Source organism: Leiobunum rupestre, chromosome 7 (assembly GCF_980474605.1).
Source record: "Leiobunum rupestre chromosome 7, qqLeiRupe1.1.hap1, whole genome shotgun sequence".
NCBI classification, from domain to species: domain Eukaryota; kingdom Metazoa; phylum Arthropoda; class Arachnida; order Opiliones; family Sclerosomatidae; genus Leiobunum; species Leiobunum rupestre.
The window spans coordinates 20,799,740-20,943,918 of NC_143390.1; the positions used below are offsets into that span (position 1 = coordinate 20,799,740).

Consider the following 144,179-nt stretch of genomic DNA (forward strand, 5'->3'; position numbering starts at 1 on the left):
TATACAGTTTATAGAACCTCAACTGTGTTTAAATTTCAGACTTTCCCCGCCAATTTACATAGTAGTAAACAGTACACATGCATTCGGAGAAGCTACACCCCATTAAAAATTCAAAACCATTCTCCAGACCACTTTTCGTTTCTCTTTGCCCCCTCCAACTTCTAGAACGTTCCTACGCCCCTGAATTCCAATTTGTCCTTTTCACTACTCATTAGCATTAAATCATCTAGGTGTTCGTCAGCCATAGTAGTCCGTAAGCTGATTATTTACAAATTTTAATTTACTAAATTGTCTTTAGTTACTGGCTACCGAATAGCCTGCCGTTACTACTAGTTTCACCAATTTAAAAGTCAACTTCATAATATTTTTAAATATATTAGATTAGATTACATTATATTAAATATATTTAAAATCTAGTAACTTTAGAAAGCCCTGACAAAAATAGAAGTTTCGTAAATTAAAAAAATTAATCTCAATTCTCATTTGGTTTTAATTTAAGAATTATTGTCCAAAAATACATTTGTATAATCGCGATGATCGTGTACCCTACTTCCAGCGTTGCCAGACGTACGATAATTATCGCACAGTGCGATAATTTAATCAAAGTTTTTAGGGCGTACTATAATTTTCATGGCGTACGATATCGTACCTTTATTTCGATAATTCTGCCTCAACGTACTATAATGTACGATAATCTTTAGATTTTTTTAAAAAACCGACGAACGATTTATATTTTATTATTAATTTATATAACTTTTCTACTTAAAAATGAATGATATACATTTTCTGTACGCGTAGTCCAGAGTGTGAGTTTATTACTCCTAGCTATTACCGCATTTTCTAAAACATTTTTAAACATATTAAGTTCAGTTAATAATGATAGTAGACATTTTGTTTATTTCCCTGAAATAAAACTCCTGTAGTGCTTTAAAAAATCATCTAAATTCAACGCATTTATGTATGAATTAAAATTTATCGCCAAAAAGGAATATACGATAATTTTCCAGGAAAATCGATAATTTTTTGGCCTAGATACGATAATTTCAGATTTTCGATCTGGCAACGCTGCCTACTTCTCCCAATTTTAATTTGGGGTAGAGCGGCAGCCGGTAGCCGTCAGGTCGCCACAGCTGCAAATGAGATAACATAACTTGCTGCTGACAAAGCCCTAAAAATTCAACTTAAAACTAAACAATCAGGGTTGGAAAAAATACTCGGTTTATTTAATCAAAACCGAATCTATTTTTCGCTTTTTTTTAACCGTGCATACATATTACCAATCAACTAAAAATTAATATTAATATGAGTAATAAAAATTGTGTCTTGGATTGAAGAAAAATATAGGAAAAACGTAAGGATTCTTAACGATAATCGAAAAACAGTAGATAAAAGTTAAATATGGGATGAAGAAGGGTACACGACAACGAAATGTTTTCGGGCTGTACTAAATGAGAAGACCTATGGAATTTATAGGAAGGTATTGAAGATATAGGAAATGTGTTCACCTGGTAAATGTTTTAGAAATGTAATCATTTCGGTAAGAAAAGGTACAAACATTTTGGAATAAGTTTTAGCTAATTAAATAAACCAAATTATTAAAATAAAACATTGGTTTAAAAAAAAACTTGGTTTAAACCACGATTTAAACCATGATTTAAACCAGTGTGGTTTAAACCAGCCAACCCTGTAAACAATTTTGATTAAAAACTAGAAAGTACGCAAAATTTAATACTACGTACCTAAATTTCTCAAAAATCAATAATTTTACGAGAAACCGCTTATAAAATCAAAGGCTTCGTTCGTATTTTATGCTAAAGCAATTGGCTAAAGTAGGGTACATGAAGAAGAATATGCAATAACAAGTTAACAAATGTTTAAAAAAATATGGACGTGACTCGTTACTCATGTGACCGTCCGTGATATTTATGTAGACTTATGTTAAAAACATTTTTAAACGACAAGCACAAAAATTTGCCAGCTAAAATATGATTTGGCAAATCTGGGAAAAAGTTGGTGGGGCGGCTTGCCCCCCTATGACTACACACTTGCCTAAAAACAATGAATTTGTTTCACTATTCTATTTTAACAAAAATTATTTATTTATTATTATGACCTATATTTTCGTTCCAAAGCTGATGTTTAAATTCCCTTTAAGGTAGTAGGCCAAAAAGTTATTGTTCTAAGGAATCTGTGAAAAGCAATATTAGCTCTAAATATTGAAAATTACATGGTATAAATCATCAAGGGCCTCCGTAATTTGTAAGGGCCCCCCCTCTCTTGGCGGGCCTCGGTAGTAGAATACTTCTCTTGTGATACATATTATTTACTTCTGCTACTGCGTTTATAACAAATTGGTAATATTAAACACCAAAATATGAAAATGGCCTATTAAAACAGAGAAATGAGAATTAGGTCGTCCTTGTTGTTGCTTCAAATGCACACCTTGTTTATAATCGCTATCCCCAAATCAACATGATCATAAATACAAATCACCACGTTCACCATCGTAACCCGAAAACCTATTATGGCTTTATCCAACAATTTTCCGTGTCCGCGATATAATTTCCCTACAGCAGCATTGGAATGGTTTTTGGTTTAGATTTTACAGGTACTAATTTACCGTTACGCGACACACCTGTGGTAATGTTCAAAATGTATGCCATATAAGGTTGAATAAACTCGTTCAAAACGAATGTATATCATATGTAGTCATCACCAATCTCCGACAACAACGTCTAGTGAAGGGGGAAAATGCTTTGCAAATTGTACGAGACAATTAAGAAAAACTGCTGATAAAATGGATCGGCAATTTATTCAAAAAGAGTTTTTTTTTCTAGATTTCAGTTATTATTTTGTAGTACTGTAATTTTGATTCTTCAAGGGCGTATAGTGACGTCTCAAAATTGCGACCCTAAAGCTAAGTACAGAACACTGGATGGCAGTTGCAATAACTTGGCAAATCCTTATTGGGGCAGTTCACCCAGAACGCATAGTAGTTTATTGCCCCTGGATTACAGCGATGGTAAGTAAAAAACCATTAGTAGTGGTCAAAAATATTTAAAAATGAAACATTTATAACAGGTAAGATCTGTCCTCGTGGAGCACGGAATGGCAGGAACAAAGATCTGCCACTGGCCAGAGAGTTGAGCTTCAATCTCATGTTCAAAGATGACAAGAAGGACGATCCAAACGGGCTTTCGCATCTGCACATCTACTACGGAATGTTTGTGGCACACGACTTCGCTTTGTCTTTTCCTACGGACAACTTAACTGTGGACTGTAAGATGGCCATTTCCACAGAGTTTTTAATTGAACGTAATATAAGATAATAATTTCCACAGATCCATGTCCCAGAGACACGAGAAAATGCAACATTACCAAAATGTTCGTCGGAAACAGTCCCAATCCCTACACCGATCTGCAATGTCTGGAAATCGGAGTGAATTTGGGAATGTTTTGCGATGGCACAACCGGCAAGGCCTGCGGTTGTCCTAAATGCACAGCTGGTAAGATTTTCTTAAATATGAGCCAGTAAGAAATGTACCATTGTTATATTCGTCCTTAAGGTCAATATCAGCAAAAGAATTTCATGACATCGTACATCGACTTATCCAACGTCTATTCTATAAGACGAGATAAGAATCTTCACATCAGAGATGGTAAGTTATTAAATTATTTTCGACGTATTCAATGCATTTCGATTGCCATAACATCTTGGATAGGCCCAAAATTTAGAGTAACGGAGGACGATTTGATACCACTCGCGCCTTCGGTTGATATCGATAATTCCGCGTTCCCGTGTATTCAAGCGGACAACATGACGGTAGGACCCTGCTTGGATTCAGGTGAAAATAACGATTTTATTGTGATTACCAAGTTGACAAACTGAATTTTTAGGTGAGCAGCTTGGGAATTTGGCTTCGCTCCTTCAACCGATGGACACGTTGTTCTTACGTCATCACAACAGGTTGGTGGATCAGCTGCAGCCTTACTTCGCCGACGCGGACACCTTATACGAGGAAGCTCGAAGACTCAACATCGCCATTTTCCAACACATTCTGTACGCGGAGTATCTGCCCACAGTCTTGGGCAAGTGCATGAGCGCCGATTTGAAGGTACCGACCGCGCGTTACCAATACAACCCCAAACTGGATCCGACGGTCACCAAAGAGTTCGTAACAGGAGCGTTTAGGTTCGGACATTCTCAGCCGAAGAATTTCGGATCGTTAGGTTCTACACCGCACGTCATACCAATTGGTCAACTATACACGCTGATCCCCTACGTAACCGCGGGTCCCACAGTGATTGAACTGGAGGTGACTGGGATGTTGAATGACCGAGCCAAGCAAACCGACAATTTCTACAACGACCAGGCAAGTCATTTCCAATTAAGATACAAACTACGAAATCAATCTGATATGGTTCAATCATTATTAGCAAGTCAATCAATTTAAATTTGGGAAATTCGAAGTACCAGGAGATTTGGCCGCGATTGACGTTCAAAGGGGAAGACTTCACGGAATTAATCCGTACGTGAATTACAGGAAACTGTTGAACTTGTCGGTACCTCAGAGTTACCAAGATTTAAACAAGCTAATTCCGTCTGACATTGTCCAGAAATTGGAGTTCTACTACGGGTAAGAACTCTTTACACGATGCAAATCTCAGTTGATAAAAGGATAATCTATTTGTAGACCTGACGGAGTTCCCGATCTCGACCTTCATCTCACCTCCTTAGCGGAAAATAAAGTGTCCAACTGCCAAGGAACCCTACTGGGAGAGACTTACCAACGTATCGTCGAAGGTCAGTTTCGGAAAACCAAATACGGAGACCGTTTCTGGTACGAGACTCTGGGACAGCCATGGTCATTCACCCAAGGTAATTATTTAACATCCTATCGGATACAACATTGCTTTAAAATATATTTAAATTATATTAACAGATCAAATAAAACAAATAAGGAAGTCTACTTTGAGCGGAGTTATCTGCAGGACCACCAAATTAAAGAAAATTCAATCAGAATCTTTAAAAACGTATTTCATTTCAATCCAATTCAACCGTTGAAGTTTTATAAACAATTTTTTCACTAAACAGAACAAGTGAAATAAAATCATGCGAAGTGATCGAAAGGGAAGCGGCGATAGATTTTTCATTTTGGAAACCAGGTAGTGCATGGAATTGGGAACCACCTAGTGCATGGAATTGGGAACCATTTTATTCACGGAAGCCATGGCATACTGGCCCCCTCCTTGGAATATATCAACACCAAAAGAAATAGATTAATTTTGGCAAAATATTAATGAATATTGTTTACGCTAGATGAATAAAGAAATAATTAATAAATTACCCTAACACCGCAAATTGAACAGATAAACTGGAAAATAACCAAATTTAAAAACTTTCGTGTGTCAAAAAATCTCTAATAACCTCCACAATTAAAGTGACAACTGTGAACTATAATTTTTTTTACTTTTTATACCGCAATTGTTACCGAGGGATTGTTACTCGCTTGAAGTTGTTTTTGGTATTTCAAAATACGTTTTTGGAGAGCCAACAGTGCATCATGAAATTACATCTAATCGGGAAATTACATTAAATTCCATCATTATAATGCAATTACTGAAGCAAAAATAAAAACGTGACCATTATTTTAAATTATAATCAAGTAGTTAATTTGGGATTTTAAATAAAAGATATTCCCGATTAAAAAAGATTTTTTCTTGTCGAAATATCTTGTAGTTCATCACGAAAATATGGCTTCTTAATACGTAAGAAATATCTCTTAGGCCTGTAATATTTACAATACACATTGTTAGGTGGACTTACTTAATTTTTATCAGTGACGCGGTATAGGCTCCAGAGATTTGGCGAGGGAACCACGTCCATTGAAAACTGTATCGAGCCTGCGAAGGTAATACGTTTCATTTTTACACACAATCCTAAGGATTTCTGTGTATTAGTTTCACGTACAGTGTAGCCGTTGACGATGCCGCCGTGTCGCGCATATCTCTTCAACGGTTAGGGCTACAAGGTTCAATGATATCTCGTTCGAGTGTACATACATCGCCATTGATAGCCTTTCATAAATTTTTGAAATCAAATCCCAAGAAGTTGGGCATTTGCCCAATTTACCGTTTTCGGTAGTTTGGCTTTGTGTGGTAGATATTTGGTTAAAAATTAAGTCCGGTAACGTTAAAAAAAATATTATTGGATAGGTTTGGATTCATTTGAACTACAACTTCGGTTATATCAGTAAATATTAAATTTAAGTATAGTTTTCGGGGTTATTTACGGGATCCCAATTTTCGTGGTTTTATATTTCCGCCTGAAAATCGACATAACGTTTCTTAATTTAATTCCGATTTTCATGAAAGTTATATTTTTGAATAGCTGTGGTTTCCATTTAACCTAGAATTGCAAATACGTTGCTTAATTTTAATTCTAAGTAGGCCTAAGGTTTTTTGAACAGCGTATACGTACCCCCCTCAACTTCGAACATTGGAAATACGCGTGGTTATAGAGACTATACGCGAATTTCTCTCTGGCATTTTCCAAGGCCGTTCTAATATGACCTGAAGTAACAAATAAGTGTGACACTTATTGGAGGCCGTTCTAATATGACCAAACGTAACAAATAAGTGTGACACTTATCGGAGGCCGTTCTAATATGACCAAAAGTAAGAAATAAGTGTGACACTTATCGGAGGCCGTTCTAATATGACCAAAAGTAACAAATAAGTGTGACACTTATCGGAGGCCGTTCTAATATGACCCAAAGTAACAAATAAGTGTGATACTTATCGGAGTAATACGCGATGCTTACAACGTATGACCTGAAGTAACAAATAAGTGTGACACTTATTGGAGGCTGTTCTAATATGACCAAACGTAACAAATAAGTGTAACACTTATTGGAGGCCGTTCTAATATGACCAAAAGTAACAAATAAGTGTGACACTTATTGGAGCAGTACGCGATGCTTGCAACGTGTGACCAGAAGTAACCAATAGGAGGGACACGCAACCTGTGACTATAAGTAACAAATAAATGTGATAATCAACGTCTGACCAGAATTAACAAATAAGTGTGACCACAGAAGTAACAAACAAGTATAAGGACAAATAAGTATGGTCATGGATATATATTGGTCATGTCACCGGCGTTGTAGGTTGCTGTGAATAGCTCAAACAAACTTAACACATCAGGACGATTGTGTGTATTCCGACCGTCGCACGTCTTGTTATTTTCTAGAAATAAAGGTTATAATTTAGAGCTCTCAAGTAGTTAAATTTGTATCCAATCAAGGTATTGCCACGAAACCTATTTAAACCTTCTGCTCTCCAAATTCACTCCTTTTGTGGAGGGTTTATTTTACGCTTTTTTTACATTTTACTTCATTAACTCTATTTTCAGATCTTTATAGGCATTAGCTTATTCATAATTTTTTCCCGCAAAGACTGGAAAAGGCATAGATAATATAGATAGGAAACTTCAATGGGGCAAACTGACTCTCACGAGATTGCCCTGACATCTAGTGACTGCGCCAGTTGGCTGTGTTCTCAAGAGCGTAAAACGTATTGAGAAAATTGAGGTCGGAGTTTTGGGAATAAACGTATTTTGCAAGGTAAATGTCTTCAAATATACTAGAAATAGCCTTTAAAACAAACTTGAAATCTTTACTGAATGCTATTTCTTAGGTGCTATTTTTTTAAATTTGCTCTCTGTTCAAGAAAAAGTACTTTTAATACATATAGCTCGCTTAAGCCTTTGCAATTGGGATTCAGGCTAATAAGAAAAATATAATTCAATTATGTAATTGTTGAAACAGAAACGTCCAGCTTGAACGAAAAAGAGGCTTTTACTGTATTCTTCCCCCTTAAGCCTTTGCAATTGGGATTGCGTTACACCAAGGTTCTAGTACGGACTTCGAGTAGTGCGAACTTCAACAAATAATATTATTCGGGTGCCGCCACCAGATGTCGGCCAAAATTATGGCGTCACTTGTACAACATGAAGTTTCCTATCTATATACGAAGTTATTTTATCTATAGGAAAATTTTTAGTCTAAGGGCTCGTTCCCTTTCAATACCCCAGAAGGTAATGTATTAAACATTAAAATGGTTTAAAATAAATTATTGGACCTTTTATAGTACCTAAATGGTTCGAAATAAATTAAAAGTCCAATTTTAGTCGTTTTATAAACCTTCATTTTTAACAGTGCGTATGAGAGTATTATACACTTTTGGCAAGATTGATTTTTTCTAATGGTATAGCGTAAAGCCCGTCGCACACTGAACGGTTTTTCGTATCAGCCACTGTTGCTGGTACCGGCAACGTTGTTGGTACGAACGACAGTATATCGCTCATTGCAGTAATGAACAAGTCAGCCCAGTCGGAATATTAGTTTCACATCGACGCGATAATAATCCAATATAATTAATTTACAACGTCGAAAAATATTCATATTCTAGCATATCGAAAAAAATTATCTAATCCCAACATCCCGCCAAATTTAATCCTATTCTAGCATATCGAAAGAAATTGTCTAATTCAAACTTCCCGCCAAACTAATCCTATAACATTTTTAATTATTTTTCTTTTAATTATTTTTATTAATTTCAAACTTCCCACCAGATCTCCAAGAAAGACTATATAACGATTCGCGAAGCGTTATTTCAAACTTCCCACCGAAATTTCAAACTTCCCACCAAACCTCGGCGTGTAGCTTGTAGCTCCATCTACCGTGTCGACGCTTTCCACGCCGACGCCAAACAAACAACACTTAACGACATTCCGTCCATAGCAATAGTGTCTCTTCGAATATAAATTCGATGTGAAACTCAAAATAGCGCTGGTGCTGGCGACCTTCATAATCCAATATAATTAATTTACAACGTCGAAAAATATTCATATTCTAGCATATCGAAAAAAATTATCTAATCCCAACATCCCGCCAAATTTAATCCTATTCTAGCATATCGAAAGAAATTGTCTAATTCAAACTTCCCGCCAAACTAATCCTATAACATTTTTAATTATTTTTCTTTTAATTATTTTTATTAATTTCAAACTTCCCACCAGATCTCCAAGAAAGACTATATAACGATTCGCGAAGCGTTATTTCAAACTTCCCACCGAAATTTCAAACTTCCCACCAAACCTCGGCGTGTAGCTTGTAGCTCCATCTACCGTGTCGACGCTTTCCACGCCGACGCCAAACAAACAACACTTAACGACATTCCGTCCATAGCAATAGTGTCTCTTCGAATATAAATTCGATGTGAAACTCAAAATAGCGCTGGTGCTGGCGACCTTCTGAACATTTTGACGCTACTCTTGGCTTCGGGCTCTGATGTCACGACATTCCATCTCTTTCTAACCAATTAGATTACGGCGGGATATTAATCATTTTTCAAATAGCAAATAATGCACCATGTGAGGAAGCACGTGGAAAATTATTTATTTGGTTATAATTTATCAACCAGAAAAGAACGGTTTTTAAATATAAATTAATTATAAAATTAATAATTTAAGTATTTTTATATATTATATTTTTATTTTGAAAAAGTATATTTGGTTTATCCAAGTATCCGAATAATCATTTAATAATTATTAATTATTATTGTTTAAAATTAATTTTGGGTAATAGGAAACGCAATAGGCCTTCCTATAAAATAACAATGGCCTTCTTGTTTAGATGTATCGGCCGCGTAACTCGTGACGTAGAAGTGACGTTTCACTATGATAGCCAATAGACGCTAGCATACACTCTATTTATGTCTTATTCAACTTGTTAAAAAATTCCACGCGAGTCTTGATATTTTAGCGTAAATGGGCTCGAGCGATTTCGCGCGTGCTCCATGAGCCTTATACCAGAGATACTGACAATATAGAGATATGAAACTCCCTATACATCGCTGCGACCCCTTTTTTTTTCGTTAACGTCGGCGCCATCTATCAACCGGGAGAAAGCTTTAACTTCCCGTGTTTATTTGTAGTAGGTTTACGTTTTGTTTTGAATGAAATTCAATGAATCATATGTGCAGCTTTAATAAAGAAATACGATTGCTTAGAGGATTTTCAATATAATTTATTAAGATAAGATAAAAAGTAAGTTTTTAATTAATTATATTTAATTATTTTAAGAAAATTCATATATTAACTATTTTTTATGTTATTTTTGACCTTTGTTACTTGAATCAGGGCCAGAGGTTAAATTAATGATCATTAATCCAAGGGTATTTCTGGGATAAATAATTGGAATATTATTAATCCAAGTATATGTCATCAAAATGGTTAACGACTAAAATGTTTGGTAAGTATTTGTTAATGTTGAACCTTAAGTAATTTGCGATCTAGATGTTTCGGGGTTTTTTCATACTTGTGGTTAAAATTATGTTTTTCCAATGTACTACGAATGGAAAGTTGTACAAAAAAATTGATTATTTCTTTCGAGTAATCAACACATGGAACAAGCTGATGCATCTCGTCTTTTGAAATAAACCAAGATTGATCGATTGTTCTTGAAATAATTCTGGTAATCCTCCCTTTGACTTTATTCATTTGTATTACCATTGGGAAAAGTTTATCAAAGTTGTCCTTGATCTCAGATACGTAGCTCTGGAATCTTTCAGTTGGTATTGTCAAGCCACTGAATGTTGATGTATCACGAGACTTAAATGATGCTAATATATTTGACTGGTTGAGTGTTTGTTTTTCATCTACAAGTTTGGTTTTGCATGATTCACAATTGTGGTTTTTATTACAACGAGATAAGACATATCCTGAAATGTAAGATAGTGTGTTTTGTTTTCCAGGCCCTTGGCTTTCAAGGGAACTTTTGCAAATTTGAAAGTCTTCCTCCGAACATGCGCTGGGATAATAATTATTTGCTGATGGAAGACTTTCATCATAATCATCTGGAATTATTATATGGGTCTTATATAAGTCAATGTTAAGAAGGAATTGGTCTTGATATTAGGTTTAGTAGCCTGCTGAATTTCAATTGTAGGAATTTCCACAGATAAAGAAAATCATGTTAAAATTTAATAGTTGTTTTGAATGAAACTGTTTACAATCCTGTTCTGTAGATATAGATTCGCTGGAACTTGCTGCAACTGAAACACGGGTCCTTTTTGTAGGTCTATTATTGCGCTCTTCAGGGGCGTAGGAACGTTCTAGAAGTTGGAGGGGGCAAAGTGAAACCAAAAGGGGTCTGGAGAATGGTTTTGAATTTTTAATGGAGTGTAGCTTTTCCAAATGCATTTGTACATTTTTCTACTATATACATTGGCGGGAAAAGATTGAAATTTAAACACAGTTGAGGTTCTATAAGCTTTATATGCTTTTAAAATGATAATTTGAGCCTTGCGAAGATTTCAACTGACAAAAATGTTGGAGGGGGCAATAACATTAGTTGCCTCTCCCAGTAAAATTCTAGGGAGGGGCATTGCCCCCCTGGCTCCTACGCTCTTCCACCATTTCTACAGACCGTTTACTAGATTCTATTTGAAAATTGAGTTTTAACTTATGACCCCTTACCAATGTATAAATTTCATTGTACCAGTTTTTTTATGATAGTCCTTGATATCATTTTCTACTAAGTTCTCCGGAACCTTTACGTTTGAGCAACTAGCTAAATTATCATTCCCTTGGGAAATATGTTTCATTTAAATTAACTTATAAATAAACAATGGGTCATTCCATGTGAAATCGACCAACGTTCCCACGGCACCATCTCCGATTTTATTGAAACTCCATACACAATTAAAATGAACATATTTAGGAAGAAATCCAAAGTTTTAGAACCAAACTCTTATAACGTTTGGAGAAATGGTCTTTTGAAATTTGTTAGTGCACGTAACTTTTTTTTGCGCCGTTTTAAAGTGCGATGTTTGAGCATTTATAATTAATTAATATAAAGGAGTACATTTATGAAAAAAATTGTAACATTTAAAGACTTGTTGGAAATTCGCTTAAAAATATTAGTTTTGTACTGTGGGATATATATAATTTTTAAAAAAATGTCAAAGTCGGCGTAATTTTCACCGAAACTGCAAAATGAGATAAGCTAAAAGGTCAAGATTTTCAAATTTTTTCTTTACGGTTACTATAAAACTTTGAATATTTTTGGTAAAGGATGCCTTTCACCGGAAAATACATTAATATTCAGGATCTCAGTAAAACTTTTCCAATTTAACCTCCTTCAATATAGACGTTTTTACCAAAAACGTGAAAACATGGTAATACGTTTAGTGTTATATAGACTGTTGGGAAACTAAAAATCACATAAAATCTTATACCAATAAAAAGGCAAGATTTCTATCTACAACATGTAAAAATAAAAATGTTGACTATTAAGGTTTTTCTGGTCCAAATTTAAACGTCAACTTTGACCGTTTCTCAGATATTTATTTGTTGCTTTTGTACAAAGATACTATTTTGTCATAGTCTAATTTTTTTAGAACGTATTTTTTACAGTCTGAAGTCGTTTGCGGAGCAAGAATTGCTAATATGTTCTGTGACGGTATCCAACATACATCCATTCTGCGTGGAAAGCCCTTTCTGTTTCATGCAGTTTACCGAGACATCTTTCTGCTCTTCTGATCGTTCGATAACGTTTCCTACGTAACGTACCACTCTTCATCATAGGTACAAGCAATGAAAACCCCTGGTATGCAATCTTCCCATGATGTTAGTTGAAAGACTCATCTCCTCTAACCACCATAAACTAACTTATTATCTCATCTCCTCTCATCGAATTTCGCTATTTAATCTACCCTCGCGTACACTCCCGCTATTTTTGTTGAAAAATCTTATCTCATCTCACGCTCTTTTCCGTTTTTACTTGTTGGCTTAAATTCATTTGAATATTGTTGGAATAGCGTTTGATGTCAGTCGGTTTTTGGTTTTACTATTCATAAAACAAGAATCCTCAAAATGTAGGGCGCATATTTTATTATGATGCAAATGTTTCGCATCTTTCAAATAAAGATAGCTTCTTCTGACTTTATCAGCCATTTCTCAGAGCAAAGTTTATTGAAAAACCACATATTAAAGATAGGCCTAACAAAAGCTATTAATTAATTTTTCCCACCGTTCTTTCTCTTTTGTAAACTTAAACAAGGAGATCCTTTGCTTTTCTTTGGAACTGTTACAAAATTTTACAGAACAATTAGTTCCAGGCATATTTCTTTATTGATACAAACCCTCAAGATGATAATTTCTAAGACAAAACGCGTATATAAATTTTTGCGTCTGAAATCCGCTGTTTGGGATTTCGAAAAATACGCTTTCTCCCGGCCGTTAGGCGTCGCTCCGCTCAGGATTTTTTTAAAATTCCGGGGGTCGCTTTTCAGGCGGAGTTTCATATCTCTATATTGTCAGTATCTCTGCTTATACGCCGAAATATTAAAGAGCGTGGAACTTTTTAACAAGTTGAACAAGACATGAATTAAAATTCGACGAGTCGCCCTTTTTATAAAGATCTAACCTTCAAAACTGAACTGAACTCCTACGTGTCTCGTGACGAAAGCGATACATTAAAATAAGTTCGGCAAGCGTAATGACTTTATAGAAAGGCTTATTTAAGACACCGCAATCAAAACAAACGAATGCGCGCGCATCCTACGTTGTTCCTGCTTCCGGTAGTAGCGAACGCATAGTGTGCAATAGCCAAAACTTAAGCTAACATCAGCGTCAGCTTCTATTGGCCATGACGGGAAAAACTTATTAAGATTAAAAATTAATAACCGTCGACAGCGTCAACTAAAAGAAATGTTTTGTCAGTGTGCGACGGGCTTAAGTAACATATTATCATTATTGAATAATGCAATGACACGGTAGATAGATTGTCTCGGACACTTTGTTTTTCAAATTTTTCAAAAACCGTTTATAGTAGAAAGTCGAATGCTACCTTTTTGGAAAGGTTACTATACGGAAAAACGTTTGGATATTTTTAATTTTTAAAATTTTCAGAATTATTCGACCAATGCTTAAAAAACTAAAACATCGCCTTTTAAACCTATAGAAATTCGCGCACGTGACAAAAACCGGATTCGGTTTAAAAATCGGACAAGTGGTTCCGGAAATATTGAGGAAAAACCAAAACCAAAAATCGAGTTTTTTAAGCCTAATTCCTGCGTATATAAGCTCACTAAAAATATACGCTTCCATGAACCATAAGAGAGTATAATTTTAAATGTTAGAAGAGGTACATGAGGTGAAGGGCTTGCCACCACCCTCCTACGCTATGTAACCCGGCCACCTGTTACTTGATCACGCACAAGCAACATTGCTTATGTGGTCGAAGGTGGTGCCTAGGGTTAAAAATATGGCCACAGACATTGGTCCCAGAAATAGGGTATTTGTCATTTGGAAGACTGAATGTATGGTTGACTACATTACTAAATATATGGAGATATAAAATTAGATTAAAAGTAATATTTGCTCCTTTAAGGCTTAACTGGTAAGAGCTCTAAACAGTTTTTTCAGTTCAGAGAACTGTTTTTGTTATAATATATAACCATTTATTAAAACTCGAAAATTAATTTTCTCGTCATTCAAACATAGTTTTCAATCTTAACATGTGACTTTAGTACAAAAAAGCATTTATCTTTCACCCAACAACAAACTATCGCTTACTTACGTTCTTTATGTACTACCCCCAAACAAAATTCCCGTAGCTCATGAGCCTCTAAACCGTGATTTCGTGGCTTCAAAAATGTATATTTTATGGGCCTTAATCATTAAATTATAAATCATGAAAAGATAGTCATGTGAAGTGAATCATCCTGATTTTAGATCCGTTTACAGAATTCCAATACGACAAGTGGTTGAGGTTACAGCGCGACCCAAAAAAGGGCTAAAAGTATCTCAAGCTGAGTTGACGTCTTCCACTACAAAACCGGTAAATTGCCCATATACGCGCAGCAGAGGTGAAAATGGGAAAAATAGTTGAGCTCTAAATATACGCCGCGGAGTATAAATCGGACGCCACCGACTTTGAGCAGTGGCGTAGCTGATGGTCCGCAGGGCCCCGAGCTTCGATGGGCCCCGCTCCCTATAAAAAAATTGAAAAGGGGGACCCCATTGAGATTTTTGCGGGGGGGGGGGGGGCTCTGAGTTCTCAGTTACGCCACTGACATTGAGAGTTCATACCGTACGCTTAGACCAAAAATCATAACCCGGCCACCTTAATTAATGGCTTCAAAAGTCGCTCGATGACTTAGGCCTAAGGTGGTGCCTTTGGTATAAGCCTAGCTGATCATTATAATGATATTTATTTAGCTATAAATATTAAATCTTTTAGCCATGGTTTATTTTAAATTGTTAAATTTTAAAAAAGCTGCTTAATGAGTACAGATGAGTACACTTGATTACGCAATGATTACAAAATAATTACGATGAGTACATATGATAATGATGATTACCACGAGTACAGAATGATTACGATGAGTACAGTATAATTACGATGAGTACACAGGCAACCCGAAACTATAAAATTGTCACAGATAAGTAATTGAGTAAGGGATAATTCCAATAAATACGCGCTATTACAGATGAGTACGCGTGATTTCATAATGATTACGGGATTACGAATGAGTACAGAAGATTACGTAATCATTACATTGAGGATGTACACCGATTACGGCAAGTGGTTAGCCCCTCGCCACTACCCAAGTCAAAATTACACCAAAAATTAATATTAATTATTCATATACGATTTTTATTATGCGAAAGATCGCTGAAATCGTTCTCAAAAATATTGCCACTAACTCCTATAAAAACCCAAAAAACGTCGAAAATTTAAAAAAATAAAAGCGAAACATGTTGCGCTGGATTAAAATAAACTTCTATAGCAGGGATCAAGGTTGTCAGATTCCTAGCTTATTCGATTCGGATCGTATTTAAAAACAAGCCGACTAAGCCGGGATGGAGTGGCGGCGTGGTTAGCACTTTCGCCTCCCAGCAAGAGTAGCCGGGTTCGATCCCAACTTGTGGCACTTGGTGAAATCTCGGGACCACTCTTTCCGCGTTGAGTTTACAAGTTCTGTCCCAACTTGTTAAAGGGATTTTACCCCGAGTTCTTCGGTTTCCCCTTCCCATATAAACTTGTAGAGGTTAACGGTAATAGTAAGTGTAGGGCTTCCCATAAAACGGTAATAGTAAGTGTAGGGAGCTATTGGCTCACGTGGCATGCAGGGCTCGCCACCACCCTCCTACGCATTGTAACCGGCAACTGTTTATAGGCATTAAAAGTCGCTAGATGACTTGGGCCCAAGGTAGAGCCTTGGGTATTAGCCTAGATGGTTGTTATTTTAGTTCCACGTCGACATAGAAATATATTTAACGCCATTAACCCAAATAAAGTGCTAACGAATGTTTTTCATATTCGATCTATTGACGAATCATTTATATTTATCACCCTAAAAGCTTGAGAGATAGCTAATGCCCAAATTTATGAGCCAGTTCGAAAAAAAATAAAGTCACTCTGCGCTAGCGAAATCTCTAATGTTGTCGTACCATGAAAATTATGACTACAACTAACAACTGCTACTACTACATTTAGGTCAGAATAATAGTTCCACTCGAAATATATTTCGATGTAGAACTAAAAACCTGATCGCACGGGGAAAAACAAGTGGGTTTGGCTCCTGTCTGCTTTGACTTTTGAAAAGCGAAGCTATCGCCATCTATTTATCACGTGTATTAACTGGTGATTTCCATCACTACCGGCTGTTTTTGATAATAATAATAAAAAAGCTGTTCAACTTTTCACAAATGCATTGTCGATCACTTTTGACATTTTGAGGTCGAACGTGCATTTTACTAATTCCAGGACGCTGATTTGGTATTGCAGCCCTTATGGTTCTCAGAATATGCAGTTGCTATTGCTTCGTGTCTAAAGTTGCGGACGTTTTGCGTCATTGCAAGAAGAAATTAAAATAAAATTACCTGCAACTTGGTTTCAGGGGGTGAGGGGAGGGGGGACAAATCTAAAAAAAAATAAACAAGATGTCACGGACAATTAAGTACACCCCCCCGATGTATTAACTATATTTTAAAAATTATATTTTAATTTGAACAAATTTCCAATCATCTTGTGCATTAACTTAATAAACCCAAGAGGTATTTTAACGAAAATGAATATCTCGAGTTACCTGGTTTTGGAAATAAGGTAGCGAAACGTGAACACGTTAATTTAAAATAATTTTTAGACAAACTCAATTTTTCGAGTTACCTGGTTTTGGAAATAAGGCAGCGTACCGAGAAAACTTTAATTTTAATAAAACTTTAGACAAACAGAATTTATCGAGGTACCTGGTTTTGAAATAAGGCAGCGCATGTTAAATGTTTTTCGGAGTTTAATTGGTACGAAATTCAAATATCACAATAAAGCGTGCAAGGGTTATGAGGTTCCGCCAGAAATCTCATTTAATTTCTTAATGACACCGAAAACGTAGTTAAAAAATGATCAGTACTAACTAAATATATAATTATCAAGCAAGTCGGTCTTAATTTAAAAAAAGTAAAAGTCGAATATCGCTAAAAAGCACTAAAAAGGGCAGACCAGCTTGTGGGCCCTCGATCTCCAAACTTCATTACGGGCTACCGAGGTAATGATGTTTCCTTTCAATTGAGATATGTGGAATACGGCGGCATCGGCATCGGATACACTGTACGTGGGCCCAGTACACAAATCACTTAGGGATTGTGTAAAAACCACAAAATTACTTATGCCTGTTTTTCGGCTGCAATTGTAGATACCGTTTTAATACCAAAACTACGCCACTTCAATGTAATCGAATTGTAATGTGTCATTCCATCACTGTATCAGATCCATATCTGCTGCGTCATATCATTTATAGATCAATTAGGTTGCAGCAGTGGCGTACCTAGAAATCCTTCGAATAGTGTTCCGTCTACTGTTCAGTTAGTTACAGAGGGGTGGTAATTTAGTACAATGAAAGCTAAGAAACTTGGGACAAAGGGAGGGGTCTATTATTGATCTTAAACAGGATTATTATTTATCTCCAACAGTGCTTTTGTTAGTCTTCACCAGGACTATTATTGGTCTTAAACAGGACTATTATTTGTTTCAACAGTGCTATTGATAGTCTTCAACAGGACTATTATTGGTCTTAAACAGGACTATTATTGGTCTTAAACAGGTCTATTATTTGTTTCAACAGTGCTATTGTTAGTCTTCAACAGGACTATTATTGATTTTAAACATTACTATTATTGGTCTTAAACAAAGACTATTATTTGTCTTCAACAGTGCTATCATTGGTTTTAAACATTACTATTATTGGTCTTAAACATGATTATTATTTATCTCCAACAGTGCATTTGTTAGTCTTCACCAGGACTATTATTGGTCTTAAACAGGACTATTATTTGTTTCAACAGTGCTATTATTGGTCTTAAACAGGACTATTATTATCACATGTCGTTAACAAGACATTTACCACCTAGCATTCTCAACAGTGCAATTAAAATCAAATGTCTTCAACAGTGCATGTACGACAACGGACTCCTTTGCTATGCGGTTCTTGTTCAGCTTGGATATAGAAACAGTAACACAGGAGAGGTTTTGAAGTCGCTTCGGCGTTCGTATGGCGTTAGCTACATTTTATCCATACTCTGATTATAGACTGTAATGTGGCACCCTCAATTGGAAAACCACAAAACTAAGAAAACCATTAAGTACACAATTACAGGCCGGCTGGGAGGGAGGGGCAAGCTATTTGATGGAAACGCTATTAAGACCAAGCATTTAAATGGATTGAAATTAATTTTAAATTCTGTAAAATGTCTAGCCCTAATTTAGACATTTTAAAATAACCAGATTTGACCATCTTGATTTCTTGATTTGAAATTGACAAAAAGGTGATTTTGGTGGTTTTTAAATTTAAATGGGTCACTTGCGAATGGCCTTTGAACGAATGGTCGTTATAAATAACTTTTGGAAAAGTATGATGGTAACCCGCTGGTGTTGGGTCTTTTAATTGGATTGAAATTTAGCTTGTTGGACTTATGCGTTTTTGACACTTTCTGATTTTGGGTAATCGTTTTTGGTATTTTCCTTCTAGGTGATTTTTGAATGTTTAGTTTCCCAGGCCCCCTCAGGCCCCCTCGCTGGCTACGGGCCTGGTTGGAGGTACAATGTTTGTATTTGTACGCTTAGCCTACGTTTTAGCGCCTTTTGGGCGAGGGGTCAAACATTTACCAAAAATGTGTCCAGGATTTATTTCACGTTGGATTTCAAGATTTATTTTAGATTTCGGATTTCTCAAAGGATATCGTGATTTAACAATTTCTAGATTTCGGGATTTCACAAATTTTATATTTCTTGACGGATTTCGGGATTTCTTGCCGTATTTAGAGATTTCGCGTCGGATTTTTGTATTTATAGGCTGATTTCGACATTTCCCGTCGGATTTCTGGATTTCTTGCGGCTTTCGAGATTTTGAAGACACCCAGGCTGGATTTCGTATTTCTTGGAAAGTGTACGGCATTCCTTTAAATGTCCAGCACCTTGCTTCTGGGTTTTCACTTTTGGGTAGCCTCTTCTCTTTAATAAATGTACATTGACATCAACTGCGCGGGTTATGAGCAAAAGCATTAATGTTTATTCCTTTTACATAAAGCATGAAAACCAGTAGGTGAGTTGAGGAAACAAGACCAATTGACCTGAAGGCTTGGAGAAGCGGATGATGGCACAGATTCTTGAATCAACAAGATTATTAAACAAATTGTCATTTATTGAAAAATGATAAAAAAAAGTTTAATTTTACTTGAAATTACATTGGACAAACTGAAGGTAGTTTTGTTGCTTAATCACTCTTCATACACGTGCAAGACACAAATATTCAATGACGTAGGTGGTGATATCTATCCCATTTCGCAATAGAAACAGCTTTGAAAATTCAAGTAAGTACCGGTGCAATTTAGGTTTTATCGAATTAACAGCTTTCGTTAGTTTATCTCCAAACCCGCGCTACTTTAGCGTTACGCAAGCCACATGTGTTTATGATCAAAGCAATGTTATTTATTTGTGGTGGTTGACAAATTCAGACAGCTTCAACTAGTGTACGCGGATTTTTAAAATGTTGGACAAACGAATCTTCATCGAAAAGTAAAATTGAAAATAACAATATAATAATAATAACGGGATTTATATTAAACACATCGATTCCTTGTCGTAGGTTTCAGATATTATTTTGTAGTGCCGTTATTTTGATTTTCCAATGGGATACTGTGGCTTCTCAAAACTGCGACCCTAAAGCTAAGTACAGAACGCTGGATGGCAGTTGCAATAACTTGGCAAATCCTTATTGGGGTAGTTCACCCAGAACGCATAGTAGTTTATTGCCCCTGGATTACAGCGATGGTAAATAAGAAACCACTAGAAGTGGTCAAAAATATTTAAAAATGAAACATTTATAACAGGTAAGATCTGTCCTCGTGGAGCACGGAATGGTAGCAACAAAGATCTGCCACTGGCCAGAGAGTTGAGCTTCAATCTCATGTTCAAAGACGACAAGAAGGACGATCCAAACGGGCTTTCGCATCTGCACATCTACTACGGAATGTTTGTGGCACACGACTTCGCTTTGTCTTATCCCACGGACAACTTAACTGTGGACTGTAAGATGGCCATTTACACAGAGTTTTTAATTGAACGTAGATATACGATAATAATTTCCACAGATCCATGCCCCAGAGACACTCGAAAATGCAACATTACCAAAATGTTCGTCGGAAACAGTCCCAATCCTTACACCAATCTGCAATGTCTGGAAGTCGGTTTGAATTTGGGAATGTTTTGCGATGGCACAACCGGCAAGGACTGCGGTTGTCCTAAATGCACAGCTGGTAATAATTTCTTAAATATGAGCCAGTAAGAAATGTACCATTATAATATTCGTCCTTAAGGTCAATACCAGCAAAAGAATTTCATGACATCGTACATCGATTTATCCAACGTCTATTCTATAAGACGAGATAAGAATCTTCACATCAGAGATGGTAAGTTATTAAATTATTTTCGACGTATTCAATGCATTTCGATTGCCATAACATCTTGGATAGGCCCAAAATTTAGAGTAACGGAGGACGATTTGATACCACTCGCGCCTTCGAGCGATTACGATTATACCGCGGTCCCATGTGTTCAAGCGGACAACATGACGGTAGGACCCTGCTTGGATTCAGGTGAAAATAACGATTTTATTATGATAACCAAGTTGACAAACTGAACATTCAGGGGAGCAGCTTGGGAATTTGGCTTCACTCCTTCAACCGATGGACACGTTGTTCTTACGCCATCACAACAGGTTGGTGGATCAGCTGCAGCCTTACTTCGCCGTCGCGGACACCTTATACGAGGAGGCTCGAAGACTCAACATCGCCATTTTCCAACACATTCTGTACGCGGAGTATCTCCCCACAGTCTTGGGCAAGTGCATGAGCGCCGATTTGAAGGTACCGACCGCGCGTTACCAATACAACCCCAAACTGGATCCGACGGTCACCAAAGAGTTCGTAACAGGAGCGTTTAGGTTCGGACATTCTCAGCCGAAGAATTTCGGATCGCTAGGTTCTACGCCGCACGTCATACCAATTGGTCAACTATACACGCTGATCCCCTACGAAACCGCTGGTCCCACAGTGATTGAACTGGAGGTGACTGGGATGTTGAATGACCGAGCCAAGCAAACCGACAATTTCTACAACGACCAGGCAAGTCATTTCCAATTAAGATACAAATTACGAAATCAATCTAATATGGTTCAATCATTATTAGCAAGTCAATCAATTTAAATTTGGGAAATTCGAAGTACCAGGAGATTTGGCCGCGATTGACGTTCAAAGGGGAAGACTTCACGGAATTAATCCGTACGTGAATTACAGGAAACTGTTGAACTTGTCGGTACCTCAGAGTTACCAAGATTTAAACGAGCTAATTCCGTCTGACATTGTCCAGAAATTGGAGTTCTACTACGGGTAAGATCGCTTTACACGAAGCAAATCTCAGTTGATAAAAGGATAATCTATTTGTAGACCTGACGGAGTTCCCGATCTCGACCTTCATCTGGCCTCCTTAGCGGAAAACAAAGTGTCCAACTGCAAAGGAACCCTTCTGGGAGAGACTTACCAACGTATCGTCGAAGGTCAGTTTCGGAAAGCCAAATACGGAGACCGTTTCTGGTACGAGACTCTGGGACAGCCATGGTCATTCACCCAAGGTCATTATTTAACATCCTATCGGTTACAACATGGCTTTAAAATGTATTTAAATTATATTAACAGATCAAATAAAACAAATAAGGAGGTCTACTTTGAGCGGAGTTATCTGCAGGACCACCAAATTAAAGAAAATTCAATCAGAATCTTTAAAAACGTAATACATTTTATTACATTGAAATTTTTGAAATTTTATAATCAAATTTTCAAATTCGCAGAACCAGTCAAATAAAAGATTGCAAAATCATAGAAAAGGAAGCGGCGATAGATTTCACAGGCTGGAAACAATAACAAATTTGTTTTCACTTAATCATTTTATAAAGTATAATGTAGACTATATTTACTCTATTTCAATAAAATAAAATTTAGTAAAACGAATTTATTGAAACTTTCCCTTTCTATTAAAAATTTCAAACCATGATGTTTAGAAATACATGTAGTAACTACAACATTTCTTAATTTAATAAAATCCACTTGGAGTTTGTACTATAAAACTTTGCCCGGTAAAAATGTAACCCACAGAACGAAGTCGTTTATTTGAACGATAAAAGGAATTATTCGCTTTAAAATAAAAACGGGCAAAAGGAAGGGTTTTTTCAAAAGGCGTCAATCTCGATGATATCGTGCATTTTTTAGTCACACGTGTAATTATTTATTACGATCATAAAAACGAATTACGCGGTTTTAGCAATATTTATCTGCATTTGTCTTAGCCAATAAGATTTGACCCTTCCGAACCAGCACTCGCCAATTTATACAATGAACCTTTGAAGTTTTCCAAATCAATTTCTTTTAAATATAAAAAGTAAGTATAAAAATAAATCAAAAACAATTTCTCGAAGGAGAATCTTTGTAGTAGCTCTGGAAAACCCGAAGTCAAATGAAGGTAAACTTAATAAAAAAAAACCACAACTACCATTACAATTGCAATTTCTCCGTTAGCTGTTACTCTTATCCGTGCAGCTTGGCCTTCAGTTGACTTTAGTCCGAATGGATACGAACACGCAGAAATGCCAAACGAAATACCGCTCGTTCGACGGCTTTTGCAACAACGTAGAGAATCCATTTTGGGGGAGCGCTCCCAGAACGCACAATTCACTGACGCCAACACGTTACGCAGACGGTATATCAGTGTTAGCATAAATAACATAATAACAATAAGTATGATAGTTACTACAGTTTTAATGCCAATTTTCCAGGGCCGATTTAAGACTTTATGGGGCCCTAGGCCCCCGTTAATTATGGTGCCCCCCCTTTCAATAGCGAGCGAAGCGAGCTAGGCGCTTCCTCAATTTATAATTGAGAAATGGAAGGAAAATTCATTTTGCTGCCAGATTTAGTATGTCGTCAGACGTCAAGGGCTAGACGCCAGTCCGTCAGAGAATGTGACAATCAAACGTTTTTGGTTCATAGGGGTGGACGCATTTACTAAAATAACTCCGGAAAATATTTTGTGAAAAGCAAATGATTAAAGTTTTGTACTTTTATATTTTTCGAACCTTCTTGGTGCCCCTTGAAGGCTTGGTGCCCCGGGCCGGCTCAGGCCTATTCGGCCTATTGGTTAATCCGGCCCTGCAATTTTCTGCCCAAGCCTTTTTTCGATATTGTCTCTCTCGCCTGGCTCTGAATTGGACTAGCAACGGAATTGATTAGTATATTAACGTTCTGGGGGATAGCATATTTGGTCTTTGGTATATTTAAACACCAGGGGCTCTGGGCTGAACTAAACCTTGATTGCGGAATAACTCTGAAAAATAGTTCGGTGATAATGTTTGCTAATTGTCATAATTATTGGTATTATGATAGTTCATGGTGTTAGTTTTTAGCCGTTATACAATTTTATTAATGAACATAATGTAGGTTACGTATGTCCGCGAGCTTCTGACGACCCATCTTCCCCACTGCCGCTATCCCGGCAACTCAGCTTGAACATTATGCACCAAAAGAATGAGAGCAATGACGAAAAAACCCTCTCGCAATTTCACATTTATTTCGGCCTGTTCCTATCTCACGACATGTCCTCATCTTTGTCCTACGGAAAACATCAATTTGTTGGCATGTACTTGTACTTATAGTTTAACCAGGAAAATATACTTAGAATGTGTGAGGAACTATTGTCACTGTGCTGTGGAAGCCAAGGAAAGTTGGAGAGTATTTAATACAAGGGAGGTTAAGCAAAGCGCTCTAGAAGTTTTAACAACAAAGTCGGGAGTACCTCGACGTTCGAGGAGAAACATACTTTAAAATCACTCAAGCGCGCTTTCAGTTGCCGGCTAACGCAAACAAGTACGTTTGCAATCGAATTTTAACAATTTGCACACCTTCACGCTAACACAGGGTAAACGAAAAATTAAAAAACGTCTTTTGAATTAAACCATAAGCCAGGGGCGTAGAAACGTTCTAGAAGTTGGAGGGGGCAATGAGAAACGAAAAGTGGTCTGGAGAATGGTTTTGAATTTTTAATGGGGTGTAGCTTCTCCGAATGCATGTGTACTGTTTACTACTATGTAATTTGGCGGGAAAAGACAGGTGAGGTTCTATAAACTATATATGCTTTAAAAATAATAATTTGAGCCTTTTGAAAATTTCCACTGACCAAAATGTTGGAGGGGGCAATAACATTAGTTGCCCCTCCCAACATAATTCTAGGGAGGGGCATTGCCCCCCCCTGCCCCTCCCGGTCTAAGCCAAATTTTTGACGATCACATATCCATTATTAAGAGGTAGGAATTCAAAATCTGCACCTCCTAGTGGCTAAGCATGATGACTGCGCACAAGCCGTGCGCGAACATTTTTAAACTTAGAACCACACGGGAGAAATCTCCACCGCGACCTCCATAGACAAGTGGTGTTTTGTCTGTGGCGAGCTCTTAGCACCGTAGCCAAGGCTTATTCACAATTTTATCGCTTTAAAACTTAAAATTAACACTTATCTTTGCAAAATGATTCATCAGAACATAAAACTGTCTATTAGAAATAAGAGTTGCGTTTCTGAAGGTATTTATTTTCAAAATTTGAGATTTAGACGTGTTTTGTGTGGCATTTATCAACCCGAGCGTGGCTGCTCTACCAAGCAAGGATAATAGCTAAAGGATACGAAATGGCGAAGCGAGCTCGTACCTCTCTCGTGAAAGGAGTCTCCCCCGAAGGGTGGATGGGGTGGGTGGAAAAAGTGGGGATCGCATCCTGGTAAAACGCTAGCGCTGTCCTTGCTGTTGCCATCTAGAGGCAAAAATCTGCGACTCTTGGCGACAATAAACGGTGATTCGATCTAGGCTTAGGTCAAGTGGCGGGATAGCTTTAAAACTTTTAACTTTAACGGCGATTTGATTTAAATAGTTATTTTGTAAAATGGGAAAATACTGTGTGTTTAGTAAGTGTAAAATTTTTTGCTGCGCCTTAGTAGGTTTTTTCAAAGCTTTTAGCTATTATACTTAATATATCATTATTAATAAAAGAAAAGCGTGGTCCAAAGCCGTTGGCGGCAAAACTAAGGATATTTTCAAATATCCTTAGTAGAGAGGGCGCTACAAAGTGGTCTTACCAGGATCATACACATTTCCCCCTTTTTTAGTACCCCCTTTTCTCCCAACTTGTGGGAGTAAAACTGTTACGGAAGGGGAGCGAAAATCGCGGGTTATTTCGTATCCTTTAGCTATTATCCTTGTACCAAGTAAGAGGATATTTTAGATGTAGAAATTTTGAAAAAGAAGATGTCGCTACTGCCCTATCGTCGTACGTTAATTTTCTTCTAGCCAGGACAACGCCATTACCATGGGCCCATATGGTAGACCTTTGCTTATGGGGACCTTATGATAGTCTTGTGATTATACTAAAACAGGTGATATGCATGGGTATGAGTTTTGTCGAAAAACAATTATTTGTTTCTTCGTGTGCCCGAGTGTACCGCAATTAAATCTCTTTGTATACTCGTCGAGGGGTCCGTGACTTCGAGGAATCTCGTACGGGCCTTGATTCCGAATCTCAAGAATCTAAAATAAAATAAACTAATCTTCGGAATCTTGAATCCTACTCGAATCGATGAATCACACACGAATCACGGAATCTCGTGCGAATCACGGAATCCAAGATGAATTACGGAATCTAAAATTGATTGAAGGAATCACAGTCTTAAGCTTCAGTCACACTTAAGGCCCGAAAATGTTTTTTAGTGATTTGAAGCGGAATCGAACAAGAATCACGAAATCAAATAAGAATCAGGGAATCGAATGAGAATCAAATATTCAAGAGTGGAATCACAGAATCAAAATAGAATCACGGAATCTTGCTAGAATCTAGAATCTTAGCAGAATCAAGAATGTTGATTCGGAATATCGTACACGATTCCTCGAAGTGACGGACAGCTCGATACTCCTACTTATTTCGCTAAATTCGTCTTATTTCTAGGCGTAGGCGTATTTCAATTCAAACAAGTAGCTACGCCTTTTAACATGTACGCTGCTAGATAAATAAAAAGTTGTCATCACTGTCTCGATTTGTTGAGTTGGAAAATTATAATTATCAGTATTTTTATATAAGCACTATAAAAATATTGCGATGTGTCACGTAAGCTCGATAAAAATATGTCGTCGTCTCAGAGGCGTAGTTAGGGGGGGGTAGGGGGGCATACGCCCCGGGCGCTGACGGTCAGAGGGGCGCCAAAGAGGCGCCTAAAGTATTAAAGCGGATATTGGAAACTTTTTAATATATCAAATAAATTAATATATATTTTGTTATTTATAATGATAAGGGGGGGGGGGCGCAAATTTTGGAGTTTGGCCCTGGGCGCCAAATAACCTCACTACGCCACGGCGTCGTCTTGAACTGTGAAGTAGTTAAATATTCGACTCCGAAGCTCAAACGGGAAAAGTAAAACGTCTAAAATGTTCACGTAATTCGCGATGTTGTTGTTTAAACTTCTAGAGTGCTCTGCTTAACGTCTCTACAAATAAATCTAAATTAAGTATTTAGATGTTAAAAAAGGCAATGGAGATAAGTGAGCTTCTATTATAAATGACTCAAATGAGGCTTAATGTCGACTAAGAGCCGAGTCTGCGCTTAGTACGTCGCTAAGGAAATCACCACTCTAAGCCTTGCCGTTTCTATGAGAATCATTAAAGCCACTTGAGTCGTCCTTACACATTCCAAATGTACATATTTATACTTTCCTGGTTTAACCTATATTTTAGTTTTGGCGTCTTCCATCGAAATCGTTCGAAGTACATGGTTTACATTCATTCAGATAACTGTTCCAGAAGTACGAACCCTTGTCCCATATCTCAAATATCCACCGGAAGCGACGACCCGAAGAAACCGAAATGCATAAATGTGGGATTCCATGACGGTATATTTTGCAAGGAATTCACTAAAAACGCCTGTGGCTGTACCAAGTGCGAACTAGGTAAGCAACCTAACGTCGACATTGAAATTTTCAACTAATAGCGGCGTATTTTTCAAGGCAAATTTCAACAATGGAATCACATGACGTCTTTCGTGGATTTGTCGCAGATATACGGCCCTGAAGAATACGTACACAAACGCCTTAAAGAACCATTTGGTACTGTCATAATGTTAATGAAAGTGAATTTAATTGAAGCCAATTCTATTTTCAAAAGGTGCCAAGTTCAGACTCACGAAGGATAACCTTTTGCCATTGGCGCCATTGGATGATAGGATGTTCACAGCTGTTCCTTGCTTGCAAGCTAAAGATCCACGCAAATCTGGACCCTGCCTCGATATTGGTATCATTAAAAAAATTAAAAACTAATAATATCGATGAGTACTATGTTTCTTATATTTCAGCCGATAAAGTGGGGAATCGATCACCGGTGCTGCAAGTGCTCGTCACCTTATTTGTACGAGAACATAACCGTCTTGCGGAACGCCTGAAGAGAAACTTCAAGGACTCAAAGGTTCTATTCCAAGTGGTTCGCAAAATCCTCATCGCTAAGATGCAGCACATTGCGTGGAAGGAATATTTACCTAGCACCTTGGGAGAGTGCATGAGCGAAGACTTAAAAGTATACTAAAAAATGTATCAATTTACCACTAAACAATGATTCAATGATTGCGCAGGTTCCGACTGTAAGATACCGTTATAACGCAAAATTGGACGCCACGACGATGAAAGAGTTCGTTGGAGCTGCATTTAGATTCGGACATTCCCAAGTGCCAAACTTCGGCCGCTTAGGTAACGTGAAGAACGCGATACCATTTGGCCAGCTATTCACAACGATTCCTTACTTAACTAATGGTTCGGTGATGATTGACGAATTCGTGAAATCCTTCCTTGGAGATCGAGCCAAAGAAACAAATGTCCATTACAGCGACCAAGTTAGTTTTCCAATTTGCACCTGCAGAATACGTAATTTCAGATTAACAAGTCCATATATATAGTTTATCAACCACCTTCGAGCGAGCAATTCCACCAACATGGCAGACTTGGCAGCAATAGACATCGAACGGGGACGTCAATACGGAATACCTCCTTACGTAGAAGTCAGGAAGGCCCTGAAATTAACAGTCCCGAAAACGTACAAAGAAATAGCCGCTCTCACGTCGGAAGAATTTACTTCAAAACTTAAGACGTTTTACGGGTAATTATCATTTCAAATTCTCATGCAATAAAGCTATACGTTTCCATTTATGCGTAGCAAAGACGGGCTGAAGAATTTGGATCTTTTCTTGGTGGGTTTGGCGGAGAAGCCCGTTCGCAATTGCAAAGGAGCTCTGTTCGGACCAACATTCCACGCAATCATAGAGAAGCAATTCCGATCTTTGAAATTTGGGGACAGATTTTGGTACGAACATCTGGGTGGCATCTTCTCATTCACTAAAAGTAAGTTGACATTAAAAGCGCAGTATGAGCTACTACGAAATTGTCGTGACGTGTTCTCATATGTCCTAGAACAACTCCGTGAAATCCAGAAAACATCTCTAAGCTCGATTGTCTGTTTCAACACAAATTTAAAACAAGTCCCCGAAGAAGCTTTCAAAGTGTAGGGCATGAGTGCAATTTCAAAAATTCAGACGTTAATATTTGTTTATTATGAAATAGGACTAGCCAGTATGTGAGTTGTGAAAAAGTAAAGGAAAGAAGCAAATTGGATTTGAGAAATTGGAGACAGAGATAGTGATTTGGATCCTTGAATCAACAAAATTGGGGATCAAATCGTCTTTTGTGTATGTAAATCTAGACGACGAATAAAAGCATCATATAATTTTTGAGACGAGCTAAAACCTTAATTTTGGCATCCATACTAGAATCTAATTTTTCAATTTTTGTAGTACGTATTGAGAGATGGCGCTTAAAACCTTCACTCTCTATTTAATCAATACCTGGCCTTGAAGAGTCAAGTCAATTTGCTTTGCCCTACACGCTAGAAAATAGTTGAAAAGACACGATACCAAAGATTTCATATTTTTCCAGAACGTAACTTAAGTTTGTTACATACATTTGTAAGAAAACGTGTCTTTGGGTTTAAAATACAAAGTCCCGTTTTACTGTTTAGTCTGATACTTGACGAATAATTTTTGCGCCGAAGAAAAACATAGTCTAAAGCCTAACCGAGATTTTTGCGTTGGCTCTCGCCCTCGCACCTTATTTTAAAAATTTAAATTAAGGAGAAAATTGTGTTTATACAGGGTGTCCACTAAAAAATGAACCAGGGCGAATATCTCAAAATCTGTTTTAGGTACGATTTTGAAATTTTCAAGTCGTATACAAGATATGTAGGGGGAAACCTAATGCGAAAATGTCGATGACCTTGAACCATGTCCAGGGGCGTACCGAAGAGAGTACGTTTGGGGGGGGGGGATGTAAGTGAAATTTGCCAAGTAAAAAACAAAGTTTGTCAAGTCGTCCAAGTTTGGATTGTTACGGTAATTTCAATTTAAATGTTTTATTAAAATTATAATCGGTGGCGCCATCCGCTGTTAGCGGCGGGAACTATATACTATAAAATTGAATTAATAGTACTAATGTACCTTGAAAGTTATAGATGGCGCCACCCGTATAATAATAGAGTTGACGGCTGAGTGGGCCGACTCAGAATTTCAGAATTTGTTTCGCGAAACCACAACTACCGAACGCGCCTATGTCATCCTAGCGGTACTATTCCCAATTAAATGGCGAAAACGGCTCGGCGTCTAGTTATAGCTTGGTTATAGTGAGTGAAGCATTTGCGTACTCTCTTTATATACTGTATAAAGCGAGATACACAAAAAAGAAAAAAGAGATTGAACGATGCTACAGCAATTTAAAAATCCCATTAAACCCGTTTACTATTTTCTCATCGTGTATCCCGCTGTAGTAAAAAATAGATACATTTCATCCTGACGAATACTAGTTGTTGTTTAACTAAACTGCTTTGAATAAATGGAATTATTCATAACCAAATATAACATAAACAATTCAAACACTTGTTACTGAAATATTAACGTAAGAACAACCGACACTGTATCACACGTTATCTTTACCCAACGCAACTTCGGCTTGTAAAATTTTCACTTTCCTAAAGAATATCACTATAATATTCACGACTTACCTAATTTACCCCCCCCCCCCCCTAAGTAAAAAAAAACTGTAACATCTCCTTTAGAAATTAAAACTAGGTATTTTTATAAATTTTATACAGATTGCAAAATTTTACGTAGAAAATTAACACTGAAATAATAACGAACAACCGATATTGCCGGGAGTAGTGGCTCACTCCTGTAATCCCAGGCGTCCGGGAGGCAGAGTTTGTGGATGGCCGTGTGAGGACGACCTCTAATCCCCCAACGGGTGGTTGTCATACTTCCGCCACGGGTGTCCCAACCCTATGCATAAGTATTCCCCCGTTGGCGTGGCCGTAACACATGTCTCGCAGCTGATTAATCAAATGGACGAGCGGACTGAATTGTCCCACCCGTTACAATCGCTCATAACGAGCTTCTAAAAAAAAAACAAAAAAAAAACAACCGATATTCTCATCACGCGTCTATCTGCCTTTGAATTTTATAAGGTGCTGTAGGAAAAATGACTATTTAAAAAGCTTTTACCTCAAGGCTGAACTAAATTTGAGACACACTAGCTGCTTAGCATATAAATCAGGGCTTGTAAGTTATACATAAGGAGAAGCAACTACATAGTTAATTATTTAAGGGAAGTAAATTGCTGGGAAATTCTTAACGACTAGTTGCAACATCGTTTACAATCGATTTAGTAGTTTTTTAATTAATTAACATGTTTCATAATTTTCATTTTGCCAAGTCCACCTCGATTTGCCAACTCTACAAAGCTTTGGGGGGTGGGGCTCCTCCCGTTCCCCCCCAAAAGGTACGTCCCTGACCATGTCTTCAAGGTCATCCAAAAACTAACTCGAGAACAGTAAGTGTTAGAAAGTTGGTTCCAATTAGAAACGTGTTCCACGTGACATTTTAAGTACAAGTAGGTTTGACCTGATCGGATTTGGAAGCCGAGAAATGCTAGATGAAAAACAATAAGGTCGTTAAGTTGATAACGTGTCGAAAGCGAGGTTCGGGAGCTGATAATTTCAGTACTCTAACACGAGTATCTTTAGAGTTCTCTACACATCCTCATCAAGATTGCGGGTCTTTAGTTTAAAAATTTCAATGACCTTGAACCATGTCTTCAAGGTCATCCAAAAACTAACGCGAGAACAGTTAGTGTTAGAAAGTTGGTTCCTGATATAACTTTTTACCAAAGGGAAAGGGGGCGACAACTCAGATGACTAACATGGAACTCGACTGGTTATTTAGCTCAAGTAATTGAGGAGGTATACATTAAGGTTAAAACAACAACGGTTATTTACAACTATGATATAGTTACATGTCGATGGGAAAAACAAAAGTGAATACGAATAAATGAATTCGATGATTATTTATACAAAAAGGGTGAGCGATAAAAAATGAATCGAAGGGTAGATAAAAGGCAAAAGGTCTAATTTAAGTTTTAACACACTGCCCAACGATGAGCTTAAACTCATCACTTATCTTGCACTTCAAACGGGAACAATAGTCGAAGAGGACGTCGAAGTAATTGACCATTACCGAGTTTGACTACGTAGGCTCGAACCTTGTTGTCACCTCTGCCCTTGATGAGTTCTTTGATAATTGCCATTTTCCACATGGTTCGTGGGAGCTTGTCGTCGGAAATGAGGACCAAGTCATTAACCTTGAGGATCGTTTCTCGTCTAGGGTTGTCGTATTGATTTGCGGACCGCAATTGCTGAATATACTCTTTTCTCGATCTGACCCAGTACTGATCTAGTAGATTTTGGCGATATCTCAACCATCTGGTTAAGTCTTGTTTGGTTGCCAACTCGTTGTGCGGAAAGGTTCGTGACGGAAGCGCCGTAATTCTTTGTCCTAGAAGAAAGTGAGCGGGTGTTAATGCTGGCGGTTCGTCTGGGTCGTTGTATTGGAATGTCAGTGGCCTGGAGTTCAGGATGGCTTCTATTTCTGTCAGCATGGTTTCCAATTCTTCGTAGCCCAATACAGATCTTCCTAGAACCTTTTTCAAGGGCAACTTTACTGACCTCACCATCCGCACGTAGAAACAACCCCATCAGCTTGCTCGCTCAATGATGTAACGCCACGTTATTCCTTGTCCTCCCAAAAGGTCAACAACTTGGGGGTGTTTCAGGTTAGCCCAGAGTTCTCGAAGGTCACGATCAGCCTTTTTGAATGTACACGTGCATTATCAGAGTATATGCAACTTGGTACACCTCGTCGGGATATGAATCTGCGGAAAGATAGTAAGAATTTTTCCGTAGAAAGATCAGTCACCATTTCCAAATGTATAGCTCTTGTGACGGAACATGTGAAGAGTGCAATGTAAGCCTTCGTAGTTGAGCTTCCAGTTTTTACGTGAAGTGGGCCAGCAAAATCAATTCCACTTCGGTCGAAGGGTGGAGCTTCGGCGAAGAAGTTTATCTTGACCGAGGAAAGGGTTCAAAGAGTACAATTTCGATGTTTTGGTAAGCCTTCGCCCCAACGACTAATCCTGAATTTCTGCCGGGAAATCTTCCCATTGAGATTAACGCACCAGCAGTTTCTCGCCTTTTTCCAGTTCTGTTGTCAAGGGACCACGTAGTCTTAACTCAGGAGGCTATTCTTTTAGCTTTGGAGAATGAACTCTAGCGGTTCAGGTCAACAACAATACACTGCTCTGGAGTTACTGAAACGCTAGATTGAAATACATTAGGTCGGAGTTCGTCGGCGACATCGAGATCTACGGTCGGCGTAGTAATATCAGTAGACCAAGCGCTCTCTTCTAAGCTCAGCCACGTTGGTCCTTCCCACCACATCTTACTGTTAAATAATTTCTCGACTTTCATACCTCTGGTCGGTAGGTCGGCGGGATTCTCTTTTCCCTTGACATGATTCCACACCCTCGGTTCAGTTAGGTTCTGAATCTCGGATACTCAATTTCCAACAAAGGGCTTCCATTTATTCACTGGACCCTTGATCCAATACAGAGTTATGCGTCAGATTTATAGCCCGGTGTACCGGTAAGTTTCAAACCACACCACCTGAGGTCTATCATCATAATGCCCGACGCCAGCGTCCACAAGCCCGGACAGGTGACAAAACCAGAACCCCACTACTGATGGCCGCACCCTTGACGCAAGCCGCTCGACCCAGCAGAAGGTGCAGCAATGGGCCGACCAGCGCGCCACTTCGCACACAGCAGTGGGAATGAGAGCGGATGCTCTGGCAACTCCGGGCGACACCCTACCTACGAAGGTAGAGAGCCAAACCCATTGGAAAGAGCTCCTAAAGGGGAACGGCGAGCACACAGCAGTCCAAGTAACCCGGCACAGCTGGCACCGGATATCCCGGTGTGAGCCCAAAAGGCCGAGAAACAGGACCACCGTGCCCTCATACGGAGGCTCGCAGCCCCACAGCAGGCTACCCCATCCGCCGAGGCGGCCAGGTTGCCTGGACCCTCTCCGTTAGCCTGGGCCGAAGCCTAGTTACCAGCCCACACCGGACCGAAGCCGGAGGTGGAGATAGGACCATTTGGACGGAGCTAACATCTCCCAGCGCGCCACCGCCCGTGATGGGTTACAAGAGCCGGACCCCGACTCCCCGGTAAAGCCGCCAGTTATTGCACACTCCGACCCATTGTGGGCCAATACAGAGTTATGGTGGAATTTGTCCATAAACGAATGTGTGAGAGATTAGATAAAATTGGTTTTAAATACGTCACCAATCGGGCTCCAAGGACTGCGGCCATGAGTTCAAGACGCGGTAGAGTAAGTCTTTTCAGTGGAGAAACCCTCGTCTTCGAAGCAACCAACTTGACCCATGTGTCAGATTTGAATTTCGCGCCTTTTTGTTTATAAACAATCAGTGTATAGAAATGACGAGCTCGTGATATAGATGTCACTAGTCTGTTAATAGTTTTTAGTTTTACTTTTGGTACGTCATTCTTTTTGTGTGTTTCATAATAAATCAGTCTTTGTGAAAACCCGACTCGTCAATTCGAAAGCTAAACGCACGTTATATTTATTCGAGTACAGAATTCTAACAGGTTATGGGCTCGTTACGTTAAGTTTGATCGCATCGAAGAAAGAAAACATTATAAATATTACGAGTGTGAAGACGAGGCTTAGAAGTATGACGACTCAGACAGACGAGTTCATGCATGGGCGAAATTAAAGTAAATGACAAAGCTCTGTCCTTCCTATTCTTAGTAGTAGAAGATAACTATTTGGATGATATCGGAAGCCATATAAGAGCTAGCGACGCGTGGCATACATTAGAAGATATGCACACGAAATACGGACTTTTGCACTTATTTAACATCAATAAGAAAAAGGAAGAACGTATGAAAACGTACTTATCTAAGATCATGGACCTGCATAGAAGACTCTCCTCATGTGGCTACGGCTTCACAGATAAAGAAGTGGCTTTAATAATGCTAATGGGACTACCAAAATCATATGAGAACCTCATTCTGACTTTGGAGCACGACATAAACAATATCACAACGCAAATTGTCAAGTCGCGTCTCGCTGTCGAGGAGAAACGACAAGATCGAAGGGACGTAGACAATGACATTGATAAAGAAGAAGTAAACAACCAAAAGGCGTTTATGTCTCGCAAAAAGGACGAAGATACAACCCCCAAGAAGAAACAATTAAAGAAAAAGTATGATCAAGGTATGACCAAATATATGAAATGTTTCTGTTGCGGCAAGTTTGGACATATAGCCAGAGATTGTCCTGAAGTAGAAGAGTTCAAACAGCTGAAAAACGAAGAAGGAAAACAGAAGAAAACAGCCAAGAAGGTGACCGAAATAAGCAGCCACAAAGCCCTTTGCTCAGGCAACCGTCGAATGGACGATTCCAACAATCACACTTGGTTTCTAGACAGCGGTGCGACAGATCATATGTCATCCCAGAAGGCGAAGATGAAAAATTTATGTGAATTGAAATCCTCAGTAGAGGTAGCTAATAGCGAATCGATATTAGTAGAAGGGTAAGGCACCCTGGAATTCAAACCAAAGTGTGAAACAGACAAATATACTATCAGACTAGACGAAGTTCTGTATGTTCCTGACCTAGACGGGAATTTGATGTCTGTTGGACGAATCGAAGAGCTTGGGTATTCTATTGGATTCAAAGACGGAATGGCAGTGGTAAAGGAGAACGACGAAGTTATATTAACGGCGAAAAGAGTGGGTAGACTATACAAAATAGAAGAAAACGTCGTAACACCATTCGTCAAAATAGCGAAGAAAGCAGATAAAGCGATCTGGCACAGACGATTAGGTCACGTACATTATGGTGCGTTAAGTCAAATACTTAAAGACGGAACCCAAGAAGATTTTGAAGAAGATACGACTTGTCGGTCATGTATGCTAGGAAAAATACGTAGGAAACCCTTCCCAATAGGACAAACAGCAAGAGCGACAAGACCCCTCGAGCTAATTCACTCTGATGTGGTTGGCAAGATAAAACCACCTTCAAAGGGAGGTGGGAACTATGCAGTCACATTCATCGACGATTTTACAAGACATACCTCGATATTCTTTATGAAGTACAAAAGTGAAGTCTTCGAAAAATTTGAAGATCAAAACCCTGCGAACAGACAACGGGGAATACATTAGTAAACATTTCGATGACTACCTAGTAAAGAACGGCATTGTACTGACGATTCCGGGCACTCCTCAGCAGAATGGAGTCGCTGAGCGCATGAATCAGACTCTTATGGACGTAACACGATGTCTCCTATTAGACTCGGGAATACCGAAGCAGTTCTGGGCCGATGCCATGAATACCGCGTGTTACCTGCGAAATCGCTGTACATCGAAGTCAATCTCGAACCAGATACCCGAAGAACTATGGTGTGGGGAACCAGTGAAACTCGATCACTTGAAAGCCTTTGGGTGTAGAGTGTGGACAGTTAAGAGCAAACTAGAACGTCGAAGCAAACTTGATCCAAAGGGAGAGGAGACCATCTTCATTGGGTACCCAACCGGAGTAAAGGGCTACAAACTTTGGAACCCTGAAAGTGATAAAGTGTTTGTGGGTCGAGACGTTGTATTCAACGAAGACATTTACCCTATGAAAAGAAAGGAAGTATTGACTAATGAAGACATCGATCAAATAAGTGATGAAATCATCGTGTTCGATGACGAGGACAGAGAAGACAAAGTCGGCGACGAGGGAAAAAAGGACAACGTCGATAACGATCAAACCCCCGAAGCCGAGAACGATATAAATGAGCTGGAAGAAGTACCTGAGTTCCAGGGGAAGCAATCGATTGCAATAAACGACGTTCTGGTAGAACCTGTGATGACGAGTTCCTCAGCCAAGGGTTCAGTGAGCCAAACCGAAAGTAAGAGAAAACGCAAGAATTATAACATCGGCGATGTTCCACCTAGAAGATCGGAGAGGATTGCTAATCAAGAAAAGAAATGTTTGACGGCCTGTCAAACCTCGATGAACACGCTGGATCTTCTTACTCCACAACAGGCAATGGCTGCAGAAGACGCCGAAGAATTGCAAGAAGCTATGAAAATAGAGATGGGTCACCCGACCAGAAAATAGAACCGTAATTGGTTCTAAATGGTAATTCAAAAAGAAATACACTAACGACGGCACCTTGGAACGGTATAAAGCAAGGCTGGTGGCTAAGGGGTTTCTACAAACACCGGGAATCGATTTTACAGACACCTATTCTCCTGTAATGAAAATGAAATCGCTAAGAATTTTACTAGCACTAGCGGTAAAATGGAATTGGAAACTAAGGCAGTTAGATATAACAACGGCATACCTCAATGGAACGCTTCAAGAGGAAATATTCATGGAACAACCGGAATTGTTTGTGGATGAACGAAACCAAAACTACGTTTGCAAGTTGAAAAAGGCCCTTTACGGGTTAAAACAGGCAGGGCGTGAATGTAACAACCGTTTCGACCAATACCTCAAACAAGCGAAGTTAACACGATCGAAGGCAGATCCTTGCGTCTATTACAATCTTGAAGAAGGCATAGTATTAGGTGTGTACGTAGACGACACACCGATGATAACTAAAGACGACGAAACTGGAGATCGGTTCGTGAAGAATTTGCAAGCGGTTTTCGAGGCCCGCGATCTAGGGGACGCCAACAACATACTGTCAGTACGAATTCAGAGAGAACCGGACGGCTCGCTTTCCATTGATCAGACTAAGTACGCCGAGGAAGTGTTAGAAACATTTGGTATGGCGGAAGCGCGAGGTCTAACGACCCCTTTGGACCCCGGAACCAAATTAACCAAAATCTCTGATGACGATTGGACGAAGAGAGAACACGAAAGTAAACGCATTCCTTACCGCCAAGCTGTCGGTAGCATTCTATACCTAGCCGGGTTAACCAGACCAAATTTGGCATATGCCGCTACGTACCTAAGCCAATTCAATGAAAACTTTTTGTTTATAAACAATCAGTGTATAGAAATGCCGAGCTCGTGATATAGATGTCACTAGTCTGATAATAGTTTTTAGTTTTACTTTTGGTACGTCATTCTTTTTGCGTGTTTCATAATAAATCAGTCTTTGTGAAAACCCGACTCGTCAATTCGAAAGCTAAACGCACGTTATATTTATTCGAGTACAGAATTCTAACACCATGATGTACCATTTTTTAGCACGTAGCGAATGTACGCTACTGCCACATATGCTGCTTCACTTGCGTCGCAAAATACATGAAGTCCATATTCACCGATTGAAGAATCTGACTCTGAGTAATAGTGACGAGGTATTCGCATTTGATGTAATAAAGGTAATTCTTCAGTCCATTTCTCGAATTTGATTGAGAGATCTTCTGGTAGATTTGAATGCCAGGATATCCCACGTTTCCATAGCTGTTGGAAAAGGATCTTCATCCTGATTACGAAGGGGGAAAGAAATCCAATTGGATCGAAGATACGTGCTACGCATTGAAGAACAGCTCTCTTTGTACAGACTCTGGAGACTAAGAATTCCATAAGTGAGCTCAGGTTGAACATCAAGACATCTTCTTCAGGTCGCCAAGTGAGACCAAGGACCTTAATTACATTTGGAGAATTGGTGTTATTAGTAAAGGTGACACTTCTAGCGTCAGTCGGATTGGCTCGGTTCCATTTCTTTTGAAGCTCGCTTGAATTGCTCCGCCATTTCCTCAGATTCATTCCTACTGAACTCATCAAGCCTTTAATTTTTTGCGACGTCTGATACGCAGACTTATAGGTCGTCGATGGTTAACTTTTATTCAATAGATAAAGCTCTCAAAATTATTCGTAACACGTTTTGATCAAGTAATTTATATTTCTGTATTATCCGATTAATTTTTTGATAAATTTGTAAAATTAATCGGAAAAACAACGTTTTTTTAGATAAAAAGCTAAAATTTAACGAATAATACACGTTTTTTAATCATTTTCCGAAATATTAACCGGTAAATTTCTTTGTTTACATTTTTTTTCCAGAAAAAAATCAATTTGAACATGGATAATGATTAACCGTCCCCGACCTCTACGCAGACTCCACTTCAGACTCTCCGGAAAGGAGATCGTCGACGTATAACCCTTCTCAGAAAGATGGGCAAATTTTAAGTTATCATATTCGTGTTGGCGCAAATGATACTGGATTGTGGCCGACAACAGGAACGGGCTTGACGTCACTCCAAATGGAACACGTGTAAACCGATACATTTTCATCTTCTTGTCAAAGGGACTGTCAGACCACAGGAGTCGAACAGCGTCTCGGTCATCGGGAGCCAACGAGACCATCAGGAACGCCTTTTCTATATCGGCCGTGATTGCGACCTTGAATTTCCGAAATCTCCCGAGCACCATCAACAGATCAGAATTGAGATTAGGCCCAGAAAATAGAGATTGATTCAGCGACCAATGCCCAAGTTCGTGTGATGAACCGTCACATACGACACGGAATTTGGTAGTGTCTTTATCCATGCGAACAGCTGCGTGGTGAGGGAGATAATACACTGGATTAGCTTTATTCAAATCGTCGTCTGTTACCTCCTCGATTATATCGGACTGCTGTTGTTCTCGCATGACATCTTGATATTGCCCAAGAAGAAATGGATCGCTTCTCAGTCGTTTCATTAGGTTTTCCGTCCTTCTCTTGGCCACGAATTAATTATTTCCAAGTTTGTTATTTGTGTTCGTTCCAGGGTAATCGAACTTCGTATCGCTGGTCATTAAGGTTTATCGTCTTGTCAAAGTTCTCCAGGATGGTCACATGATTATTCGTCTGGACTCCATCATCTTCAATCCCCAAAGAATCAAGTTCCCAGAAAGCTTGAATTTGTTTAGAAAATACGGTATCCATTTCCGTGGCTCCCACAGACATGGTAGCCACTGGATTCACTGCGACAGTTAATGACGACGCCATGGCTGGACCTTGAAGGGACCATCCGAATAACGTTTCTGACGCTACGAGAGCCGCGTCTAGTCGTTGAATTATCTCCGTCGTATTTCGCCATTGATTGTTCGAACCAATAAGAAAGCCAAGTTCGGAATATTTAGTATTATTGGTATTATCGGCCAATTCTATTACACGTCTTCTCAGTTCCGCTAGAGTGCCCTGCTCAAGTACTGATATGACTGCACTGCAAATGTGTGGCGTCACTAGGGCCTCTACTTCAACGGTTCGAGATGAGTCTCGTAAGTTGTCTAGGACGACCTTCACTATTCGTCGCTTGACGTGCTCAGGGATTGGATTTCCAAAACTGAATATCTTTAAGGTATCCTCCCAAACTACGGGTAACTTCAAATGATGCGAATGTTCTTCCTTGATGAAGGTGCGTTGCGCTCCACCATCAATTAGACATCGAACTTTTCGAAAGACTCCGCTGCCACCATGAATTCTTGCTTGAGCGGTTTGAAGTAATATGACCTTGTTTGTTCTCGTCTCTTGGGTAATTGAAGAAAGAGTAGAGGCATCAGTTACTTCTGGAAGGTTCTCTGGATTTTTCTGAACATCTTCGGCTCCAAGTTCATTGAGTCTCTGGTCGCCTTAGGCTGAATGATGCTTCTTGCCACAATTCTTGCAAGAAGAATGCTTTGATCAACAGTTGCGTGCACGATGTGACGTCTTCATGCAAAGGTAGCCCCACCGTTGCTCCTTTATTATTTCTCTTTTCCTCGACAGAGATACGGAATCGCAGGTCTCAGTAGTGTGAGATGAATTCTCGCAGAATATACAATTTCTTGATTCAACTCCGACTTGTAGAGCGGCTGCCGATGATGTACGATTTCGTGACTGATGGCTCGAGTTCTGGTATGATCCATTTGATCTACTCTTCTCTTCCGATCTTCTTGTATTAATTTCTCTATTGCCTCCCGAAACGAAGGCAAGGAAGGCACCAGCTTGTTCTCAACTTTCAACTTCCGTTCTGAGATAGTCCACGAGCTCCATAACATTCCACAAGACTTGCCCTTTCTTTTGTCTGGTGAACTCCAAAATGAGATCTCGTGGAAGTGGTTTTTTCAGTATGGTTCGCAATAGAGTACCATACGTATCCGATCCAACACCCAGAGTTTTTAGGCTTCGAATCTCCACTTCAAGAGCATCGTAGAACCTTCGCAATGCCAGGACATCGTTTGAACTTTTCATCACTTCTAGCTTCAGAAGGTTATTCATATGTTCGTCGATGATTAAATCTTCGCAGCCGAACCTGTTCTTCAGGATACTGATAGCTTCGTCATATGCGCTTTCGGATATCGGCAACCCCATGACAGCTCTCAAGGCCGGACCTTCTAAATAAGAATGCAGATACGTAAATTTTTCTAACTTATTTTTGATACCTTCATTTCCGTGTACAGAGATGTTGTATCGGTTCCAGAAGTTGGCCCACTTGGTAGATTCACCATTGTATTTTTCAAGTTTCAACTTTGGAAGTTTAATGGTCTGGGTAACTGTCCCTCTGCGTTGGAAGCTAGAGGAAAGGTTTGAAGTTGTCTTAGTTTCTGCTGCGCTTCTGTTTTCACTTCAATGATCCGATCCATGTACGCAAGCGAGTCCTCGATCTCCGTGTCCAGATCCTTAACGTTGTCCTTGTCGTACTGCTCCAGTAACAGCTCTTTTTGTCCGATTTGATTCAGCAGTTTCTCAATTTTAGCTTCGTCCACCTGTTGATTCGTTACTTCCGCCTCCAGAGTGTTTACCAGCCTGCTCGTTACGCTCTTTATTGTTCCTCGAATCCTGATCAGTCGATCCGCCATGGTCCAAGAAAGTATCTGCTGCCCAGCAATCCACAAGTTTCAACAATCCCGGGTTTCGGCACTAATTTTATGATATAACTTTTTACCAAAGGGAAAGGGGGGTGACAACTCAGATGACTAACTTGGAACTCGACTGGTTATTTAGCTCAAGTAATTGAAGAGGCATACATTAAGGTTAAAACAACAACGGTTTAGTTACAACTATGATATAGTTACATGTCGATGGGAAAAACAAAAGTGAATACGAATAAATGAATTCGATGATTATTTATACAAAAAGGGCGAGCGATAAAAATGAATCGAAGGGTAGATAAAAGGCAAAAGATCTAACTTAAGTTTTAACAGTTCCAATTAGAAAAGTGTTCCACGTCACATTGTAGGTCTAATTTGACCAATAGGAAGTCGAGGAACTGTTTTTCAAAATCACAAAGGTCGTTAAATGAAAATTGAAAGAAAACGCACATAACTCGAAACCAATTCATGTTACATCGAAATTTGTTAATGTTAATTTCGTGGTATAACTTTTTTTCGACACTGACATTTTAGTTCCAGATCCGTCTGAGTAGAATTTTATCGTCTTTACTAGTAGTACATTTTGCCTTTGGTATTTTTAGACACTAGGGTGCTCTGTGCCGAAAACTAAACATAGTTAGCGCAATAGCTCTGAAAAACATTTCCGTGATACTTTTAATAATTGACATACTTATTGTTATTCTGTTACTTAAAAACGGTATGTTTTTTACGTGCTAATGTTGTATTTTAGTGTTTAGATTTTTTTTGTTTCTAAACATAGCTTGTAATCGGCGTCTCGGAGCTGTCCTATCACCCGGGTTCACTCAAGAAACTGCTGCTGTTCGCTGATCTTTGTCAACTAGAATGATATTAAAGCAAGATACTGAAATCTCGCTTCACGTTGTGAGGATTGGACTGACGACGTGAGTACCGGAAACCACTTGAGGGTCTAAACTTTTTCAAAAAAGGTGTATTTTCAATCCTTTAAGGGTTTTTTCTTGTCCCATATTTAACACCTTAACAGGTTTATAAAGGATGTTATTCCACACCTTAAAAAGCAGTTTTCCTGCTAGGGTGTTTATTTACACTGTTTGATGTGCTTAGGCCCTCCGTTTTGGTTACTTTGTGATACAGTTTGTGGTATAAACCTATTCCCTTCAGGGTTATTTTCTACTCCCTTTAGGGTACAAGACTACTCCTTATAGGGTACCAAACGACTCCCTTCAGGGTGTTACTTAATTGTTCTACAATACTCCCTTAAGGGTTCTATAATACTCCCTTAAGGGTTCTATAATACTCCCTTTAAAGTTTTAAACTACTCCCTTTAAGGCTCTAAACTACTGCCTTAAGGGTGCTACAATACTCCCTTTAAAGTGTTAAAATACTCCTTTTAGGGTACTAAACTACTGCCTTAAGGCAGCTACACCCTACCAGGTGTTAAATCACCTTATTTACGGGGTAATATAACACCCTTTATACACCTTTTCAAGTTTTTAATTTGGGACAATAAAATCCCTTTAGGGCGTTTAAATTAACATTAAAGAGTGTTTTTTACAGATAATACACCCTTAATATACCATTAAAACACCCTTCTTTTAAGAGTATACTCTGACAATGTTTAGTTACTAAAGGCTAGCTTTCAAACTCGAGACTTAGTTAACAAATAAGATGTTTATTGATTTCGTTACGAATGTACATTACATGCTCGGCTAAGGGACGATTCAAAACGCGTGCCGTATTTACACGCGACACAAAAAAAAACCATTGTTTACACTTTAAACTTAATAAAATGCCAATTTCAACCACATTAATATTCAACATTTGCTACAAAATTATCAATGTGCCCGCGGGTTCCGACGAAACCCTGCCTTTATGACGCAAAGGTGGGTTCCACGACGATGAAAGAGTTCGTCGGAGCTGCCTTCAGATTCCCAAGTGACGAACTACGGTAGCTTAGGTAACGTGAAGAATGCGATACCATTTGGCCAGCTATTCACAACGATACCTTACTCAACGAACGGTTTTGGCGAATTAGTGAAATACTTCCTTGGAGATCGAGCCAAAGAAACAACTGTCCACAATAGCGACCAAGTTAGTTTTCCATAATCGATCTACAGAATACGTAATTTCAGATCATTTAATGCTAGCTAATAGTTAATTTACCATCTTCGAGCCGGAAATTCAGCAACCAAAGGAGACTAATTGGCAGCAACAGACGCAATTCCACAACCATAGAGACTTCACAGCAACAGACATCGAACGGCGACTTCAATACGGAATACCTCCTTACGTAGAAATCAGGAAGGCACCGAAATTAACAGTCCTGAAAACGTACAAACATATAGCCGCCCTCACGTAGGAAGAATTTGCTCCAAAACTTTAAACTTTTTACGGGTAATTATCATTTCAAATTATCATGCAATAAAGCTATACGTTTCCATTTATACGTAGCAACGACGGGCTGAAGAATTTGGATCTATTCTTGGTGAAATTCGAGAATCGGTTTTGGTACAAAAATCTGAGGGTCATCTTATTAAAGGTAAGTCGAGTAGGTTACGTGTTTTCATTATTTTTGACTATGAAATAGTTAATACAGTTAATAAAACCACAAGTTTGGGAACCAACTATCTTTTACGCAGATGAATCTATAGATGATTAATAAATGAGTATATATATATATATATATATATATATATATATATATATATCTTTAATGGCGCAACGACGTTAATCTTTAACGACCAAAAAATTTAATTGATGTTGCGCTAAACGAAAGATGGCGCTTAAAACCTTCACTCTGTTTTCAATCAATAATTGCTTTGACAACAATGAACTTTCTATGCCTTACACGCTAATAATTTGGCTAAAGCCGCGATACAAAGATTTAAGATACACTATCCAAACGGTATTTTTTCCAGAACAAAAGTTACGATCCACGCATAGGTGTACCTTAAAAATTCGGTTTTCTTTTACGAAGCTAAGACTTTAAATCCGCAGAACCCCGTATTTTTTCTTTTAAAGAAATAAGGAAATTTATAGTTTGGAAGAAATCAATGTTATCTTGGCGCTGAGTATACATTTGTAACCAAATCTAGCGTGTAAAAACAGGCGTTCAGCGGGGCACGTCAATTGAGATCGCAGATATTTCTATTACGAAAGAGGAAATAATAAGTGGAAAGTTCCGTCCCCATAAATCAAAGGACGCATTGGGGGAATAATTTGTTTGGAGGGGCGTTGTTGCTGCGTGTTTTCACAGAGTGAATTGAGTTCTTTGACGAAAGAGAATTAACCAGATGGCCACCTAGAGCCCTCTAGAAAAACAAATTAAAACACAACCCGACCCATCGAAAGAGATTAAGAAAACGATCCCTACAGCCCGCATCGTGGCCGATATATTCCATTCATTCATTCGAAACCTCTGACGCAGGTAGCGTGAAAGGGACATTTCTTATGGACGCCCAAAAATCCAGGAATAGACAAGCATCTTTGACCTTTCAAGCGTATATATTTTTTTAATTTATCTGGCAAAACAAAATTTTTAAAATTAACTTTCGATCCTTTTATACGTAATTATTCAAATTAGGTCACCGGATAGAGAATTACGAATAGATGTAAAGGGCAACTAATTGAAATATTTTAATTGGGAAATTAGGAACGAAATAGGATTATCCAAAGTAAATGTATTTTAAGACATTTTCCCAGTGAATTGGAAAATGTATATAAGTACGTCTTTAAATAGGAATCTATTAAATTATTGCGACTAACAAGGAGACTACCCGAGGTGTTTATCTCCAATTTTGTTCAAACTCGGGTGGTAAGTAGACCTTCATGTAACTTGAAAATCCCTAAAAGGGTGGACAAGAATGGACTTTAGTTTTGCCATGGCAACCAAAAATGTTTTTCACAACTTAAAAACTGATTACTCGTATTTACCCAATATTTGTATTCTTAAAAATAAAATGCAATCGTACATTAATTGACGTACATTGGTCCGAATGTACCAGATTTAGTCATGATCTGAATTATGTATCTAATTGATGAACCTTTTTTAATTTTCCCATGTTAATTTTCATAGAGAAAATCAGTTTTTAAGTTGTGAAAAACATTTTTGGTTGACAGGGCAAAACGAAAGCCCATTCTTGTCCACCCTTTTAGGGATTTTCAAGTTACACGAAGGTCTACTTACCACCCGAGTTTGAACCCAATCGGAGATAACCACCTCGGGTAGTCTCCTTGTAAGTGGAATAGGCTATTTTATCGGATGTAGTGTAAGTTCAATGTCTCAAAAATCTTGACAGCGGCAAAACGATCTCTTTAACTCTTAAAGTATACAAACTAGGGACCTATACCAGTCTCGAGGAACTACCTCTGTAGGGTGAAAATTCGGAGGTGAAAAAACAGCTATTTGCTCTTATTGGTGTGTTGGCCTCTTTTAAACGCGAGCTGGCAAAGAGTAATTACACTTGTTAAGTGATCGGCCCAAAGAACTCACTTAGAGTCGAAGTTCAAGCGCCTGACAACGTCGACAACGTCTCGAAGGAGCCAGCTCCCGTCTTCGCTCTGAGATTAATTTAGTCGGCATTTTGACGCGATTACGTAAACTGCGAGGCAATAACGTGTATCTAAGCCGATCCGGCTTCCGAAGACTTTTTACAAGTTGACTAAGAAAGCCGTTCACTTTGACTTAACACCGACGGACTATAGAAGAAAATTAGAAAAGCTTTCACTTCGATCCTTTCTAGACTTTATTTTTAAATAATTTATTCTCGAGTTCACTCTTTTCTGAATTTCAAATTGATAAATATTTAGCTGGCTTTCCTTTAATTTCTTTCGTAGTGACCTATATTTGGTTAATTTATTCTTAGACTTTTTTACCTTATAATTTATGTTTGAAACGGTTCTATAGGTAGCTCCTACTCTACGATCTAGCTTTTTAATCAACTTTATCTTGAATTAGTTTTTTTTTAAATAATAATAATAATAATCAGCTAGGTCATCTAGCGACTTTTAATGCCTTTAATTCAGGCGGCCGGCCTATTATAGCAAAGTCGTATGCTAAGCAGTAATATATGCAAATTTTATGTACGGTATTATGCGTTTTAGGGAAGCCGATCTGCGGACATTTCACAAAATCCCTTAGAAAATTTTCTAAAAATCAACAAATCTTAGAATTTCCTTACCATAGGATATGGAAAATCCTTCAAAGGAAATCCCGGATTTTGTAAAAACAATCCTAAATCCCGTGGTCCAAAAGGCAAATGTTCAACCTCTCGTACGAAGCCATTTTTATGGTCATTTTCGACCTTTTTTATGGAACTTTTAAGTTTACAATATCTACAAAATATTTTATTTTATTAATTTAAAGAGTATTCGGGATTTTAACTTATGTAGAGGTCGGCGTTTGGATAACAATTAACCGTTTGTTTGGATAATATCCAATAACAAAAATTATCCAAAAAATAATCAGTTATTTTTTTGGCTTTTTCCCATATTAAATCGTTTTTGTCCATGGATAATATCCATGGATAAACGGTTAACCGCAATTTTTGTGATTAATTGAAATTTTGTCAGTTAATTTATCTGCTCCGCCGATCTCTAAACGAATGTCCAATGCCTCGAATTTATTAGCTTCTCGTATTAGCCGCAAGGTGGCTCTATGCTAAACTGAAAAGACTGATTAGATCTATAAACTCTTTTATATCCTTATTTGTGAGAGCTGACATTTTATTACAGGTCTGATTTCAAATAGTGCATGCAAGGCCGCTTCACGCGGTCAAGTGCAAGCGACGACGTCTCGAGCTGATGAGTACGTGCAGGCGCCCTTGCCTGTACTATTTTAAATTAGACCCGTAATGAAATGGCCGACTTCGTAAAAGAGTGTATATGAATAAGCAGTATAGGCCTAAACAAATTTCTGTTTGAGAAATGTTGTTACTGAATATCAAAAGTTGATAATTGAAAATAAATATTGGACTCTATCGAAAAAAAAAAGTGAAAACGTCGGTGATATGTTGTTGTCGGAGGCGGAAGCGGAAGTATGAAAAACCAAAATAGAATTTCTTTTACCCCCGCCCCCTCGCAAACGGTATGAAAAATCTTTCACTTCAAAGTGTTATATTTCGATTGAAGAGCAGCCAATGAGAAGGAAATATAAATTGCGATTTGCCAATGGAAAAGGAAACCGATATATCTTCTTTCAATTCTTCCGCTGCTCTTCTATAACTCGATTGAACCGATCGTAGCGGAAACCACCTAATATAAAACCTATCTTTTTTTCGAATAAAATAAGAATCGAGGCGAAGGTAATACGAGGTAATAGTACAAACTGTACCGACATCTTTACCTTCCTGAGGTGATAAAGACTGAAACTGAACGGACGCGATGGTCAATATCAACAAGATCACGCGAAAATCCAATGAATCTTAACAACATTTACAAAGGCGTAGGATAGGAAATGAACAACAAGAATCGTATGAAAGAAATCGGAAGCCTCCGTGGACGAGGTAGGCGCGCAAGTTAGACTTCCGTCGCATCTCAATATCCCTATCTTTTTACCTTTAATAGGCATCGTTTCCGTGCCGAGTTTAATCCTTTGAGAAAGCCCATAACTGGCCGTTAGGTAGTCGCGACCAACGACGGGGAATATAGGTAAGGAGAAACTGTAAACACTTTCTTTTCGTTCATTTCGGAAGAAGTATACGCTTAGAACGGCGTATCACTTGTAAAACGTATGAAAGCCTACAGGGTCATATTTTTTTTATTGTATTTGGATTTATTTTTCTGCACCTCTTTATTGCCAACGAAAGCTTTGTTCCTATCTACGCAAATGTAAACGCCGAAGAGAGAACAACTTTTTACGACTTTTTCAAAACAAGCGCGATAAAAACCTCAGCTTACGTGTTTGCGCTGTCTCAGACAATAGCGAGTTTTCCTTACAATATTGAAAGTGTTTACAGATTTAAAGGAACAAGAGCTCGAAGGCCATGTTCCCATTGGAAATTTTCCATACGACAATAATGACGATGCGAAATTCCTTCCGCCATCCGAAAAAGGACAAATTTTTCAATCGCGAAAAGTGCCGACTGTGAAAAATAAAGCACGACCTAAAACGATTCCATATTTCAAGTCTGACTTTTACGTGGTTCGTTTAAGCGTACGCGTACGTCTACGTCTAGTCGGGCTTATAACTAAAGCTAGATTACGCATTTAAGTACGCGACAAAAAAACGCCAAGTTTGGAAGAAATCGAAATTTGTCGTCGATCTTCCAGGGGGTAAGGGACTGTCTCCGCTATTGTGAAACAGATAAGGAACCTACTTGGTTAAAAGAGCACGCCATCGAATCTCGCAGACTTTACCCCTCCATTCCGCCTTTGACGGCGCTGTCTCTTAAACTTTTATCCAAACAATTCCCCACACGTTATTGAATTTTGGAATTTTTCGTTAGTAGCTTCTATTCTACAAAAAAGCTAAAACTAAAAAAATTTCCTTTCTCGCCCAGAGATGGAGCTAGCGGATAAATAATGTAGAACGTAGGGTTGCCGTCTCTTGATATATTTCACTCGTGTACCCCATTTCGGCAAAGACTACGCCAAGGACGGTCTCAGACCATTTACATCCAACTGGACTCGTAATGTGACAATATGCTGCCTTCAAGAACTTTTCATCGTAGAAACGCCGACAATTTTATAAAGTCGAGTGATGCGACATCTGTTGCAGGTTCTATAAAATTTGAAGGTGCTCCAAAAATTAACATTTAGTCAATTATTATTATTACAAATAAGAGCTTTTAAGATTTTATTAAATTCATATTAACTTACAATATTAAATATTTTACGAAATATTACAAATAAGAGCTTTTAAGATTTTATTAAATTCATTTTAACTTACAATATTATATATTTTACTAATTATTACAAATAAGAGCTTTTAAGGATTTTATTAAATTCATATTAACTTACAATATTAAATATTTTACGAAATATTACAAATAAGAGCTTTTAAGATTTTATTAAATTCATTTTAACTTACAATATTATATATTTTACTAATTATTACAAATAAGAGCTTTTAAGGATTTTATTAAATTCATATTAACTTACAATATTAAATATTTTACGAAATATTACAAATAAGAGCTTTTAAGATTTTATTAAATTCATATTAACTTACAATATTAAATATTTTACGAATTATTACAAATAAGAGCTTTTAAGGATTTTATTTAATTCATATTAACTTACAATAATAAATATTTTTCTAATTATTACAAATAAGAACTTTTATGATTTTATTAAATTCATATTAACTTACAATAATAAATATTTTACGAATTATTACAAATAAGAGCTTTTAAGATTTTATTAAATTCATATTAACTTACAATATTAAATATTTTACGAATTATTACAAATAAGAGCTTTTAAGGATTTTATTTAATTCATATTAACTTACAATAATAAATATTTTTCTAATTATTACAAATAAGAACTTTTATGATTTTATTAAATTCATATTAACTTACAATAATAAATATTTTACGAATTATTACAAATAAGAGCTTTTAAGGATTTTATTAAATTCATATTAAGGCATCTTAAAGGCTTACCTCATCGAGAAAATGATGTCGTCACCAAAATTAATATTTATTTAAAAATATTAAATGGTGAACGAACTATAAAGAATAAAATCTTTGAACGTCCCTATTAAATTCATATTAACTTACAATATTAAATATTTACGAATTATCTTTAAAAGGCACCTTAAAAGTTTACATAAACGGGCAAATGATGTCGCCACCATATTTTCCGCTGTCGTAAGGCGACTAATATATTTAAGGTGGCGTTACGAGTCCCGTTGGTTGGAAGTGATCTCAGGGCCGGTATAAAGCGAAACGAACGGAATTTTGTTTCTTAAGCAGCAGCTCTCTTTCACCTATATCTCTCTTTCTAAATCCTTTGAGGCGCGATGCAAAAAGAAAGTATACAAAGGTTTAGTCAAAGCAGCACTTTGCCGCGAAAGTCCGTCGGGAACATTCAATAATACGAGAAAAATGCATTAGCCACCTCCGAGAAAGTTTGAACTCCTAAATCTGAAGTTACCGCGTTCGCTAGCCAAACTACACTCGTTACGGATATCGCATCCCATTTGCGGATACAACGCGGCAGTGGCTAATTAGACTTGAATTATTCGGAAATGGGCTTAGAAAAAGACTATAGCAGGTGTTGAAGTAATTAGACCTTCTGCGGCAAACTAGACTATTTTTAAACCCGCCTAATGAAAGTGATAAGATTTGAGAGGATAAAAATGCTAATCTAACCCTATTTCAACACGCAAAGTATACGTGGTATTTAAACTCAAACAAGAAGTTAAAAAATATGTAAAACAGTGACGTTATATTTAAGAGCAAAGCCGGCAAATATTTATTAAATTAATGTTCCTTTTGTTATAACAAAAAGCTGATTACGCTATTTAGAATTGCCCCAAAACGCTGACGACAATTTTTTCGCTTTCTCTTCTATTTTAGTACGTTACTAAGAAATCTACGCAACCATACTGGAAAATTCCAGTTTAAAACTACTTTTTCTTTTAAAGACAATCAAGAGAACCAAAGTCAACGATCTTACGTATCGACCGTAACCCGTGAAAGTCGTTAATTTCATTTTCAATTGAAACGAGAGTAAAACAACCAAAAACAGTTGCCAAGATTTATCTCAATCACTCGTTGTTTAATGAAAATCAATTTACGATCGCGATAAAGTCTAGTAGAGCGCGATTCGCAATTACGCCCAAATCGATCAGGAATTTCATCGCGTTTGACACTGGGTCGGATAAAGGTGTTTGGAAGTCGCGATCGTGGCAACTTATTAGCGTCGAGGAATCGACGGGATAAAGGTGGTAGAGAAGTTTGGGAAGTCGCGATAGTCGCTAGCGAAGATGACATTAGTAATTGACGTACGGACGTAGTCCCGAATTTCTCACTGGAAGCGCTAGAAGTCTCTCGTTCTCTCTCTCTCTCTCTCTCTCTCTCTCTAACTCACGCGCGAGAGGAAGTTACTCTGCGGATTCGGCGTTCATTCCCTCATCTCTGCTGGCAAAGAAAACCAGCTTGTGCCAGCTCGGATCGCTTGATATCGGAGTGCTCGTGTTTCATAAGCTTGAGAAAGTGAGAAAATGATCCACAACCATCCCGTAGCATCGGCTATCCGACGCAACAATCACTCGCTCTCAATGACTCATCTGATCGTTACTCGTAGTCGTCGCTAAGAAATTATTTTCGAGCCATTGGTAAAAGAGGATTAAATAGTTTTTGGCGTCAAGATCGCCACTATCTTGAAAACATCCTGGACTTAAATTGCCAGAAGGAAATAGAAATTAAGTATATATACGTGAGTAACAAGTTTGACCAGTTTTTTTAAAACCGTGATTAATAATTATGTTTTGATACGAAGCAATGTATGTGGAGGGAATTTCGGAGGTTGATTCGTTTTAAATTAATATTACAATTGGGGTTTGTTTTTCCTGCTAAGCGGTTATCCACTGGCATTTGAATATATTTTAATAGTCTGCACGAGGAAAACACGGTTGATGTATTAGTCACGTTTGGAAATTAAGATTATCTCAGTTCGTAAGTTTATTTAATTAAATTAAATGTTTATCTATATCTCTCAGCCCGAAATAAGATTTGCTTTCTAAATTAGATTAAATTATTAATAGTTTTCGCTCATAAATGTGTAAATCAATATTTTTACGGAATATATTTCACAAAAAGGGTTATGTCTACAATGTTAATTATTAACTAGGATTTGGCCAAGTAAGCTGAAGTTTTTAGAAATCTGCCATTGCATTTTTTAAAATTAATAAACAATGAAAAGACGGCACTTTCACAGAAAATGCATTTGTAATTTTTCGATATTATAAAATATACGCCTCAACTTCTGAAAGCGGCAAATATTTAAATTTCTAAGTTTATTAAATTTTATATAGCCTAAAATTGCACTTAAACGTCACTCCGGTGTTCAAAATTTCAAATCATTTTAATAAAATATTACTCTTTTTACCCTTGATGACAACTTTGGGAAAATGAAATTTCGATAAATATATGTGATTATCCCTTACAAAAATTATTTTATCCAATGTATCTAACTAAAATCAAGAGACGTCCAATTTAAATCTAAATCTGTTTGGATTAAATGATTAAATCCATAAAATCGGAATGAAGTTGAATTTCCAATATAACATATTTGGATTGTCAATTTAACGCAAACTGGAATGTGCATCTGTAAAATTTTGGATTTAATTTTGTAATCAGACAAATTTGACCCGTCAATTTCGTAAGGGATGGCTCCTATAGGCGCTCCAATAAAACCTCTTCAAGGAAATCGCCAAGAAATAATATACCCGAGAGCCAGGACCGGTTAGTTACTGTTTATTTGGTGCTTGTTGAAATAATGGAAAATTTTCACCTGTAAGCCTTAATATGTCAAAAATAAAGGCTACCTGAAAGGAAACACTTATAGCATACCGTACAGCCTGTACAGGTGAAAAGTTTCCATTATTTCAACAAACACTATATAAACAGTAACTATAGCAGGTCCTTGTTCTCGGAAACATTACTTCTTGACGATTTCCTTGAAGATATTTTTTGAAGGGCCTATTGCAAACTTTACAATCGAGGTATTATTAACTCTCTCATTAATCTCAATTGAATGAAATTGACGCATTATTCGCCACCAAATAAATCTATTTAATATTTATTTTCTTCGAAAGCCAAATGCCAAATTTAATAAATAAACCCTTAGCAATATCTTATTTCCAACCTTACGCAATCTGGCCTAAAATAAGAAACCACAGCGGACGTTAGAAAAACGAGAACCTCCAACGAGACCAAAGAAGATAAACGGATCACAAAACGAATGAAAGCGACGAAAGCTTATCCGTTTAACGCCTCTTTGCAGTTCTCGGTATATATAGAGAGATAAAAACCAAAAATACTGTATCTCAGACTCTTTCTTGTCATTTAATTCCCAATACTGGGATAAGAAAAGGACAAATTCGCAATAAAATCCAGATAATAACAATGTGCGAGACAAAGACACGGGTTTCTTAGCACGCTGAGAAATGAACGAGGAGACAGTAACAAAAGAACTTTCACTTTGTCACTTTTAAAATTCCCAACGGCAGATGTAAAAATCCGTTCCACTATAAATCTCAGCGAGGCCATTTTTAAACGCGCGACTAGAAACCGAGATGGACTAGTGGATAAAAAATAGAGGAAAAAATACTCTATTACTAGTCCGATCCTCTTTTCTTTAGCTTAAAAGGGGGAAACGGACATCGGTTAATTTCTTCCAAAAAGAAAATAGCTATTCTGGATGTTTGAAAAAGAATTTCTTCCAGTTGATGGAGTAGAAACCAAATGTACTTTTTCACTCGCCAGGGCTTAATCAATCCTTCCTTGTTAGTTAGAATCGAGGCTTATCGCAAATTGGGAAAGACTTTACCGCCGTTTTAACTTTTCAACCGGCTGTCAGTTAAAGTTAAGTTCATCAACGAAGTAATTCATTAGAAAGTTTGCGAGGTCGCCTTTCAACGCGAGCGCTAAACCTAGGTTCCAAAGCAATTATTTTTTCGCTCACCTTATCTTAGAGTCGTATCCGAAAAAATCGGTTTGACAATATGGGTGGCGATCGAATCAGAATGATAAATGGGTTGCCGTATCGTATTTGCTCAAATATGTGTATTACTTTCTCGGGACAGAAGAGAGGGGGGAGGGGCAGGAAGCGATCAAAGTCAATGCAAAAACATCTTTTAACTGAAAGAAAGCCCTTTGTAAACGAGGGGCACCATCTTGAGGTATTGAGCGTACCGCGTTCGGAGAGACGTTTTGACAGCGACGCGATTAGCTCTAGAATCCACCCGTATCGGCTTAAGGCTCTTCGCAAATGAACGCTATACTCGTATCCTTCCTATGAAGTTTTGTCTATAGGTTTGGCGGTCGGGATTTTTTTTTGAAGTGTTTATTTCCTGCATAGATTGAAGGAAAAATAATTTTGCTAGTATGAAAGGTCTTTTTCTTACAAGGAGACATCCTGAAGTGTAACCCACCGATTTTGTTCAAACTCGGGGGATTGGTAAACCTTCATGTATCATGAAAAATCCTAAAGGGAACTTATTCAATGGGCAACCGTTTTGCCATGGCAATGAAAAATGTATTTGACAAAACAAAATATAAAATTTTTCCATTGAAAATAACATGGGATTTTGACCTCAAATTGATCAAAAGTTGTTCAATTTTGATGTTTTTTTGTCAATTTTTATCTATTTTTTCTATTTTTGGCATTTTCGAAATTTTGAATTTGTTTGGGAATCGGTCAGAATTCCATGTTATTTTCAATGGGAAAATTTCCATTTGTTGTTGTCAAAAACATTTTTCGTTGCCATGGCAAAACGGTTGCCCATTGAATAAATTCCCTTTAGGATTTTTCAAGTTACATGAAGGTCTACCAATCCCCCGAGTTTGACCAAAATCGGTGGGCTACAATTCGTTATGTGTCCTTGTTAATGTATTTGTCACTGGCTTGGTTGATAAATACGCATTCAAATATCGATATTTTAAACGTAAAATGTTACCGTGAGTTTAGGTAGAGACGTAATGCTTGGAAGGCTCGGACGCTTGAAAATTTTGTTAACGTTTTTCTAATCTTAAAATCCGAAGCAAATTGATTATAGGATATGATTTTAGTGCTGACTTGCGGGTTTTTAAGACGGTTTCGAGATTTTGTATTTACGAGTGGATTTCAAAATTTCTAAAATCATAATCAGCTATGCTAATACCCAATTAAGGTACCACCTTAGGCCCAAGTCAGCAAGCTAGCTGTTGTGTACAGTGTATGGGAATATCTAACCCCTCTTTATCCGCGATTCAAAGTAAATGTCACCTATTTAAATAGCTATTTTATACACCGGTGAAAAGGATTTGGTTTAGCGCAAACAATTTTAGAAATATAGCCTTCCCGGAATATGGTAAGCCGCGTCAAAAACCGGCAACCTTGGTTTATTCACTTAAGAAAACAGTAGTCCTTGGCAATCTTTTTGTCTCCAAAAGGTCTAGACTACGTCATAAATATCATCGAGATTCTCTTTCCGGTGTTTCAACAGAGAAACCATCTTGAGGAAAGAAATATCGAAAGTTTCCTGTTCAAGTTCACTTTCTTCCCCAAAACTTTCATCCTTTTAAAATTTATAACCACGTCTCCAAAATCGTCGTTTCGAACTTTGGGGACAAAACTCTTCATGCGCGTATGTTTATAGCGAATAAAAGTGAGTCAACCGCATTATTTAACCCTATCTTTGCGAGGAGAACACGGCCTACGCTACGCGATAGAAGAGCCCTTCAAACAAATAAGATTATTCATATTCCGCATCTCGTAACATCATCTTCTATATACTGCGTAAGTCCCACTTTGCCCGTAAAAGATAAGCCAACTATATTAAACTTTATATCTCTTCATACCAATACCATTAATGCTGCACGAATATGCAACATTGAACCCTGTCTGCCACCGAGTAAAATCTAAATTCGGAAAATGCGATCAGTATAAAAAAAAGAAGTGAACAATATTAAAAATCGATATCTAGTTTATTTCTCAGGTAAATATAGCGGAGGACTCTTGACCTTTAGACCCATGCAATTTCGCCGCCGATAAGAATATTATGAAATACGGCGGCGGTGGCGACGGGGGGAGGGGTTGGAATTGAATGTTTACGCTAGCACGAAAGAGAATCGAGGGAAAGATTGCAACCAGAAGATCTAAATCAGTGCGCGAGGCGTTGTGGATTTTTGTTATCCATTGTAAGCTACAACTTCACCGAACCCTTCCAGCGCCTCCCAATTCAACTCCGTAACGTCACACTTCCCGCCTTTAACTTTATAAGGAAACAAGAGCGTGCTAGAAGGCGGGGTAAATACGTTACGGCGGACGGATGAACGTAAAATAGGGTGCTCCAATAGATTTTCTATCAGCTTAGATGAAAAGTTGAAGTTGCTGAGAAAATGATCGAAGGGTCAATCCCTGTTGACAGCGAGATAAGGTAAATGATATCGGCCGATACAGCGTCAACTTTACCGTCACACAGGAGGTCAACTCTTAATGTCGAGCGAAACAAAGTAAAAAATCTCTATTTTAGATTAGAGTACATCTAAGCAAGAAGGTATAGGGGTGAACCGAGAATACGAAGCTTCAACTGTTTAGCCTTTGTCCTCATGATTTCCGTAGTGATAGATAGAGCCTGGGAGAAAATGGCGAAGGGGCGGGGTTTTTCTTACGGGAATCACCAGCTGTAAACATATATATTCTTGATATAAGGTCGTTTAAAAAAAAGATAACTTGAGAGCACGCTTCTGGTCAATGTCAAAACCCGTTCATCAAGGTCAAACGCGACATTGCGACAGTCTTTGGTTAAAAGTCGATACACCGAAGCCAAGGCAACTCCCTCGGGGAGACGAGAGAGAAAAACGGTAACTTATTTTCATCAATCAAACTGTCGCGTAAGGTAATCCAATATTGGCGGCTACATATTTTAAGCGCGGCAATTAACGATAAAGCAGACCACCTCTTCTTAAATAAACAAAAGGCAAAAAGCGCCCCTATTAGACAGCGACACGTAATCTCTTACTATTGGCACTAGAGCTGGTGAAGTCTAATTAATAGCTTCTATTAAAACATTTCCAGACCCTCCCTCCCTTAGAATTCTCGAGCCGACAAAAAAGTCCACGATTTTAAAACCCTCGTCATCGAGCTAGGCGGCTTTCGAAAGCTTTTCTTTTAGTTGACCAAACAAAGAACTCTTTTATACTCGCACCCGACTGGAGCTAAGATATGAAGCTCCCTCCACGGCCATTTTAAAAGATGGAGACTTTAATATCAACGTGTGACTATAAATTGTTTTGGGAAGCTGATATGTCGGCTATTAAGTCTTCTCGGCTGCTGGCTTTGCGTTGCGTTGAAAAGATCGTAATTGCATTAGTGCATTAAAAAAGTTTAATAAGGATTCCCATCAGCGAGAGAATCTCTCGTGCGTTTATGAATATTCTACACTATCCTATTTAAGGAGTTAGATCATTTATTCATTGTAAAGTCTAGATAAAAACCAGATTTCACATTTCCCGACTTGAAGCTTATAAGTTTTGTCTAAAAGTCTTATTTTCATCTTAGTTTAGTGCAGTTGGTTATTTATATTTAATTCGATTTAATCTTGATGTTCCGCATCTTTCCAGTTAACAGCCCAAGAAAGTCTAGACGTTCTCGTTTGTAAATTTTCATGGGTTGCAAAGATGTCTAAAGGGTAACGCCAGAAGAATATAATAGAATTATAAGAAGTATTATATTATAAGTATTATTATTATAATAGTAATATTATTATTATAAGTATTATAAGAAGTATTCGTATTCATTTACTGCTTATGTTGTTGGCTTTCGCTTATTTTTCAAATTTACGGTGCGAAATTTGTGATTACAGTAGTTTCTTATAAACTTTCATAGCTAATATATGGTTTATATATAATTAATATCAAAAGTAGCATAAGACCCAAAAGTGTGTCAACTGTACCTTCGCGCCTATTAAAATTTCTAGTGAGACCTAGTCACACTATAGACTACATAACCTACTAGTTGGAATAGTACTAGCTAGCAACATTATATTTAGTCTATTGTCGGGCGCGATTTTCTCACTTCGATTTACTCGCCCGTAGACCTACGTTCTAAAACGCCTCACTCGGCGGCGCTGGAGTACCTCGATTTTGATGACGTATTTTCCGACCCCCTTTCTTTTCCTTTTTTTACTTTTCGACAAACTCTCATCAACTACTATATCGTTCTGACATACTTTTAGGTCTTACGCTACTTTTGTTAATATCCATACGTAGTGCAATTTGTAAATTTTTCAACGTTTGGCGGAGTAATACAAGTGATACATTTTGAGTGTACATGATGCAGTGTACACATCCCGAGTTTGAAGGGATAATCGAAAAATGGCCTCGAACCTGAAAAGATGGTTACTTCTCTCCTAACAGTGGCGGAGCTTGCGTTAGTAGCGCCCCCACGCCGCGTAAGATTTTGCGCCCTTTTCTATATATATTATATATATATATATATATATATATATATATATATATATATATATATATAAATATTGCAACGGTTCAATGTTTTCGGACTATCTCGGTTCCGGTTCTTAAATTTGCGCTCTGTCGGTTCCGGTTCTGGTACCTAGCATTTTTCATTGGTCAACAAAAATGATGTAGGGTACGTGACGGTACTTAGACAAAACTACATCGAATATGATCACATTATATGTTACTTTTAAATTTAAACAACCCGTCTCCTTATTAAGCTCTCCAACATAAAAATGTAACATAGAGTAAAAACGTGTCCATCGTGTATCCTGCTTTATGAGCTAATTCTAAGCAGTAAAACTTAAAGTAAAGTAGAGTAAATCTCGTAACGCGACTAGATAATCTAAAAAGTCTCCGGCGTGTACCCCGCGTTATGAACTAATTCTTCGAAGAGTAAGTTAAAATGAAGTAGCGTAAAACTCGTAACGCATTTAAATAAACTACTCGTGTTTAAAGACTGAACTACATCAAATTTAAACCAGTCTTTACCTACTTTTGTCGCCAACTATTAAACTTATTCACTTTATAGTCCTCGAAAAAATGCGCCCCCACGCAGTTGCGTACCATGCGTACCCTATATCGCCGCCCCTGCTCCTAAGATAAAAATTATATACTTCTGATAACGCTAAAAGCTACGAAGAATAGGTCAAGCATCGGTAGCTTTTCTAGAAGAACTACGATTAAAGGGAAACATCCGAAAATAGAACGCGGATGCACCTTTTAGTTTCAATTAAAATGCGCGACTTAAACCAGATGCTTGTTGTAATACATTTCACGCGTGACAAAGAATAGTAGGAGCTTCTTAAAAATGAAATGAATAATACGGAACGACGGAAGAGAAGATGAACGGAAGCCAATGCGGGAACCACCCAAGCGAGGATTTCAAATCTAGAGATTAATCTTCGCTACTAGCCTCGCTTTGTAAAATGAATGCCTCTCCGCATCCCCGAACTTTCCAGAGGGTAATTAGAATGACTAAAATCCAAATTTATGTTGAAACCTTACGGCAACCTCGCGATGAGAAAATGACCGTGAAAAGATTCACTTCAAAACGTTTCCCGGTACTTCTTAGCTTGGTAAATAACGGCTAGCAACTAATCAAAGAAGACTTAACGTCGCGTCGAAAAGTTCAAAACATTTCCTCAATTTTAAGCTGATTATTTCTGACGTTTTAATTACTAATTGCCCCAGTTTATTTTTAAGAATGCTTGACGAAAATTAAGCCAAAATATCATCCTTTTTCTTTTGCTTCGTTTCAGTTTTCCAAGAAACATCTTTGTAATATCGATCGCGAGGTATGAGGAGAACCGATTTCATCCAAATCACCCGAGAAAAATGAAAATGGACTGAAAAAAAAGGCACCCGACGAATTTCTGTCGCGAAAAGAACACCAAACCGAGTCCGCGTTACTATTATCCGAGACAGTCTGCGCCAAAAAAGGAGAAAAGGACTGTGGGAACACGAAAATTGCATCCCAAATATGTTCTCGGGGGAGAATTTTTCGTTCGACCAAGACGCGAAAGTGATGGGCAACTCCAGTTCGAACGATTCCTGGGCGGACTCTGGCGCGGGCAAGATATGTAGCAACGACTATTGTTTACCCGATGAAGACTACTTGGAAATGATAGAAGCCTACATCTACCCTACGTCTTACGAATGGGTCCTAATCGCGTTCCATCTCACCGTCTTCGTAATCGGACTCTTGGGCAATTCGCTGGTTTGCCTCTCCGTCTACCGCAATCACAATATGAGGACAGTCACCAATTACTTCATAGTTAATCTGGCCGTGGCCGACTTCATGGTCATCCTCATCTGTTTACCACCTACAGTCTTGTGGGACGTCACGGAGACCTGGTTCTTCGGGAGCGTCATGTGCAAACTAGTGGTGTACTTTCAGGTAATCTCTTCTTAGACTTTCTACGAAATTTTAACGAAGCTAGCGTCAAATGGTGGGCAAATGTCAGATTCGCGGTTCGATAGTTCCCCGAAGGAAAGACGGTGTTTGAACTAACCGGATTTACACTGCGTCAATAGCAATCCGCCAAAAGCCTAATATTTGCCGTCTGATAATTTTCTCTAAACCCACCGGGATTTTGGGTAAAAATTTCTAAAATAGCGACCGAGATTAGGGTTTCGAAGACTGACTGATTTTAACAGTTTAAACTTCGCATTGACAGACTGCTTTCCATTCAGAAACATACCATTGAGCCAGAGGCATAAGGCATCACTGCGAGGATGAGGGTGTTGTAGGTAGTTTTACCTTATTAAGGTCTTTTTTTCTGAAGAACAGACACCCTAGAGCAAATACTAAAAGTAACTTAAACTTTCATATCGTAGGCTTAACACTAAACCCCAAGGACGAAAAAAACCTAAATGTTTCTAAGAGCACCTGAAGCAAAGTTGGCCCTTTAAACTTAACCAATTATATTTACAGGCCATATACATTTTATCGTGGCGAAACTTTATTAAATTAGCTTATGGAAAATGTAGGCCATATTTTTCGAATTATGAAGCACCATATACCTATATCAATAACGCGCCCTTTAAACGTGAAGGAAAATGAACTTTATAATGTGGATCCCATAATTTTCAATCAACCGGGGAGAAATGGTTCCCATCCTACGTCTCAGTTAGAGCGAGGGAGATTTCAAGGTCTTATATAAAGAACGCTGAGGACGGGAAAGCGAGCTTCTTTTAAGTTAGCAATTGATTTTCGTTGGGAATATAAATGAGACCAATCCTCGTTACAGTTTTTTCGGCCCTGTTTATGAGCCTTCCGAAAAGGGAATTAGAATCGAGGAGAAAGACGAGGCCCTAGCCAAAATTAGAGCCTGAAAAGAAGAGAGACGTTAACAAGCTCATCCGACCCAATTCTTTAGAAATTATGCCAAATCTCGAACAACAAAGCCTTAGCAATTTTCGGTTTTATCCCATTTTTGAGAAAAAAAATTATCTTTTCTTAATAATAAAGGAATCCTATCGTCAACAAAGTTTTCTAGTCAACACTCAGTTGTTATTTTTATAAAATTTCTAAGGCCCAAAACAACGTAATGTAGGGTTTGTATTATAATAACAATTTAAATAGAACGCCACTGTACCCCGCTGTATAGTTAGTATTAGCATAAGTGTATAATATTATAACATAAGTGTGACACTTCCTATTCTACACATGCAAAAGTTTTACTGAGAGCTATTCACAAGACAGACTACATTATACGTAGCCTTTGACAGCGCCTCGCTAGAAGGATAATTTCTTCATGTAATGACGTCACTCCGTTACTAGCTCTCAGTAAAATATAGACATATGGTATTAGTTATTATTAGTAGGGGTTGGATGGTTCGGTCAGGTGACGGTCCAATCTAGCATTTCGACCAGGGTGATAAGGTTTTATGGTTTTATTGTTGCCGTCTTTGACACCCTTTGGTAACAGGGCGGCTCAAAAGAGCACAGCAAAAACAAATTTACAAATACATGACAGAGCATCATTAAAAACAGATTTGGTAAAAATACAAATTTGGTTAAAAAATACAAAGGTCAACTAGGTTAATTGACCTTATATCCGCAGAGTTATATAGTAGGGAAATATAATGCAAAATAATAATCAAGTATAAAAAATGAATTATAATAATGAAAAATGAATTATAACAATGAAAAGTAAAAATAATAAAACGAACTACAATGCAATACAATGCAATAGTTGTAGGCAAGGAGATATCGAGTACAAAAACTAGTGAAATACTGAAGTGCATCCGAATTAATCTCAATATCACAGAATTAATCGCAATAACACAGGATTAAGCGCAATATTACAGTTACTTGCTATATTATAGAGCAAATCTTAATATCACAGGATTAAATGCACGAGAAGATGGCGGCCATTGCTCTAAGGTAGATAGTTACGGGGGAAAGGGGGATGACACTAGCCTTCCACTACAGCGATGATGACGTCACGAGAATACACCCTATTGTGCTGCCCCAACCATTTAGACTTGAAAAATCCCCGTCTCGGAAACGAAACGCAAGATCTGCTTCGCCTAAATATTTGAAAGATCTCTCGTTTCCAAGCTGTGCTTACCAAGATGCTCAAACCTTTGAACCACGTAAAAATCATAGACACAAAGGACATGAGATTAAGTTTCCTCCTCTGCAAGGCATGCCCTGCACATAGGACTCCCACTGATGCCAATTAGAGGCAGATGGCAATTAAGCAGTCAATGACCTAAGAGTATAGAACAGTAACTAACCTGATACTGCTCTTAGAGAGCGAAAGCAACTCAGTTGCTCTCTTCTTAGAAGGGCCAGAGATGAACTACCTCTAACCGTCCACCTCAAGCCAAAGCCTAACCCGTCTCTCAGTCATGGAGCCATGCACATGACTGCGAACCAGGCCGTTGGGTATTGGAAAAGCAGGTTCAGCACCAAAGAACCTAGCCCCTGCACCTTCCTTGGCCAGAGTGTCGGCCTTCTCATTACCCTGGTGTGAAGGGAAATGTGAATTTACAAGTGTTGGTCCGGCCGGGTTCATTAGAAAGAGCCCCGTTTCCACTAACAAAATGATTAAGAAACGTTTCCAACTCAACCATATTTAGTTAACTTTTAAAATATTATAAACACGCTCAATCCAGCGGTCATGGTATTATTGAAAAGCCCAAAATTATCATTTTAACATTCGTTAAGTCTTGGAAATAGTTTTAGATCATCTTTTAGTATCAATTTTGTTTCAGTTTATTTTCAAAAACTATAATTTGTAAAATATAATGTGTATTTTTCTCTACGAACCTTGGGCCGCCCCCACCAACTTTTTTCCAGAGTTGGAAAACTAGGCATTTTAATCTCAAAGTTGACAAACTTAGAATTTCTATATTTCGAAATAATATGATATTTGCTTTTTTATTTAAAGAAACTTCAATTCGTTAAATATATTTAAAACGATATAATATAAATTTTTGTTCAATTATGTGTCGCTCCCCCAGATGCATTGGTCCGAAAATACCAATTTATATTTAGCCTTTTTCCAACTCTATTCTATCCTGACTAATTTCCCAACGCCGTGTTTGATTTGATTTCCATAGACAAAGTTGTGCCATCGTTGAAACTACAAAGTAAATTTGAACTCTTTAGATAGTAGATGTAGGCCTACCGTGTACGGCTACTTCGACTACATAAAAGACACACACGATCATATGAGAGACTAAATTCAATGACTTGAAATGGGTTTAAGACTAGAAATTAAAACAATAGAAATATTACTTAATTGAATGTAGTCGCACGAGCGTTATGTTATCCTAGGTGGAGGGCTTGTATTTTTAGTACAATAGGGTACATGACGACGGAATAGAAATCAAGAACTGCAGTCCTATGAGCATTATATTATAATTGTTTTAGCTTCGTCTAATCACTTTTCATTTCTTCGTGTACCCCGGTTTAGCGCAAAAATACCTAGAGAAGGCTCTATCTGTCGGAAGTTCGGAACTACTCGTCAACAGCCTTGGAAATAACGGTGGTCAGGTGGTCAAAGACCAGTTAATTAATTGCTCAGACCAGTTTATTTATTCAAAATTTGGGGGGTCACTGGTCACCGTGTCCAGTTTATTAATTCGAAATAATAACAAAAACAGAAGGTGACCATTTCAAGAATTCCAAATAATAATAATAAACTATTTTTAATACGTGTAAAGTTAATGTTACCAACATAATCTAACTTCTAAACATGTAGTATAGGTTTTTTAGGCTTATAAATGACATTAGAACATTTTATATAAGACCAGTTTAATAATTCGTATGCTAGGGGGTCACTGGTCATAAGGACCAGTTTAATAATTCGTATGCTAGGGGGTCACTGGTCATAAGGACCAGTTTAAAATAAAACCTTATTTCCAAGGCTGCTCGCCAAGCCGAGCAACCAAACACAAAACCATAGGCTTTAAAACTGGGTTTACAACAAATATTTCCCGTAATCCACTAGTTTTTCATTTTTATTTTTAATAAAATGATTAAATCAAAGCCATTTACTACGAATTTAATTAGACAGTTGATAGTGAAAAATTTATTCCATGAAGTTGGCAATTTTTAGGCAATGAGTTGGCCAAAATTGATCTTCTCCCCCCCCCCCCAAACGCCCCTGCACTCATCTCAATTTAGGAAACATTCACTTTTCTACCTAGCCCAAAATAAGTTATTTATTAACTCTTAAAGAACTAATTCTTAATGCATATTCATACGATCCAACCCTTTTGCAAAACATAATTGTTTAACACGACTCTCAAACCGAGTTGACCACACATTTAGCTTTTATTGGCCAGGTTTTGAAGAAAGACCTGTTTTTGTAAGCGAGACTATGCTTCAAATATTTAAATGTAATAATTTTCATACCCATCCTTTTGATTACACAAAATAATAATATATAAGATTTCTATAAAATACCGTTATTAATGTTAATTAATTACTTAATTAATTACTTATTTTGGTAGTTGAAGCTTTTCGTTAAGAATTACGAGTAATTTCTTCGCCGAATTGGATGTTAACAATAGTTAAAGTTCTGTCCTCCCCACTCATGATCTATCTTGCAAGTTCTTGAGTGGTCCAAATATTACCTCGCTCATTTGCTTGTTCCCCAATATTTACATTTTAAATTACTTATAGTTAAAATAGGCTATAGTTTATCACACATCACTCGTACCGCACTCAACTCACGTGAGTTAAAATGGTGAGCGGTTCCTCTCAATTTACTCATTTAATTAAATCGTGAGATGAATGTGCCCATGTTTGTTATTGAAACAAAAGCGATAAATAAGCAGAGCGTAAGCCGAGCAAAGTCTTTATTTGCGGTAGTATCATTTGTCGCGTTTGTCCGAACTCGAAAACCGAAATTGTTCCATTTGTACGAATTTAATGACCTTGAGTATCATTTGTCTGAACGAGTAGTAACATTTGTTCGAATTTCCATCGCAAAAATAGTGTTTCGTATATGCATTATGTCCGAATTTTAATAATTGCATCACGAAATTGTTTTATTTTAACCAAAAATTGGCTGGGTTTGGTGTTAATTCATAGTTGACTTTGATTCCGTTAGGTTAGGTAAGGTTAGGTTAGGTGTCTGTTTTCATTGGAATTTAGGTTAGATTGAAGTTCCAATAAATGCGGTACTGACGAGGTGATCGATAATCTTAAATATACGATTGCCGGTATGATCAGAAAAACTAAGTCTTTTTCTGTTTAAAAGTGACCCGAGCTCAAAAATGAGCTTATCTCTCGGTATGATGTTTGGATTTCGCAAAGCAATTAATGGTTATTCAAATATGAACTGAGGTATGTTTTTAAGGGCTGATGTGCTGATTAATTTGAGCTGATCCAAGAATCGAGTGGAAACAATAAAAATATGTTTGAGCTGAGCGATAGAGAACTTTAGTGAATATGAAAAAGCGATATTATCAGAACGGCTCTGAAAAGCAGGGCTGCCAGAAAATCTATGGAGTGTGACGCTCAATTTGTCGGTTATCTAGCCCAATTTTCAGTCCAACAAATTAAAACGGCTAATTTCAAACAAGCCCAAAATGTCGGCCAATTTAGAAAGTAGCCCAATTTTTAGCCCAAAACGGTAAATAATTCTCAAACAGTCCAAAAATACAACTTTTATCAATGTTTAGGCAATATTTTTTCAAGTAATAAGGGCGGTTAAAAAAAAACTTTATGAATGTTAGAAAACCTTATAACAGAGTAAAATTCACAGTTCGCATTCACACCAGAGACCCTTTTAGGCAACTATAATATGTTTCGAGCCTAGGAAATATAGCGCCATCTGCATTAATATCCGCCAACTAAATATGTAAAGATATGGCAGACGTGACTATCCGTGCCTACTTCTGCCAGCGCCACTGCATAGTACCATGGACCGTGATTTATCACTCTTAGGGCTTGAAAAACGCTCGAAGCTCAAAAGCCAGCGGAAAATTCAAATTCGGATTTTATCCAGAATACACTATACTGTAAGAATCAAATAATTCAATATTGATTTAAAAAAAAATTATTTACTAAAAATAGAAATTCCACAGAGAAGCCCAACGACAAATATCTCGCGAGTAAGCTTTTAAAGAATCCCAATTGGGCTGGAAAACCACACAACTGGCAGCCCTGCTGAAAATGAGCACGAGACACTTTGTGAGCTGCGAAAGAATTTACAAAAAATGCCCAACTTTACGTCAAAATATTAACCGAAGCTCTTTATCGCTACGTTGTTGTGGTCACATATTCCTCATATTAAAAAATAAGATAAAATTATTGGTAATACTGTAAACGCCTAAATTAAGAATGAATAGGATCATAAGTAACATAATAAACATTAGTATGGCACAGAACGAATTCGGTTAATGATAATTTCCGAACAGGAAAGTTGTCCCTTCCTACACTTTTCATTGGAAAAATAGCTCGTTAGTTTAAGAAATACGAGCGTACAAATGTTTAGGTTTGAAATTCGAAAAGAACTAACTTCTGAAATGAAGCCATTGTTCATAATAGTTATTTTTATCTTCCGATTAAATAAATCCTCATTATTTTCGAAAAGTAAGCGTTATTTACACTTTTGAAATTAAATTTCCAATAGGCCTTGGCTGGTCCGTTGAAAAGGCTGCCGGCGGACCGTCGCCGATTTTCCGGGCAACCTCCAAATACTAGGAGCAGTTCGCGGAGAGTTGTCAGTCCGTCGGTACGTAATGGCTTACGTTGTTGTTGGCGAAATAGACTGTAATTGAAAATAGGCATTTGGTGAATAGCAAGTGTCATACTTATGTTTATTATGTTACTTATGATAGGACTATGACAAGCACCACACAAAGGGATAAATTATCCGGAACGCGCGATCATAAGTGTTGGCGTTAAAAAATGCCATCATTAAGACGGTAATTGCGTCCCTATTTTTTTTTTTAAATTATCATCCGGGCGCGAACACTTCCGGGTATTCTGGCCACCGACTCCCGGGAAAACTCCCCCATTTCCCCCCGTGGGTCCTCACCCAGAATATTCTTGGAAAAATTAATTAAGAGAAAACACAAAAGAGGAGGGGGTGTGGTCGGTCTTCGACCCCAGTCAATGCGGGGTTTAGTGTATTGCTCTCAAAAATATGATTTTGGAGTCCATTGTTCTAGTAAATTTGAGTGGATCTTCCGATAATATTGACAAATAAAGCGACAATAAATTTTCTATTTTAAGCTTCGCGATTTTAATGGCTTGAAGGGATTAGAATCTAATTTGAAAAATAGTCTACTAACACGCGCTACGACGTGTATTTTAACGTAACTAGCGCCAACCTACCCGTAGCGTCTGGAAAACCTGAAGGCCAAAATGTAAAATTCGTGGATTCGGCATAAATGTTCAACTCCCTCTAGTGCCTATTCACACGAATCAATATTGTACTAATCTTTGTTGTTGAAGTTAAACGTTCTTGGGATTTTGAGCTTTAATCGGTGTAAAAATAACACAACTAAAGAAATGTCAGTGTACTTAAGCGTTATTGGGATTTTGAACTTTAGTCGGTGAAAAAAATAACACAACTAAAACAATGTCAATGTACTTTATCGTTAATATTATCATTTAGGTTTTCGTAATTAAAAGTATGTGTACGAACGTTTTTAGATTTAAATATTTGTTGCTAAGGATCAATGAGAAAACCCGGACATTCTTCAAAACCTGGCTAACAAAATCGTTGCTATGGACAACCCGTGGCGACACGATTTTAACAAATTTGATGTTCAACAATGTTTTTGCTTAAAGGATGATCAACAAGTATTTACGTGGTGCACACGTTATGGAACCTTTTCCTCCATTCACACAGACCAATAAGTTTCGTGTTGTCCAACTGCTTTTGCTCGTGTAACTAGGCTTTAAAATTTGTCGGAAAAATCACGTGTGTGATCATCACGTTGTGAGACGTTTTCCTTCATTGACACGGAGTAACTCGAATTGCAACTCGTGTTGTCCAACAACGTTTTACAAAAATGTTGGCTAAAGCTGGGAAATAATTTAAGTTTGGTTCCTTTCTATTATTTCAACTTGCAAAATAGCTTTATAACCAGTGCCGGATTGAGGACTAGGCCTACTAGGCACTGTTTCTTCGGGACATGCGAGTTTAGCGTTTTTATGCTTTCTTTATATAGGCCCCCACCAATATCTGCCTATGGCCCTATACCTTCAGTAAATCCGATACTGTACATAACCCATTCAATTTTAAACGCAGCTTCCATACAAATCCAGGGCTTTGTTCCTTTCTATTACTTCAACTTGGGAAATAGAAATATAACTCATTACATTTTAAGCGCAGCTTCCATGCAAAACCAAACCAGGGTTTTCTTCCTTTCTATTACTTCAACTTGGGAAATAGCTATATAACCCATTATATTTTCAACGCAGTTTTCATACAAAACCAAACAAGGTTTCCACTAAATTGGTCACTAAAGAGTAATATTTCACCTACCCACGTCAAATTCGTACTTCCGTTCTCAGAAATAACCCATATTTTTAATTTGAATATTTTAACAAGGCAAATTTATTATGATATCGAGTTAGCGCGGTGTCAAATCGCCAACTGGGTCTACATTTTCAAAGAACTTCCAAAGTATAAAATATGAATTACACTTATAAAATAAACTTTTTCTTCGCATAGATTGAATAATAAAGAGAATCGAGTCTAGGAAACTCCGAGATTATGTTACGAAGTGCGGGCACAAAGGCTTAACATTTTATAGCTTTACGCGGCCGAGTTTCAGCCCGTTCTGAGTCTAATGATTGCGAGAAACAGCTGTAAGAGGGCGCCCGTGACCGACAGAAAATCTACCGCGAAAAATCCCTGCCCCGGAGTGGAATTCTAAATAAGCAATAGCCCAAGCGGGCGATTCCCTGGTTAGGCTAAGACTACTTCGCGTTATATATTGAAGTTTGCGGAGCGGCGTACGGTTTTTATTAACGTGATTTGGAATAAGGAAGAATAACAAAAGAATATACATTAGCATCGAAATGAGGAGCCTTTGTTTACGAAGTCTTCTTTGTGTAATCCTTAAGCTGCTAATAATAAAGAAAGACCCCCCTCCAAAGCATTTACCTCCCTTCGCTTGTACGTTATCAAAACGTTTATCCTTCTAAAACCCAGGAAAGTGGAAAAAACATTTAAAATGGTCTTGGATTTTTTTCCCTTGTGCTTTTTAAGATGTTCAAATTTATTCCGTTGGAAGTTTTTGGAATGACTTCGTAATTAGTTGAAAGTATGGATAATGTTGAGAAGAGGGTGAAGATTGCGTTCTATTTAAAGTAACGGAAAATTCCAACGACGCGACGGGGGAAAGTTTACAAGCGATGGATGGCGAAGGCCAAGGTTGACTGTCATTTGATACGCGAAACTAAACTGGGAAGGCTGTACGCGAGTCATCGCTACTTGTCAGCGGCTTTCAAACGCCGACTGGGTTTGTCGCCCGCAATTAATGGGACTGAAGGACGACGTACTTTTGGTTTGTGATGGCGAAATTCACAACGAAAAAACCCTCGCTTTTTGTGTTATTCCAATAAAAAAAGAATTCACATAGTCAAGTTCAAAAAGGGTGCAGATGTAGGTGGTAAGGGTCGAGTGACAGGACGCCCACATGGCCCCTAAGTTATAATTAATTACCCATCTCACTTATCACAAGTAAGCTATTGTTACTGAAGTGCCGTACTTATAATCACGCTGACAGCTAACATTGGATATTTCCCTCGGTATTACCTTAAAATAACAACATTTCCTACTAGTACGGTTCGTACTTAAGTTTAAGTGGCTCGAGATTTTTCAAAGTCACATAATTGCGTTTTCCTTCTCCTACAGAAATGAATTTCATTGACTAAAATCATAACGTATTAAGGACAACTATTATGTCCTTTTAATGATAGTCCAAAATGTTCCGAAACTCGCGGTTTCGCAATCACCCAGAGAAATTAAATTACATTACTAATGGTAAAAAATACGCTATGTCCATAATCTACTTAAAGCTGGTTTCACACTCGACGGAAAATTAGCAGCGTAAAGTTGAACGTTAGCGGTATTATCGTCTTTCCGCCATATTTTCCGTCGAGTGTGAAACCAGCTTTAGTCTTTAAAACCTTAAATTGGTCTAGAGCTCGGGGAAACGGTTAAATTAACCGCCAAAATTGCAATTAATCATAAAAAATTGGATTAAGTGTTTAAGCTGGTTTCACACTCGACGGAAAATTAGCAGCGTAAAGTTGGACGTTAGCGGTATATCGAATGAGAACCAATTTTCAGCTCGGCGTTTATTATCGTCTTTCCGGCATATTTTCCGTCGAGTGTGAAACCAGCTTTATGGATATTACTCGCGACTATTATACGATTTAATATGCAACAAATCAGTTTTTTTTCGGATAATTTTCGGATATGGATATAAAAGAAATGAACAGAATTTGTTTTATCCGAACGCCGAGCCTTAAATTATTGGTCTCTGATATTTCGCTCTCCTGCTCGAAGAGTAAGGTCCTTCCCCCTTAAAAAATCGTTGGTTCCCAAAAACTGATGCCTTCCTACACGTTTTTATAATATAAAAAAAGTTTGTTTTGTAAGATCTCGTACTTGACCCTCGCGGCTGATGACACTATATTCGCGGAATCCAGAACACGTCAAACGAAATCTCAAGTTTAAAGGGTCATTTATAAGGTTCAATACAATTGGAACGACCTCAATTGATCGATACTCGAATACTTGATCTTGATATGATCATGAAAAATAACCATAAGCTAGCTAGAAGAGTGACGGAAGAGTATACGTGTTTCACAGGGAGGCTGAAACTAGGTCCCTGGAAATTTGGAGCGGGGGAAAAGTTATCTTCAAAACTTGGAACAATTGTATAAGAATGAAACGGAGGCCTTAACCGGGTTATTTTCCAACAGTTATTCCTGACTTCGCGATAAATCTTAGCCGACTGCGAATAGTTGCAAATTAGAAACTCGATACTGGCTGACTTAATCAACGTTTGTTCCACTAATTTTGAGTCAGTCGCTCTTAGCTCTGTACAAAAATATGAAGTAAAGGGGACATCAACTCGTTAATTTTTGCCTTTCTGACAAATGATGATGACCCAAATGTCTAATAATGCCGTATTTCGAAATTACGAGGTTTTTGCACGATAAAAAGATCGTTATCGACGAGTATTATACGTTTAAATCCTTGAATTGTCTAATTGGACGTTAATATCAATTAAATCTCAGTTGAGTATTGAATTTCGAATGTACATGAGAGGGGTTATCGCTAATTCGACCATACGTGTATCGGTCTATTAATCAACATCTGTTTAATCCTTTGTCCTCTTGTAGTCTGAATACACCGCGTATCTCTAACCACATTGGTACAAATATTACTAACGCATTGTTCCTTACCGTTGAGTCCAACATAGTTAATAAGTACATAAATGGAAATGCGAACTCGAGGTTCCCGATGCCTATTAAAAGTGGACTTAATTCCCGGTTGGACGAATACTGACAGACCTTTGAGACAAGTTTGACGATTGTCCACAAGTTTCTTTGTCATTCGAATATGGGTGTAAGAGATTACGTCCAAACTCTTACAACCCATTATTATAGGATCAAGATTAATTATTCAAAACGGTTTTTTTTTCGTTTTCTGACTGCACTCGAAATATCTCTACACGACGGACGGGGAAGTTACGGACCAACCCGCCCACACGCCAACTGCAAATCATACTTCGTGTCTACCAAAGAACAAGTTGCCCAATTGTAAAAAACAGTACGGCGCTTAAGTTGCCATCTACATCCGTGAAACCGAATATTTATCGAGTAGTAATGATATTTTAATATTAAATAATTCTAATTTTAATTTAATTCTTAATTTTAATTAAATTTTAATTAAATTTTAATTTAATTTTTAATTTTAATTAAATTTGAAATTAATTTTTAATTTTACTTGAAAATTAATTTAATTCTTAATTTTAATTGATTGGTATTTAATTCTTAATTTTAATTGAATAGGTATTTAATTCTTAATTTTAATTGAATTGGTATTTAATTCTTAATTTTAATTGAATTTAAATTTAATTCTTAATTTTAATTGAATTTAAATTTAATTCTTAACTTTATTCGAATTTGAATTTAATTATTAATTTTATTTTAATTTGACTTTATACTTAATATGCATTTAATATTAATGTAATTCTTAATATTAATTGAATACTAATTTAATTCTTAACTTTAATTTAATATTAATTTCATTCCTTATTTTAATTTAATATTAATTTCAATCTTCATTTTAATTCAATATTAATTTCATTCATTATAATGAGAATTAGTTTTAAAGCAAAAACAAAACCACGACCATTATTGCGTAAGTAAATTCAAAATTTTATTTACTTTGTCCCTTAATAATTCCGGCACCGGAATAAACGGGGACATAAACATCGAAAATCCAAGTGCTAGAATTACGAAAACGTTACCTTCCTCGCAACAGTCAGTTAAAGCGCGTGCTTACTCAGTCATAAAATCAAAAGAATATTGCTCGGACTACTCATTAGGAATTTGACACGTGTCTACTTTATGAACATCCAAAGAGTTCGAGTCATACACGCGCAGATAGTAAAATATAAAAAAATCTCCAGAAATGATACGAGGGATCTGCCCAAAGCTGGGTATATTCTTAGAGGACTAATAGCAGCCTTCTGCCTTGAACGGTTCGCGAATTCTTCTCAATTATCGCGGCCGACTTCGCCTTTTCTCTCTCTCGAATCCCAAACGATTAAGCGCCTTCCCGCCAGCAGGCAACGGCCTTAATACACTCGGGTGTAAGGCGGTAAAGGGGTTAATACAGGGTGGAAGAGCAAATCCCGAATAGCCCCACAGCGAAACAATAATAGTATTTGGCCATCAGGGCTATAGATTCGGCTAGAACAAAAAGTATAATCACAATGAGTTTCTCTCGACTATAGTTACAGACTACAAGCCTATCTTGGGTCCCAAATGAATAGTGCTCGAAATAGGATTTATTTATATATTGGATATTGAATGAACCACGGCATAGGCTTTGCTCGGCTTTGCTTTAGATAAGGACTTTAATTTGAACTCGATGTATATTTTCCTGATATGGGCTTTTGAATTACTATATTTCTAAAAATAGCGTTTTAAAATGTGTTTTAGTTCGAAATGGACGCTCTCCAAATAAACACTGTCCAAATTACTTTTTAAATTTAATTATACTTATGTAACAATTTAATCCAATCCGCAATTATGATCGAGTGAAAGTAGAAGATATTTGTGTCAAGATTACTCTAAATGGTTTTAATACAAGCATAAGTAACATAATACCAATAAGTATGAAACTTCCTATTGCTTTAATGCTAATTTTCTAACCGAACCTTTTTTCGGCTCTGATACTCTCTTCAAGCTGTGACTTGGACTCGCGACTTGTCGTTTTGGAGGACAACTTTTTGATAAAAATTTAAGCCTAATATCGGAGAGCACGTTCTGGAGTCGCGAGGGGCTTTGGCTTTGTTTTGAAGCCCGCGTGCGAATCACGCGTGATAAAAAACATGAGCTCGTGGCGCCGAGAAAAAAGTTTTTACTTTTTATCATTTTAGCCCAATATTGCGCCTATCTATCGGAAACCAGATATTTCGGTTTAGCGGAAGTCTCGCATATTTTAGACACTAGAGGGCTCTATGCTGAGAAAACATCTTTATTACGCAATAACTATGAAAATCAGTTTGGTTGTAAATCTCGTTAATTGTCATACTTATTGTTATTATGTTACTTATGATACAAGTTATAATTTAATCGAAAGATTCAGGCTGAAAGTATTGCTCAGATATTTTAAAGATCTTGTAAAATAATTCATAAATAAACACTAAAGCTATAGTTAATTATATTTACTAAAAGGACCTTATTTGTTTAGACTCGCCCGTCGAGCACTCATGGCTCGTCTCTAACCAATCTTGGAGACCTCAGACCTTAAGTCATTAGTGGCTACAGATATACATAACTATAATCGTATTTTTTACTTGGAATTTTAATTGCGAAATGCTTTGTGTAGCCTTGAGCGCGTTAGTTGTAGGAATATATTGAATCGTTTCGGGTTTTAAAATTAAGAGCAAGAATGTAAACCATAAACATATTATAATTAAATAGTCTCCATACTCTAAGTTCTTGACGTTAACGATAATCTCTTAGTCACAAATACAGCCTATTCTCCCATTTCGATATTCGGGCGGACCGCCACAGTTGATATAAACGCGTACGCTAAACTAACTTTTAGTACTATACTACCCGCCCCATTACGCGAAAGTTCCGTAAACTTGATAGACCGGATCCGATTATATTTCCAAACTGGAATTTTCAGCGAATCCATCGGCCCACTTCCGGAGTCTGTCGGTCGTAATTGAAGCCTCAGCGCCATCTACACGGAACGTTGCTCTTTAAAATATTAAATTTCGTTCGCGAAACACGAATGATACTGTCCAACTGGGACGCGTAGAGCGACACGACGACTCCCATCCGCATTCGGCCAGTTGACTTAATAAAATTACGAACCCACTGATATGTACCGGAGATATTCCTTCTGTTCTGTCTGTACATTTTGAAAGGAATATCGGGATATTACGAGAAGACGAGCTGGGAGCTCTTGATACGGTGTTTGATTTCGTTATACATTCTTTCATAAGTAACATAATAACAATAAGTATGACACATCCTATTGCTTTAATGCTAATTTTCTAACCGAACCTTTTTTCGGCACTGATACTCTCTTCAAGCTGTGACTTGGACTCGCGACTTACCGTTTTGGATGACTACGTTTTGATAAAAATTTAAGCCTAATATCGGAGAGCACGTTCTGGAGTCGCGAGGGGCTTTGGCTTTGTTTTGAAGCTCGCGTGCGAATCACACGTGATAAAAAAAAACATGAGCTCGTAGCGCCGAGAAAAACGTTTTTAATTTTTATCATTTTAGCCTAATATTCCACCTATCTATCGGAAACCAGATATTTCGGCTTAGCGGAAGTCACGCGTATTTTAGACACTAGAGGGCTCTGTTCTAAGAAAACATCTTGATTACGCAATAACTATGAAAATCAGTTTGGTTTGAAATCTCGTTAATTGTCATACTTATTGTTATTATGTTACTTATGATTCTCTATATTTCCCTTTCTATAAACCATTTCGTTAAGAGTACGGACTATTATACCGATAGTGGGGTTTCGCGGCGATGAAAGAAAATTAGAAAAATACGTCTCATTTAATCCATACATAGACTAGCCACATCCGATTCGAGCTAATTAATTAGAATTTGGGATTTTGAAACCGCAAACTGGAAATATACTATCAAATAACAAGGACTTATATAAACTCCATTTCACGCTGGAGTTGCTGCGTTCGATTAGGCGACAACCGATACGTACAGGATGTCAAGTTAATTCCAATAGATAAGGGACGACCTTCTTAATAATAATTGACCACTCATTGGGCGCTACTATCGCGTCTGGAAATTATTTTTAAGTCTGAAAACCCGTAAAATATTGTTAAATTTGTCACTGATAAATTGCCCGGAAAGTTTATAGAAAAGAGATATTTACAAGGTTCTGGTGTCATAAACAAAATAAAAATAAAAGGGACACTTAAAAAAAAAAACGATATTACGCTGCTCGTAAATTTATTCTATCTAGAGTTCTAGACATTGGCTAAAAAGGCTTGTAAACTAAAACTAAGCCTACTCAAGGGCAGGGCTGAAACGCGGATAAATTCGGAATCGCGTGAAAGGCACTTTAGACTCGCCTCCAAAAAATTGCCGCTTCTAATCTATATAGAAGCTTTCTAAAATTCCGTTAAAATATACAAAATGGTCCCGAAAATGGAGACAGGGCTGACCTTGCCGGGATAAAATATAAAATTGATTTAATGGGGAACGACGGTGATATTCCGTTTTAGTGCCATCAACCAGAGAACCCGTTAATCTAAAGTTCAACCTTCAGTTAACCGTATAACTCGGAAAAGGTACCAAATCCGCCATAAAAAAAGAACGCAAAAAATAATAATCTAAAAAGGAGGACGGGGGTCCAAGATTAAGTCCGGAAGAGTTTCGCAACGCGTGGCCGGAAAAAGAAGGAACTGCATCCTTCTCGGCTGCTCATCCAAGTGGCAGTGATGGAGTTATAAATAGTTGTGGCAGTCCAGCACCAACGACCCTCTCATCCCATCGCGATACGGATAAAGAAGAAGATGGTGGAAATTAATGCCCGAGACACTGTTGATGGTTGCGCGTGAAACGGGGAGAGAGAAAAACCATCGGAGACATGTTTACGGTACTTTTTCCAGGCCTCGAACTTTTCCATAAATATGACGGAAGCGATAAGGAGTCTCCGCGCTTATTCAGAAACATATCTAAGACGTAAATAGATTTTCCTCAACGCCCCATATACCTCTCTCTCACCACTGATACCTGCAGATATTTAACGAGATTGGGAATCACTTTTTTACGATATGACGGTACATAAATTAACTGTCGGCTGTTTTGAAGAAGAAAAAACTAATTATAGAGATGCAAAACTTTTTAATTGGAAACTTCATCTTCGATGTGTTGGGGAAAATATTTCAACGAGGAAAAATGGTTTAAGATTTGATGGTTTATATTGCCGCGGTATTGTTGGAATTTAACTAGTTTTTCTTGGAAAGTTTCCAGAAGTAGGGCTGATGTCAAAATTTAATTTGCTACTAGGAGAAATGATACTACCTGAAATCAAGGCTAGATTTTTTGTGAATACAACTCTAGCACCATCGACTATGAAATCCGAATTTTCAGTCATTTGTTTTTCAAAAAAAAGATCAAGATTTTAGAAAAATCAGTTACAATTAATAATAATCAATAATCTGCTAGGCTATAGTACCCAAGGCACCACCTTAGGCCCGAGCGCTTAGGCCAAAGTCATCTAACGACTTATAATGCTTTTTAAACGGGTGGCCGGGTGCGTAGGAGGGTGGTGGCAAGCCATTCATGGCACGTGAGCCAACAGCTACCTACACTAACTATTTCCGTTAACCTCTACAATTTTTTATGGATTAGTCATTGTATAGAAAACCAAATTTTTTGAAAACATTCTATCGGCATCTCAATTTTCTTACTTTAAAAAATATATTTCTAGACTTTACCACAAAGTTTTGAGCCCCCAGTCCCAAAATACTTCCTACCCAACTAGGTGATAACGACGTTTAATTTGTTTCTTCTCTATAATATAAACAAACCATTAAAGATTAGGTTTAACGCGTAGCACATCAGCCATGTGGTGTCGAGCTGAATGTCTCTTTACTTGCCATAAACCTACAAGATTGCCTACAAGATTGCCTATGAGATTATCTCAAGCGTAATAGATTCTGTCGGCGGGCACTTTCGTCTCACAATAAATTATCCGGAAAATTGAACCTTACCGCCCAACTGCGCATTCATTACACGCTGGTCTGATACGTCACGAATATGCAGTTAACGTCCATACTCTTACGACCTGTTGTAGAGGCTCATTTTAAAGTACTTCAGCATTTCTGGTATCATTTCGAAAAATATTGATTGCACTTAATTCTTAATTATCTCGGGAATTTAATTATTATTTGAAATTTTGAAATTGAAAACTAAAGTAAGTAAGTAACATAAGTAACAATAAACAATAAGTATGACGCTTACTATTGCTTTAATGCTAATTTTCTAACCGAACCTTTTTTCGGCACTGATACTCTCTTCAAGCTGTGACTTGGACTCACGACTTACCGTTTTGGATGACTACTTTTTGATAAAAGTTGCCTAATATCGGAGAGCGCGTTCTGGAGTCGCGAGGGGCTTTGGCTTTGTTTTGAAGCCCGCGTGCGAATTATGCGGGAAAAAAAAACATGAGCTCGTGGCGCCGAGAAAAACTTTTTTAATATTTTACATTTTAGCCTAATATTCCGCCTATCTATCGGAAACCAGATATTTCGGCTTAGCGGAAGTCTGGCGTATTTTTGACACTATAGGGCTCTGTGCTGAGAAAACATCTTGATTACGCAATGACTATGAAAATCAGTTTGGTTGTAAATCTCGTTAATTATCATAATAACATAATAACAATAAGTATACTTATTGTTATTATGTTATTTATGACTTTACTAATGAAACAAATTTCTAAATTCCATATTATTTGAAATTCGTTGACTAATTATGCAAATAGCTAATTTAAAGAAGTTTGCAAATTACTACTCTTTTTGTAAATTACAATATTTCCAATTTAGAAAATGGTTAAGTATCTTTTTTTTTGCAAAATACTAAAGTTATGAATTTTTAAATTTCTAGGAGTAGTTAAATACGAAATAACCAATTTTATAACACAGTTATGTCTACTTTATTTTCAGGAATTTAAATAGCAATATTAGCTCTTCGGTTTCCCCTTCCATAAAAACTTGTTGAGGTTAACGGTAATAGTTAGTGTAGGGAGCTGTTGGCTCGCGTGTCATGAAGGGCTTGCCACCACCTTCCTACGCCTTGTTACCCGGCCACTTGAATTAATGGCTTTAAAAGCCGCTTGATGACTTAGGCCTAAGCTGGTGTTGTGGGTATTAGCTGATTATTATTATTATATCATGTTAACCTTTTGTATGCTTAACCGTAATTACCCTATATATATGAAATGTTTCTTATATTGGGCTTATACTGGAATGGATCTGATGAGTTATCTATAAATTTCACTGTTCACTTAAAGACAATTCGTGAGATAGCGATAGGCCCTAGGCATTTGTTGGACTGGCTACGTGGAAAATCCAAAACTGTCTATCGACAAAAAAAAGTGTTAAATTGACTAAAAGTAGACAAAATTATCAAAGGAAACCTATAGACCGAAATAGCCGTTTTATGAAAATGCCATTACTCGTACGTCAAACGCGTCGGTTGAAATACCGAGGCAAAGGTAATTTGTACCCGCAACACAGTCGTTCTCTTAATCCGTCAAAGTAATTAAACAACAATTAGTCTGGTCCCAGAAAATCCAATCATCCAGGCACGGAAGCTGGCGAAAAATCGTTAGCCTTTGTTTGATATAAAAAGCGCGTTTGCTTGTGGATCCTATTATAGATCGTTTTTGTTTCGCCCCCTCCCGGGGGTTTCTCGCGGAATTGGTCGCGAAAGAGCAAAAAATAAACCGAGGGACACAGCGCCAAATAGAGATAAAGGAAAACCAAGAGATAACCGGGAGTAAAAAATAGAAAAAAAGATGGACAAACTTTGGAGACACGTCTCCCCTCTTACCAGAGCTTTGGCCCCTTTTTTCCCCGATCATCCCACTTGATGCTCCCCTCACACAGCCCACTAACGGTCCACCTTAGAGGTTCTCTTAGGTCCGTGTCAATTCGACCTTGATTTAGGAAAGGACGCGGAATGGAACAGAGAGACCTTTTCAGCTTAGATAAAGAGTCTAACTCTTTTAAGGAAGGAAATAGAGCGATAAGAGGAAGTGGCTTAATGGACATCCCTTTTTCGCCATCCGATCTTCCCCATTCTCATCTTCCACATCGCGACGATTGCGGAGAAATAGTTCGAGTACAACCCCAAAAAAAGGCTGTAAAAAGAACAACGACAGCTTCTGTTAAATTTCTGGAGAGGCCCGGGGATATAAATGGTCCGCTGGATAAAAAAAAATCAATAAAGCCATATTGGGCGTAAATGAAGGCCAAGAACGCATTTGGCCATCGTAAAAATGAAGATGCTGGAGTTAATATCCCAACATAAATTAGACCTATTTCTTAGACATCTTGTAGGTAGACATCCGGGCTACTAGGTTCTTCAGTCGCGTGTTTAGTTAAGGGTAAAGTCTGAATAGAGTTAATATGGCGAGTTTTATGGGAGAATTGATCCGATGGGGGGAGCTGCCTTCGTCATAAAAGAGCCGCTTCTTTTTTAAGCGTGTCTTTAAAGCAGATCGGATGGAAGGTACTTGAAAATATTTCCCTCTTAAGAGAAAGACAGTGCGTCTTCTTGGACAATTGAAGGTAGCTATTTCAAGAGTTAACCAATCGATATAACGCTGTGTTTTAAAGTAATATAATTGTCAGCTCATTAGAAGTGAAGTACGGTGGAATTGGTTATTGTCAAAAGGACTCATTAAGTCGATTTCATTCCGCAGCCCTAGAAAGACAAATAAATCAAAATTGTGGTAAAAGTTTGTTTCGAGCCACAATAGAATTGGTTCCCTTTTGTTTTAGTAAGTTAGTATGGCGCCTATACTTTAAATATTATAGCTACTCCCCGAGTTATTAGTTGCCAGGGTTAACAGATTGCTGACAGGTAAGCTCCTATTCAAGGTAGTTCAGAAACGGGTAAACAATAAGGTCTTTGAAGAAGTATGTAAATACTACCAAGGATGTAGTCACGTTAACAAAGAATACTTTATAGCAACTATAGTCTATGTTTTAATGATTCCCGTCAGATATACTCCGCCTACAGGGAGAGCGAGCCTGCTATTGCGTCAGTGTTTCCCCCCTCCTTAGATTAGACGAGAAAAAGCGATGGGGCGTGGTTTTTCTTACGGGAATAATTCTTGATGCGGTGCCTATACGTTATTATAAAGGCCTGGGCAAGCTGCTTAGCTAGTGGGTGACAGGAGCTTGCGACTTACGCGCGAAAGACCAATAGGTGGCGTACTTCGTTGTCTTTTACTTTTCAAATATTTCTAGATTCGCGCCGAAAGTTTGAATCGTTCGGCGGGCTAATTTTGCTAATATTCTGTCTAATACCATTTTATTAATGGAATTTTCATTGTAAATCCTCAAATTAAAATCTAAATAATAAAGTATTTTACAATAGGCCTTGGCAAAAAATTTAACATTTGAAATAACCTAGTTTTATAAATAACAGTATTTTCTAATAAATTGATTATAATTAATGAATTTATTAGAAAATTAAATATTAACTAATTTATTTTAGTAATGAAAGATTTTGAAAATATCTTACTTAAAACTCGACAAACATTTCACCGCCGCGGAAAAACCGCCTTCCTCCTTATAAGACACTGACTCGACAATGATTATACCCGGGAACTTCGGAAATTCAAAACTCTAATGTAAAGGAAGAGCGCCTCTATCGAAAAATACCGGCGAACTAAAACTTCCAAAAATAAAAATGAAATCAGACGCTCGCACAGGCCTTTATAATAACGTAGGCACCGCTTGATGCTACTCATTGATCTAGTGAAATTACGTAGTTATATTCTGATACATTTAATTTAAAGCGGAATTACAAGATTTCTTAAAAGTCGCGTTTTCCTGCTCTACCGTAAATAGAAAGCTGTATTGGAGGGGCTCTGAAAGCCTCTGATACAGTGCTTTTACCGCGATTGCGAAGGAAGTCGATGTTTATTCAGATTTCGTAACCTCGAAAGGTCATTTTTGCGAATTAGAGGGAAGGAACTGTGGTCCCATCAATATTTGATATTATTCGGAGTCACGAACCGGAAATTTAATCAATTGGGGAAAATATTTCTCCAAATCAAATCAAATACAGAAACGTATACAAGGTACTTCGTGATTCAGATCGTGGAGGAGACCCGCACACGTCTTTGCGCAAATGTCTACCATACACGACTTCATTCGGTATTAAAATAAACTAATTCGGAACCAACTGAACCTTTCATTTTCAGTTTTTTCATAACAAAATAAATATTTATTCTTTATGAAAATGGCACTCTATACATTTTCTGTATATTGATAATAACGTTTTTGAATATACGAAAAAAATGATAAAGCGAATTCGTACGGTGTTATTCTCGACAAATATTGATCTTTACGCCCTGGAAAAAGTCTCTAGGGGAATTCTATTACCAGTGGTTGGTATTGTCCCTAAACTCGAGACGCGACCTGGAAGTTGGATTGGCTTTAGTAATTGAGTTTTGATGGATGATAATTCTCACCAAGGGACCGGTGCCAAATTGAGGCGCTTAAAATTAACGCAATTTCATCCCTTTCTGGGGAAAAATCCACCCAACTCCCCCTGATATAATCTACTTAACTTTTGATAAGACGCTGTAACGCGATCTTAACAATTCCATTATAAGCGAATCACAAATTAGCCGTCCGTAGAAGACTTTAGCCGCTAGATGGGTGTAGAGACTCGTAAGACGAATAGCTTAGACGGTAGGTTTACTGTTGAGACGAAAACGCGACACTCCTTCGGCTTAAATATTCCGGATTAAAATCTAAGAAGGGTTTTAATTTCCATTTCATTTACAGAGCGTCTCCGTGTCGGTGTCAGTATTGACTTTGACGTTTATCTCGCTGGACCGATGGTACGCCATCTGCCACCCTCTTCGCTCCAAGAGCACCGCGGCCAGAGCCAAGACGGCCATCGCCATCATCTGGATGGCTTCCCTCCTCTTCGTCCTGCCGGAAGCGCTCGTCCTGGACACCAAACCGAACCCCAACTTGCGAATCGAGACCAATTACTTGACCGATTGCGCTTTCGGCTGGAGCATACGAGAGACGCGTTTCTACCAACTCTTCATCGTGCTGATGCTGTACGTGGCTCCCTTCTCTCTGATGCTGGTCGCCTACTGCCAGATCGTCCGAGTGCTCTGGAACAAGAACATTCCGGGCTACACGGGGGAAGAGCATCCACCTCCGTACACGGCCAATAATCGGAGACTAGGTACGTCATACACTCTGCCTTACGAATGTTTAGTCGATAACCCTTCCCTTCTAACAAGGAGACGACCCGAGGTGTTACTCACCAATTTTGTTCAAACTCGGGGGATTGGTAGACCTTCATGTAACTGGAAAAATCCTAAAGGGATTTTATTCAATGGGCAACGGTTTTGCCATGGCAACGAAAAATGTTAGAATGGAAATTTTCCCATTGAAAATAACATGGGATTTTGACCGATTCCAAAGGTGAAACATTTTACAAAATTTAAAAGTTTTAAAATACCAAATTATAAAAAAAAAATTAAAAAGTGACGAAAAAAAATCAAAATTGATCACATTTTGATCAATTTGAAGCAAATGGGTGAAAATGAACCGATATGGCTTAAATAGGAAAATTTTTAATTTTATGATGTCAAAAACATTTTTCGTTGCCATAGTAAAACCGTTACCCATTGAATAAATTCCCTTTAGGATTTTTCATGAAGGTCTACCAAACCCCCGAGTTTGAACAAAATCGGTGATAACCACCTCGGGTAGTCTCCTTGTAAGTATATAGAGAATTCGGTTGCCTTCGAGTGCCGAGTTTGTTCGTTTTAATGGGATCCCCAGTTTGATAAGATAATAAAGCCCTGTCTGTCGCGAAAGTAAACCGACATTAGAAGCTATCTTCGAACCCGATCTGTACGCGGCTTCGTTTTCGTCATAATAAAATAACCGCTTAGCAACGGGATATTGAAAGTTGTCGGAGTCAGTTTCAGACAGCACCTTGTACACTCTTAAAAATATTGGGTTGTTTTTGACCCAAATTGGGTGGTTTTTTTACCCATTGTTGGGTCAGTATTTAACCAAACAAAATATTGGGTTGTTTTAGTTTTCACCCAAAACGGGTTATTTTCATAACGCTATTTTGGGTTAAATATATAAGTTACCCAAATATGGGTTGAACATTAGCCCAAAATATGGTTAATATATGACTCAATTTTGGGTTATAATTTAACAATTAATTGGGTTGTTTTTTTTTACCCATTGTTGGGTCAGTATTTAACCAAATAAAATATTGGGTGGTTTCCGTTTTCACCCAAAATGGGTTATTTTAATAACGATATTTTGGGTCAAATTTATAAGTTACCCAAAATATGGTTAATATATGACTCAATTTTGGGTTATAAATTAACAATTAATTTGGTTTGTAAATTTTATCACACCGGAAAGAATATCGTAGGGCCTTGGCAATTTGCAATAAATTTAAACAAGGGAGCTCATTACGTTCTTTCGCTGAAATAACAACACAACATAAAAATAAATATAAAATATTGGAAAAATTTAAATTATAAATAGTAAATTAAATAAAAAATATTCTATACCTTTAGAATCAAAAATTCAGAATCCTTTCAAGCACTCATGGAAACGATGCAAGAATGGCGCAATTTTTTTAATATCCTGTCTTCCAAAGACTACAAGCTCGATGGACACATTTTCGATGCTTATATCGTCTTTGGCGCGTGGGAACTTTGACTTTGATAGTATGACCCAATATATATGCTATTATATTATCTTAAAAACAACCTAATTTTGTTTAACCCAAATGCGTTTCAAGATTTTCAACTAAATTTGGGTTATTTTTTATTCAAAAAGTAGTTAAAAATGAAAAAACCAAAATAATTTAACCCAACGTTTTTAAGAGTGTGTAGAAATGAATGTAACCACTTGTCAGTTTTCTATTTTAGGCCTAAGAGCAAACCGCGTTACTAAATGAGGCACTCTACCTCTTGTTTGAAATTTAATTTGAAGCAATTAGAAGTGAACGTGAGTGGCGTAGATAACATCAAACACTCCGTAGGCTTTTAAAAACACTTCCAGACGCTGAGAAAGTTTGTAAATGTAGGGAGGCTACAATAACGCGTCTTATCTAATTTAAGCCCGTACCAACTCTATTACTATAGAAGGGACGCTTAACGGTGAAGGTAGCTGAAAGGGTAAAACTCGTTTTATTTCCCATTTACCTAGTCCCGGGACGAGCATGTAGATGGCGTGGTCAGTAAACAAGGCCCTCCGTTAGAAGAATCTAATTTTGGGAAACTCTCGTCTGTCTTTTCTTTCTCGGTTCTGTTCCATTCTGGGCGGACGCGGTGTAGCGGTCAAGCATAGGAACGGCGCAATTAGATACGGGATTCCCAACGCCAGTTGCGAAGGACAGATTCGATCCCGGAGAAAAGCGGCCAAAATGTTGATCGCCGTAGTGGTCATCTTCGCACTTTGCTACTTTCCGGTCCATCTCATCAATACCCTCAGGTAATATAAAACTCTACCGTCCATCCACAATTTATTCGGGTCGGCTACTCAACGATTCACCTTTAACCGCCTTTTCCACTTTTACCCTTTGAAGATCCCAAAAATGCCGTAAAAGGGAAAGGCTCATCGTTCATTCTCTGTAAAGCTGATAAAAGCTTATTGAATCAGAAGGGGCTAAAGACACGCCGTAATTGCGTTTTAAAACAAAAGGAAATCGTAGTCGGCCGGGAAGCCATCGTTAAGGCGCGCATCCCCTCCGAATTAACGTTACTAACGCGTCTACGGAGATGGGAAGCTGGGGATAGGGCCCAAAGAGAGGCGAATAAATTCGTCTAGAAAATTAATTGCCACAGAAAGCGTACAACTCTGCGGTGGCAACTCGCGTTGACCGTCATCCGCCCAGTAATCCTCCACGAATCGCCTCTTATTAGATGGATAAAACCCGAAATTGTAGTAAGCCCGTTACTCAAATCTTCAATTTTTTTATAGGAAAAATAGGATTATTTTTCTAAAAATATAGGACTTTATAGGACTATTTTTTCAAAATTATAGGATTTTATAGGTCTATATATGCTATTTAATTAATGCATTTAAAAACAAAATCTATATTTAGAGAAATAAGTTTTTGAAACTATTTAACCATTTTATCACAAAAATATACTAGCCGTGTTAACAATAACAAAAGTGTAGACTAGAATGACTTGGTATAGGAATTTATCCTATAGCTAAATCTAGCAATTTAACTGAGTGGCTGGATTTGAAATTGGCAAAATATCAAAATTATAGGATTTTATAGGACTTTTGAGGGATTTAGCTAAAAATATAGGATGTTATAGGACAGTTTTGAAAGTATAGGATTTTATAGGAATTATAGGACCTCTGGGGGCCCTGCTGTTAGCATCTACACTCGAACCTTCGCAATTTGTGTTAAAATCCTCACTAAAAAAGGATATAAGAAATCTTTCCATTGACAGGAACATTTAGGAACAAAGTATTCATCCGTCTACAAGGGGATATTTTTAGATTCATATTACCCAAACGAGCGTGTTAGTTTATGGATCGAGTTTCCAAGGCAACGCTAAAAAGCGAAGGACGGAAAAAAGGATGGACTTATCAGGCGGACTTAATTCCGAAAATCTCCGTTCTTCGAGCGAAAGAAAGAGAGGAAAAAAATGGAAAATTAAATTTTATTCCTGAAAGTTTCGGAAAGCCACGTCATACCGCGGTAAATCTTTCCGGGTAACTTTAGAAAAATAAACGTGAAAGAAATCTCATTAAAAAATTTCTCAAGTCCTTAACTGGATTCTTCTCAGACGCGAGACAAATTGTTTTAAAAGGAGGGTGGCTTAGTAATATTCGTTCGGATAAATTCAAAAAACATTGACACAGCGACAAAATTGAGCTGTTTAATACTCTTACTTTCCCGTCACTTACGCTATAGTGGAATGGAAAGGCTTAGCAAATATAGAATATTTCAAAAGCAAAATTATCTCGGATTTTCGAGTGAGCTAGTCAACGTAGTTTGGAACGAAATTACCCTCTTGAAAATCAGAGTCGGTGGAAGATGAGTTACGAGGACTAGGGTCTTACGTGTTTCGAAATATATAGTAGGATCAACTCGCTGTTTCGAATAAGCGAGAAGCTCGAGAGGAGATGCCCCCGGGGCGATTACCACCGCCCAAAACACCTATAAGCCTCTTCCGGTTTCCAACCACCGTGGACGACCTTCAAATCCACTTCAACGGAGTTTCCGCATCTCAGACGCGCTACGGTTAGAAAAGAAACCCGGGGATTGCGAAACAAAAGGACTAGAGATGGCGTTGGTGCTAGTATAAAGTTATCTCAGATTTACCGCCTAGGGAAAAGTACGGGACGTATAGACACCATTCGGAGTTGATGGTATAGAAAAGCGTTGAACTCGTTAAAAACGTTTCCTTTGAAATTTACTTTTTCGACGAAAAGTCCGCGGCCATTTCTCCAGTATGGTCGAAACTACCCGCGATGAAAACTCAATTTCATTTCCATCGTTGTTGCGCCCGAGACCAGAGTCGGGTTTGAAGTGGCTTGGCCACTCTGAATTTAAATGAAAAATTGGGAAGAGATGGAATAACACACTCTAATTTAGGGTCGTCTAACTGCCTCAACCACAAACTCACGTTTCTAGTTTTTGAAATTGTTAATTTTCTTTTTCACCCTTGAAAGTTATTCTGACGCTGTGGAAAAGTTACGACCTACGAAACAGTACGGTCCAAATAGGCGTGGTTTTAAAGTATAGTTTGGACTAGGGAGTTATTACATATTGTACACGCAGCCATAATGAAAGTCATCTGAAGGTTAAAACATTAAACTATTATGGTATATTCCCGTTGGATAGAATCTTATTGGGTCGAATTCCCAATGCATCGAATCAAAAAATATACTTTCCCAATTGATCGAATTCTAATTTGGCAATCCCATTGGGTCGAATCCTAATTTTGCAATCCCATTGGGTCAAATCCCATTTATTCGAAAACGTTTATAGCATATTTTTACCTATCCAAATCGAAGTAAAAAACAATACCCGAACTGAGAGAAAATAATAATAATAGTAAAAAATATTTTGAACACATAAATTAACTCGTATTCCTAACTTGTATCGTTTTCTTAGGTTAGGTTAGGTTTCATGCTTTCACTTGTGAGCAAACAAAATGTCGGTCGAATGGGACAGGTGGTCGAATAGGACAGTCGGTCGAATGGGATTTGGTTGAATGAAAATCGACCCAATGGAACAAAAGCAACTATTATTATAATATTATCTTTTTAATTATAATATAAATGGATATTAAATAATTTAACACTGAAAAGAAAATGTATCGGTTATTAGGAACAAAAAATAAATTAGTAACATCAAAAGGATATGATATAGCTCTTACTAGAGAAATAAGGGTCTAGGTGTCCAGAGGTGTCCAAATTATATTAAACGTTATTTTTTAGCGTAAGTTTTATGTATAATTTAGAGGTTAACGTTTTGAAAGTCAAGCTCACCATTTTGAAGGTCAACATCGTTATTTTGATGGTCGTAATCGACATTTACAAAAGTTAGCCCGTAATGGTCACCCTGATCTATGCCATAGTAATGAAACACGTACATCTAGGAAATACAGGCCGTATGAATATGTACTTATTTATAAACAAAATTTTCGTGCTGTTATCTATACAGGGTGTTCCAAGGGGTTATGCAAAAATTTGAAGGAGTTGTAGGGGGTGAGTTGAGAAGTATGCCTGTTGTTTTTCCCATTTTCCTACGATGAGTTAAAAGAGCGCCAGAGAGCTTCAAAGTTTGGCCTACTGCCCCCTGGAAGTAGGCTGCAACAAGCGCAAAACCAAGCAGCAGGGACTTTAAATACTGTTTAAGTTTACTTTTTTACGCTGCAGGCTACCTCGACTTGTTTACAAAGTCCTTTTTTACCTATCACCCGAACCCCAACCTTAATGTTCGCATTTCCCTGCTGCTTATTTTTGCACTGGTTGCAGCCTACTTCCAGGGGCTAATAGGCCACACTTTGAAGCTCTCTGGCGCTCTTTTGACTCATCGTCGGAAAATGGGAAAAAAACAACAGGCATACTTCTCAACTCACCCCCTACAACTCCTTCAAATTTTTGCATAACCCCTTGAAACACCCTGTATAGAAAATCACTACAATGGTTAAATTCGGGACGGGGACAAGCCTTGATTTGTCCAACTCTACCCTTATTTTTCCAAATCAGTTTACGAAATGCTTCTTCGAAATTTTCTTGAAAAAAGGATTCATGAAAAAGGTTCTCAAAAAATAATTTTTCCAACTGAACTTCATTTTTCAATTGTACTTAATTTTTCCGATTGGACATATTTGTTACCGACTGGATCTAATTTTTTCCGATTGGACTTAATTTTTCCGATTGAACTAATTTGTTACCGGCCGGGCCTACTTTTTTCAGATTTAACTTAATTTTTCCAATTGAACTTAATTTTTTCCGATTGGATTTCGATTTGACCTATTTTTTCAATTTGTCCTAATTTTTCCTATTAGACTTCATTTTTTCGATGGGACCTAATTTTTTCGATTTGACCTAATTTTTTCGATGGGACCTAATTTTTTCGATTTGACCTAATTTTTTCGATTTGTCCTAATTTTTTCGATTTGACCTAATTTTTTCGATATGTCCTAATTTTTTCGATTTGACCTAATTTTTTCGATTTGTCCTAAATTTTTCGATTTGACCTAATTTTTTCGATTTGTCCTAATTTTTTCGATTTGTCCTAATTTTTTCGATTTGTCCTAATTTTTTCGATTTGTCCTAATTTTTCCTATTAGACTTCATTTTTTCGATGGGACCTAATTTTTTCGATGGGACCTAATTTTTTCGATTTGACCTAATTTTTTCGATTTGACCTAATTTTTTCGATTTGTCCTAATTTTTCCTATTAGACTTCATTTTTTTGATGGGACCTAATTTTTTCGATTTGACCTAATTTTTTCGATTTGTCCTAATTTTTTCGATTTGACCTAATTTTTTCGATTTGACCTAATTTTTTCGATTTGACCTAATTTTTTCGATTTGACCTAATTTTTTCGATTTGACCTAATTTTTTAGATTTGACCTAATTTTTTAGATTTGACCTAATTTTTCGATTTGACCTATTTTTTCGATTTGTCCTAATTTTTCCTATTAAATTCATTTTTCGATTTGACCTAATTTTTTCGATTTGACCTAATTTTTTCGATTTGTCCTAATTTTTCCTATTAGACTTCATTTTTTCGATGGGACCTAATTTTTTCGATTTGACCTAATTTTTTCGATTTGTCCTAATTTTTCCTATTAGACTTCATTTTTTCGATGGGACCTAATTTTTTCGATTTGACCTAATTTTTTCGATTTGTCCTAATTTTTCCTATTAAATTCATTTTTCGATTAGACCTAATTTTTTCGATTTGACCTAATTTTTTCGATTTGACCTAATTTTTTCGATTTGACCTAATTTTTTCGATTTGACCTAATTTTTTCGATTTGTCCTAATTTTTCCTATTAAATTCATTTTTCGATTTGACCTAATTTTTTCAATTTGACCTAATTTTTTCGATTTGACCTAATTTTTTCGATTTGTCCTAATTTTTCCTATTAGACTTCATTTTTTCGATGGGACCTAATTTTTTCGATGGGACCTAATTTTTTCGATTTGACCTAATTTTTTCGATTTGACCTAATTTTTTCCATTTGACCTAATTTTTCAATTTGACCTAATTTTTTCAATTTGACCTAATTTTTTCGATTTGACCTAATTTTTTCGATTTGACCTAATTTTTTCGATTTGTCCTAATTTTTCCTATTAGACTTCATTTTTTCGATGGGACCTAATTTTTTCGATTTGACCTAATTTTTTCAATTTGACCTAATTTTTTCGATTTGACCTAATATTTTCGATTTGACCTATTTTTTTCGATTTGACCTAATTTTTTCGATTTGACCTAATTTTTTCGATTTGACCTAATTTTTTCGATTTGTCCTAATTTTTCCTATTAGACTTCATTTTTTCGATGGGACCTAATTTTTTCGATTTGACCTAATTTTTTCGATTTGTCCTAATTTTTCCTATTAAATTCATTTTTCGATTAGACCTAATTTTTTCGATTTGACCTAATGTTTTCGATTGGACCTAATTTTTTTGATTGGACCTAATTTATTCGAGTGGACCTAATTTTTTCGATTTGACCTAAATTTTTCGATTTGTCCTAATTTTTCCTATTAAATTCATTTTTTCGATTAGACCTAATTTTTTTCGATTTGATCTAATTTTTTCGATATGTCCTATTTTTTCCTATTAGACTTCATTTTTTCGATTGAACCTAATTTTTTTGATTGGACCTAATTTTTTCAATTGGACCTAATTTTTTCAATTGGACCTAATTTTTTCAATTGGACTAAATTTTTCGATTTGACCTAATTTTTGGCAACTGACCGCCCTATCCCTCCCATAAGGGAAACTAATTTCTGCCAAGGTACGTTTGAAGTGAATAACAATAGCAGAATATGGAAATGAGTGAAGGGCGAAATATATTATATATACTTTTGGTCACATTTATATTTTTTCATTATACACTTTCGGAGTTAGAAAAAGGGAATAGAATAGACTTAATACAGAAGAAAGTTTCGTTGGCCAAAGAAATGAGAGAGAGAGGCTTCATATAAAATGGGGTTTTGTATTTTCGTACGTAATATTCGATTCCCGGCTCCCAGCTTCTATATTTCATTTTGCTAAAATGGTTTTCGCCGGAATTTAGAGAAGGTTGGTCGCGCGCGCCAAATTCTTTCTTCCTTTCTCTTTCTCTCTCTCTCTTTTCCTCTATTCTTTCATAATAATGTGCTCCTGAGATTCCCCCTAGTGGCAGAATATATATATATATATATATATATATATATATATATATATTAGCACCCCCTTTAATTTCACCCTTTGACAAATCCACGAAATAAAAAATAAGAGATTCGACCCCGATTTTCAAGATTATAAACTTTAGCACTTTCAATAATACGAGTAATTCATGAATTTCAAATAGTTCGATAGGAATTACCAAAGTTTAACGTGGATAAATTAGGCAAGAACTTGTAATTGCAAACGTATAGCTTACGGCACGTCAAATGGGACGTATGTGTTTGGCTTTGAGATTTGTAACTCACCCAATAAATGTAAACAGGAAATTATACATATATTCACTAGGAATGTCTAATGAAGACGGCGTTGGCCAGGATGATTTCCATTGAAACGGCCGTGGTTTAGAGTCGTGATAGGATCAGTTCAACGTTGACTCGACGTTAAACTTTGTCTCGAATAGAAGTTCACTTACCTCATTTGCTCTTTTATAACAATCTAAATACGTGAATTGAAGATTAAATGAAACAATTTCGTGAAAAATCAATCCGTGGTTTCTTAAATCCATTTTCTGGTAAATTTATTTTTCGAGTCGACCTCTTCCATTTTCTCGGCGACAGCGGCGGCTTCTTAGCGATGTCAAACAGACACTGAATTGCTTACTACAAGTTTCATCTCTTACTATTTATAAAAACATTGTGCATTTGGAATAATATACAAAATTTCTTAGAGGCCTAGGTTTTTTTCTGCATGTCCCCCTTTAAGGGGGAAGACTACAGTGGTATACAGTGGTCATTGTATACTTTCGCGCTATTTCAAGCTGAACTCTTTTAATTTAGTATTTTAACTTATAATTTTTTTATTTCAGTGTAAAACAGCCTCTTGTTTAGTGCCTAAAATAATTTTTACAATTTTAAATTTAAAAGTAATTAAGTTATTACGTTTTAATTCGGAGCCCCGGAGCTAAACAAGTTGGGCAAGCGCCAAAACTACCCTTTAGTTAGGACCTTATATCTCGTTAACTATTAATATTAGAATTATCAAAATTATTTTGAGCACTAGAGGAAGGTTCAGCCTAATAAGAAAAATATAATTCAATTATGTAATTGTTAAAACAGAAACGTTCAGCTTGAACGAAAAAGAGGCTTTTACTGTACTCTTCCCCCTTAAATTAACTTAGTGGAGCACAAATACCCTGGTGGGTGGCCAACCGCTGAACATTTTGGCCTAATTTAAAGTGGGACAGGCCTTTAAGCATTTATAAACTTAAATATGGTTTATAAATAAGTTTATATCCCTATGAAGTATAACTTTTATATTTTACATATAATAAACACGGAAATATTTTCAACGGTGATGCGTTGTGCACATCCGCGGTGTGACGGGAAATTCACGCTCATTAGAAAGTGCTTCGATACAGCGAAGATACGCGTTTCATATTTTTGATCTAGAGGAACACTTCTGTCCTATGAGAAATTTTATATACTTCTGGTGTAACGTCTTATATTCAACTTAGCAGCATTCGCATTGCGGCGACAATGGAGCCATTGACACACCCAGTGTATAGATATAAAATTTCCGAGGAGCCAGCTACTTATGTAAAAATTATACAAAAGATTTCTGATTGCCAAAGATTTCCTTCGATTTCTAAAGGTTTTTTTCGGTTGCCAGTAATTTTATTATTTCAAAAATAATCTTGGATTTTTAAGATTTCCATTAAAGATTTCCAGAATTTTTTCGATGCCAGGATTTCCAGGATTATTTACTGATTAGCCAAGATTTCCCCGATTTCTAAAACTTAATTTTGATTCCAAATGATTTCAATTTTTAAAATAATCTTTCAAGATAATTATTAAAGATTTCTCTATTTTATGATTTTCTTTTGATTTTCTAACAGTATTTTGGATTATTTTTATTTTCAAGGTATATTTTCAATAACTTAAAGTAAAATTTAATAAAGGTTCTGCTACTACATGGAGGTTAATAAAATTATTATTTTCGATTATATTTGATTTTCAAGGATAATGTTTCTATTAATTTTGATTTCCCAAGTTTTTTTTTCGATTATTTTTTATAATCATAAAAAAAGTGTGCTTCAAAGTGATTAGCACACAGAACAACCCCAGCTTTAAATAACTCCGCCTCTCGTCCAAATAAATCCATCCTCCCAGAATTCTCAATCCATTGGGAACATCTTAATAATAATAAAGTGACGTGACAAGGCTTAATTAGTAGTAGTTGGATAATAGGCGTAAGAAATGTTTTAATAACGTAAAGAGTAGTAATTAGTATTAATTACCTTAAAGAATTCTTAGGGAAACGGAAAAAAGATAAATCTGAGTTATTAGCTCTCGAATTTTCACAACTATGGGCCGCGCAATTTTGTTTATTCCACTTCGATGATTTGCTAAAACTCTCCATTTTGAAAGCTTGTCTCCCGGGTCCCCCCGGAAATAAAAATATAAATTTAATTTATTTTTGCAGTACGAGCGGCCGCGCGCAGGTGGCGCTAGCGTATTTTAGTCTGCCAAATTTCCTATTGAGATGCTCATCCTTATGACTGTACCCGTGTCCCAGTCATATTCCTTCATCCATGCCCTTAGAGTGAAATAGTCTCTCATCGATGTTTTTAATTTCACCTTTCTCTCGAGCTCCGTTTCACCAAAAGTAAATAGGAGGAGAAAGTCTATCACTGGCTTCAGATTTTACCTTCCACCATGCTGGACACCCTTTTTGAAGAGCTAGTGATCACGTGATATTTCTAACCAATAAGGATAGCACATTACGCGCGAAGTAGTGCATTTGTGGTATTCCGGTCCGCGCTCAAGATGAAAATTTTGAATTTTATTCCCTGGCAACCATGTCACCGCCTCGCGATTTCAAATAGTCTCTCTGTCAAATGCTGACCATTATTTCCTTCGATAACGGTTGATTTTAATTAATAATTACTATATCAATTGTAAAATAAACAAAAAAAGCTCGTAGCTATGGCTATTATTTCAGTTAAACTTGCAAATTGTTAGGCCTTAACATCGTAGATTTACCAATTAGTCCCGATCTCCGCTCTTAGATGGCGCCACGCTCTCCACGATTTAAGCGAACGTTATTCTAGTTACGGTTGATTACTTTTCAAAAGTCGTGTTATTATTTTTCAAAAGTCGTGTTATTATTTTTAAAATGTCGCATTTTAGTTTCTATCATATATCTACTTTATTTAGGAACTAAATTAACCAAATTATCGAAAGCAAAAGTTTAATATTCACGTATTTTATAGAGAACTATTTTTCATCGTGGCGGAGTACAACCGATACCTTTGTGTCCCTGTAAAGAGGCGAGGGGGAAGTCATTTCCGAAGCCCAAACATTTTACCCCTCAAATAAGACGTCGTGCGGTTGGACCCAAGTGCCAGACTTTCTCCCCCTATTTACTTTTGGTTTCACTCGGGAACAGACGCTAAAATAAATTATTCGCCTGTAAATGAAAACCGTAAATAAGAAGGACTTTTAATTTCAAAACGCGTGAATCTCGATAACATCGGGTATTTATAAAATCGAATTACTCGGGCTTAGCAAAATTTATATGTATTTGTCTTAGACAATAAGATTATCCCTACCGAACCAGCGAACGCCTATTGATACAATGTAACAGTTGAAGTTTTCCAAATCAATTTCTTTACTATAGTTTAGCTTATATTTTTGAATTTACTTTTGGTTGTCGGCCAGGCAGCCATGGATAGTAGATTTTAGAGGATCGGTAAAAAGCCTGGTGTTTAGCCCCCGTAGCCAATCACACTAAGGGAGTCGTCCAAGGTTATTTTAAAAAAACAAGTATCGCTAAGAGTGGACGATACTGCTCGAAAAAAGAAAAAAGATAAACACGAAGTACATTTTTACGCCAAAAGGTATTTTATTTATAGATTAGATATGATATACTAAATATTAGTTGATTGTTTTTATTGTATTAAAAAACCAAAATTTTAAATTACTAAAATATAAAGCGCAAAAAATTACGTAACAATATCAACCGCATTAGATTTCCATTTTGAAATTTTAAGATCACGTGGTACAAACGACCTTGCAAGACTCCCTCGGAGTCTCTCGAGCTGATTGATACGCGGGGAGAAATAAAATGCACTGTGGAAGGGTATCGCATGATGACTTAGGCCTAAGGTGGTGCCTTGGGTATTAGCCTAGCTGATTATTATTATTATTTATTATCGAAAACCTGTCCTCTTAATTTACTGTCCATGAGGCAGCGTACTCAGGCGTGTTGAGTTTTTAAATTTCAGGCGAATATTAACGTTTTGGATTAAGGGGGGTTCAGTTTATAGGTCGGGGATGGTTAACTTTTAATCAATAGATAAAGCTCTCAAAATTATTCGTAAAACGTTTTGATCAAGTAATTTATATTTCCGTATTATCCGATTAATTTTTGATAAATTTGTAAAATTAATCGGAAAAACGACGTTTTTTTCGATAAAAATCTCAAATTTTCCGAATAATATATGTTTTTAATCATTTTCCGAAATATTAACCGGTAAATTTCTTTGTTTATATTTTTTCCCCAAAAAATCAATTTAATCGTGGATAATGATTAACCGTTACCGACCTCTAGTTCAGTTTGAATATTAAATTTGGCGCCTCTTTTAAATGTAATAAAAATACACTTTTGGTGCCCAATTTTAAGAGAGGTACATTGTACCACTTTACCCCTCCCCGTTCCTTGGATTCGGCAGCTGATCTTACTTCGTTCGGTCAAAAAAACAGCCTTTAAAAAACACGATAAAAATAAATTTAACGTCTATATTGACCTACAGTGGAAAGGAGCAATTCAACATCGTAAAATCAAGAACACACGCAATAAGTAAAGTGTGAGGGTCAGGCAAACACACGCCTCGAGAAACCGAACCACGATACTCTTTTGTCGGGAGGAAAATAAGAAAGGTACTTCGTACGAAAGAAATGTGAAGAATATATGTAAGACGCTTCAAAATATATAACGGGAACATTTCTCAAACGGAGGCGCAATAAATGTCGGTTTGCGAAAAAAGCAATTGTGATGAAAGCTAGGCTGGTGGAGATACCGTACCTTAGATTGGATACGTGGGGGAAACCTACAAAGACGATATTTCCAAGGTTATTTAGAGGTCGAAGCCGTATTTATAGATTGAAACTTTCAGTGTTTTTTTTATATATCAAACGTGTTATTATTAATGGTAAGCAATAAATCATTTTCCGAGAATTACAAGATATTATTTTTAACATTTGTAAAGTTTTCAACATCAATTTTATTCACCGAATAATTTTTTTGCGTGTTTCTATGTTTTGTTAAAGTGATATTTATCCAAGATGGTTTAAAGCCAAGCTATCAAGCGACTTTTAATGCCATTAATTCAGGTGGCTGGTTTACGCTACGTAGAAGGGTGGTGGCAAGCCCTTCTGGCCAGTCGAGCCAACAGCTCCCTACACTAACTATTACCGTTAACCTCTACAAGTTTTTATGGAAAACCCCTTTAAAATTCAATACATCTGTTGATTTACCTTTTTTTGGTGTAATTATGTTTCATGCTTTTCGAAACACGTAAACCTAAAAATTACGCGTAGATAGACAATTACAAAATATTTTGTTTAGATGACTAAATATAAAATACAGATTTTTTGAATTTTAATTATAAGCGTCTAGTACGTGTGTCCAAGATCTAACAAGGAAACATCCCGAAGTGTAACCCACCGATTTTGTTCAAACTCGGGGGGCTGGTAGACCTTCATGTATCATGAAAAATCCTAAACGGGATTTATTCAATGGGCAACCGTTTTGCCATGGCAACGAAAAATGTTTTAGACAACACAAAATATTAAATTTTCCCATCGAAAATAACATGTGATTTTGACCTCAAATTGATCAATCATTGATCAATTTTGATGCTTTCTTTTGTCAATTTTCATCTGTTTTTTCTATTTTTGGCATTTTCGAAATTTCGAAATTTGTTCAAATGTTTCACAGGAAGGCCCCTATGAATCGGTCAGTATCCCATGTTATTTTCAATGGTAAAAATTCCATTTTTGTTGTCAAAAACATTTTTCGTTACCATGGCAAAACGTTTGACCATTGAATAAATTCCCTTTAGTATTTTTCATGATAAATGAAGGTCTACCAATCCCCCGAGTTTGAACAAAATCGGTGGGTTACGCTTCGGGATGTCTCCTTGTAAGTGTAGCGGAAAAATCGATGACTTCTATTTTTTTTTAATTTAATAATGAAATCCTTCTTAGTTTTGACTAAGACTCGGCTAAAATGCAAAAATCAATCTTGTACATTTAAATGAGCAACAGCTAAAAGCATTTAGCTAATGAAAGTTAATCAATTGTTCGCCAGACGAGAGCGAAATAGTTGGTTTTTCTCTTCGCTAACCGTGAAAAAAGTATTTGTTTTAAAGAATAAAATTAAGTTTGTTAGAAAGAAGTTGAGTCTTAAAAGCTGCGTTCAGACTATGTGAAAATATTACGTTTGCGTCGATCGTGTCGGTTCTTTCGATTTCTTACACCGTTCAGACTTCTCAACAGAGACTTTAAATTTTCGCGCGTGTCGTTTACATTTTTTCATTTCGTTCCGCTCAAAAAGTTCATAGCAGGCATATAGCCTTATGCCTCATCAGCGCTGACTCTAGGTAGTGGCGACCTTTAGAACCATCGAAATACTATAACCAATCAGAGGTGGATAAAAAATTATTTCAATTTTTCCGCCGTTATTACTGAGCTCTGATTGGATGAACAATCACTTTTTATGTTAATCTCCGTGCAAGGTTGGTTCCTTTCTGAACAGTGAAATGAACGAACCGACGCGACCAACATAACCGAAACGACACGACCGATGCTAACGTAATATTTTCACATAGTCTGAACGCTGCTTAAGGCTTAGCGGCAGAGGCAGGGGGGGGGGGAAGGTGGAACACATTTTATTCTTTTCGGGGGAGGAAATTGCATCCCACAGCCCGACTTCCGTTGCCCACTAAAGTAATTGAACTAGAAGAAGTTCATATGCCCAGGTACGAGTCTAACGGAACAGAGGGGTGGTTTTTTTATTCCGTTTGAAACTAATTCGAAAACGTGTTACCATACAATTTCCTACTTTTTACAATCTTTCTCAGTTTGAAGTACCGACGCTAACGTTTACTACTTTCCTTCGAACAGGTACACGACGGGCCTACCCCAGAGTCACGTGACGACGGTGGCGTCCTTGCTTTCTCATTGGCTCTGCTACGCCAACAGCGCCATCAACCCAATCATTTACAATTTCATGAGTGGTGAGTGTACCCCTTTCCGTACTATGACGACGTAGACCGTAGCGCCCCCACCAGAGACGGAATCTCCGCGGAAACTTCCGGGTACCGTTAGAAAATTCCAAGGTTTTATTATAGGATGTAATTCTTAGTGAGCGGACAGCGCTGTTTATGGCTGGAGTGGATAGAACGACACCCGTGATTTAAGTGTAAGGTTAGATTAAGGTCTCGCGAGATCGAATTCCACTCAATAATATAGGGTTCGGCGGTAAGCCTTAGCTTAATCGTAAATAAGCGAGGTATAATTAGAGTATGGATTTCGTGTCGGCGAGTGATAAAAGGGCTCCCGAAATCGAGTCGTTTCCGCTTCCCCCCCCCCCCAACCCCACCCTCCGGTTCAGGAAAAGAAAAGTTCCCAGAATTCAGCGTCGCGATATAATCTATTAGGTTTTCAGCACCACCTTTTTCCACGGAGAATAACAGATTAATGTAATTATGGGATACATCCCGTAATTAGTACTTCACCATCGGGAAAAAAATCGCTTTTATCGGAGGGGCAGGTCACTTCCATTTTGGGTGCGTCTTAATCATAGTAAAATAATTAAATCAGGGTAATCAAGATTAGAAAATCAAAATCTAATCAAGATTAGAAAATCTAATCACGATTTAAACGAGATTTAATCATTCTAATAATGATCTAATCTTTTTAATCAGGATTTAATCATTCTAATCATGATCTAATCTTTTTAATTAGATTTAATCATTTTAATAATATTTAATCATTTTAATCATGATTTAATCAATATAATCGGTCGAATCGAGAATTTATCATTAAAATCAAAACTAAAGTACGATTTAATCATACTAAGGACGATAAAAAATTTTAATCAGGATTTAATCATTTTAATCAGATTTAATCATTTTAATCAGATTTAATCATTTTAATCATATTTAATCATTTTAATCATATTTAATCATTATAATCAGATTTAATCATTTTAATCAGATTTAATCATTATAATCAGATTTAATCATTTTAATCAGATTTAATCATTTAATCATGATTAAATCAGATTTAAACATTCTAATCATGATTAAACGTGATTTAATCAACTTAATCGTGATTAAATTGAATTTAATCCAAATAATCACGATTAAATCTGATTTAATCTTTTGAGGGGTGCGTCCTTTATCAAGGAAGTGACCTGCCCCTCACTTTTATCCTTAGTTAAATTTTATTTGCAAAGTAAAAACTGTATCGAGTTACGATAGGAGATGGTGGGCGAAACCCTGCTGGGTCGCTTCTCCCTGAACACCTGCTTGGAATGTCCTGGTGAACACCTTTCTTAGTCTATGTCTAAAGCAAATTAACTTTGTGATTGTAGGATTTAAAAAAAAATATCAATGTTCGTACAATCATCTTAGAGGCTTGTTCTAGCGTGCTTGCTCCCTTTCGATTACGAAGTGGCCAGAAGGCTTTGGGTAGATTTTAAATATGTAGATAGGGTACTCATTTATTGGTAAAATTTTTAAAACCATTGTATACAATGATACATAACGATATGTCCCTTAGGGAAAGTGATTGGTAAAATTTGATATCAAAATTACCTCAAGAAATTGTCATATTTGATCTTATTACAAAGTCTGAAAAACCACTTTATTAAAAATTATTTTATTAAAACAAAATTGGATTCAAACTGTATTTGTTTGGATTTCAGTTGGATCCAAATTTGGAAATTTAATCAATATTAAATTTTTAATATTGTTATATTTACACATAACGGAGTAGTTAGGACTTTCGCCTCACAGCAAGAGGAGCCTTGTTCGATCCCAGCTTGTGGCACTGGGTGAAAACATGGAACAACTCCTTCCGCGTTGAGTTTGCAATTAGTTCTCTCCCCACTGGTTTAAGGGGTTTCCCCAAAGCTCTTCGGTTTCCCCTTCCATAAAAACTTGTTGAGGTTAACGGTAATAGTGAGTGTAGGGAGCTGTTGGCTCGCGTGGCATGAAGGGCTAGCCACCACCCTCTTACGCATTGTAACCCGGCCACTTGAATTAATGGCTTTAAAAGTAGCATGAGGACGTTAGGCCTAAGGTGGTGCCTTGGGTATTAGCCAGCGGATTATTATTATTATTCATATTATTATTTAAAATACAAAAATTAAACGGGATTTTTTCGGTGCTGTTAATAAAGGTGCAAAGGAAATGTACTTATAAACAGCCATGATAGCAGTGTTGGCGGGCATGATTAGAACACATGTTGGCGCGAAACAAATATAAAATTTATTTAAAATAAATATAAATATCTAAAGAGGTAAAAATATTTAATTTTCGGTTTTCCGCAGGCAAATTCCGCAAGGAGTTCCGCAAGACGTTCCGCTGCACGACGTGTCGGCGAGTTCGATTACTGAACATGTCCAGTCGGAGGCGGAGTCAGATCGACGGATCGTTGTGTCGGTACTACGGAAATTCTTTCACGCAGTGCGAAAATATTCCCATGAACTCTGTCACCCGTGATTCATGACGTCTTTATTTTCAGACTCAAAAATTGGGTGGAATCTCTAAAACCAAAGACCATTGTAATCGCCGGAGCCGCCAACAATAATACCATTTAAAATGTCTACCCTTTAAAATACCGACACGCATACACGCGACTCACACTATCCCGTTCTCTATAAGAGCACGCCACAGTGCGAACACCCCCCTAACGTCACGTATATATTGTATATTTACTTAAAAAAATCGATATACTTATAATGACTGTATAATAAATTGAATATTAAAGTTCGAAGGAGACCAATTCCCACTGACCTCTGTCTCTTTCCTCGCACGTGTGCCGTCGCCGAACCGAAAATAATTGACGTCATCGCCGAATTTGCACACGTTAAATTTGTACATAAAATTGAAAAAAAAAACCGATAATATGTAAAATTGTCTGTCAAAGTTGAACGATTTTAATGTATGCATTGTAAACGTTTAAAACAAAAAAATATATAAAAAGACCGTTTTCAAAACGATTCAATATTTGTTTTTATTAATAATAATAAAATTAATAATAGTTAGTGTAGGGAGCTGTTGGCTCGCGTGGCATGAAGGGCTGACCACCACCCTCCTACGCATTGTAACCCGGCCACTTGAATTAATGACTTTAAAAGTCGCTTGATGACTTAGGCCTAAGGTGGTGCCTTGAGTATTAGCCTAGCTGATTATTATTATTATTATTAATTATTTTAAAATTAGGATTTATAATTTTTTTAACCATATTCCTACATTGTGGTATTGCTAATTGACCCTATTTGAAACGTTGGCACAATCTTATGGCTGCTACTATAAAGCTTCGTTAACATTATCCAACTTTTGTGGACCAGCTTGTTAAATCATTTTATTACCCCAACTAATTGTCGGTGTGAAAACAACATACAAATACTAATAATACGCACTTACAAGAAGGGTACCCGAGGTGTTTATTGCCGATTTTGTTCAAAGTCGGTCGTAATGTAGACCTATGTGAGATATGAAATTTCCCAAAAGAAGACGTTGCACTACCCATTCGATTTGCCATGGCAACCGAAAAGGTTTTTGACCACTTTAAACCACAATAAGATTTTTTCCTTATTTTACCCAAACATTTTTACCATTTTACCCCCAAAATGTTCCAATTTACCCAAACTTGATGGAATTTACTTAAATGTGGTCCAAATTACCCATTTCGTGATTTTAAATTAAAAAAAATTTCGTGGCTGTGATTTTTTGTTTTAAGTGATCAAAACAAAAAATTTCGTGGCTGTGATTTTTTGTTTTAAGTGATCAAAACATTTTCGGTTGCCATGGAAAATCGAATTAGTAGTGCAACGTCTCCTTTTGGTAAATTTCATATCTCATATAGGTCTACATTTCGCCCGACTTCCAACAAAAACGGCCATAAACACCTCGGGTACTCTCCTTGCTAGTTACTTAAGTCACTACGACCATCAAACTGAGGACAAATTGATCAACAAAAACTGTAAAGCGAGAGATCCGCTTCAGTGTCAATAGGTCAAACCCAATATCCTCGTCCGCAATTCCTTTCAAAGGGCAGAAGGTTGTCAATTTCTATGGCGAGCAATCACAATTACCCGAGACACCTTACTATATAGCGCGATAGTAGAGAGGTGGCAAGGTAGGAACGGACGTCTTATCAAGCCGACATTTCCCCAGTTGACCACAGGGGAAAGTAATAGGTTGACCCCCAGGAATAAGACAGCCAATAAGCGAGGAAGGGGTCGACGTTCAAAAGAAGAAAACACGAAGGTAATGTTTTGGTGGGGGCCTTCAGTGATGGATGGACTCTATCAAGGACTTTCCAATTTAGGCCCTATCTCTATAGCCTCACGCGATACCAGGCGCCAAGATTGAGAATCGCGACATCAGCGGGACAGTGCCGCGATAAGTCCAAGAGGCATCCGATTATACTAACATTCTAATTAATAGCCGTTTCCTTATGAACTGCCCGAGTCGTTTCAAAGAATTTAGGTTGAGGAAAAGCCGTAACGGCTTAGCTATGGTTCAAAGCGGCGACAGCGACGTTAAAACCTTTAGCGCCGACATCACCACGCTCCAAAGCCACGAGGTAGTTTCTAATTAATAGCCGCAGTTTGGATGTTTTTAATTACCTCTTACACGAGATTGATGTCGAGGTAAAATAATGAAGTTAAATACGGTAAGAGAAATGCTTTGTCTCTAGAAGTAAACATACCATTAGTGGGAAATCTTTGCTTTTAATAATAATTAAATTTATCTAGGTTTAACTTACGAAATTTCAGATTGGAGATAAGTCGTTCTTATTAGATAACTATTATTTTATTCGATACGTTATTTATTCGAGACAATAGGCGATTCAATAAAACGTCTTCAAGGAAATTGGCAAGGAGTAATATTTCCAAGAGCCAGAACCTACAAGTCTCTGTTTATATAGTGCTTGTTGATTTAATTGTAACTTTTCACCTGTAAATAGAACGTCGTGTTTTTGTTAAGCATTATTACGTTAAAAAAAGCTACCCGGTTAAAAGGAAACACTTTTTGCATACCGCACAAGTGAAAAGTTTCCAATATTTCAACAACCACTATATAAACAGTAACTTGCCAGTCCTGGTTCTCGGAAATATTACTCTCGGCAGTTTCCTTGGAGATGTTTTATTGAAGCGTCTATTGAATCGGAATTTTCATTAAAGATACAAAAATGGGAATTAGTAAGGTATTAATATCAGCTATTAAATTTAAGATATATGCCGGATTAGAAATTGTCTTGACGCGAATATAAAGGGATTAAAATATTATCTTTTTGTCAAGCGGGATTAATTACAATTAAAGAGTAACAGTAATTTAGCTAGGTTATTTGGAAATGAACGCTTCTACGACGCGGTCTTAAGAAAGATTGGATGTAGGAACCATTCCTTTATCTTGTCACAAACAGGCGAGGTTCCCATCTCAAATTTCCGGTTTTCCCAAAATCCGCGATTCCCAGAAATTTCATCAGATAGAAGAAAGAATTTATTGAAGTTAACAGAGAATACGAAGATGCAACTGTAGACTTCGTTTTCTAGATTGTTCTTCTCACATATAGAGAGCCCGCGTGCAGAGAGCTGTAGGCTCGCGTGGCAAGCTGCTCGTTAACTTAGGCCTGTGGGGTTCCTTAGGTATTAGCTTAGCTGGTTATTATTATTATTAATATTATCATATGTAACATAAGTGTGCCTCTGTTTAAAATCTCTGTATTAAAAATTTCAATGAGACTTTGTTTCATAGCCACCAAAGAAAATACGGACTAACGTCTCGTAAAACTGGTTTTAACTTCCTTCCCTCCCCGCCAGAACTAGTTTTGATGACGACAAAACCGTCATCGACTGGGAAGTGACGTCAATTACGTTATATCCTAGCAACAAGGTCTTATTGTGAAAAAGTTATTTCTGGCACACTTATGAGTAATTATGTTACATATGATATTATTATTACAGCGAGAAAGGTGGAAAGACGTCACGTACGAGGAAAGGCGAAGGGGGCGTGGTTTTTCTTCCGGGAATCATGAGGAAAGCAGAGTGCTGCCCAGATTTTCTCCGCTAACCTTAATATATTCTTGCTAAATTCTTGGAAACTATCCACACAAGCATCGCGACACTTCCCGGTAAACGACCTTAAAAACTATAACTCGCGACTTATCATTCAAAATTTAAATCTAAAACTTTCTGTTTTTGGGACTTTTCCTCAACTTCTCAAATGCATTTATTTTAATAAACTTCCGGTAATTGTAATTTGTACTCTGGAGTTGGATGTAATAAAGGGATAAAGCGTTGTTGGGTAGTCGGCCGTGCGACCTCTTCTCGTCTCGCCGACAGGCTCATATTACCCGGTCATTAATCGTCCTAAACTCGCTCCCGCAAAAGCAATTTGGAAAGTGTCCCTCGTTTATAGATAGGGTGGCTATAGTTGACCTTTGACCCCCGACCGTTTTATAATAGGACCAATTTTTCGCCTTCTAAACGTACGGCCTAAAACGTGTATTATTTATTCAACACAGTAGCCTGAAGTTAATTCATTCTAAAATCGGAAACACGTTGATAATTGGTCGGGCTGCCCATTGATTTGTAGCCCGGATAAATAGCTCTTTGCTTTTGGGCTAATGCGGCAGGCGTTTCTGACATTCCGATGATCGGCTCTCGGATAAAGAATATTGGTGCCTATAACTCCCGGAGAAAGTAAGTCTGATACCGACTGCTATTGATATCAGACGAAGAACAGGGGATTTAATCTCACGTTGGTACAAGGTTATTTGGACGTCAATAAGACGATTGTCAAGAAAATCATAATATGGGTATTATTTAGAGTAATTGACGTTGAATCGAGAGGTCTGACATTTGCAAATTTTGCGTACGGGTTTTGAATATCAAAGTGGTTTCAGAAAATAAAACTGATTTTGAGATTTCAGAGCACGATTTTCATGTTGATTTCGAGATTTTCATGATGATTTCGGGATTTTCATGTTGATTTCGGGATTTTCATGATGATTTCGAGATTTTCATGTTGATTTTGGGATTTTCATGTTGATTTCTGGATTATCATGCTGATTTCTTGATTTTTAAGTTGATTTCATGATTTTCATGTTGAGTTCAAGTTTTCTAAATTATTTTTCTCTAGATTGTACGGGATTTGTACGAAGTCTGTTAAAATATTATTCCATGTTTAATGTAAGAATTGGGGTATTCATTGAACATATGTCACTTTGATTTAGTTAAAAAAAATTAAATATATATATAATATTTAAATATTTTGGCCTTAATTCTGCGTAAAACGATAATTGTCGTAGTTTTACACGTAACTTAGCAGAAATCTTCCACATTTTCAAGATAGTTTCGGAACCAGACATAAACAGACATAAACGAGACGCTTTAGTGTCCATCAGTGCATTTCTGCTGACGTCCAAACGCATATTAATGGTTAATAAACCCTAATTGAGGTTATTAAGTTAACAAGGGCACCGTAGTCTCGCGTGGCATGCAGGGCTTGCCACCACCTCCTACGCATTGTAACCCGGCCACCTGATTTAAAGGCATTAAAAGTCGCTAGATGACTTGGGGTTATGGTGGTACCTTGGCCATTAGCCTAGCTGATTATTAATACTATTACTATTATTTCCTAGTTTACCAACTATTTCACGAAGCAGTTATTTATTAAACCAAGTTCAATATTTACTTCCTTTCATGAAGTACAAAATTCTTCGTAACAAAATTCAACTATAAATATTTTAGGCAAAACACCGTAAGTTTTTTAATACTTCAAATATTTATCCCATAAAGGTCTATAATATCTGTGACGCTATTGAACTCACTAAATAAACAAAGATTTATGTTGTATTGATTTCCTCCCAGCCTCAATGGAAAAGCTAAAAATATTGTTTGAAATAAAAAAAACATTACTAAACTTATCACGTTCCAATAATTCGTTATTATTGTACACGCCAAACATGGATAACGAATAAAAGAGGCAACGCAATTCTACGCAATTATATTTATTTTGGGGGAAGCCAACCGGAAAACCAGGATAAAGGCAGATAAATAATAATAGTTACAAAGCGTAGGCCCTGTTTCTACCAAAGAAATAGGGTTAGTTTCGGAAAATCAAACCAGCCGACATTACTAATCTGGTCAGCCCCCAAATATTCAGAAAGAAAATAGCTAGTCCCCTAAAAAGCAGCTTGATATAATTAAAAAATCACTGAATACGCAGCCATTTATTTAGAATATATGATTAAGATTGTAGAAATTAAACGGATCGAATTACCGTAACACTCTAAGTCAAATGACTTAATAGATGACAGATGGACAGACAGACGGACAGACAGACATCGAAAGAACGAGGTAGGTCGAATTAAAGAGTTCCAATTCTTTGAATTTCTGGGCCAGCCAGGCATTATATGTACCGGAGGATCGACTGGTGAGAGAGCAAGGGTGTCCGGCCGAGCGCAAAGACAAAGCGAAACTAATTGGCCAATAATGGGCTTCGATCCGAAACGGTCAAGTTGACCAACATATCCAACGCAGCTGCCCAATTCCTTCCGAGCAAAACGCGCCAAGGCACGTAATTTGCTTGCTGGGAAGCCACGCTCAGCTGGGAGGAAGGGAACAGGGCTCTATATATAAATGTACACCCCAGTTGCCAGCTCTCTCTCTCTCTCTCTCTCTCTCTCTATCTCTCTCTCTCTCTATCTATCTCTCTCTCTCTCTCTCTCTCTCTCTCTCTCTCTCTCTCTCTCTCTCTCTCTCGCCTCTTCCAGTGGAAGAGGATGAAGAAGCCCGGGATGAGAAGATGGAGAAATAGTGCTTCACATCACCTAAAGAGGGTGGTCTCTTTCTCCGTCACAGGCGGATGGCGTTGTCCTAGAAAAGAGGGCTTAGCGAATTTCAACCGGAATATCTGCGCTAAGAGATTTCCGAATGATACGAATGACCAGGTGTGGCCGACACTTACGGAAAGCCGTAGGCCCAATTTCCCTCCTCCCTTCGTTCTACAGTTGAAGTTGTTGCAACAAGTTTAAGGGAACTCCATTTCGCATAGACATCGTATCGAAATAAAAACTGTAGACATTTTTCAATTTCCTGCGTGGAAAATGGGAAAATTCATTTCTAGGTTTTTAAAAAGGTTCACTAAAAATGAGCGCATTTTTAAAAACAATTTTACTTGGAATTTCCTTCAGTCAAAATTATTAAGAAATACTAAATGACGAACAAATTCTTTGGAAATAAATTGAAAAAAGGTTAGATGCTATTTGACAAAAACACGTGCCGCTAAAAGAATTCATTTAATTAGAAAAGATTCGTAATAAAAATTCTAAAAAAGAATTGAATAGAAAACTAAAGTATGATTAAATTATTAATCTTCAAAGATAAATAACTAATTAGGTAAATAGGTAGTATGATTACAAAATTCATAGAGATGGCGCGGTTTAGTGGATAAAAGCTAAACAATCCCGGTTCAATAAATTGATTGAAAGAGAGAAGTCAACAACGAAGAGCCATCTACCGAATACTTTATAAAAACACGATTTAAATACACATTGTAAAGTAATCTAGATTTACAACCAGAAACCTTCAAATTAGGTATATGTTACAATCATTGTAGAAGACGGTTCAGTACACCGTCATACCATTTTATTCTAATTTTTCATTAAAATAAGGTTTGCAAGAGCATATTTAAAAAGTTATACATATTTTTATTCACAAATCGAATATCGTAGTTTTTTATTTGTTTACACTCGTAACCCCCTGACTAAAAAAAGGTATGATCTAGCATCTGAAATCTGGCGTTCGTGACGTGGTCCATCAAATAAAATATGATCATTAGTTAGTTAATCGATAATTATCTTATTTTTATTTTTATCTTATATTTTCTGAAAATATTTTTCTAATACCGGTATCGGCCAATATCGGCTTCGCTTAAGCCAATATTGGCCGATACTGTTATTAAAAAATAGGCCGATATATTGGTGCATCCCTACTTCAAATCTTAACTTATCGCGTAAAATAAATATTTGTGATTAATATAAAATGTATCTTTATAGCACAATAAAATCAATTCCATTCAACGCTAATTGGTATATATATATGTCTATAAAGTATTTTTTAATCTTAAATTAATCCATATATATATATATATGGATTAATTTATATTAATATATATATTTATATATCATAAAATACTAACCGAAAAAATTCATAAAAAGGTTTAATTAAGACCTTATTGGTATGAAGTAGTCGATCCTTTCACCTTTCCTACCTCGTAAGAGATTTCCGAAATTAAGCAATACTTTGTGGCGAAAGGGGCACCCGGGATGAAAGCGGTAGTCGAAAACCAAACCACTAATGAGGCAAATCTCGCGAATATAATCCTGCCATAATTAAATCCCAATCTACCCGAAAAATGTATATAAAATGTCGATATATTTTTGTCAAGGAATGAGATTAAAACTTCCATTAAAAGGTTGAGAGTTCGCGTCTCTCCTAGGATCGGATTTTGGACGTAAGACTTATTTTACATAAATTTCTATACAGCCCTAATAAAGAAGAAAATTTCTAGGAATGGGGTTTGAACGATAAGACACCGAACTTAGTTTATATATCTTTCTTTCTCTCTAGAGGTATTTTAAGCATAAACTCCACGTGAAATCGATATTTTTCATGAATAAATTGAGGAATATTTCGGATTTTGGTGGAGTATTAACCGAGCCAGTTGTGTTCACAATGATTCTCCTAGTTATCAATTAAAAGACTAGTGCTCGGATTTCGATTAATTTTTAAAATTTGTGGATAATGAATAAACAATTCCGAGCACTATAAGAGACCCAGGGTTGTTAATTTTTTGTTTCAATAAATTTAAAAATAATTAATTGATTTTAATTGATAATTAAGATAATTTATATTTGAATTTTATAGATTTTTAAATATCTGATTCCTCTTTTTCTTTGAAAATTGCTGGTTAATTTGTATGCAGCGGTAATGTAAACTAAAGTGTAAATACTTCTTAAGTAAATGTATTAATCGTGGTTTAGTTTGTTCTAAATTGGCATTGCTACAAACACAAATACATTGAAGAATTATAGAACTCCGTACTCCTGATTTGAATTCTGAGAGCTTTCTGATTGATGGTTCGGTAACCATGCGTTAACCCATTGCCAGCACGTGGCCTCTGAAAAATCAGCCGCCAGTGGTCGCTGTATTGTCCTATCACGGCCAACTTTTGATGAAGTGCTGTTGCGCTAAAGTTGGCCGTGGTTTTTTATATAGTTGGCTTCCATGGTAGCATCCAGGGCGGGATTAACTCTATTTGGGGGTAGGGGGGCTCTGTGCAACTTAGAATTTGGGGCCCTTAAAAAATTCAGACTTTACTTTTTGACTTTATTAACGCCAATGAGTTATAAACATTAATTACCAATAGTATGAAAAAACAAGATGTCAAAGATATTTCCGTACACACAATCCCGCTGATGTGTTAATCCTCAGAGTCCGAATAAAACATTCACCCCTGTCCCAGATTTCAACAATCACAGTCCGATATAAAACATTCACCCTGCATAAAAATTCGTACCAGAAAGCGTCTAACATAGTAAATAATCACAGTCCGATATAAAACATTCACCATAAAATTACCACCAGAATTTCCATAAAGTCTACAACACAGTAAATAATCAAGCCTGATATAAAAAATTCACCATCAAAATTAGCTCCAGCAAGTCTCCAACAAAGCAAATAATCACAGACCGATATAAAACATTCACCCTGTATCAAATTTCGCATCAGAAAGCCCCAACAAAGCAAATAATCACAGTCCGATATAAAACATTCACCCTGTATCAAATTTCGCATCAGAAAGCTCCAACAAAGCAAATAATCACAGTCCGATATAAAACATTCACCCTGTATAAAATTTCGCACCAGAAATTTCCAACAAAGCAAATAATCACAGTCCGATATAAAACATTCACCCTGTATAAAATTTCGCACTAGAAAGCGTCTAAATGCATAGTAAATAATCACATAGGGATTGTGTGAAAAAATCATTTAGTTGATGATAGCTATGGGGCTAATTTTTTTTGGGTCCCGCAGGAAGTGGGTAAACGCTATAACGTTGTTTCTTTTCGCTGGGTCGGGGATGATGACTTCATTTTACTCCGATTCCGTGGTGGCGAATAGTTTGAGTCAGAGTAAAAACGTTTTCCCAAAATGTCTGCCTGTGGCCTTTTTAGCAGATAAATTCTGGCTAGCAGACGACCAAATCCGATTTACTCCTTTATATTTTCTTTTCAGAAGGAGCAGCACCGTAACCAGGATTTGATTTCAGGGTGGGCACGCAATGGAAAAAAAAATAAAAAAAAAAATAAAAAATTGTACATACAACCATACGGTCCAGGGTGGGCACGGCCCAGCCGCCCCCCCCCCCTGGTTACGGCCCTGAGAAGGAGTAAAAAGAGTAGCCCTAATACTCCGGAACAAGTGGAGTAATTCCCATCGCCGGAACAGGTGAATAAAACGTTTTACGGTAAAAAGAGTACACTTTTAGTGCGATAACAGGTGAAAAGAAACTCCCTATATAGTGACTACAAGGTTAATAAACTTAATATTATCTTTGCTTCTGTGTATCTCAATTTTTGTATACATTTTTTCGCCGTAGCCAAAACGTGTATACAAACGCCACTACCTACCCTTCCCATTCTAAAGCTTAAAGGGGAACGGCCAAGCTTTTCCAAATATGGCCTTATTTCCGTATCAAAAGATTAACAAGACGTTTAATATACTAACACGTACCTTTTTTTGTCTTGAAAAAATAGCTTTTGGCCCAAAAAGTTGAAACGAAAAATAACACCAGGTGTTTGGGTTTGAATTTTCGCCGCCACCTTAGGGGCTGCCGCCAGCGCCCCTAACCCCGTATGAGTGATATGCGAACTATCCTAACTTTTAAAATCGCGCAATTTAGGCTTAAGTCTCTTATAACTGGAACTCGCCGCGCGTGCAAAACATATTTTTTGCGTCTTCAGCAGCGCGCGCTTTTACGTTGTTTTTCTGTCTCACTGACTACTCACCAGGTGTCGCGGCGGACGCGCGCTTTTCGATTTCCCGAAATTTCTTTATTTTATTAAAAATTAACCACTCAATATTTTTTGATGTGGTTTTCACCATAAACTTTAGTTTTTAATGGGCTATTGGGCTATCTATCTGGTTAAAGCTTGACCGTTCCCCTTTAAGAAAAGCACTTTCTAGTTGGTCAACAATAATATTAAATTCAAAACAAAATAGTTCCCCTCCGATTTAAGAACAGCAATAGAAAAATAAAAACAATCTTTCTACCTCGTTCAAAGATGGCGCTGTCGGCCAGTCGCTGCTATTGAAGGGTTGATGGGTCATTCGATGAGAAGCAATTTTGATTTTGACGGTTACTTCAAGCTCATTTCCCGGGAGTGCAATGCGCTACGGGCCAGAACCAGAAATAAGGTCTTCGAAAGACACGAAGGCCAGTAGATAATATATAATTTTCTTGCTCGAAATTAATCAGCGAGATGAATAAGGTTCACCACTAGGGGGCCCCCTAACGGGACCGAAGATGGCCCTACCAACAAAAAAGAGAGAACCCTAGAAGCAAACAAACTGGGGGCCTTTTCCCCCGCCGTGTCGTGCGTCCAAGATTACGAGATGACCACTCCAAGACCAATATTTCGGAAGAAAGGTTTCTTTCGTTCGACGAACCACGTCATTATTGAAAAGCAATAAGAAATAACTACGACTCGGTTAAACTAACCTGATTCTTTGGGCGACGTTAATAGTAGGGTACACTCTACACTCATTCGGGATACAATTTACCGGTTATTCGAGGTCAATAAGATCGGGTACCTGTAAAGACTTCTTTTATCTTTCGATGTATTTTCCCGTATTGTTTTTCAATAAGGAAATACCTTTATTTTCGGGCCTCGCAACCGAGAATATAAGGTCCAAAGGGGCCAAAGGTCAAGAAGGAGAATTTGCTATTTATTATCGAGTTTATTTAACGGCAATTGATGGAAGTAAAAAAAATTTCCCAAACGTCAAATTTATTTTTAGTTAAATTGAACGTTCAAATTGCATAAATATTCGAGGCTTATTGGGTTTAAATATTCGAATATTATCTCGGTGAATCCGGGAAAATTTGGAATATAAAGTCAACATATAGTACCAATTTATTGGCGATTTATTGGCACGATGAAATATAACGGTCGTTTCTTAAGTGAGTCGGTTTTGTAATCTTGTATGTAATTCTATAATCTTGTATGTAATTCTATACTGCCTGTTTAATTTAACAAGACATTAACTTCCGGGACGACATAAGGATCTTAGAAAATTATTTAAAAGGGCCTAGTTCTTAAGAGATTAAAAAAATTAATTAATAAGTTCTAACAAGAATTAATTCCCCTTAACAGAAAATACGAGTAACAGCATCTTGTTCGCCTACTAATTAGCGGGAGAAAGAGCACGCCCATTCGCCTTTCTTCGTGTAACCTTTCTCTCGTTTCTCCCGGTAAGGTGTAGGCGGAGAATATCTCCTGGGAATCATGAACACAGAATCAATAGCTGCTCTGTTAACCCGAATATAATCTTGGTTCCAGTCTTAGTTATAATCAATAATACATCTATAAGATAACGTAGCTTTCAAATTCTTACGTCACTGTCTCTTACTTTTAGAAGTCTACGAGCGCGCCCTAGACTAACTTATAGTTTTCCATCTTGGGACGTAAAAGACCAACGTGTTATATTTCTATTATTTTTAATTTTAATTGTATAGAAACATCTATTTACAATAATTGGGGATGGAATGTTAGAACATCAATAACAACAATAAACAGCTCTCCGAAATCCATCAATGGATCACTCCTTGGAGAGACAGAGTCTGAAATTCAATGACGCGAATCGGTAATTAGGCCCATTTTCGCGTGCCCAATTTCCCCCGTTCGTGAAAAGGACCTTTTCATATAGTTGTGAAGAGTCCCCATTTCGAAAGGCGTTAAGGATACGGATGACATCCGCGTTAGGACGGAAATATTCGTTGTTTATCGACTGCGAAAATCCCTTCTCTGTATAGCTACGGATAGTTATTGTTACTGTTCGGTCTGCAGCGGCTCCAGTTCCAACACAGACGCGGTATAAATTATCGGACGCGAGCGGAAAGCTCTTTCTCCATTAGAAGCCGAAGCTTTGACGTTCCAGTTTCTCCATCGCGAGTGAGTGATATACGACACGTGAAAAGACCGATATCTTTTATAAGCCTAGTGCCGGTAAATACCAACAAGCATATCCAACAAAGGCATACTTGTATCGTCAACCATTCTCGGAAACAGAAATGGCGCTATAGGAAAAACGTTAATGACGTTTTTCAGACTTCAAATCATAAAATGAAATAAAAACGATTGGCAAGTTCGCGGTCTAAAAGCTCAGAAATTTACGTGATTTTAATGTTCCGGTTTGAACTGATGGAGAACGCTGTCGCGATACTGAAAATGTTTTTTTTTTCTCAATGTATGAAATGAAAAGAATGACCAACTAAAATACAACGTAATAAAAAATAAATAGGTACGTTCTTTTTTGACAAATGATAATATGAAGGGGGTGTGGTAGTGGTCCTCTTATCCTCTTCCTCTCTAAATTTCGCTTTATCACAAAAGGGACTTCAAGAACATATTCAAGTTAACAGAGAACACGAAGCAATAGCTATAGCCTCTGTTTTCATGATTTCCGGAATGTCTTTCCCCCGTTACCGACAGAACAGAGGCAAAGATTATAGATGATGGAAGGAAATGGGGCGTGGTTTTTCTTCCGGGAATCATAAGGTGAACAGCGTGCAGTCCACGCATTCTCCGTGAACCCCAATAAATTCTTGGGAACACGTAAGTATTTCCAAAAAAAAATTAAAGTAGAGGGACCACTTTGGATCGATAATTTTCCATTTAGAAGTTTGGCATCTCAGGCACTGATCGGATATCTTTCTATAAGACGAGGGAACTCATTTCTTAACGCTAGCCTCCGCAACGACCGCAGCGCCGTTGAGGTTGTATCGCGTTCGAATTTAAGGCCGGATAAATGGAATAGGCTGTCTGCCCAAAACTGTTTGCGAAACGCGCGCTTAAGCCGTCAAAATCGACCTATAAGATGCGCTTTGAAAAATAACCCCCAGCCGAAGAAATTGAAAAAATTGGATGTCTGAGATTGAAGAAACCATTTTTTAACGGTGAGAACGGAAACTAGACAAAGCGGGAAATTATTTTAAAGTGCTTTATGTAGCAATTAATTTTAATTATATACAGGGAGTCTGAGCTCGCTATGACAGAGCTGTATTAAAAACAGTATTTGTCCTATAATAGGAAAGCAGGAATCCATACCTTTACTTGGAATGTTTATCGCGGCAGATTTTCGTCTTGATGCGGCTGACGGGTTTTTTGACGTAACTATGTTAACTTAACAAACAACAAGGTGCGGAGTGGTTAGCGCTTTCACCTCGCAGCAAGAGGAGCCGGGTTCGATCCCAGCTTGTGGCACTGGGTGAAAACTCGGAACTACTCCTTCTGCGTTGAGTTTGCAAGTTCTCTCCCCACTGGTTAAAGGGGTTTTCCCCCGAGTTCTTCGGTTTCCCCTTCCCATAAAAACTTGTAGAGGTTAACGGTAATAGTTAGTGTATTGAGCTTTTGGCTCGCGTGGCATGAAGGGCTTGGCACCACCCTCCTACGCATTGTAACCCGGCCACCTGCTTAAAGGCATTATAAGTCGCTAGATGACTTGGGCCTAAGGTGGTGACTTGGGTATTAGCATAGCTGATTAAAAAAAAATTGGGAGAGCGCGCAGAGGGGATAAAGCCGTCAGAATGATCTTACCATACGCGATACGGAAGGATAAGCATTCCAAGTAGAGGTATGGATTCCTGTAAGAAGATAATGTTATTTATAAAGAAATATTTTTGATAGAAAGTTATAGAATTGGTTCTATTAAACAAATTTTGTTTTTCACTAAGATATGAAGTCATAAAAACAAGTTCGTACTAGAAGCCCATGAAATTTACCCGTAACCTTAAAAACAAATTGATATTTCAGAATTGAATATACTGCTGATTTTAATGAAACCACACTATGGTGCCCAAATTGGGCAATTTCGACTATTCGTCTTGGCATCAAACAATAAAATAAAAGGTGCTTGTTTTTGCGCTTGTTGCTAGTAGGCCACACTTTGAAGCTCTCTGGCGCTCTTTTAACTCATCGTAGGAAAATGGGAAAAAAACAGGCATACTTCTCAACTCACCCCTACAACTCCTTAAAAATTTTGCATAACCTTTTGAAACACCATGTATATGTATGATTACTTCTATCTTAAGAAATATATTACAAACGCACGAGTAAAGGTTTTCGCCGGCTTGGTCAGTGATACACTTATCGATCCATTTTTGTTTCATAGGCGCCTAAATGAGAAGAATCACTTAGCCCTTGGACTAAATAATATAAGGACCGTTTCGGTATACACGGAGAGCGGCCATGTTTAAAAAAATAGATAACCGTCTACATGGCAGCTCCTAGAGAGCAGTCGCTTTTACGCCTATTTTTCCCGATAGAGGGATAGGAAAATTAGTTTTACCGCTTGCTATAGAAATTCAGTAGCACCAAAACGTTCCTACATTTATTAGTCCAAACTCAGCCTCTCTACAAAACAAATTAGTTAACAAATTGGGTTACATTCGTTCCGGCGATATCAAACGTCTTTGTTTTCAACAGGACGGCGGGCCAGCTCATCAATATCGAGATGTTGTGGAGTATCCTTTAGCAATTGATTGGAAGGAATCGTCCTTTTCGATGACTTTTAAAGTCCCCAGTCCCGCACAACGTTTACTCGAGGAGTTTCATCTAGTAGCATCTATTGTATTGCAGACGCGCACTACAAATTGTTGGAGTTTACCGTCTTGCGACCTCTAACATGAACCAGAGCTCATTTTTTAATATGGTTCATCGAGCAGATACCAGCATTGCAGCGGAGGGAACTACTATTAACCCTTAATTAATTTTATTGCTCATGAAATTTGATTTTTTAATTTGCTTTAACTAAATATTTATACCTTCGGTACGAACTTGTTTCTGGTTATCTGATTTCTTAGTGAAAACCAAGACTTTTTCGACCCAACCAACTTTATTTTTTACTGCCCTGCGATAATCTCTAAACTGCACCGATTATATTTTTTGCCAAATAAATTCCTAGCACTCTGTATGGCGAGTCCTGCTCATTTTATATAATAGCTAAATGTTATCAAACGGGGGCAAAGGCCCATACGGCTCTTCAAAAATCGCAAAGTGTGATGTTTTAAAACTCCCCGAGTATATGTCTGTTTGAGATCGTTTACCTCCCATAACGTTCGGGTCTTTGACTCGTGCCATTGTCTTTGCGATTGGCGTTGCCCTACAAAGATTCTCCTTTTATTGTCAGACGAGTGACAGGCTAATCAGACAAAGAAATAATAAAAACTAGGGATCGTTTCACTCGTAAACTTTTTGTCCATCTTCCGACAGACAACGCCATCTGGTCGCGACAGTTAAAAATATAAAAGGGGAGTCTAATAGATATATATTAAATGTTTTAATAAAAATAGGCGTGCATAACAAATAAATATCGATCCCTTCTTTAAATCACCTTCGACCTGTATATCTATTAGTAAAAAAATAAAAAATTAGTAGTTAACACTTAAAAATATATATTAATAAAAAGTAAACTAAATGTAAGTATAATTACTCTTTTTAACTAAATGAATATGGCGTCCAGTCATCAACAGTTCTAATTTTTTTTAAATGAAACATATTGGTGTATTTATGAAAATTGAAATAAAAAAATCAGTAAATACAGATGGCTCTCCGATCAACAACAGTCCAATTTTTAAAATCAGCACTTAGGCGCTGAAAAAATACATAATTATTATTCTAGAAAAATTTTAAATATAAATAGGTGGCTCAGAAATATCGGCGTTGTGGTTTGAGACCCCAAAACTTTATTTATCGTTACGTTTAGCTGAATAGTCTTTTAAAACTTGTTAAATAACATTAACGCCTACCACCCTTTCGAGGTAAGGCTATAACGTTTGATCTTACGAGAAAAAAATCAATATCATTAATATTAACATATAAAACTTCCCACGCATTTCATCAAATTTTTGTTGGGAAGTATTCCAATAATTATACAGTTTAAGTAAAAATATTAATAATACTAAACGCATGAAGCTTAAGCTATAGAATTACGTTATTATTATCATCATCATGAGTAACATAATAACATAAGTATGACATTGAACGATTTCGGTTAATGATAGTCTGTCGTAGAATGACTGATAATCGTAAATTCAATAGACAATTTCTTTGTCAGTCCTTAATCACATAATGCTTTATATGGTCATTGGTGAAACAGACTATCATTAAAGAACTTAGCGTTGTGAGAAAAGGTAATGTCATACTTATGTAATTATGTTACTTATGTTATTATTGATAAACCAATTGTAGGTGAAATATCACGATATTAAAAATTAAACTCATTCAGAAGGGTTCTGTACGTAGGAAGCCAAAAATATTGATAAACGGGTAACATATTATTAACCTACTAGTAAGTCTATAATAAATTAATCGACAGTTTCGCGAACACGCCATGGGAAAACCTATGTATTTAGAGTAGTTCATGAAAACTAATTATAAAATGGGCAGGGGTGTTTATCGATTACCTTCCGGGGTCGATAATAGATTTCCCACTTCTCTCATTGGTCGCGAAGCCGCAAGCGTCGAAACCTTAATCAAGCCTATTTTAAGCCGGAGTATCTACAATTATAAAAAAAATTAATAATGGCTATTTTGGTGAACGCAATTTTCGGCTGTAGTTCGTAAAACACTTTGTGTTTTTGTTCACACGTTCCACAAAGCCCAAGTCACATCAGGGCCTAAAAACCCAGTTTAAGTTGGTTTCAATGCGAATTATTACGCCATGACAACTGTTTACAAGCGATAGTGTGAACGCGGCTCCAAAGTTGCTGAGATTTCACGTGTACCTTTAGTGCTACAAAATATGTCAATTTACATTATTAAAGGTATATAATATTAATAATTTCATTTAGTTTTGCGCAATCGAAACGATAATTATTAGTTTTGAATATTTGAAGCTAAGCTTCGGCCATAAAAACCAGGGTTTGAATTTAAAAAACCCACTGTTTTTTTTTGGGATGGACCCACCTTAAAAAACCCACAATAAAGCCCACTTAAAAAAAAACCCACCTTAAAAAGTTTCAAAAATGACGAAAAAAGTTTAAATTTATAGTTTAATAATTAAACTATATTAAACTGCATTAAAAATTTTGAAGAATTAAACTTTAATTCTTTAAATTCTATAATATTACAAAAATATTGCTTTTTTATAATAATATTTAATATATTATAATATTAATACTAAATATCTTTCGTAATATTCGTAAAACGTAATTTCGTTTTATTTTTAAGAATTACGAATAATTTTCTTCGCGTTATCTCAGCAACCCTTAGAATCAGGTAAACCTAAAGCCAAGGGAAATTTTCCATACAACAAACAAGCATTTTGGGGAAGGCAGTTTCTTAAATTGTATTTGTTTAGTCTATTGTCCCAAATTAATTAATATTCGTGTGCTTTTAATGATACGCCACTGAAAATGTAAAACTCCAGAAATTTGTAATATACCTTATATTCGCATTTGTGCGTTTGACTCTTAAACTCTATAGAGTAATATCGGCATGACGTATGTCGACGTCACCCATGTTTTTTCCTATAGATACAAAACTGCCCTCAGAATGGCGGCCATAGCCCAAAGCTACAGAGTGATGCCCCAGGTAGCAAAATAACGTTTGTAAAATGGTCAATATTTGGTTTTTGGTCAAAATAACGTTTAATGGTTATTATCCCACTAATTATAAACGTTTATATTTAGTAAAATATTGACCTCTTTTAGAACTCATGTTTTCATCAAAATAGTTAGGTTGAAAAAACCACATTATTTACATTATATTTATCACATTCAAAAACGTCACTTTTAATGTGGATATTAAGGTTAAAATAACGTTATATTATTTAACTTTTTAAGGATATATCTTTTGACAAACACGAGACGTTGTTATGTTTCTTTCTATGAACTAATATTTTAATCTAACTAATAATAAAAGTTTATATTTAGTTAAATATTAAACACTTCTTAAACATGTTTTAATAAAAATATTCTAATTAAAACATGTTATAGAAGTGGTTAATATTTAACTAAATATAAACTGTATTTATATGTTGGTTTGTCCGCTATAGGAATCTACAGTTTTCAACTTAGGTCGACCAAATTTGGTATACTATCTCATGGTACCCTGACTGTGGTTTTCAACGGTTACGGTCGGCAAAACATCTTTAATTAATTGGATATCCGCTATACACAAGATACTACACTTTGGTCTTAGCCAAAAGACCGAGTTTCTTCATTCTTTGGCCCTACACACGGAAAACGATTAAAGTATAGTCATGTTTTTTAAAAGCCTTCTTCTATAAACACTAGGCCTTATGATAAAAGGAACATTATTGTGATATCAACGTTTAATTGTTTAAATTTGCATAAATCAGTTGGTTATATGGGGTACGGTGCCATGCGGCACCGTGGTACTTTCGTACTGACTGTGACAATGATCACTGCCGCGTTTAAATTGGTATATGCCTGCCTCATGTCTGGTGAAAGGTTTATTCCCGGGGAATATCAGGTACCCTATCTAGTTAAGTAATTAACTAATTGTTTAAAACCGACGTTTAATCGACTTTACTCCTAAAACGTTTATATTAGGTTCATTATGCATCGTTTAATAGTTTATTAACATTTCATATTGACGTTTAATAGACGTTAATCAAATAACGTTTATAATTGGGTTTCTGTTAGTATTAAAAGACTTAATATCAACCGTTTTATAAACCGTCTATTTTGGTGACATCGTCAACCATTTCATAACGTTTATCTCTCAATATAGTTTCAACGGTTTATCAACGAGATTTTGCTACCTGGGTGCTACTCTATAAAGGCTTTAAATCAAAGCACGTTTTTTATAATTTTTGTTGAAAGGTGATCGCGCTTCTTCTGTGTTAAATGGCTTCCTACAATTAATTTAATTAATTTAAATATAAGTCTGCTTAAAGGAAAAAATATACATTGCCAATTTTCCCTAGCTCCTATAGTTAGACCAGAATCAGTGGTCAAAGCTTTGCTTAGTATAGTCTTTTGATAAAACAATTAACGGTATATTGGTTCGCGTTGTAGTCTCGTGCGTCGCGAGTTCAGGTACACTACTTAGTTATTGAGTTTTATCAGTGATAGTACGCGTATAGATCTGACTTGAAATTTCGAAGTGTAGTACAACTAACCTTACTCTTAAAAATGATATCGAGCTGGTCGAGTTACTATTTCGAAACAGAAAGATTTTGCCGTTTTTACGTTAACGCGTTTAAAAACTATATCACAAAAAAATTGGGATCAAATTTGCCCGTTTATAGCGTCAATGCAGCACATAAAACCAAATTAAATGTTTGAAATATGGAAATTTCCATCCAATTCATCGTCTTAACATGCCTCATACGAACTAGAATCGCCATCTTCCGATGACTTGGAAATACAGATTTTAGAATAATCTTTTAACTTCCTTTGTAAATCATTAACATAGCTGGAAATCTTATCTAAATGCTTCTCAAAAAACCTATTTTGATATTTTGAAAGGAGAACAATTTTTGTTTTTCATTTCCTTTAATAGGGAACTGTTAATTATTATACTTACCCTATACATTCCTAATTCTCACTTTTTATTGTAGCATTTTTTGCGATAATACTAGCATCTTTCACAATTTTCAATTTCTACACTGTATTAGAGTCATACCTAAGTCATTTTCAGCTAGGAGCGACAAACACAGCACTGCCCACACAAGGAGAACGCAACCCGTCAAAAGTCGTTCATTTTCTTGTGTACAGTTTTCATTGGCTAGACGCTTTAGCGCCTGCTGCCGTCGTAAGGCGAAAATTCGGAAATTGTCTTCCCCCTTTTCGAAAAAGTGCAGCTTAAAGGCCCGTCCAATGAAATTTGTATACAACACTGCGTTCTCCTTGTGTTTGTTGCGTGACGAAAGCGATACATTAAAACAAGTTCGGAAAGCGTAATGATTTTATAGAAAGTCTTATCCTCTCTAATATACATGTATAAAGATGAGTGTTTCTATATGTATATTAGAGAGGACTTTCTATAAAATCATTACGCTTTCCGAACACAGTTTTCAACTTAGGTCGACCACATTTGGTATACTATCTCATGGTACCCTGACTGTGGTTTTCAACGGTTGCGGTCGGCAAAACAACTTTAATTAATTGATTTAATTGAATATTTAGGTATATCCGCTATTCCGAGTTTCTTAGTTCTTTAGGCATAACAACGAAAAAAAGCTTTAATTACTGCGATTTAAAAAAAAACCTTCTTCTATAGACTGATTATTATTATTATTATTATTATTATTATTATTATTATTATTATTATTATCAAGAATGTCCTCGCAGCAGCGTTAATCGCGTCGAAAAACGTAATTTTTAAGAACCAATGAGGTTGCCGTATTATTTGATTTTATTAAAGCGGAGGAGCATACCGGTGGAATTGGAGAAACGCTAAAAATAATCTCGACATATTCATTCTCCCTGAGTATAAATAAATACATTCTTGTTATTATTATTATTATTATAAAAGGCAAATTATTATGTAATCAACGTATAATTGGTTAATATTGTCATTAACCAGTTGGTTATATTGGGTACGATGCCATGCGGGGATACATTTATTGCAGCGTTCTATTTTCGTTTTCAATGTGTCGGAGTTAAGCCACTGGCGCTTTTTCCTTGGTTATACAAATAGGCATATTTGCCTGGGAAATACCGGGTACCCGAGCTAGTATATAATAATATTTATTAGTAAAAACGCTTTGTTTATTACGTGTCAAGAAAATATATGATGTTTAGTTTTGTCTTTTTATTTTGAAATGTAATATCTATTATATAAAATAAATAATAGTTTATAATAAAATTTAATAGTAGAAACGTTTCATTTTATCGTTTTAAATAAATTATAATGTTTAGTTTGGTCTTTCGTTTTTGATATTTTATGTTAAGTTCTGTAGGAGTTCAGCGATATCCCGAAAATAACTGTTTTTCCCCTTTAAAGAAATTATCAACGAAAATATGCAAGCTTGGATTAATTATGTACTGGATATATCACTACAGCCTACACGTACGCATTTGGGCCGTAGCTCAAAATGGATTGAAAAATCTCTTGCTATCGCGCGGGCGGGATGACAGCGAGGGGGGAGATTTGGTGGTACAAACGAAAATAGCTCATCGGCGCAGGCGCGAAAATTTCGAAAATAAAACGGTTTGAAAATTTCGCTTTCGAAGTCGATATCAACGTCTCTAAAGGGAAGTTTATTTTACTTCTATTCTTATATTTAGAACAATTTAGTTAGTTTTGAAAATTGATTTAAAATGGGTAGGACAAAACATTGTGTATATCCCAAATGTAACAGCGATTCAAGATATGAGCACAAACCCCATATGTTAGGAGTTACATTTGTACCATTTCCAAAAACAAAAAGGAAACCTGAAATTTCTAAAAAGTGGTTCAATTGGTTGAAAGAAGTCAGAACTGGTTTTAAAATGGATAATATAACAAAAGACACATATCTGTTCTCTAAGCATTTCGTTGGTAAAAATGGCCCATCAACCCAACATCCAGATCCCGTTCATATTCACGTAAGTCTTTACAAAATTGTATTGTATTGATCGCTATATTAACTAATATTTTCAATCCTAGAATGTTATATCAACTGGTAGTAAAGAACAAAATGTTAACGTAGCTGTAAGTTCTCATCAAGAAGAACCAGAAATTCCAACAAAAGCTACAGCCCAAGGAACTGGAAAAGAAACTACTATTTTAACTCTTTCACAAGTTGGTTGAAATAAAATATAATTAGTCAAAGAAGTAAATTACTTAAACGTTAATTTTTATGCAGGACATTCCATCAACATCCCAACACGCTCTTCCACCTACATCTTTTCAAGAGTCAGACCAAATAACACCAAATTTTCGTAGAGTGAATTCTGAAGATTTGGAAAATACTTGTAAATTATATTCTGAGGTGCGGATCACGTCTACATCCAAGTTATTTGAATCTGTAACACAAACAGAAGCTGCTCCTGAAAGAATGGAAATTGTAAATTCAACTCTATCTCAGGTGGATTTAAAACGTTTAATGAAATCTAGTGGGAAAATGAAGATAATCATTTAAATATTCTCTTTTTTAGGATGCATTGTTAGCTTCATTTTTTCAAGAGCAAGATCTGAACATATCAGCAATTTCTCACCAAGAGACTACTGAAGAAACGGAAAACAATCTAACTATATGCTCTGAGCCGGAGGTAACATTTACATCACAATTAATTCATTCTGTAAATGAAGAAAAAGCAGCTCCGGAAAAAATGGAAATTGTAAATGTTGTCTCTCTAGAGTCTCTGGATGAACTAGTGGTAATTAAAAAATGCAAAATTAACAACATTAGCACCGCTTGTTTAGTAGATAAGTAAATGTTTATTTATATCCCTCAGGAAGTGGAAACTGCAATTCAAGAACAGGACGTTGGAAATGGTCTTGAAGAAGATTTGGAAAACACAGAAAATATTAATATGTCTCTTGTCAACAATTTTAGAGAATTTTTCAATAACGAAGAATGGTTTAAAATACAAAATGCAACAAATTGGTTTTCCACATTAAATGACACAAGACTACAACTGCTCAGAGTCGACAAAGAAAAGAACAAAATCCAAATATCCATCACAATAAATTATGAATTTAAATTGACAGCATCAGTTTTAGGTCAAAATTTTAATGATCACAATTTGATTATCTTGCCAGAGAAGGTGTGTAGTGAAGATGCATTACGAGATGTAATATTAAACTTTGACCAATTAAAAGTCTGTAAAGGAGTTCCAGAAAAAGAGCTAGTGAAATTGTTACAAGTGAGAGGTAGAGGAAAGTTCTGCTTAGATTCAGGGGTTATGCGTGAAGAAAAGTGTACTAAGTTATCGTACAAAAAAACCTGCATATTTTGTCTTAAGTTACGAAGTTATGCCTTGAAAACTAAATCAATAAATGAGAATCAAACTAAGAAGAAATATAAATCTTTAACCAAACAAGAGCTCATTGTGCTTATCAAAGCCTCAAAGATAAAAGAAATGCTGTCCAGAAGGAAAATTAAACGCCTCCAAAAAAAAAGCTGCTAAGTTTATAGCTGCAGATGGAAAAAGGCTGGATGATGAGGACGATACTTGCATTCAATCAATTTTGGAGAGCACTATACCCAAACATGAAGACAAATCCTTTGCAGCGCTATTCCTTCGCACTCAATTGAAAATTATCAAGAAGTCTGACAAACATGGTCGTAGATGGCATCCGCTGGTAATAAAGTGGTGCTTGTACCAGTACCACAAATCGCCAAGCGCATACCGAAGTTTGTCAGACTCAAAAATATTGAGTTTGCCTTCGTATAGCACTTTGTTCCGCCATACACCAAAGGACAAGCGAAGTCTAGGGTTTTCTGATGAGGTTCTTAACAAAATGAAAGAGGATATAAAGCCAGAAACTCTAAAGGGACACCAACAATATTTTAACATCCTTTTGGATGAGCTAAAATCAAAAGAAGAGTTAATTTATAAGAAAACAACTGGTGACATCATTGGCTACACATACCTAAACGAGGCTAGAAATAATATTAACACAACCCCAACCCCATTCTTCCTATTATTCGCCCATTTCTTCGCACAGTGATAATTCAACCAAGAATTACACAAAGAGAGAGGGAATTTTTCGAAAATGTTAACAGCTAGGCACTCAAAAAGCCATTCTAAAATGCATTCAAATTTATCAAAATGTAACGACTACTGCCTTTCTCATTTTGAAATTGAACGTGCAAGCTTAATTATTTATCATTTGTTTTCCTTCATTTAAACTATTTGGTTTCCGTTATTTGCACTCAAATTTCTAAGACATTTTCTTGGTTCCTCTGATGTTAGTAAACAATATTTAATTTAATTCATCATTTTCAGAAGGGGTGGCCGCCGAATCCATTTCTTGATTCGTAATCTTGGAATTTTATTTGGCTTAGGCCTTAAAAGCAACGGTACAAATCCTGCCAGTCGAAGCAGTGAGACAGATTCCTCAACCAAAAGGGACTTCGCGTAGATCTTAAAGCGTGAAACTGGAAAAATGAGCGGCCGAGAAGGGAAGAAACACAAGTGCACTGAGTGCGTCTATGCCACGAACCAAAAGGGACATTTTATTGTTCACAAAACAAAACATGCCGGCGAGAAACCTTTTCAATGTGACCAATGTAATTACGCGTCTGCGCGAAAAACCGATTTGATTACCCACAAAAGAACTCACATGGGGGAAAAACCATTTCAATGTGACCAATGTAATTACGCGTCTGCACGAAAGGGCAATTTGATTTTCCATAATAGAACTCACACGGGCGAGAAACCATTTCAATGTGACCAATGTAATTACGCGTCTGCACGAAAAAAAGATTTGTTTTCCATAAAAGAACTCACACGGGAGAGAAACCATTTCAATGTGACCAATGTAATTTCGCGTCTGCACGAAAGGGCAAATTGATTTTCCATAATAGAACTCACACGGGCGAGAAACCATTTCAATGTGACCAGTGTAATTACGCGGCTGCACTAAAACACTATTTGATTTCCCACAAAAGAACTCACACGGGCGAGAAACCATTTCAATGTGACCAATGTAATTTCGCGTCTGCACGAAAGGGCAATTTGATTTTCCATAATAGAACTCACACGGGCGAGAAACCATTTCAATGTGACCAGTGTAATAACGCGGCTGCACTAAAACACTATTTGATTTCCCACAAAAGAACTCACACGGGCGAGAAACCATTTCAATGTGACCAATGTAATTTCGCGTCTGCACGAAAGGGCAATTTGATTTTCCATAATAGAACTCACACGGGCGAGAAACCATTTCAATGTGACCAGTGTAATAACGCGGCTGCACTAAAACACTATTTGATTACCCACAAAAGAACTCACATGGGGGAAAAACCATTTCAATGTGACCAATGTAATTACGCGTCTGCACGAAAGGGCAATTTGATTTTCCATAATAGAACTCACACGGGCGAGAAACCATTTCAATGTGACCAATGTAATTACGCGTCTGCACGAAAAAAAGATTTGATTTCCCACAAAAGAACTCACACGAGAGAGAAACCATCTGGTAGTCCAAAGCGCGGATACAGGTCCAGATACCAGATAAATTTAATTCACGAAAAAGCGCGTCACGTTCAGAGGGCACACACACAAGTGGCCAATTTGCGACCAGAACCTCGCCACGAAAAAAAACCTCGGAGCTTACCTTCGATTTCACGGTCATCCCACAAATCAAACTGGCGCTTCGAAGGCCACGAAACAGATTCAAAACTCCGAACACCGTCACGACTACGGTTGATCGAGAGCCTTTGTCGTCGATGGGGAGTTCGTGCTTGCTCGGTGCAGCTTCGACGCGTGACAAATGAACAAATTCAATCTTGCACCGAAATCCCCGACTCCGTCCTTGTCGTAAAACCCGAAGTTCCAGACCCTGACGTGAACCCAACCGCGACAATTCCCGTTAAGATGACAGTGGTCTTTGACACTGTAAATATGTCAGTCGATGTCAGCGCCATCAAAAAAGAGCCCCTTTATGACTTCATGGAGTTTGCTGGTGTTCCGTCGGTCGTCAAATTAGAAGAGTTGGGAGGTTGGTCAATTGGAGATAACAACCAGGGTGTCTCAATGAACGCGAACACCCTTGTCAAGGTTGAATGCGATTCTGAAGAACAAATCTTCTGAATTTTAGAACCAAACTTACTAAACACGAGGTTTTTCGGTCAATTCAATCTCATCTTCGTATTTCCCCCCAACTAATTTGGACGTGTTGGTTTTTTCAGACATCGTTCACAAATTCAACGAGACTGCTTGTTTTTTTATTACCAAAACATTCAGTTTCATTTTTATCCAAATAAAAGTGTTTTCCTTTTGAAAGCGGTTATGATAAGTTTTTTAGTAAATGTTCCGTTGTTATCTAATCACACCTACGTAGTTTTTTACCTGATACATATATATATACGGGACATTATTCCGACGCGCATTCCCACGTATCGACCGACCAGAATGCTATGTATCTTTCATTGTAAATAAATATTTTATTATCTTCGCACCGACTCTCATTGCCTGAATTCATATATAAAGAACCCTCCTCAACAATGGCGGCGGAAACGGGATTCAGTCATCATATAGAATAACATCGCAGCTTCAGTAACAAAACACTCATCACCAATGACAGCAAGATCTCCACATGGCTACTACCACTATAGGACAGTTCCCACCGTTCGACGTTAATACGGACCAATGGACTATCTACTCCGAACGTCTAGACCAGTTCTTTATCGCACACGGCATAAAAGAAGCACCCGCCACCTCACCGGACGCAATTGCAACGAACAGCGCCATCGCGGAACAAAAACGAGCCATACTTCTCACAGTGTTGGGAGCATCGACGTATACCCTTCTAAGAACTCTCATCGCTCCGGCAAGGCCAAACCAGAAGACTTACGCTGAAATCACGGACACATTGACGCGGCATTTCGAACCAATTCCTACCGAAATAGCAAGTTTTACCAGAGGGACCGCAAACCTGGAGAGTCAGTGGCGTCATACGTAGCAGCCCTACGCAGAGATGGCCGAGTTTTGCAACTTCGGAGTCACATTGGACATCATGCTGCGTGATAGGATAGTGTGTGGCATAAACAACGACCGCATGCAAAAACTACTGGCCGTGAAGGACATCGACTTGCAAAAAGCCATAAGCACTGCCCAGGCGTTAGAGACGGTAGAGCAAGATTCGAGAGCACTCAAGGGACAACAAGAAGAGAACGATGAAACCGTCAACAAGCTGTCGCAGCGGACATACAAGAAAATGGATGGGCAATTCAAAGGGCCTCGATGTAATACCCACCAAAGGGACAACTACAACACCAGGGCGGAAGCAGTCAGAAAATCATGCATACGATGTAACGGCACCCAGCACTCGGAGTGGGAATGCCAATACGCGGAATACAGTTGCCGGAGTTGTGGTATCAAAGGACACCTAGCGAGAGCCTGTCGCGAGAAAGGGCACTCGTCACGGCGGCAACCAGAGGAAGCACATCGACGAGACGAAAGTAAATCAAGAGCACACCACATTAGTAGCGAGGGCGAAATACAACGTGACCACGACGGCAACACAGCAGCAACAATGCACCACGCTTTCCACGAATACGACATATTTCTAATAGAAGAAGAAACATTCATCAACAGCATATCGATCAAGCCCACCAGAGCACCGACACCACGAAGACCCGGACGTCCTCCCCCACCACCAATCATGATCGAGTGCCACGTCAACGATCAACCGATGATGTTTCAAGCGGACACCGGATCGGGCTATACCATAGTATCAGAGTCAGAGTTGGCTAAATTGAATTACACTGGCGAAATGGAGTACGGGCCGGAAAGTTTAACAGCGTACGGAGGACAAGCGCTAGACATCAAAGGCGAAATAATGGTAAAAGTAACATACAACCAGAAAACACTGACATTACCGGCAGTCGTAGTCGGCGGCCAGGAGAAGAACTTAATGGGTCGTGACTGGATTTATTCAGATTTCCAAGTGCTGTCACGACCGCGTGAGTGCGTAAACAACACCGAATCTTCAACTAACGAGATTAACGCATTATTGAAGAAGTACGAGTCTCTTTTCACACCCGGATTGGGATGCCTCAAAGACGTCATAGTTAAATTACATGTTAAACCGGACAAGCCCACGCCACGCTTCCACAAAGCCAGGTCCGTGCCGTACCACTTGAAGCAGAAGATCGAGGATAAAATCCAGAGGTTGGAATTTGAAGGCGTCATCAGCCCAGTGCCATATGCGGAATTTGCCACGCCAGTGGTACCTATAATGAAAAAAGACGGAAGCATACGACTATGTGGCGATTATAAAATCACAACTAAAAAAATCCTGGATACCGAGCGCTACCCGCTTCCCAAAGTGGATGACATATTCGCCCAATTGGCTGGTTGTAACGTCTTCGCTCGGATCGACATGAGGAACGCGTACAATCAGCTTGCATTGGATGAACAGTCCAAGAACCTCGTCATCATGAGCACAACCAAAGGCTTGTATCGCTACAACAGGCTACCGTTTGGCATATCTTCGTCGTCCGCCATTTTCCAACGTCATATGGAAATCTTGCTACTAGACCATCAATGCAGCGTGCCGTTTCAAGACGACATCATCATTGGAGGTACAGCAACTAGCGACCTATTACGCAAGGTGGAAAGGTTATTTTCCAAATTTTCCAAGGCGGGACTTAAATTAAATCGTAATAAATACCAGTTTTTAAAAAAGGACGTAGATTTTCTGGGCTATCGTCTTGACGCCGCCGGGTTACACCCTCAACAACAAAAACTCAGTGCCATCAGAGAAGCGCCCGAACCCAACAACGTTGATGAACTCCGCTCCTTCCTTGGACTAATAAATTACTACGCACGTTTTATTCCGGACTCCGCAACTTTACTCGCGCCACTGTATGCGTTATTGAACAAAACAACACCCGTGGTCCTGGTCGCGAGTTTATCAATCCACCTTCAAGCTTGCGAAGGACGCATTTCAATCCTCCGATCTACTGGTACTTTTCCATCCATCGAAAGAGGTCCTACTCGCACGCGACGCATCGCCGGTTGGACTGGGCGCAGTCATATCTCATATTATTGACGGCGAGGAAAGGCCCATTGCATTCGCATCAAGGACGTTGACGTCAGCCGAACGAAATTACGCACATATTGACCGAGAGGCGTTATCAATCATCTTCGGCGTCACTCGCTTCAGGGATTACCTGCTGGGAAAACAATTCACCCTAGTCACCGATCATAAACCACTTATCGCTATTCTCGCCGAGGACAGGCCAGTACCGCCCACGGCCGCAGCCCGCTTACAACGCTGGGCACTGATGTTGTCGGCATACGACTACAAGATCAAGCACAAGAAAGGAACTCTCCACGGCAACGCTGACGCCCTAAGTCGTTTACCAATAAGAACTACAGAAGCCGACCCACCGGCGCCAGCAGAAATGGTACTACTGTTACGAGCTAAAAAAAACGGACCAATTAACGCCAAGGCGACCGCACAAGCAACCAAGGACGACCTCATTTTAGCCACCGTCATGAGGTACACGAAGCACGGTTGGCCATCAAACAACAAACCGATGTCCCCACGCTTGAAGGCGTATGAAAGGAGGATCACCGATATATCCATTCTCGACGACGTTCTCTTCGTGGGAAACAAAGTCATAGTTCCCGAGGCATTGCGCGCAGAAATGATAAGCGAGCTACACAGCACACACCAAGGACTCCGCTCTATGAAGGGATTAGCGATAAAAAAGTCTGGTGGCCCGGCATCGACGGAGAGTTACAAGCAGCGTCGCAGTCATGTGAAACCTGCAGGCTTAGCGCGCCCATGCCACGTGACGATACTCTTCATGGCCACAAGAAACTGCGCCATGGCGCAGAGTGCACGTCGACTTCGCCGGTCCACTAGAGAACCACTATCTACTCATCACAGTGGACTCTTTCTCTAAGTGGATGGAAGTCGATATAACCAAATCAACCTCGTCCGCAACGGTTATTCGGTGCCTGCGACAACACATGGCACGTTTCGGGATAATACCGGAATTAGTCACCGACAACGCGACATCGTTCACAAGTGAAGAATTTCGAGAGTTCACTGCCGCAAACGGGATCGAGCACCTCACATCAGCACCATATCACCCACCCTCAAACGGTCAAGTGGAAAGAGCAGTCAGGACCGTCAAGACATCACTCAAAAAAATCACCGGAGGCTCCAACCCACACATCGACGTGATTGGTGCTGGACTAGACACATACACCGAAGATTCCTTGAACGTTCGGATCGCACGACTACTGATAAATTAAAGACGAACTCCAGTAAACGGCGGCCCTTCACCAGCCGAAAGAATGTTACACAGACCCATACTTACCAAACTAGATCTATGCAATCCGAAACACGCACCGACCATCTCTAAATCAAAGTCAGATTCCCACAGCCCTGACGTACAACGGGTATACGCCAGAAATTTTTCAAGAGGAGACAAGTGGATGCCTGGTCACATTACCAAACGTCTGGGGAAAGTGATGTACGAAATACAGACAGACATAGGAACCACCATACGACGGCACAGAAACCAGATGTGATTTGCGTTCCACAAACCAACCCCACAATAAGACGCAACCGAAACCGAAATCGCATCTGGGCGGATCCAGTCAAACAAGCAGGCCCCGAGCACCGCACTACCGAAGAACCCAGCGCAAAGTCTCGTCCTCGCCGTACCAAGACTCCAGACGCGCGTAAACAACGGAAACTCCATCATAGGTTCTGATCCACATCGCTGACCGATCGAGATGGCGTTACCAAGACCGGAGCCGCTGCGTCTAAAATCAGCGCTCACGACCAGACAGTCCTGGAGCCACGCAGGTCAACACGTCGCGAGAAGCCCATAGATTTTTTGGGATTATGACCGGGGAACGCGACGGCACAAATAAAAAGAGAAAGCTAGTGATAAGTTTTTTAGTAAATGTTCCGTTGTTATCTAATCAGACCTACGTAATTTTTTACCTGATACATATATATATACGGGACATTATTCCGACGCGCATTCCCACGTATCGACCGACCAGAATGCTATGTATCTTTCATTGTAAATAAATATTTTATTATCTTCGCACCGACTCTCATTGCCTGAATTCATATGTAAAGAACCCTCCTCAACAGGTTACGAAGAAATAAACCTCCTTATTTAGAATGACACCTCTCAGTTTAGAAGGAAACCTCCCAATTTAGAACGACACCTCCCAATTTAGAACGAAACTTACGAGATACGTTGTTTTTATCTTTCCTCTTATTTTCATAATCTTAATTATGTATTCTGAGATGTATTTTGTATTCTTTATCTTTTTCATAAATTGCGTGTTTTTCTTAGCAAAATGTTTAATCAATAAAAAGATTTTCCTTCAGATTTGTCCTCTAATAACTCAATTGTTCGCAGAGTGAATTCATTCGTAATGACAATACCGCTATGCGAAGATCCATTCCCGCAACATTATTCGGAAGACTGACAAATTTCTATCAGCATTAGCAAATTCGTAAACCGAAATTTTTGTAAACTGTTTTGTATTTTTTCAAATTTAATCAATACTAAAACACCCGAGAAATGTGGCTTCATCAACCACATCTAAAACGCGTGTACAACCCAAATTTGTAAAGATGAATTCAACGATTATTTAATTTGTTGCCAAGTTAGTTTTTATTTTATCCAAGGTTTTAACACTTTTAAGGGGTTGGATAACGACGTTATACCTGTAATGGGCACTAGTCAGACTTTTTCTTCCCAAACCTGATTGAAGGAAGGGGATTTTACGGTGATTTCTCTATCGCGTTTAAATAGAATCTCGCGAATAAATAAGAAAACCATCCTCCTACGCATTGTAACCCAGCCACCTGTATTAAAGGCTTTAAAAGTCGCTTGATGACTTAGGCCTAAGGTGGTGCCTTGCGTATTAGCCTAGCTGATTATTATTATTATAATTGGCTTAATAAGCTGATTATTATGAACTTAACAAGTCGGCCCAGGCCGTAATATTAGTTTCACATCTGTGTATTCGGGTGGGCAAACCCATACACCCTTAGTAGACACAGGTAGGCAAACGAATACAAAAGCTTTTGAGGCTATGTGATTTCTTATCGTTTGATATATAAATTGCCAAGTTAAAGAGTGGATTCCGCCCACCATCAGGAGACCCGGGTGGGCAAACTGATACAAAAGCTGTTGAGGCCATGTGATTTCCTATCGTTAGATATATAAATTACCATCCTAAGTTGAAGGATTAAAACTTGGGCACCACCCACCCTCAGGATACGCGGGTAGGCAAAGCAATACAAAAGCTGTTGAGGCCATGTGATTTCCTTTCGTTTGATATATAATTTACCAGATGTCCTATGTTAAAGAGTGGCCACCGCCCTCCCTCAGGACACCCGGGTGGGTAAACCAAATTAACCAATACAAAAACTGTTGAGGCCATGTGATTTCCTATCGTTAGATAGACGGAAAGTATCAAAGGTGAAATAGGTAAGCAAACCACGACAAACATAATTCTTTTAAATTATTGAAATTAGTGGAAATATGATTTAAATAAATTCTTAAACTGGGATTCAAATGGGTTATTTTAGGAAATTTATATCAAACATTTGGGTACTTTAGGCACCAAAAGTCATGTAAATTCGCAAATTCATAAAAAATTAATTTATTTTGCGGAAAATGGGAAATCAGTTGAAGACGCGTCAGTGCGCTGATTTCATCGCAATTTGTAGGGCGTATTACAATTTTCGTGGCGTACGATATCGTACCATACGGCGACTCTCCCTTTAAGGGGGTTAGTCGGAGGGGGCGGAAATTAACGGATCTGCGTGCGCGTCAAAGAGTTCTATCGAATGAGACCAATTTGTTTTTCGGTCACTCTCCCTTTAAGGGGGTTGGTCGGAGGGGACGGAAATTAACGGCACTGCGTGCGCGTCAAAGAGTTCTATCGAATGAGACCAATTTGTTTTTCGGTCACTCTCCCTTTAAGGGGGTTGGTCGGAGGGGGCGGAAATTAACGGCACTGCGTGAGGGGGCGGAAAAACTCTGGACCAACTATACAAACTATAAAAGTGTTCAACGCTAAAAGTTCAAACGTAGCATTCGAAGAGGAAGGCGTGGCTCGCTTGATAGAGTCGTCGGTTTTGGAAACTAGGCGGCCAGATATGTGGGTTCGAATCCCGGTGTCGTCAAACATATTATATTTAAAATTATTTTTCGCAGCTCCATCTACCGTGTCGTCGTTTCCACGACAAACAAACAACAACAACAACAACAACAACAAACACTTAACGACATTCCGTCCATAGCCATAGTCCCACTTTGATATATATATATCGATGTGGAACTAAAAATTATTTTTCGTAGCTCCATCTACTGTGTAGTCGCTTTCCACGCCGACGCCGACGCCAAACAAACAAACAAACAACACTTAACGACATTCCGTCCATAGCAATAGTGTCATTTCGAATATATATATTCGCTGTGATACTAAAAAGCACTCTCGCGACTGTGTTTTTGTAATGCTAGTCTGTTTCGTCAATGACCATAAAAACCATTATGTGGCTAAGATCTGTTTCTAGTATTTGGAAGCGTTAAGTAATAGTGCCTGATAAATTGACAGCCTATTTAAAGAACCCGCCACATAATTATTGGAAACTAAAATGCAAGCACAAAATAATGATAATTTATTGAATTGGAAGTTAAATTTGGTAAACTATTTTTTAAGAAAATAACAGAAAAAGCCTGTATCCGGCGATAAGATAAGACGCTAAAGAATCACCTAATTAAAACTAATCAGCTTTGAATCGATTTTCGATGGTAACAGGAGACACTTTCGGTCCGCGGCAAAGACAGTAAAAGAAGACAACCACATCGCCTTGGATTTTTTTTTATCTGTCCGTTCCCTCTGAGATAATGAATCGTTTTAAAATAGTGGTCGTCTACATCCTACCTCCTTTTTTACGGTTCACGGAGGGAACAGATTTCATCGCACGGACCAACGGATTTTAATTAGCTCAATTTGAATCCCTCCCTCGCCTCGATTCTAATTAAGCCAAGGCGATAATCTTCTAGGCAGCTCCCCCCTTCCGATGAATTTCTAGCTTTAACATTCTAATTAAAGCTATAGATTTTAATAATTTTCTGAGTCTATAGATAGAGAATTATCACCTTTAAAGCCTTATAGTAAAATGTTTCAATAAATAATAATTAATTAAAATATTAACAAGTTGGCAAGCCAAAATATACCTCTCCTCGGAGGAGTTTTTAATTTTCAATGAAGCGTGACTGTATCCGTGGTTCTGCGGTAGAACGCTCACCTGTCGTACAGGAGGGCTCGGGGTCGAATCTCAGCCTAAGAAAATATTATACTACACCCAATGGCAAAAAGCGGGCGGTTTTGGAAAAACCTTTTCCCTGATTCTAAGAAACTGCGTACGCAGCGATTACACTTTGCTCCGAAAATGCGAACGCGTTCGCAGCTCAGACAGACAGACCCACAGACAGACCCACAGACAGACCCACAGACAGACCCACAGACAGACCCACAGACAAACCGACACGGTGGTTGTATAACCCCTCCTAGGGTACAAAGTCCCCTCGGAGAGGTAATAAAAAAGGCAAAGCAGTTTACGTCATGGCTGCGTTTAGTAACAGTCTTTGGTTAGATGAGATACGTACCGTATGAAGTTACCGTGAGATATTGTTTGGTAAATATGGTTTCTGGAACAAAAAAAACCGATCAATAATTATGTTTTCTTTAACTAATTAATGTACTTGCTAATGAAGATTTTGTGTAATTACATTATTATAATTTAAAAAACACCGAAAATTATATTAAATGCAACTAAGTATATCGCGATTATAATAATTAAAATAATTATTATATAATATAGTTATATAATTATATAATTATTATTATATAATATAGTTATATAATTGTATAATAATAATTATATAATATAGTTTATACTTGTATAATAATTATTATATAATATAGTTATATACTTGTATAATAATTATTATATAATATAGTTATATACTTGTATAATAATTATTATATAATATAGTTATATAATTATTTAATAATTATTATATAATATTGTTATATAATTATATAATAATTATTATATAATATTGTTATATAATTATATAATAATTATTATATAATATTGTTATATAATTTTATAATAATTATTATATAATATTGTTATATAATTATATAATAATTATGTATTATGTATTACATAAAATTAAATATATTGTAAAATGAAGCAGTCTTTTAAAGAATATCGTTATAATAAGTACCTCAAAGGAAAACTTACTATTCCAGCCGATGACTTCGCTGAGCAACTGACCTAATTTACAAACCGCCCCCTTAACCGGCTCTGAACTAATGAAAACTGGGATAATAATGAAGAAGAAAAATGCAAAGCTTAAAGATCCTTTGATCTGGAATTTTCCTTTTAAAATAATTAAATAACTAATTGTTTGAAAATATCTCTATTTTTATTAAAGATGCTACTTAAATTTCACCACTCTTTTTAATTTTAAACAATTTCAATGCTTTTAGAAAATAAATTGTACGAACCAAACCATTTACATAATTACAAAAGTAAGTCGCAATGTAAAAGAGACCACCATATTTTGAAAGAGCCTTATTTGAGGAAAAATGGAGTTCTTCGGTCGGCAAGCTTTGCAACGAAAATATACAACTTAAGACATAGCGGCGTGTTTCCTCAATGAAGAATAGTTTCTCCGAAAAACGTTCTTCTTTTTTGCATTGTCACATAAGTCTCGTTTTTCCATTTAAATATTTAAATAAACAGAATGAATACACTATAAATTTTACCCATAAGAAAAACCCCTTTCACAAGTGGGGAGAGAACTTATAAACTCAACTCAGAAGGAGTTGTTCCGAGTTTTCATTCAGTGCCACAAGCTTCGATCAAACCAGGTTCATCTTTCCACTACCCCCCTTTTAGGGAAATCTTGACCCTAAATTGGGAAATCAAAGGACAATTTGGGAAATCAGAAGGACAATTTGGGAAATTAAAAGGACAATTTGGAAAGTCAAAAGGGCAATTTGGGAAGTCGGAAGGACGATTTTGGATATCAGAAGGGCCATTTGGGAAATCAGAATTGCAATTTGGGAAGTCGGAAGGACGATTTTGGATATCAGAAGGGCCATTTGGGAAATCAGAATTGCAATTTGGGAAGTCGGAAGGACGATTTTGGATATCAGAAGGGCCATTTGGGAAATCAGAAGGGCAATTTGGGAAGTTGGAAGGACAATTTTGGATATCAGAAGGACAATTTTGGTAATCAGAAGGGAAATTTGGGAAGTCAGAATGGCAATTTTGGATATCAGAAGAACAATTGGGAAATCAGAATGGCCAATTTTGGAAATCCAAAGGACAATTTGGGAAGTCAAAAGGACAATTTGAGAAATCAGAAGGGCAATTTTGGAAATCAGAAGGGCAATTTGGGAAGTTAGAAGGACACTAGGAAATCAGAAGGGCAATTTGGTAAATCAGAAGATAAATTTCGGAAATCAGAAGGATAATTTGGGAAATCAAAGCGAAATTTGGGAAATCAGAATGGCCATTTGGGAAATCTAGGGAAATTTTGGCATGGATTAATTTTAAAGCGAAGCTTGTAATAAAAGTGATAAAATTGACTGTATTTCAAAACAAAATTTAATTATAATGAATACCCCATTTCCCAAAGTTACTAAATTAAATGTTTACGTAAATGTGATTGTTTCTAGGTTTTAAATAAACGGGGGAAAACGAAAATTTAATTTTTCATTTTTCTGGCATCACTGACCCATAAACCAAAGGCGACCATCACAACCACTCGCGCCATCAACCCTTTAATTTAATCCCCCATTATTTGAATAGTTTAAATATTTCGTACTTGGTGTCGCATCAACTCCCTCCAAAGTTGAATTCTCCTATCCTGGTGTAAGATATGTGCAGTTGAATTCCATTGATGCCATGGCTCTCTCGGGCATCGTGTCTCGTGGATGACTATTACGCGGAGGTAGAGTTTAGGATGTCGGGTGGTCTTTTACAACCCACTATCTGGCCAACGTTTATGGAAGAGAGGAATCAATAAAGTAAAGCAACTTTCCGTTTAGTAATCCAGTCTTCGCTGTAAGTGAGAAAACCGTTGAGACAGCGCCGCATCCGGGACTTGCCAGTAATAAAAGCCTGTTTAGTACGTGTATAAAAATATATATAGATGGCGTTAGCTTAAAGTGGCTCGCGGAGGAAAAAGAGAAAAAGCGCGAACGGGAAAAAAGAGAATCGAAGAAGCGCGTCTGAAGCAGAAAGTCATTAGAGGGTGAATCCCTGGACACGGCGAGCTGCGAGGCGCCTCGAGATGACCACAGGCGGTCATACTTCGGACAACGACGCTTCTCTACCGACCAAAATGAAAAGGAAATAACGCGCGATAAGGATTTCTTCCGGTCAAGAAATCGACAACTTACAATATAACCCGCGCGTACATACAAGTTCCAAATAGTCGTTGTCATCCCCAGTAACACAATGATTAACAAATACCCCTCAATATTATTTCTATAAAAAATTCGCTTACAATTAGTATGGTGAAGCAAGCAATGCTAGCTTTAATCTAGAAAAGAGTAACGGTCTTTGGCTCGGATCGTGGAAAGATAATTACCTGGAGCAGTACTTAAGAAAATAAAAAATTCTTGGATTAACATTTACACCAGGAAAGAACATATTTAGTGAATCTATCGAGGAAGTTACTAAAAAAGTGTATACGTCATTAGAAAACGCCAAACACATAGAACCGCAACTATCATATAAAGCTAGAGCTCAAGTGTGTAATGCAATTCAGAGTAAATTTAATTACCTACTTGAAGTCATATGGTATCAAGACAAAAAACATTGGTGCACGGGAAATATTAAAACGCTGAAAACTTGCGAAGGTGGGTTTGGGTTGCAAACCCTAAATATCCAATGGAAGAAATTTGTTTTACAAATTTACTAAAGAACTGCTTAATAGACGCTAAAAGAAATTATTCGCTCCAAAATAAAAACCGACAAAAGGAAGGGTTTTTAAATTAAAAACGCGTGAATCTCGATGATATCGCCCATTTTTTCGTCGCACGTGTAATTATTTATTCTGATAATAAAATAGAATCACGTGGGCTTAGCAATATTTATCTGCATTTGTCTTAGCCAATAAGATTATCCCTTCCGAGCAAGCACGCGCCAATTTACACAATGAACCGATGAAGATTTTCAAATCAATTTCTTTTAAGATCTATAGCTCTTTCTATAAAATAATATATACGCATACATGTATAAAAAGTGTTATTTTTCGGGGCGCGCGCCTTCGAATATTTCCGTGTAGAGGGTCTCGTGCGTTTTCGCGCGAGCTCAACAAAAACCAAATTATGCGCGCGCTCTCTAACTTTAACTGCACGATGAATCTAACGTAATCACGTGACCTCTCGTATTTTATACAAAGAGCTATTTACCCCGGCTTTTTTTAATATAAAATGTTGGAATGCCTACAAGTATAAACTTTAGTCTAGAATTTAAACTTATTGAAAATAACGCGGAACTCGTGATAAACACCATAAATTAAAGATTACAAACATTTATAAACCCGGTACGTGAAGAACACATTCAAAAACCGTATACCTAAATTAATGATATAATGAACAATATAGAGTTTGATAAAATAAACTGTAAATTTGTACGGAATAACTCTTTTACAAACCACAAAAGTAATTAATTATGGCGACTTATGTATAGTTTTGTAATTTTCCCAAATCTGGCCTATAAATTGTATAATATAAAACCAGAGTGTCCCATTTGTCAATTTAAAACATACGTTTTTGGAATTCCAAATAACTATATGTTTCTTGGAAAAATTAGAAATTTTTATTTGTAAATATGATAAAGATTTTAAAATGGACAAAACTAAATACTGCGTGTATAACCCTGGTCCCTTTTGTAGCATCACTAGAATTATTTTTGCCGTGAGTAAGTTGACAATTTTTTACCTCTCCGAGGGGACTTTGTACCCTAGGAGGGGTTATACAACCACTGTGTCTGTCTGTGGGTCTGTTGGTCAGGCCTGCGAACGCATTCGCATTTTTGTGGCAGTTTCTTAGAATCAGGGAAAAGTTTTTTTGTCATTGGGTGTAGTATAATTTATTAATCGGCCGGGATCCGAACCCGAGTCATCTTGAACGACAGGTGAGCGTTCTACCGCAGAACCACGGATACAGTTACGCTTCACTGAAAATTAAAAACTCTTCCGAGGAGAGGTATATTTTGGCTTGCCAACTTGTTTTCGTATAACAAAACAATAAACAATTGTATAGTGGGTACTTTATTTTTAAATGTAAATAGCTATTTTTTTTCCACTTTTTTGTGAAAACCATGTATTAAAGCTGTAACTTACGAGGAGACGACCCGAGGTGGTTCTCACCGATTTTGTTCAAAGTTGGGGGATTGTTAGACCTAGAGGTAACATGAAACCCGTTAAAGGGAAAAGCTACGCTAGGCTTCCGTTTTGCCATGGCAACCAAAAATGTTTTTGACAAAACTTCAATAAATCAAAAAAAATAATTAAAAAAATAAATAAAAATAATTAGTAAATTTAACATTTTTTGATTACTTTGGACAAATAGGCGGGAATAAAAACCATTTTGGGTGAACTCGAGCGAATTGGAATAAATACGTCTAAATTTTTTACAAAATATTTGTAGAACTTATGCCGTGATAACTGCCATATATTTTCGCCGATAAATCTTAAAATTTCTACATTACATTATCTGAACGATGTTAACAGATTTTTAGATTTCGATCGAAAAACGACGCCATTTTATAAAATGGCGGATACAAATATAAATCATGGTGCAATAAGTAAGGTAATTTGTATCCGATTAACCTAAGATTTTCTACGTTACATTATCTGCCCGAATGAATTCGTACTATAGATTTTTATAGAAATCCGACACCATTTTGGAAAATGGCGGATATCAATAAAACCCATCGTGCGATAAGTTCCGTAAATATTCGTCGGTTTATCAGAAATTTTCTACGTTTCATTATCTGCCCGAGTTAATTAGACCTATGGGTTTTCCAATAATAATCCGACGCCATTTTGAAAATGGTGGAGAAATGCGATAACTACCGAAATTATTTGTTGATTTACGTGAGATTTTCTACATTTCTTTATCTGATCGAATAAATCAGCCCCTTACACTGTGATAGAAATATGACGCCATTTTACAAAATGGCAGATATCAATATCTCATAATGCGATAACTGCCGAAATTATTTGCACATTAATTTGAAATCTGCCGTATGCGAAATAGCGCATAACAATATATATCTTGATTGTTATTAGAAAAATTATCGATTATCAATAATTTCCCGAGTTACCACTAATTTCCCGAGTTACCACTAATTTCCCGAGTTACCAATAATTTCCCGAGTTACCAATAATTTCCTGAGTAACCAATAATTTCCAGAATTGCCATTACTTTCAAGATATACCAATAATTTCCCAAATTACCAATAATTTTCCAAATTATCCAAAATTTCCTGAATTACAACCATTTTCTGAATTAACAATAATTTCCCGAATTACCAATAATTCTACAATTCAAATTGTCACGCACTCGGGACTTATTTGGGCTATAAAGTCTTTTAAGCCCTATAAGTCTCCAGGGCCGGATGGGATACTTCCCATTCTGTTGCAGGAGGGCATTGACATTGTCTGCCCAATGCTGAGTAGAATCTATAGGGCTTGTATTGCCCTTGGATATATTCCTAGCACCTGGAAGCTTTCTAGGGTGATCTTTATTCCGAAGCCAGGGAAATCTAACTATCTCGAGGCTAAGGCTTTTAGACCAATCAGTTTGACTTCTTTTTTTCTAAAGATTTTGGAGAAATTGGTAGACAACTATATTAGGGGAGAGGTTATTTATCATACACCTCTCTCGACGGCTCAGTATGCCTACCAAAAAGGCAAATCTACTGAGACTGCCCTTCATGGCATAACCAATTGCATTGAAAGGGCTATTAACTTTAAGGAAATAGCATTAGCTGTGTTCCTTGATATTGAGGGCGCCTTTGATAAGGTGTCCAGCGCAGTCATCATGAAGGCTGCTAAGCGCTTTGGCATTAATGACACTCTGTGTCTCTGGCTCAAAGCTATGCTGACGAATCGTGTGGTGGTATCCTCCCTGCTCGGTGAATCCCTTATGATCTCCACCAGCCGTGGTTGCCCGCAAGGTGGTGTTCTATCACCTCTGCTGTGGTGCCTGGTTGTGGATGAGCTTTTGGTGAGGCTAGACAGGGATGGGTGCCGCTGCTTCGGCTATGCCGACGATATCGCCATCATCTTTACGGGAAAATTCCCCAACACTACTAGCGATTTAGTGAGAAGGG

General features: G+C 37.4%; 6 protein-coding genes across 8 annotated transcripts; 4 read left to right on the forward strand and 2 right to left on the reverse strand.

Annotated features, from left to right (window-relative positions):
* The first annotated feature begins 2,797 nt into the window (after positions 1–2,797).
* On the forward strand, positions 2,798–5,324 carry LOC149935096 (salivary peroxidase/catechol oxidase-like). Its single transcript, XM_090153543.1, has 11 exons — positions 2,798–2,805; positions 2,859–3,022; positions 3,082–3,279; positions 3,342–3,506; positions 3,567–3,659; positions 3,723–3,845; positions 3,898–4,377; positions 4,442–4,637; positions 4,695–4,879; positions 4,944–5,034; positions 5,096–5,324. The coding sequence occupies exons 1-11, from the start codon at positions 2,798–2,800 to the stop codon at positions 5,277–5,279; spliced, it is 1,887 nt and encodes a 628-aa protein (XP_090009669.1). The 3' UTR covers positions 5,280–5,324.
* A 14,791-nt stretch (positions 5,325–20,115) lies between these two features.
* Positions 20,116–22,584, forward strand: LOC149935097 (salivary peroxidase/catechol oxidase-like). Its single transcript, XM_090153544.1, has 11 exons — positions 20,116–20,144; positions 20,215–20,399; positions 20,459–20,656; positions 20,720–20,884; positions 20,945–21,037; positions 21,101–21,223; positions 21,276–21,755; positions 21,820–22,015; positions 22,073–22,257; positions 22,322–22,412; positions 22,474–22,584. The coding sequence occupies exons 1-11, from the start codon at positions 20,116–20,118 to the stop codon at positions 22,544–22,546; spliced, it is 1,818 nt and encodes a 605-aa protein (XP_090009670.1). The 3' UTR covers positions 22,547–22,584.
* A 551-nt stretch (positions 22,585–23,135) lies between these two features.
* On the forward strand, positions 23,136–29,257 carry LOC149935098 (peroxidasin homolog pxn-1-like). The gene is made up of 10 exons (XM_090153545.1): positions 23,136–23,141; positions 23,198–23,378; positions 27,498–27,656; positions 27,714–27,812; positions 27,871–27,996; positions 28,058–28,275; positions 28,331–28,588; positions 28,652–28,851; positions 28,909–29,093; positions 29,163–29,257. The coding sequence occupies exons 1-10, from the start codon at positions 23,136–23,138 to the stop codon at positions 29,255–29,257; spliced, it is 1,527 nt and encodes a 508-aa protein (XP_090009671.1).
* A 2,986-nt stretch (positions 29,258–32,243) lies between these two features.
* On the reverse strand, positions 32,244–32,804 carry LOC149935099 (uncharacterized). Its single transcript, XM_090153546.1, has one exon. The coding sequence runs from the start codon at positions 32,802–32,804 to the stop codon at positions 32,244–32,246; it is 561 nt and encodes a 186-aa protein (XP_090009672.1).
* A 7,103-nt stretch (positions 32,805–39,907) lies between these two features.
* Positions 39,908–41,979, reverse strand: LOC149935100 (uncharacterized). Its single transcript, XM_090153548.1, has 5 exons — positions 41,768–41,979; positions 41,563–41,693; positions 41,269–41,514; positions 40,960–41,150; positions 39,908–40,762 (listed from the first exon to the last, which is right to left on the reverse strand). Exons 1-5 carry the CDS (start codon positions 41,977–41,979, stop codon positions 39,908–39,910), a joined length of 1,635 nt encoding a protein of 544 aa, XP_090009674.1.
* Positions 41,980–52,263: 10,284 nt separating this feature from the next.
* LOC149935101 (orexin/Hypocretin receptor type 1-like) lies at positions 52,264–102,789 on the forward strand. 3 transcript variants are annotated; one of them, XM_090181248.1, is made up of 7 exons: positions 52,264–52,377; positions 60,425–61,062; positions 83,427–83,841; positions 85,973–86,129; positions 99,708–99,820; positions 102,142–102,277; positions 102,336–102,789. In XM_090181248.1, exons 2-7 carry the CDS (start codon positions 60,646–60,648, stop codon positions 102,409–102,411), a joined length of 1,314 nt encoding a protein of 437 aa, XP_090037374.1. In that variant the 5' UTR covers positions 52,264–52,377; positions 60,425–60,645; the 3' UTR covers positions 102,412–102,789. The 3 variants fall into 3 exon arrangements, with proteins under 3 accessions (XP_090037374.1, XP_090037376.1, XP_090037375.1); XM_090181250.1 differs by having other exon boundaries at positions 102,142–102,253; XM_090181249.1 differs by lacking the exon at positions 52,264–52,377 and adding an exon at positions 57,956–58,066.
* Positions 102,790–144,179: the final 41,390 nt, after the last annotated feature.

What these genes read in the sequence shown, in the direction of transcription:
- LOC149935096 (XM_090153543.1), top strand. An exon ending in GCCCCTGGATTACAGCGATG is followed by an intron (nt 3,023 to 3,081) that starts GTAAGTAAAAAA and finishes CATTTATAACAG; the next exon opens with GTAAGATCTGTCCTCGTGGA. An exon ending in GGACAACTTAACTGTGGACT is followed by an intron (nt 3,280 to 3,341) that starts GTAAGATGGCCA and finishes TAATTTCCACAG; the next exon opens with ATCCATGTCCCAGAGACACG.
- LOC149935097 (XM_090153544.1), top strand. Translation starts at nt 20,116, where the DNA reads ATGTTGGACAAACGAATCTTCATCGAAAA. An exon ending in GCCCCTGGATTACAGCGATG is followed by an intron (nt 20,400 to 20,458) that starts GTAAATAAGAAA and finishes CATTTATAACAG; the next exon opens with GTAAGATCTGTCCTCGTGGA. An exon ending in AGGACCCTGCTTGGATTCAG is followed by an intron (nt 21,224 to 21,275) that starts GTGAAAATAACG and finishes CTGAACATTCAG; the next exon opens with GGGAGCAGCTTGGGAATTTG.
- LOC149935098 (XM_090153545.1), top strand. An exon ending in GCCAACACGTTACGCAGACG is followed by an intron (nt 23,379 to 27,497) that starts GTATATCAGTGT and finishes ACATTCATTCAG; the next exon opens with ATAACTGTTCCAGAAGTACG. An exon ending in TGGACCCTGCCTCGATATTG is followed by an intron (nt 27,997 to 28,057) that starts GTATCATTAAAA and finishes CTTATATTTCAG; the next exon opens with CCGATAAAGTGGGGAATCGA.
- LOC149935099 (XM_090153546.1), bottom strand. Translation starts at nt 32,804, where the DNA reads ATGGTGAGGTCAGTAAAGTTGCCCTTGAAAAAGGTTCTAGGAAGATCT.
- LOC149935100 (XM_090153548.1), bottom strand. Translation starts at nt 41,979, where the DNA reads ATGGCGGATCGACTGATCAGGATTCGAGGAACAATAAAGAGCGTAACG. An exon ending in GAGATCGAGGACTCGCTTGC is followed by an intron (nt 41,694 to 41,767) that starts GTACATGGATCG and finishes CCTTTCCTCTAG; the next exon opens with CTTCCAACGCAGAGGGACAG. An exon ending in CGGAGTTGAATCAAGAAATT is followed by an intron (nt 40,763 to 40,959) that starts GTATATTCTGCG and finishes TAAGGCGACCAG; the next exon opens with AGACTCAATGAACTTGGAGC.
- LOC149935101 (XM_090181248.1), top strand. Translation starts at nt 60,646, where the DNA reads ATGTTCTCGGGGGAGAATTTTTCGTTCGACCAAGACGCGAAAGTGATG. An exon ending in GGCCAATAATCGGAGACTAG is followed by an intron (nt 83,842 to 85,972) that starts GTACGTCATACA and finishes GACGCGGTGTAG; the next exon opens with CGGTCAAGCATAGGAACGGC. An exon ending in CATTTACAATTTCATGAGTG is followed by an intron (nt 99,821 to 102,141) that starts GTGAGTGTACCC and finishes GGTTTTCCGCAG; the next exon opens with GCAAATTCCGCAAGGAGTTC.